Raw genomic sequence first — 144179 nt, 5'->3', positions numbered from 1 at the left:
TAGGTGGTGGTCATATGGGTATTGACTTTATAAGACTTCCATCTTTCTCTTTTTGAAAAATGTTGTTAAAAGATGTTGAAATACAGACTCCATTAGCAAAACTCATGAGTCTGTGAGGAGAGGATTAAAGAGTCAGGAATGGGGCGCCTGGGTGGCTCATTCAGTTAAGCATTGGACCCTTGATTTCAGCTCAGGTCGTGATCCCATGGTTTGTGAGATCGAGCCCCACATAGGGCTTTGTGCTGACAGCATGCAAAGCCTGCTTGTTGGGATTCTTTCTCTTTCCTGTCTCTCTCCCCCTTCCCCCACTCACATGTGTGCACATGCTCTCTCTCTCTCTCTCTCTCTCTCTCTCTCAAAATAAATAAACTTAAAAAAAATAAAAGGAAATAAAAGATTTCAAAATGTCTTGTCACAAGTACAAATCAATAAGACTGTGAGAAAAATTCCTAAATATTTGGATATAAAGTATAATATTTCTGGGGCGCCTGGGTGGCGCAGTCGGTTAAGCGTCCGACTTCAGCCAGGTCACGATCTCCCGGTCTGGGAGTTCGAGCCCCGCGTCAGGCTCTGGGCTGATGGCTCAGAGCCTGGAGCCTGTTTCCGATTCTGTGTCTCCCTCTCTCTCTGCCCCTCCCCCGTTCATGCTCTGTCTCTCTCTGTCCCAAAAATAAATAAACGTTGAAAAAAAAAATTAAAAAAAAAAAGTATAATATTTCTAAATTACCCATAGTCAAAGAAGAAATCACATAACTCATAATTTAAGCTAAATAGTAAAAACAACATATGAAAATTTTTGAGATGTGGACAAAGCAATTCTTAGATGAAAATGCATCACTTTAAGTGTAATTTATTAGAACAAAACAAAGTAGGTTTAATATCAAGGAGGTAAGCTACCTATCCAAGAAGATGGGGAAAACAAATTTAAAGTAAAAAAAAAAAAAAAAGAAAGCAATAAGATAAGAATAGAAATCAATGAAATATGAATCAGTTGGAAAATAAGGAAAGTTGACAAAGCATCTAAAAATTTGTTCTTTGAAATGACCATCATAATTCATAAACCCTTACAGGATTGAAATGAGAGAAAAAATACAATGTATCAAAAAATGTTTCAGAGACATTTCAGAGCATCTCTGAAAACAGAGATATTCCTATAAGTTCTATGATATTTCAAGGTTAATAAGGAAATAACTTTATGCCAACAATTTTGACATTTTAAATGAAATGGCCAAATTCCCTGAAAACCACATAATTCTAATTCTGATATAATAAGAAACAGAAAAATATGAATAGCTCTACATCTACTAAAGAAACTGAAACTTACTTAAAACCTTCTTGTGAAGACTTCATGTCCACTATATAAGAAATAATACCAATTATATACAATTTTTCCTCAGTGGAGGAAAAATACTTACAAAGTCTTCTTTGGGGCCGATATATCACCCTAATATAAAAGCAGGCAAAGAAAGAAAAATACAGCCAAATATCTCTCACAAACCTAGGCGTAAAAGACCTGAACAAAATATTAGCAAATGAAATACACTAATATATAAAAAAGATAGTGTATTATGGTATAGGGGAATTTACCTTAAAAATGCGTGGTTGTCACTCAGGTATCACCTCACGCCAGTCAGAGTGGCCAAAATGAACAAATCAGGAGACTATAGATGCTGGAGAGGATGTGGAGAAATGGGAACCCTCTTGCACTGTTGGTGGGAATGCAAATTGGTGCAGCCGCTCTGGAAAGCAGTGTGGAGGTTCCTCAGAAAATTAAAAATAGACCTACCCTATGACCCAGCAATAGCACTGATAGGAATTTATCCAAGGGATACAGGAGTACTGATGCATAGGGCCACTTGTACCCCAATGTTCATAGCAGCACTCTCAACAATAGCCAAATTATGGAAAGAGCCTAAATGTCCATCAACTGATGAATGGATAAAGAAATTGTGGTTTATATACACAATGGAATATTATGTGGCAATGAGAAAAAATGAAATATGGCCTTTTGTAGCAACGTGGATGGAACTGGAGAGTGTGATGCTAAGTGAAATAAGCCATACAGAGAAAGACAGATACCATATGGTTTCACTCTTATGTGGACCCTGAGAAATTAACAGGAACCCATGGGGGAGGGGAAGGAAAAAAAAAAAAACAGGTTAGAGTGGGAGAGAGCCAAAGCATAAGAGACTCTTAAAAACTGAGAACAAACTGAGGGTTGATGGGGGGTGGGAGGGAGGAGAGGGTGGGTGATGGGTATTGAGGAGGGCACCTTTTGGGATGAGCACTGGGTGTTGTATGGAAACCAATTTGTCAATAAATTTCATATAAAAAAATGCGTGGTTGTCTATAATATTTAAAAATTAACCAATGTAGTTAACCCCTACATTGAATAAAGGATAAAAACAAAATTATTACCTCAATAAGTGCAAAAAAAGCATTTCATAAAATTCAATTATGCTTAAAAAAACCCCAGGAAACCAGACATTTGAAAGAACTTAATTTGATTTTATAAGGAGTATGTTTTAAAAATGTACAGCTAGAATCATGCCTAATGGTAAAATATTAAATACTTTTACCTTCATTTCAGGAAAGGCAAGGAAGTTCACTTCTATTCAGTATTATATAGGTGATTTTAGCTAATGCAACAAGGCAATAAAACAACCAAAAGAGACTGACCATCTCAAATGTGGTGAAAATGTGGAACAGTTGGAAATGGCATGTATTACTGGTAGGAGAATAAATAATTCAACCACTTTGGAAAACAGTTGACAGTTTCTTTTTTTAAAGCTAAACAGGTCTCTAGCTCATGATCCATCAATTCCACTACTAAATGGAAAAGATAAATGAAAAACACAAGTCACAGAAGACTTATACACAATGTTTCCTAGTGGTTTTATTTTTCATATCCCAAGCCTGGAAACAACCCAGGTGAAGACAATAATGAGCAACCAAAATGAGTTTCTATTGTCAATATCCACTTATATTGAGGTCTTAAAAGGCAAAACTAATTTAGGATAATATAAACCCAAATAACGGTTGCTTCTATTTAAGGGGTTGTTATTTAGTAGAAAAGTACACGGGAGAACTTTCATGGATGATAGAAATATTCTACATCTTCATTTGGGTGATGAATACACAAGCATACACGTTTGGCAAAATCCATTAACTATGTATACATTTAAGCTGGTGAGTTTTACTACATGAAATGTGTATTACAATAAAACAAATACATGAAAAGAAAAAGGAGACAAAGGAAATCAATCAGTGGATGTATATATATAATGTTTTTGAAAAGCTTATCTTTAAAGGAATGAAATGAAGCAGTAATGTAAGGGAGAAATAGAGATAAATAAGATATTTGCTGTTTGTTATGCTTTGGCTCTCTTCCACTCTAAACTCTTTTTTTTTTTTAAACTGAGAACAAACTGAGGGTTGATGGGGAGTAGGAGCGGGGGAACGGTGGGTGATGGGTATTGAGGAGGGCACCTTTTGGGATGAGCACTGGGTGTTGTATGGAAACCAATTTGACAATAAACTTCATATATTGAAAAAAAATAAAAATTAAATTAAATTAAATTAAAATAAAATAAAATATCTCAAAAAAAAGATATTTGCTGTTTGGTTATTGGTAGTGCTATTTATTAACATATCTGTTGCTGAGATCATTGCAGTAGTGGAAATATAATATTTTTATATAATGAAAGGAAATGTCCAGAAGGAAAAAAAAACCACCTTGATGATATAAGAGAGAGATAATTGGTGAAGGCTGTCCTTATAGCTGCTTGGGTATGACACCTAATGGGTTAGTGGAGACGCTGGCTTTCGTTTGGAGCTCAGACAGTTCTTTCACATAAACATAAGAGGAGATTTATTTGGACAAAGATGTATTTTTCTATTTTTAAATTAGTTCTCTTCTTGGCTCCCTGAAAAAAAATTATTTATTTCTTTTAATTTTTAGTTTACTTATTTTGAGATAGAGAAAGAGAGAGCAGGGGAAGGGCAGAGAAAGAGGGAGAGAGAGAATCCCAAGCAGGCTCCACACTGTTAGCATAGAGCCCAGTGAGGGGCTCGAACTCACGAACTCTGAGATTGTGACCTGAGCTGAAATCAACAGTCAGATGCTTAACTGACTGAGCCACCCAGGCACCCCCAAAATTATTTCTTTAATTTTGAAACTTGGTAGCTTAATTAGGATGTATCTCATCACTGAATTCTCTTTATCTACAAAATCATTTTTGTTTTCACTTCAGGGAATTTTTCATATGTTGTATCTTTGAGTACATCTACATGTTCATTTGTTGGGTGCTTGCCTTCAGGGATACCTGTTATCTTTACATTGAATTATCTTTCTCAGTTTTCTCTCTAATGTATTTTATCATTTTTTGTTTGTACTTATTGTGGTTATCTTGGGCCTTTTCTGTGACAATAATTTGATTTTTATCATCTATTTCATTCCTTGATGATTCTAATTTATATATTAATTCTATAATGATGTTATTTTTGTCCCCAATTTATTTCCTCAAGTTAGGCAATTTCTCTTATTATCTTATTCTATTGTACTGTCATCTTGTGTTTAAATTCTTATTTTATTGAATTCATAGTCATCCTGCATTCTTCTATAGCATAAAGCAGCTCTGTGGAGTTTTCTTCTATTTGTGGTTTTCTTTAGGTTATGAGTGCAAATTTTGCAAACTGTTCTTTTCCTTCATCTTTGCCATATTATGTTTACATCATTTCCACAAAATTTCTTTTCATTTAGCTCAGAGCTAGGTGGCTCTTCATGAGTCATCATATTAGCTCTAATATAGTGAAGCTTTCTTTTTCACTTCAGGGCCTCAACGTATCCTTGTGTAACTGCCCCCACCCCAGCAGTGATTTAGCCCATAATCAGTAGATAAGAAACACGGGATCCTATTCAGTTGCTTTTCTCAAAATTTGGAGAGTCTCCATGAGAACATCAGACAGGTCTTGACTCAGGAGCATGGTTTCTTTGGGGGAAAGCAGTAGTTCATTGCTGATCAGTATTTCCTTGCTCTGCTTAGAATCCTGTGTTTTTCTCAGTCACCTGTACTCATGTGATAACTGTTAGAAGTTTTGACTTTTTTAAAATTAGTTTTTTTCACCACATTTGGGAAGGGAAATTCGATAGTGCATTTTCATTCATTATTTTTAAAACCAGATCACAAAGATAAAACTTCAAAATAGAAGAGTGATCCCATAAATAAAACTATTATTGCGCCTTAAGATTATGGCACCAGCTGGTCAGAGCTGTGGATATTTCAAAACATAAGGAATATTGTGAGCTTGATCATATCAAATGCTTAGTTTACATAATTATGGCCAAAACAATTATTTTTCCTGAAGGTATAGTTACCCTCTACTCTCAGAAATTCCCATGACTATCCATTCCCCATTTCTCCTCCACCTACATTATTAAGATATAGCCAGTGGTCTTCATAGGGAATGCCATCATTAGGGAAGGTAATCAGAACTGTGCTGTAGGAACTCCTTGGGCGCAGAGTAAGTCAGTATTTCAGACCAGGAAACTGCAGGGCCGCCTTCTCCTCTTTTTCTCCCTTTCCTCATCCTCTCCTTTTTTCTTCTCTTCCTCTTTTCCTCTCTTTTTCCCTTTCCTCCTTCTCTACATTTTCCCCTTCGTCTCCTCTTTTTCTCTTGCTCCTCTTCATTCTCCTCCCCCACAGAGATCATTTCCTCACTCTAAAAAATCGACAGCATTCTCAAACTCTGTGTCTGAGTTTTCATATGGCAACTTCATAAAGGAGTACTTGCAGATTTAATTGATGTAAGATCAAGGAAGGGCCATTCTGGAAAGTATCAATTCTATTATTTTGTTCATTAGCTTTATTCTTCTTTTAAAAATTAGAAATAACTTGAATGGTGGAAATAATGCCAAGAAGGCCTTGACATAAAGGAAAAGAAATAGTTTTTAAAGATCAGAGTAAACAACAATTTAAATTTTAGCATATTCTTACAATCTTATTTTCCTTTTTCATTGACCAGAAAAGAATTATGTAATGTTGACATTAAAAGTAAAACAGCTAGTTGTTTTACGGCAACATGGGTTCATTTAGGAATAGCAGAGGAATTACAATTCAGGGCAAGCAAGCTATAGTCAAAGCCATAGGCAAGTCTGGAGAGCAAAGGAGAGGGACCTCTTTTATAGAGTAAAAGAGGGGAGTCGGGAGGGGCTGTTATAAACAGAAAGTCCATTAGAGTAAACCGGGGGTTCAGAGTCTAGTGGCTTTTCACTCTCTAAGTTGTGACAGTCTCTCATTGGTTGAACTATTGCTGGGCAAAGAGAAAAATCTTCCTTCCTTCTGCTGAGCTAGTAGAGTAGGTTTCTTCTGGTTGAGAATACAACCTATGTCTCGTCTTGTTGGGTCTGCAAAAGGCTACCAGGAGAGGTAGGGTGTGAGACCTCCCCCTTTTGGCCTCCTGACTCCGTTTTGAATGAGGTTTCCTTTATTCAGTTTCACAAATTAATACTCACCTGCTGATCTTGAGCAAAAAGATACAGACTTCATTATTTCAAACAATTCCACTTTTTCCTGAGAGACAAACATAGTGTATGTTTACTAGTGAGGTAGACAGTAAATTGGCTGGGTTGTAAGGACAGTGTAGACCTACCCAAAGCAGAGTTCCTGAGACAGGCAGTATGTACTTTTAATGGGCACGTCATGAAAACACAGTTCTGGGTTGAGATGAACTGGTAAAAGTTTTGAAACTTACTGGTAAACAGTTTTGAAAAACTTGTTTTAACACCAAAACGCCTTATAGTTTTTAATATGTAAATTTTGAGAGACCTATTTCCTACCTTATTTTATCATGGTTGAATTCCATATTATTTTGCTATAAGGAGTTTTGTTTATGATGTACTTGTTTCGTCTTACCTCATGAGGCACATGTGTTCCAAAGGGTGTAATTTGGGAAAAGATAATCTAAGGGCAAGAGGCAAAATTATACGTTAAAAGTTTGTTTTCTGTACATTTGTTTCCTTTTTCTGCCATGTTATACCTTTGCGTGACCTCAACTGTGCTTTCAGGAGTATTTTATTGGTTTTCTTATTTCTAATTATAGGATAAAAGTCTTTCTCTAGTGATGGATCTTAAAATAAAGGATGATTGAGGTGGAGACTGTAGGGAAGCCCACACCAGGACCACTGTATCCTGTGTGGAGACCTGAAAGAGTTCAGTCAGTTGGCTGGGTTAAGGCTACTTCTGCCAGCCAAAATTGTAGATGCGAAAAAGAGGCCATTTTCATTACCAATCTGATACTCACTTTCTGCTACCTTGAGGTAAGGACCCTGGAAATTCTAAGCTATTTTGAAAGGCTCTGCACTAATCTCTGTTGTGCTCCCAGGGCTGGTATTGCTGATGCCATGTGCACCTGGATGGGTCTGGCTTGCTTAATCATGTGCTGGTTTTCCAGCTGCCAGACCTGAAGACTCTTCTGATCCATTGGCTCTGTTAGCACCTCTGCTTGCCCTCACCATGTCATTTGGGCACATCGCAGTGTTTTCATTTCACATGCAGGCAATAAGGAACATGGAGGACAGAATCAGGCTTGTCTGTATCACTGTGTTCAGCTGCTGCTGTTGCCCCAAAAACTGTGTTGAATGACTTCTCCTGCCTAACAGTCTCTCCCTATGTTTCTGGGAAAGCATACCACTACCACTATCATACCTATTTTAATGTTCTAAAAACCCCGTACCAGTTAGTTTTTGCTAAAAACAAGGCTGCATAACAAATAACCAACAAACCTCAGAGGTATACAGGTATACCTTACAGGTATACTTTTATTGCTCACATGTTTGGAATCAGCTAGGCACGTCTACTGATCTTGGTTGGGCTCGCTCACCTATGTGGGGCTGGCTGGGTGTTCACTTCTCTAAGCTGCTGATAGGTTTAAGGCAACTCAGTTATGCTCTAGTTTCTCATCCTCCAATAGACTAGCCTGGGCATGTTCTCATGGTGGGGACAGAGGCAAAGAAAGCAAACAGAGACAGGAAGACTTCTTGAAGTCGAGACTCAGGACTGCCTTGCCGCCCCTTCTGTTTCAACCTGTTGGATAAAGCCAGTCAGTGGTTGAGTTCAGAATCAAGTGGCAAGGCAAGTCACCCTCTCTATGGGACGGGCACTACAGAGTTACATGGCAAACGGGTATAGAGACAGGGAGACCTGAAGTAATGTAGTCAAATGATGCTATTTCCCAAGTCTTGGTACCAGACACACTTGGAGGTGAGCAAGGGCAAACCAGGGCCCTGGTGTTTGATTTTCCTATTCTGCTTCCTCTGCCTCAATTTTGTATTATTTGATGAGGGAGCATAAGGTAGGCTGAGGCAAAGTAAAAGCTAGCACACCACCCCTGCCCCTCCAGGTGGGATATGTGTGATATTCCTCAGAAACTCCTAAAAGCTGCCTAAAAGTGAAGGAAAGGAAAGAATTGGTTAACTGATAGAGATCACAGTCATACAGGACATGAGTCTCCATCTGTTTACATATATCTTTGTAAGTGACAAGAAAAATGCAATCATATCAATGGCCTAATAATCTCCAGAAACTTGTAGTCTTAGTTTCCCGGAACCCCAACATCACCTTCCCCTCCATAGCGTTATGGGGAACAAAGGCAAGAAGAAAATGGCAGGTAAAATTAAATTTCCTTAAACCTAGAGCCCATTGACAAATACTTTAGGCAGGCAGAGTAAAACATTTCTCTAGGAGCTCCCTACTGTCTCAATGTTAATGCTTTGCTAGAGGGAAAAACAACCTTAGCTATACATATAGTCAGTCTCTCTTCATGGTCCTGGGGCAGCTCTTTCTGCCCATGGGTCCTGTCCCCGTGCTTTAATAAAATCACCTTTTCACACCAAAGACATCTTCAAGAATTCTTTCTTGGCCATCAGCTCCTAACACAACCATCACCCCAAGAAACTTCATCACCATTCACTAATGCCCTAAGGAGCCAACTCCCTTCCTTTCCTGTTATGAGCTGGATGAGATCTCCCTTATACAATATCATATAATCAAGCCCATCAAAAAGCCTCTTTAGTTATGAAAGAGTGAAATAAAATAGCTTAAGAAATCTGTTTCTTTATTAACATCTGATTTGCATGACTAAATTATTGCTAGAGAGACTGAGAAATTCAGGTTTAAATTTCAAGGTTGATTGTTGTCTTCTTTGCTTTAGGCAGTATCCTTATTCTTCTTCCCTTGAGAAATAAGCCTTGAGCTTAGCTCTGAAAATTTAAGGCTACCAGTGAACATGATTTAATGAAGAAATAAAAATGCATCCGTTTAATATTTACAAAATACACTTCCATTACATTTTACCTCTAACTTCAGGTCCAGATTTTACTTCAGGCAGCGGATTTTATTGCTTGATTTCATAGTTTGTTCCAAGGATGTTTACATTGTGATACAGGACCAACGTTACTTCACCTCTTTTGGTTTCCATTTCCTTATCTATTAAAATAAAGTCAACAGAATTGAAATGTATAAGCTTGGGAAAATTATTTAACTTTTCTGGATTTCAGTTTCCCCTTCTGTCCAATAAAGCCTATTGGGAATCCCTTGCAACCCAATAGTCCTGTTATTCTTAAAATTCCAAAAACCTTCAAGACTTAAATTCAAGATTCCAATTGTAGCAGCAGAATAACTTCAATACTGTGCAAATGGGAAAGGAGACATTTGGAGATGTAGGGGAGCAAAATCTGTCACCCTAAAATGTGTCTCTTTGACATGTAGATTTTAGGCTTATTATTTTTAAGGCATAGAAGATTCAGGAAGAAGCTTGGACCTTCCCCTTAACTGCCTAAAAGAATTTAGGTATAGGACCTGCTCTAGGAAGGGAGCTACCACCATAGGTAACTACGTATAATATGAGCTAGAGGTAGTGGAGGGCAGGAACTTAGCAAAATCTGTTTGTTAACATTCCTCTCTATGTTACACTGTTTCTGCATACCCCAGCAAGCATTTGTTTACCAAAAATTTACTCTGTTTCATCTTCCTGTAAATTATCTTCCCTCCCTTTGAAGTCCCAGACCCCTAGCCTCTTCTCCTTAGCTCTGGATGGCACATAAGCCTCAGTTGCCTGAATGCATGTGAGCCTCATATTTTTATAGGGCTTCTGTCATATGTGATTAAATTTGATTTTCTCCTGTTGATCTGTCTCATGTCAGTTTAATTCTTAGACCATCCAAATGAATCTTGAAGGTAATAGGAAAATTTTTTCTCCACAACAGAGAGAAAGGACTCATTTCAGTATTGTTCAAATCAGAGAATGTAACCCTAATACAATTTCTAAGGCCAGTTCTGCTAGAGATGGAATACTGCCTATATAAAAACAAAAGATTCTGGAGAATGTTCACTTTCTAAGGAAGCAAGTCAGGAATACCTAACTTGTACCTCAAACAGCTAAATGACTAAAAGAAAATTGAGAGTTCATTTAAGTAAAGGAGAAGGTTAACTGAGGGCATATAAAACAGCAATAAAGGCAACCATGTAAAATTTATTCGTCAGTAATTGCTGTAACTTATTATATTTCAGTGTTTCAGACACCATACTTTCATTTCTCCACTTATCTTCACAAATAGTCTGGCAAGATAAGCATTATTATCCCAACTTCCAAAAAGTATGAATGAAATTGATCTACCCAAGAGCACCACACATATTGGGGGGTGTGCTGGCTGGAGGTTTTGGGCATAATACAGGCTTTGCACACGCCCAGCACAACTAGGTGGTACACCAAGTGGCTCTTTGGGGCCGCAATATTGTGTACAATTCTTCCCAACCTCTCATATTGCCTACTGAGTTGAGAAAGTTGAGTTGGCTGTCTTAGCTACTCTTGTTGGAGCACCATTCTGTCACACATGCCGTACATTTTGTCCTTTAAAACAAATTTTAATTCCATTCAGTCTGAAGTAGGTTGAGTAAAGAGAGGTAGGCTATTGCGGGTCATTGTTCAGAGTCAACCATGAGTTAAATCAGAACTCTATTCCCTCCATGTGTGTGTCAACCACTTCTAAACAAGACCATAGTAGAATATGGAAATATAAAGTGGAGGTCTACCAAACTCACCCCTGATTATTCTGATACTATGATTAATAATAATACTTCGCTAAAGAATGAAAAAAGCCATCTGAGAAGAAAATGCAATGGAATGGTAAATTGATACAACACGTGAGATCCAGGACTATCTCTGGCAAAATGGGAATATGGTCACAAAAACACTTGACTTCTTTAGTTAGCCATCAGGCATTCACAGCCAGCCTTTTTGTATAAAGAAAGTTTTGCTAAATTCCTTTGGCTCCTGTTTAGGCGCTAGGCCCAGTGGACTGATTATGAAGTTTCCTCCCTACTGTTAAGGGTATGGACACCTCAGTCTTCTCTGACTTTGGACCTAGGAAGGAAGACCACACAAAAGGCATGGCATTCAAACTTTTTTTAACCTTAACTTAAAAAAAAAATTTTATGTTTTAAGTCACAGCAAAAAACCATATTTTCTTTAGATATCCAACACATACACACACATGCATGCATACACACACACACCCCACACACAAGAAAAGTATCACAAAACAATATTCGTGCACCCTTCTGGTTTGCAATGCACCCTTCTAGTTTTGCAATGCATTTTGATATTTTCCACTCTTTTTCATTAAAAAAATGACAATTGTCTTTAAATTTTTTTTAATGTTTATTCTTTAGAGAGACAGAGTGTGAGTGGGGAAGGGGCAGACAGAATCTAAAGCAGGCTCCAGGCTCTGAGCTGTCAGCACAGAGCCTGACGCGGGGTTCAAACTCATGAACCGTGAGATCATGACCTGAGCCAAAGTCAGATGCTTAACCCACTAACACCCGGGCACCCCTAACAATTGCCTTTTAAATTAATGCCATGTCCTGGTGACTGCTGGGTAGTGATTAGCAATTTGAAAGATGCTATACAAAAAAGAAACTGGTATCTTCTGTTCTCAAGGCATTTTCTTAGAAGAAAAGAGATGGGGTAAAGGAGGAAAATTCTCTTTCTTCTCCCATTTCTCCTGTTAAGCCTAGGGGTTGAGAGAGAGTGGTTTTAGAAATCACCAGAAAAGTAAAGGAGCTCCTTGAGTTTCTACTGTGCCTCTTACTAGTACTCTGGCAGGTGGGAAACATTGGGGATTTGCTAGCACATGAATTCAGGGTGTTTTAATTGAAATATATTCAGCAGTGCACTTAGGTAGAGGGAGGCTTCCAGGTTGACTGCCCCCTGACTTCCATGTATGACGTATTCAAGACTGTGAAATGATCCTGTGGAGACTTGATAGGTATCTCACAAGCTTGGCTGATAAATTAGTCAGAAATACTCACCATAGTAATGAGAGAAAAGGCCTTGGACCTGGGGCAAGGCAGATGACAATCAGAAACAAATGGAATTACAAAGCAAACCTCAGTGGGTTAAGGCACCGTGAGAGCTGAATGGGTCCCAGTCAGAAAGTGACAGATGGTCAGTTCCTAAGGAGAGGTGCCAGAGTCAAAGAGCAGACCACAAGATCACCAGTCACAGACTTTGACATAGAAGATGAGCAGAGAATCTAGTGAGCAGGTGGAGAAAGGGCATTGCTGAGGAATCCCAAAAGAACCAAGGGTAGTATAAGGATATTACATCCTAAGCTAGTACCTATACCCTTTCACCTGCTGGTCAACCCACAAGGGCATAGTCAACTCCCAGAAACAATCATAGGGCAAGGGGATGGCGTAAAAAAAAAAAAACAAAAAACTGAGTAATATCTCAAGACTTGACTATTTAAGTGTTTGTGCTGGGGAAAATTTATGAGATGACACTAAATTTTATATTTGTACCCTCACTCCAACCCCTCCACCCAGTTCTTATAAAAAACAACAGTTTTGGGGCTCCTGGGTGGCGCAGTCGGTTGAGCGTCCAACTTCAGCCAGGTCACGATCTCGCGGTCCGGGAGTTCGAGCCCCGCGTCAGGCTCTGGGCTGATGGCTCAGAGCCTGGAGCCTGTTTCCGATTCTGTGTCTCCCTCTCTCTCTGCCCCTCCCCCGTTCATGCTCTGTCTCTCTCTGTCCCAAAAATAAATAAACGTTGAAAAAAAAAATTAAAAAAAAAACAACAGTTTAATTCTCAAAAAAAAAAACTCTTTTTCTTCCTCATGTCTGAGAATAGTGTGACAGAATCCCAGTCATACTGTATGTCATTGTGATATTGTTTTCATTGTTAAATAAGCTCATTTATAAATGATATAATTCTTCAGAAAATTTCATATACCAGTGTCAGATATCTTTAGTATAACAATGTTATAAAAGCCATTAAACCTTCTTTCAAATAAGGCATGTTATGTGTTCTTTAAAGTTGCTAATAAAGGAATCCTGGTACCTACAGGTAGGAGACACATCGATGTATTTCTGTTGTCAATGTATATTGAGTATACTATTTTATCATGTACCTGTCATGTTAATATTAATGGATAAAATTTTGGAAAATAGAGACTGTGGCCCAAATGTAAAGTTAAATGCTACACTGAGACAATTTTTAGATAATTCTAGTAAAGTATTCACTTCTACAACCCATAGCAACAAAAGTATATTTTCTCTAAACTTGGCTTTTTATGTGTAACTATCATATAAATGTTTCCTTAGGGGGAAAAGACAAGCTGTTCTTTTTTAAAATGAATATGTGCTTGTATCACACATCTATTCATATATTAATTTCTTTAAATGAAGACTTTGGAATGTATTTGCCATTAACAACTTGTCTTTGTAAAGAATTATAGCTACCAGTTTAAAGTAGATACCTATTTCAAGTAATAATACTTTCATCTTACTGCGCAACAACTCTGAATATCTGGTCAAGTACAGCAATAAATACAATAATATGAACTTTTATTATCTAGCGGTCTTTTTGGAAATAAGACACAATGTATTTGAAATGAACAGATTTTGGAGTGGAGCTTTTAGAGAAGATTAAGCATTATAGTAAAGTTTTTATTGTACTATTTTTACTAGAAAAATATTATTCAGGTTTAATAGTTATTTTAATTTCACGAAGCTTGCCCTGTGTTCTTAATGAAGAGCAACAAAATTAAGAGAGAAAAGGGACAATTTGAAAACACATCACTTATAGGAAATTCGGCAAAGGAAAAATGAGTGATTGAAAAATACCTATACCAGTGTCCAGAATTGAGAGGCCACACGGAGGTGCCAACTCCCCACCAAGAACATGAGATAGAAATATGATTCTTTCTTGATCATTAAACTGTAGGATCTTGACATTATCTAAAAGCACAGAACTCGCAAGACGTATTTCCTGATAAGATGTATAAACTCCTTAAAGAGGTGTCTGTATCTCTTAAGGCCTAGGGATGGAAGCTGGGGGCACAGCACTGTTAGTGACCATCCAAGCACTATCCAGAGAGGGAGAAGCTTTAGTTACCTGGTAACTAAAGGCAACTAGTTTAGGCTGTAAGTTACCTGGTAAGTTAGCTAAGTCAGTCTCAGTCATTCGATGGGTGAATTAATCCTCTGTGTTGATTCTGTGCACATAAAACAATCTTCTGATTCATGTCTAAATGCATGTATTCATACAGGTTTCCTCATTTTAGGTGTACCTGTAGAGAAAGAATGCACTGGTCCTGTAAGTACAGATACTTCAGTCCATGTGAAAGTTACATTTCACTTTCTGAATAAATAAATAGCTCTTTTTATCAGTTTGAGTGTCCTATTAATAGGATGCTGGCACTACATCCAAATCTCTACTCTCTCACCAAAGTCACAAATGACCCTGTGAGGCCCATTGGGAGATATCCAGCCTGATTTCATGCTCAGTGGCTGAAAGGAACTTTATTTTTTAATAGTCATGGCATTTTAGTATAATAAATGCTGAGTCTTAGTTTCCCTCTTACAGCGAGGATAATAGTCCTTATATGCCTATCATCTTGCCAGTACTTTGCTTGGCAAACACTCCTGGATCCTACTTCTGGTCCCTTGCACTCAATTTCTTGGCTTGAAGAGCCTGCTTCCCATAATAGAGGGTGAATATTCTGGATAATTCTAGGTAATTGCTTTCCTAGCTTCCCCTGAAGTTGGAGCATGGAGTTATTACTCAGTCCTGGACAATAAGAACCCTGTAGGGAAATTATGGGAAGTTTTCCTCCCTAATGAAAATCACATTTGACAAGCTGAAAAACAAAGGAGATACTTCAACATACACTTCTTCTTTCTAAAGCTTTCAAAATAAAATTTTCACTAGTAGAGTTTTTCTTTGGGGGCAGCAGAAAATGGGAGAGGACAAGAGGAGTTTGAATTCTTTGGTGCATGTGGTATATGATTCCTCTCTGACTTGAGAGTCATGCCTTCCCTTTTCTTACAACCGTTGCTGGAACTGACATAGATCAGGACTCAACTGTGGCAGCTACCTAATTGTATTGCCAAAGCAGTGAATCTGTCTCTCTTTATCTCTCCTCTCTCTCTCTCATATCACCCCCTGCCACACACACACACACACACACACACACACACACACACACAACGTGAGCTGAAACAGCTAGGCACTTGACAAGTAAAACAACTTCAACAACGGATGAAAACAAAGTGGATAGAATATGCAGTGTGAAAAAGAAATATTGGAATGGACTGACGATTTCTATGCTATTTATAATAGCATTGATAATGTTCCAAATAGATATAAAGAAAGAGCTTCGCAATATAAAAAAGAATCAAAATGTATTTTAAAAATAAAAAACAGAAAACAGAAACTATGAAAAATAAAATTATTAAAACAATAAATCAGGTTAAGTAGATGGATAACAGCCAAAAATGAAAATAGTATGTTGAATAACACATTGAGGAATTCTCCCAGAAAGCACCAGGTAATAACAGAAAAGTAAAAAATATGGATAGCAGGAAGAAAAGCCTAAATATTTGGCTAATAGGAATCTCAGAAGAAGAAAAAAATTGAAAAGAGGCTATAACTGAAGAAGTAATGGACATAATCATCAAAATTAAAAATGAGAGACTCTGGGCCACCTGGGTGGCTCAGTTGGTTGAGTGTCTGATTCCTTATTTCAGCTCACATTGTGATCTTCATAGTTTGTGAGATCGAGCCACGTGATGGGCTGGGTGTGGAGACTGCTTGGGGTTCTCTCTCTCCTTCTCTCTCTCTCTCTCTCCCCCTCCCTCCCTCTGCCCTTCTACCGCACCCCCCTCAAATAAATAAACATTAAAAAAATTATGAGAGACTCTGATCGAAAGGGTTCACAGAAAAAAAAAACCCTCAAAATCTATGCACATTAGAATGACACTGAAGAAAATTAAAGATACGTTCTAAAGGCTTCAAGAAACAGATAAACTACAAAAAAAAATTGGAGTTACATCAGGTTTCTCAACAGCATCATTGGAAGTTAGAAGATAATGGAATAATACTTTTAAGATATTGAATAAAAATATTTTTGTTCATAGAATTTTATACCCGGCCAAACTGCCAGTCACCTGTAAGAACATAATTGCCTTAGAAGTTTGGTGGGCAGAATTCTAAATGCCCCCCAAGATCGCTGATTGTGTGTACACATGCACATAATCCCCCTGGACTGTAAACGTGATGAATTTTACTTCTGTGGTGAAATTATATGTTAGATGGCACAGTTGACTTGGAGAAAGAGATTATTGTCTGGGTGGGCCTTTTGCAAACACACGAGCCCCTTTAAGTCTAGATCTAGAGGTCAGAGACAGAGACTCAGAGATCTGAAACAATAGACGCTCTCTTGCTCTTCATGAAGAAACGACTGCCAAATTTTGGAGAGGTTGACGTGGCAGGGAATGGCAAGCAGGCTCTGGGAGCTGAAAATGGCTTTTGGCTGCAAGCCAGCAAGAACTAGATTCTCCCAACAACCAGAGTGAACTTGAAAGTGGATTTTTTTCCCCAGTGAACTCCAGACAAGAACTCAGCTTGGCCAACATCTTGTTTTCAGCCATGGGAGACCCTGAGCAGAGGACCCAGGTCTCCAAGCAGACTCCTAACGCGCTGAGACTGAGATAATAACTTTGTGTTGTTTTAAGCTGCTAACTGTACAGTAAATTGTTCCACAGCAGTAAAAACGAATGCAGAAGTCTTGCCACATAAATACTTTATCAAAAACAACGAGGGTTTTCAAAGAAGAAAAATCCAGGAAATACTTCAAGATGAGAACAAATGAACAGAAAAGTATACTCTTATTTCACTAACAGACATGGCTTAAAAAGCTCCTAAATAAAATATTAGCTAACTAATTCCAGCCATATCCATTTGTTTTAAAAATTATGATTAAGTGCAGTAACTTTCAAGATGTTTGACCTGGTGTCACATGAGAATAAAACAGTTTTTGGTTTTTTGTTTCTTGTTTGGTACTTTTTTGTTGTTGTTATGGTTAAAAAATAAGATAAAATAAATAAAAGATTGCTTTCTAAAATTCCATTTTCTTCAGATTATTTAGCTAAAGATGCATGCAGCTTCATCTTCAAAAATGTTTCTCTTTTTTAAAGTTTAAAATTCTCTTTGATCAGTATTCATGATTACCTATTTGTGAGACATTGATGAAATGTTGAGGGACATATCAAGATGAAAAAAAAAAAAAGCACGGGTTTCTGGCCTTTTGAGGATTATATTACAGTAAGAGAGACTGTGGCACAAAAATAATATAATATCAGGTAAAATAGAATGAATGCCATCAAAATGTAATGTAAAATAAGATGAATGTGGTTTTGTCTCTATCCTCAATGACATCATGTAGCTTTAGGTTTAAGTTTCCAGTATTTTTAAAACTGCATTGTGAGAATAGAATCTAGCACTGGAAGTGACTCCAGATGAGGATAATTAGTGTCAGAGAAATGGAATTACCTGTTCATGGTCACATGGTTAAGCCACAAGATTCTGACACAATGTTTCACAGTGTTTACTTTCTAAATTGGGAGTCTAGATTCACCACCTGTTGCTAAATTTGGTTCACAACTCTGTCTTAATATTATTTTTAGCTATTTCAGTATTTGAAAATGATTTCCTTGAATTACATCTGGTGTGCATACTTTCTTGAGTTGCTTCAGGTATGAGTATGTATATGATGATTTGACCACCTTAACAATTGTGAGCCTCCAAGGGCATCTGAGTCCGAAATTGCTTCTGAGTCTCTGGTCTACAGCATATGCCAAATACTACCTGAAGTGCGGTACTTAATGGTTCCCAGAAACCTGTCAGGTTCCATTTAAGTTCTGCATCTTTGAATTTACAGCTCCCACTTCCTGGGACAAACATGACCATTCTTTCTTTTTTTGAACCGAGTATTATTTATATCAAGACTCCGCTAAGCAACTACCTCCCTAGGAAATTGAGTCAGCCTAGTTTTGCCATATCTCCTATTTGTAAGCACTGCATCCTGAATTTATCTCTAACAAAACACCTTTACTGTATATTGCAATCACCCCTTTACTTCCAGATGAATTGATGATGGGTATTACCTATTCATCTTTGAATCTCTAGTGCTGTAGGATATCTCTGACACATAGAAAAAAATTAAATAAATGTTTATTGACAAAATGTTATTTTGTTAAATGGTATGGAGAGGTAAAAATGACATGAGAGTTCCATATTTATTTATACTTTTCCAGAAAAGTACTCTGACATAAGCACATTCTTGGGATTTGTGATTTAATATTGAATGCTTTTTGTCCTTAATTATATTTTTAAATCTTCTAGGAAAAATAATTATACATCTTAAATTATATAAACAGTATTAATAGCCATATGATACTGAAAGGGGGGGAATAACAAAGAACTTTACCTCTTAAGTTGTTTTTGAAAGTATGGCTTAATAAAGTTGGATCTAGACCAAAGGAAAATAAAATACACGAGTGAATAACAAGGAAATTCATAATGTTTATGGTAAAGCCTACTATAGTGAAGACTTGTTTGAGCTGTGAGTCTCTATGACCAATAATCTTGCCAGTTGAAGACTCTGGCTAAGGGAGGCAGCTCCTCCTGGCAGGTACACTTTGAGGTTTGGATTTACCACCACCCAATCACATCTAGCTATTAGCTTGTTTGGGGGTTCTTTTCAAAAATAAATCCCTGACTCAAGGAGCCCTCTCTGGCCTGCTATTTCCATTTTGGGGTGGTTCAACTCAGACTCCATAATGGACAAGGTGAGAAGATTATGTAAGGCTGTCCTTGTCAAATGGAAATGGTGTATTCAAGAATGAAATTGATCTGGTTCCAGTGACTTCTTGATTTTACGGGAAAAAGCAGAAGCTATCTCATTGGGAGAAACTTTATCCCCTACTGTGCTGCCTGAAGCTTAGCCACTGGATATTCTTGTTTCAAGAAGACTCCTCTAAATATCTGGGCCTACTTCACATACAGCTTGGCCAAGCTGAAACCTGATGTTGTCTACTGGATTGCGGCCACAGTTCAGCCTCAGTCCCAGCTATGCAGGATCAAAAATAGACAAGGTTACTTGTCAGTTGCAGGACTCAAAGCATTTCTCATTGGTCTTTCCAAAACTACACTCCTTAACTTTGTTACACTTTATTCACCCTTAAACATTTGTGAATGAACTGGCTGTTTGGTTTGTCAGTTGGAAAACTACAGATGGCAAATTAAAGAGAGTTCTTTTGGGGGCCATGAACTATAGAAATAAAATCATGATTAATAATGGTACTGTCTGAGTCACACAAATAGATGCTCATGATAAGGGCTTGTTTTCTGATGATACCGCATGGAATCAAGCTACTAATGGAGGCTTCTACACTCAGATGCCACCATTGCTGTCTGATTCACCATAGTACCAGATGTAGCAACACATAAACCATCAGAGACTCGGCACAAAGTAAAGGACTCTTGCTTTTGATTTAGAGGGTACCACTCTCAGACCTAGGACTCCTATCCAAAATTGACCGATTTGTCTTGCCCTGGGGACACTACATCACACAGAGCATTTTCCCTGTTGTTACTAGAAGATGGTGTATGTTAGGCCTTTGAACCCTTTCAGGGCTATCAATCATGCCTCACTTACATTAACACATTTTCAGGTTACAGTATTATTATAGTCTGATCAGCCAACTCTAGCCATGTTATTGTGTCCCATAGAATAATCTATGTCATGGTTTTTACTTTCTGGGCCATCCGCAATTGGGAAATAATGTACCTTTGATCACAAAAGCCAGTCAACAATGGGTAATGACACTCAATGGGTACGGTAGGCTGATCCTATCCTGATGTTTAAAGTCCTGTTGATGGTAGCTTTACTAAATGTTGTGTAAGACAACTAAATATATTTTGTCCTAACTTCTGTCAGTCAGATTAACTGACAGGATGGTATACTCACAAGAAAATTTGCCAGAAGCCACGTGGTGTAAAAAGCAGAGGTTCATAATGTGAGGACAATTGAGATATCACCTCACACCTGTCAGAATGGCTAAAATCAACAACACAAGAAACAGCTGTTGGCAAGGATGTGGAGAAAGGGGAACCCTCCTGCACTGTTGAGGAGAATGCAAACTCGTGCAAGCCACTCTGGAAAACAGTATGGAGGTTCCTCAAAAACATCAAAATAGAACACAAAAATAGAACACAAAATAGAACACAATCCACAATCCAGGATTGTATGACGAGGTATTTCCCCAAAGAATAAAAAAATACTAATTCAGAGGGATCCATGCAACCCAATGTTTATAGAAGCATTATCCACAACAGCAAAATTATGGACACAGCCCAAATGGCCCTTCAGGTTTTGTGTTTCTGTGTGTAAAGTGTCCAGAAGCACTGATATCCTTAATTCTGAACCATTTTTTTAAAGGGTTTTTTGTAATAGACTTTATTTTTTTACAGCAGTTTGAGGGGTATGGAGAAATTGCACAGCAAATATAGAGAGTCCCATATACTGCCTACCAGCCTTCACCACCACACCCACCTCATGGTTTCCCCTTTTATTAACATCTTGACCTAGTGTGCTATATTTGCTACAATTGATGAACCAAAATTGATATATTATTAACTAATAAAGACCTTAGTTTACATTCAGGTTTACTCTTTATGTTATACAATTCTCTGGGTTTTGGCAAGTGTTTAATATCATGTAGCCATCATTTGAGTATCATACAGAATGATTGCACTGCCTTAAAGATGTCCCGTGTGCCATCCATTCACCCCTCTCTTCTTACCAATGATCCCTTGACAACCACTGTTCTTTTTGCTTTCTCTATGGTTTTGCCTTTTCCAGAATGTCATATATTTGGAATCACAGTATGCAACATTTTCAAACTGGTTTCTTTAGTAATACCTATTTAATGTTCCAGCATGTCTTATCCAGTCCTGATAGCACATTTCCTTATATCACTGATAATAGTCCATCAAATGGATGTACTGTGGCTTGTTTAGTCCCCTATTGAAGGGCACCTTGGTTGCTTCCAAGTTTTGGTAATTATGAATACCGTTAGTGTAAACATTCATGCCTAGGTTTTTGTGTGGATGTAAGTTTTCAATTCATTTGGATAAATACCTAAGAGTGTGATTGCTGGATCATATGGTAAAAATATGTTTAGTATTATAAGAAGCTGCCAAACTGTCTTCCAAAGTGGCTGTACCATTTTGCATTCCCATCAGAAATGAATGAGAACTCCTGTTGCTCCACATCCTTCTCAGCATTTGATGTCGTCACCATTTGGTGTCACAAACCCACAGCATGCGTAACATCCAGCTGGGTCTCCCTATATTACCCCGTAGGACTTGGAGGCCTGGGCAACCCATGCAAGTAGACTGTTACTTATGCTGTTTGCTGTGCCCTAAAGGATAAAGTCTTTAGTCTCTGACTCAGTAGTCTCAAGCCTTCTCTGCCAGAACCTACACAACTGTGCCAAGCAAACTTGTAAAAGGGTAAAATCGCAGACTTTTTACCGTCCTTAGCATGCATTCCACCAAGAAAATATCTTACACAAAAATGTCTATTGTAGCTTTATTCATAACAGCACACATTTGGGAACAAACTAAATATCCAACAAGAGGTGAGTGGATAAACAGATTCTGGTGTTTCATACATTGGAGTACTACTTAGCTAAATGAAGGAATGACTTGCTGATTGGCACAACCACACGGATGGAAATCTATGACATATGCTGACCGAAGTAAGGCAGACATGAAAATGCACAGGCGGTGTGGCTCCACTTATATGAAATCTTAGGATTTGCATAATGAATTTGTGGTTATAGAAATGAGCACAGTGCTTGCTGCTGGGTGGCAGAGATTGGGAAGGAAATTTCTTAGAGGAGAGAGATCTTGGCAAGGATGTAGTTTCTACAGTTGCATTTTAAAAACTGATCCAACTGTACGTGCAAGGTCTTTGTACCACTGTGAATTATACCTTAAGAAATAACAACAACAACCAAACAACCCTAGATGAATAAAAACATGATATGAAATTTCCAAACCAATGAAATCTAATTCAAGCCACCAGTATAACAAAAAGGAATAAATAAAGAAGAAAACAAGAATATGTGTAAATGGAAAACAAACCAAATAAGTGGCAGAGATGAAAATTAACAGCATAGGGAATATAGTCAGTAATATTGTGGTAACAGTGTCTAGTGACAGAAGATGACTATGCTTATCATGGTATTGACTAACCTATACACCTGAAACTGATATAACATTGCATATCAAGTATACTTCATTATTTTTTTTAATGTTTGTTTATTTTTGAGAGAGAGAGCGCAAGTGGGGAAGGGGCAGAGAGAAAGAGCAACAGAGTATCCAAAGCAGGCTCCACACCGGTGGCAGAAAGCCAGGTGCGGGGCTCAAACTCCCAAAGCCTGAGATCATGACCTGAGCCCAAGTCCGAAGCTCAGTCGACTGAGCCACCCAGGTGCCCCCTATACTTCAATATTTAAAGAAAAACAAACAAAAAACTGAAGGAAAAAAAAAAACAAAATAGATGGTCAGATAGTCAAAATATTTAAATAACCACAGCTAATTCTTTTCAAAAGACAGAAGTTTTCAGACTAAGCTACATAAAATAAATTTTAAAAAACAAATGTTAAAATTCTAGTCATTAGTACTACTCTCTCAAAAATAAATAATAAAGTTTAAAAAAATTTTTTTAAAAAGGGGCGCGTGGGTGGCTCAGTTGGTTGAGCAATTGACTTCGGCTCAGCAGTTCATGGGTTCATGGGTTCATGGGTTCAGGCCCTGCATCAGGCTCTGTGCTACCAGCTTGGAGCCTGGAGCCTGCTTCAGATTCTGTGTCTCCCTCTTTCTCTGCCCCTCCCATTCTCATACTCTCTCTCTCTCTCTCTTGCTCTCAATAATAAATAATAAATATTAAAAAAAAATTAAAACAAAATTCTAGTCTTAGTGCTTTGAAAGAGGCACCTATAAAACAATATGAAGCCAAATGGTTTAAGGCTAAAGGACCAAAAATAATGTAACAAGCAAAAAACTAACTAAAAGAAATGCTTTATGATACTATCAGAAAATATGCATTCCCAGTCAGACAAAAGAAATTCAATGTGACAGTTTTATATTATTGTTATAAGGTACAATCTACCAACATGTTCTAGCTCATGAATCTTTTAATGCACCTAACATAATACCTTTAAAATAAAGGAAAAACTGTTAGAAATTTTAAAAGTACCTGACAAAAGGACAATCATAGTTGGGTCATCTAATAAATTTCTCTTAAAAACTGGCAGATAATACAGACACAGTGTATCAGTATGTATGACCTGGCAAATTCTGTTAATAATATTGTACATTAAACCTAAAAACATTTTCTAGTGTTGATTGAATAGTCACACATTTGATCATGTAATAGGCCAAATATGAATTTGCAAACATTTCTCCTTAAAAGTTTGCAGGGAAAGTAGCACTCTGCTGTACAGTTGGTAATACAAACAGTTCTAACTACTTTGTAAGGCAATTTGGACATAGCTAACAAGATTTCAGATGCACATATATTTTGTCCCAAAGGACTTTGCCTCCAGGGATATATATGACAAAATTACTCAATATGTGCAGAAGGATTTATACTGTAATAGCAAAAAACTGTAGGGGCACCTGGGTGGCTGTATCAGTTGAGTGTCTGACTCTTGATTCTGGCTTGGGTAATGATCATAGGGTTGTGGGATCAAGCCCTGCACTGGGCATGGAGCCTGCTTAAGATTCTCTCTCTCTCTCTCTCTCTCTCTCTCTCTCTCTCTCCCTGTGCCCCTCTCCTCCCACTTGTGCTCTTTCTCTTGTGTTCTCTCTTTCTGAAACAAACCAAAAACAAACAAAAACCAAAAACTGTCAACGATCTAATTAAATCACAATCAGGAGACCGGCTATATCATGGTAAACGCATACTATGGAAAAGTATGAATTCATGAAAAAGATATATGTATATATCCCACTGTTCAGTGCCACGTGAGATTGAAAGGATTACTCAGAGTCCAAATGGTGTGGAACAAAGAGAAGCCAGGGAGGACTGCACCAAGAAAAACTCCCTCAAGCAAGAGAGGGCTGGGTGCGGCCCCAACCTGGATAGCTCTCTTGTGTTTATTGGGGAGTGAACAATAGTATGTGAAAATGAAAGCAGAAAAACAAGTTAATAAATCACGTGAAATATATCATGACTCTACGTGCCTGCCTGCGCATATGTGTTAGCAAACTTAGGAAGAATGCACCGGGAGAAGGAAGGGGTAAGGGTGGACTCAACCTTCTTTGGTAATCTAAGCATTTCATCTTGAGGAAAAACTCTTCTGCTATTTTCAGCCTGTCTTGCTTTTTCCTTGGCTGAGCAGCTACTGTGTTCAGCGTGTCCTGTGTTCAGCACGCATGCTCTTGCCTTACTTTCTCTCTCCTGTCCTCTGTATTCCCACATATATATATCTTCTGTCCATATAAACTTGCCTATGTATATAAATTTATATGTTACTATGTGAGTTGATAGACGTTAAGTAAATTTATTGTGGTAATCGTTTCACAATATATACCTATGTGGATCTTTAATATTATATATCAATATGTCTCAATAAAAATAGGGAAATAAATAATGTATATCTGCACATGATATATATAAATACAATGCTTCAAAACTTATGAATGAGGACAAATTTATTTTTTATATATTTATTAATTTATTTATTTTATTTTGTGTGTGTGTGTATTTAAATGCCTGAAGTAATAAAAATCTACATCTCACAGTGTAGGTAAAGGTGACTTCTGAATAAAATGGGATTTGGGTGGTGGGGATGAAGAAGTATACTAAATGGGACTTGTACACATTATTCCATATTCATTATAACTTGAGTATTTTTACTGCCACTCATTTGTTAAATTTTTAACAAAATATAATTCTCATTTAATCTGCAAGTTACCAGTAATCTAATTTTAAAAGACATCTTAACCCGAGTTCATCACATAAAGAAAAATAAGATTTTAGTTTTCAATTTATGTAAAATATATGTTTTTATTTATTTTTTTTTAATTTTTTCTTAATGTTTTTATTTTTGAGACAGAGAGAGAGACAGAGCATGAACGGGGGAGGGGCAGAGAGAGAGGGAGACACAGAACCGGAAGCAGGCTCCAGGCTCTGAGCCATCAGCCCAGAGCCTGACGCGGGGCTGGAACTCACGGACCGTGAGATCGTGACCTGGCTGAAGTCGGACACTTAACCGACTGAGCCACCCAGGCGCCCCCTAAAATATATGTTTTTAAAAGACAAGTTTGAATTTGATTATCATATGTGCCATAATAAAAAGTCTGTCATTATGGAACACTTAACACTAGTAGAATATGATGCTTGTCCACTGTGGACTCAAGAAAAATGTGTTAAATGAACAATAAACTCTTAGTAATTAGAGATTACATGGATGACAATGACAACAACAACAAATATAAACTTTAATTGACTCACTTAGGAAATCTGCAGGTTGTTTTGTTTTGTTTTTATAAATATGTTTTTCCCGTCTCCGTGAATTCCCCAAAGCTTCTCTGTGTATGGGCTTTGGAACCAAATAAGAGATCACAACAAATAGGGTATTTTTCTTAATATGAAGAGAATAGTAAGATGTTCTAATGTTGAGTTGAGCAGATATAGGCAGGGTAAATTTCAGAAGCCATAAAGGCGTTGATATTTTCTGTGCTTCATAATTAAAAAAATAGCATGATTTGGAGGCACTATAATCACTACATCATTATTTATTTTTTAGTCCACTTCTGTCTTTGTTATAGATCTGTCTCATCTATAAGTCTTTGACTCTGTTCAGGAACGACCATATGCACTGTACGGAATATTAGACTAGATCAGAAATTCCCAATGTTTTTCAGTTCATGGCATTGCTAGTATCTCAGTAATTTTTCCATGACATCCTTAGACCAAAAGAAGTATCTTATAGTTACTTTGTAAGGAAGTTGTTAGGACCAAAAAATTTAATAAGTTATTTTATATCCTCAAAACTCAGAATCCATATTATGAAAAAATAATACATAAATTAGGAGATTGAGATTAAAAAATAAAGATTTATGAGCCACCTTAAACAAGTAGTGATCATTTTTCTGAGTACATTCTTTTTTAAGAGCATATCGACTTTTTAAAAAGTAAGTATGCATTAATTTCCACTTATTTTATAAAAGTATAACCTAAAAACTATATTTATTCTGTTTTTCAGATTGCCAGAGAATTAAAAGGTAGGAATCTTAAAAAGTTATTGACATTGGTAACTTGGTTATAATACTTTTAAAACACATATAATAAAATTAATTACATGATTTGTATATGAATTTTTAATAAAGATTTATATTTAATACAGCATTGCATTCCTCAATATAAAGGGTAAAAGATAGAATCTCTTGAATCTTTTTTCTCCGTTTAAGCTTATTACAAGTTTCTGAAGCTTTTCACTCTGTGCCTGTCAAACAAATGTTTTCCAATATGAGCAAAATAGATCTTGAAAACTGTGGCATTTTTCATTTCCCTCCTGAAAGCAGAGCTCAACTTGGAGAGAGAGGGAGGAATAGAGGCAGAGAGAGAGAAGGAATCAGCAAATGCCAATATGACAGATACACAGTCAAGAGTAAAAGAGAAAACTTGTTATACTGGTTTTTCTCATTCTTATCAGTTTGCAAATCATTTGTGATAGCTGTGCTCTGGTTGAAGATTTGATTTAATTAGTAACTTAAAAATAATCCTCAAATCACAATTACTAGATAAGCTTCAGGTCTGCCTGAAGGAGGAGAGTTCGTATCACATTTGAGTACTTTTGCGGCCAACACGTGAATTTACCAGAAGCTTCAAGCATACACTTATTGAGCAGTATTGTTCCTATAAACTCTGACTTCATGGCATAATAAAGGTAACATCAAAGTCCTGGAACAGATCCAGTCACTAAAGCAGTCGCAGTGCTGAGTAATAACATTCCTGTTGATCTGGTGGGGCAGAGACTATACAATTTCAGTGAAGTGATCACCTCAAATACAGTAGGCAAAAGATAAGCTGTAGGGTTGAGTGAACTGAATCTGCACACTTGAGCACAGGAAATTGGAAAACAATAGTTATGGACCAGAATAAAATAACATTATTGGCATGAAATCATTGGTATGAGACCCAAGAAAAAGAAAACTGCCTACTAAGAACCTGTCTAAAATCTTGAAAAATTCATCTACATGTTTTTGTGCATTTTTCTCTGAGATCTGTGATCTCTCAATGATACTTTAAGGGAGATTTGCCCTCCCTATTTCCCCACCTCTACGATGGATAATACAGAAACAAAAATAATGACTCAGAGGAGCCATTAGCACAGAAAGATTACTGTGTACCCTTGCAGAATATTTTTCTTCTTGCTTATAGAAACCAAATGTGATTGGGGCTAGGGAGACAGAAGGCAGAGAGAACTGAAAGGAAGGACCCAGTCAAGAGGTAAGGGGTAAATGAGACGGTGTCATCAGCTAGAGACTCAGCATTGAGCAATCTATCTGTGTAGACGTTCCTTGTAATCCACTGTCTGTGTCCAGCTTCCTTTGCAACAATCCTAGACTTTTGTACTGGCCTCTGACGTTGAAGTATCTTAGATGGGGACGAAGCCACGAAAGGAAAACTCTACTCCTGACCGAGGCAGAACTGAACAGAACGAGCTGGACATTTCTCTTGTAGCTTGACCAAGGTAAACACACTGCCAATGGTAAAATCTTCACTTGAGGTCATTGGTTTCAAGCAACATTACAAGTTCCCAGAAATTCTGAAATATTCTGTAAGGTATGTCAAAAAAAAAAAAAAAAACTCTTAAAATGCTGAGTACAAGTTTAGAAAATAGCAATCACATATATAAATGGGAAATTTATACACACACACACATATATATATATATATATATATATATATATATATATAAAGAAATTTATGGAAATTCTCTGAAGTCAGGAATGAGGCAAGAGCACAAGTCCAAGAGGTAACTGAAAGTTGGAGCTACTGGCCCAGGGGAGATGATCTCTAGTAGTTTAGAACTTTGGTTTTAATGATTGTGCTTAAAAGAGGGCAAGACAAAGATTAGGGCCAGTGTGCTGTGAGGAATTAGATTGGAGAGTCCTATGGAAAGCCCAGACTTGTTGTAATGACCCAAATCAGGGAAGCCATGAAATGGGAGACTTCTCTGACTAGGACTGGTTTTGGGTAAAGGGATAAGAAACAATAGTTTTCCCAAATATTTTTTGTCCGTAGGGCTGCTCCTTAATGGGCTTTGAGCTTGAATTCACGTTATTTTCAATTAAAGAAATTTGGCTTAAAGAAGATCTGGGTTTGTAGCTTTCTGGGACATAGAGAAAGTGGGCAAACTCTTTCTTGCTGAACACATCCTCACATCAAGCCTCAACAAAGCCCCACAGAATTTTAGCAAACACATGCTCAGAATCAGAGCTCACAGAACCCATAAATAAAACAAGGAATTGTGAGTGAGAGATAACAGGATTAACAGAACAGATACTGGAATTATTAGGGATATAAATATGTAAGCACGACTAATAAATGTATGTAAACAAAATCTAGACTAAAAACATGAGTAAGGATCAAACATCTACAAAGATGAGCAGGCATAGTTGACAAAAAGCAAAATTAAGCTTTTAGAAATGAACAATGTAGTCAGTGAAATTAAAGCCATATTTGCAAAATAACTGTTTAAAAGAGAATTAACAAACCAGAAGATATAAATTAAGAAATCATAGGGGCGCCTGGGTGGCGCAGTCGGTTAAGCGTCCGACTTCAGCCAGGTCACGATCTCGCGGTCCGTGAGTTCGAGCCCCGCGTCAGGCTCTGGGCTGATGGCTCAGAGCCTGGAGCCTGTTTCCGATTCTGTGTGTGTCTCCCTCTCTCTCTGCCCCTCTCCCATTCATGCTCTGTCTCTCTCTGTCCCAAAAATAAATAAACGTTGAAAAAAAAAAAAGGAAATCATATAATTGGTGCTCACAGAGAGAAACTGATGAAAAAGTATAAAAGAGAGCTTGAGGGACACGGAAGATAGTACAAGCTAGTCCAACACAGCTAATCAAAGTTCTGGGGAAAAAAATAGACTGAAGAGGCAACATTTAAATTTTTTTAATGTTTAGTTTTGAGAGAGAAAGAGAAGGAATGAGAAGGGGAGGGGCAGAGAGAGAGCGAGGGAGACAGAATCCAAAGCAGGCTCCAGGTTCTGAGCTGTCAGCACAGAGCCCGACATGGGACTCAGGCTGGTGAACCACGAAATCATGATCTGCGGTGAAGTAAGTGAGATGCTTAACTGACTGACCACCTAGGTGCCCTAAAGAGGCAACATTTAGAGGATAGCTGAGAATTTCACGAGACCTGGTGAATGCATTCTGAGGAGTACCAACAAATCCCAAATAAGGTAAATGATCATATATAGGTATACAATTAGAAAGGGTGCAGAGAACCAAATAAAATAGCAAGTGTTAGAAAAAAAAAACAGAGAAAAAAGATGGGTTATGAACAAAGGAATGGAAACTGGACTAATATTTCACTTCTCAACAACCTCTTCACAGAAGCCAGAAGGCACTAGAACAACATCCTCAACATGCTGAAAGTTTATTTAAACCTAGAATCATGCCCAAAGTATCTTTCAAAGAAAGCCAAATTAAAAATGTTTTCATGTAAAAAGTGATCTACCACAACAGATTCCTCCTGAAGGAATATCTGAAGGATATGCTTTTACAAGAAGGAGAAAGATGCTAGAAGGAGGGTCTGAGATGTATTAACAAAAGGGGAGGGCACAAAGACAGGTAATGGGAGAGGGTTTACAGGAAACTTCAACAGTCTGGGGAATGTGCTGTTTCCTTGCATATTATTTATTATATATGTTACATATATTCTTTTATGTACCAAGTGGTATATAATTTTAAAAGTAGATGAAAATCATCATCATATGGTCCCTCTAGAAAAGAAAAGACTATAGTATAAAAGAAAGCAGAGCATATTATTCTGAAAATCCAATCTCTGGAAAAAGTATTTATAAGAGAAAGCAAAAGAAACTTTTAGACAACTGCACGGCTTATCCAAAAAGATTCAACTCATTGTCATTCTTAAGAAATACGAAATCGGTCAAATGTAGAGTACAGGCTGAGAAAGAGACAACTAGATGCTGTGGAAAAAGAAGAATTTCAGAAGGAAAGGGAGGTGGTTAGAAGGGCAACTGACCAGTAAAATAGCAATAGCGGAATGGGCCCTGCTGAAAAACCTGATGCAAAAAAATTGCCTCTCTGTGTTGAAGAAAAATTTCAGGTTCTCTTACATAAGAAATAAAATAATAAGGTGAAGGGCTTGATGAAAGAACAATAAACATGAAAAACACAGGCCAGAAATACAATTTATAAAGTAAGGATAGTGCTGAGGAGGAAGGTGGACAGTAGGGACAATTCACAGCATACATACTGAGCACACGTCATGTCACTTACTAGTCTACTGACATGTGAGGTTAGCTTTCTACCCCCCAATTACAGGGAGAAGATATTAAGCCTGAAAGAAGTTGCTTGGGGCACCTGGGTAGCTCAGTTGGTTAAGTGCCCAACTCTTGACTTCGGCTCAGATCATGATTTCACAGTTAATGGGTTCGAGCCCCATGTGGGGTTCTGTACTGATAGCATGGAATGTGCTTGGGATTCTCTCTCTCCCTCTGTCTCTGCCTCTCTCTCTCTCTCTCAAAAATAAATGAACAACAAAACAACCACAAAAAGAAGTTGCTTGCTGAAATTTGAGCCCCGATTTTTCTTACTCACTGTTTGAACTGTTTATCTTTTCCAATAATATCAAGAAAGAATTCAAGTTAATGTCCTTTGGATAAAAGTCATTGTTGTATTCATAATAGACCAAGCATCGGTGGAGATAAAACAATGTTAAACATAATATTAACAATATTAAAACTTTATACTACCATAGAAATATTATATATATGCATGTGTATCACATAAATCAAAGAAGGGAATGAATAAAGACACCAACATACTTGAGGAGTGCATATGTGGATCTCTGAAATCCAATCAACAACTATTGAATTCATCAGATGTGCAAAAGAATAAACACCACGTGAGGGGCGCCTGGGTGGTGCAGTCGGTTGAGCGTCCGACTTCAGCCAGGTCACGATCTCGCGGCCCGTGAGTTCGAGCCCCGCATCGGGCTCTGGGCTGATGGCTCAGAGCCTGGAGCCTGTTTCCGATTCTGTGTCTCCCTCTCTCTGCCCCTCCCCCATTCATGCTCTGTCTCTCTCTGTCCCAAAAATAAAAACATTGAAAAAAAAAAAAAAGAATAAACACCACGTGATAGTTTAGCATATATAACATATGACTGAAGTATGCCAAAGGAGAAAATGTATTGTAATTTATCATTTAAATTAAACAAAGAAATTCAATTACAAGGCAATCTCAGTTGAATCATAAAGGCATTTAATAACCTTAAAACACTTCTATAATAAAATAACGTATTAAATGAGAATATACTTACTTGTTTCATATGATAAAGAGTGTTTTCCTAGCCAACAACCAAAATTATATGGAAGGTTAAAATACCTTCACAATAAAGTCAAGAAGCAAGGCACCAATATCTACTTAAAATTTTTCTAGAATTGTACTCCAACTCATTAAGTATTGAAAAACATTAAGAAATATAGTTTTGGGGCGCCTGGGTGGCTCAGTCAGTTAAGTGGCCGACTTCGGCTCAGGTCATGATCTCTTCGAGCCCCGCATCGGGCTCTGTGCTGACTGCTCAGAGCCTGGAGCCTGTTTCAGATTCTGTGTCTCCCTCTCTCTGACCCTCCCCTGTTCATGCTCTGTCTCTCACTGTCTCGAAAATAAATAAAATGTTAAAAAAAATTTTTTTTAAATGTTTAAAAAAAAGAAATGTAGTTTTGGAAAGTGTACAGAGTTATGGTTACATGCAGATAATTGGTATGATTACCAATTATAAAAACAACAACTTCTAATTCAACTAATTGGAATGCTGTTGTCATGGCACAGGGAAATGGGGCTGTCATACACCATGAATGCTCGTGGGTGGTAAGTTCTCAAAAGAAACTTAGCAGTTTAATTAAGAGCCTTGTGATTGGTGACCGCTAAGACTCTATACTAAAAATACCAAAACACGTACAAAATTGTATATGTTTAAAGATGATTACCCTGATGCTGATTGTGTAATATTGAAAATTTTTAATATTTCTAAATGTCCAACTAAAGAAAGTTTAATTGAAGTATTATTCTACACATTCATTAAATTTGGATTTTGAAAGATGTCAAATGACCTGGGATGTCAATATAAGTGCAAAGGGTGTATATTATCTTTATGCTCTTAAAAATATAATTTAAAAATACATTTCAAAAAGATTTTCTATGTACAGTATACTCACTACAAGGAAAAGACTGGTGCTACACTTAACATTTATTATCTTTTAGTGCGAAGATTACAAGTGATCTTCATGTCTCTGTGTATTTCTATATTCAATTCAAGTAGGAGAAAGGATGCATGTGAGAGGGAGAAAGTAGGAGGGAGGGAGGGAGCGAGAGAGAGAGGGAGAGAGAGAAAGGAGAAAGGGGTTTCCCAGGCCAGAGCTACATTTGATCACAATTACACCTTCAGAAAGAAACACAGGGAAGGTTGCTGGGTGATGGGAGCAGACAGGAAGGGACTTGGTGGTGGTGCCCATTTATATACCTTCCAGGACAAAGAGTGTTTTGATAAAAATAGTAGTTATTTGATGGGGCTATTGAGAATCTTGACACATGATATTATATAACCCTAATATTATTAAACATTCAAATCATATAACACACGGCTGGACCATATTAAATTTGTTGAATTTAATATGGTGAGGCCTCCTGACAACCGAACAGCTGGCCTCTGTTCAGGACAGCCCAATCTCAGCTTGTTCACGCTAATGAAAACTTTATCGTGTAAATTATCTTAAATTAATTCTCACAACACTTAAAAACTGGGGTATGCTTCTTATCATTTTATAAATGTGGAAACTGCAGGTAAAAATGGACCTGTCCAAGATAACACAGAAATGAACAGTGAATCCAGTATTCGAACCCAGATCTCTCTCCCTCCCTTCCACCTGCCACAGCACCCCCATCTCTCTCCAAAGCCCCATGTTTCCAGAGTAAGCTTACTGCCTCCCATATGCCAGGCCCTCATCTCTAATCCTAAAACTAGCACCACGAAATAGGGATTGTTAAACAAACAAAAACTCTGTGTTCTCTTCAGTCCCAGCTCTGAGACCTTTATTTATCTGATTTCTGGAAGGCCAACCATCTGGAAGTACCACCATCTTGTGAGGACATAGAACCACACCTGACACAGCTTGAGAACAAACACTCACTAATGCACAAATAAGTGTGCTCAAGTACAAAGGAATTATTCTAAAGGAACTGGAACTTGAATTGAACATGGAAAGTCTCCTTGAAGGAGAAACCTCTTGAGATGGTCTTTGAAAGAGGATTTGGCTTAAAGTCAGCAGAAAAGGAGCTAGTGAGATATATTTGAAGTGACAGGAGGAGGCGGCAGCAAAGTGATGCTTTTTTTTTTTTAGGGCCAATATAATTACACAAGATTAAAAAGAGAAACGAAACTCAGTAGAACAGCTAATGAGAGACTTTTTAAATAACGGCCTAAGGAGTTAGTATCTGATTTTATAGGCAATTACCTTAAGGTTCAGCTGTGGTTGACATCAGTATGTAAAGTTGGTGTCTGATCTTTTCTTTTCCTTTGCAAGTCAAAGAACACTTTATCATCCATTTCTCTCCGTGTTAATTCAAAAAGCTACCCAATAAAGTTTGTGTTTTACCGTTTATTTTGAAACTTTTTTGTTGAAACTGTAGGTGCAGACATGATTTTTTTCTCCATATATTAAAGAATATTGAATTCAGGCTACACAAAAAAAATCAGATGTCTCAGTTATAAAGCTAAATACAGGTTGACAGAAAAAAATTCATTTCATACTTAAAGTAATATCATAAGACTATTTTAATTGACCGGGTCTCCTCACAACCATGGTTGTTTATTGATTCAGTCTCCAAGAAAGTATATGTAAGTCTGTGTGTGTTTTATTGAAACACAAGTAGAATTAAGGAAATGGCATTGTATGCTATTTCTCTAGCTATATTTCCTATAGCAACAACTGAATCTCTTTGAACCCAAGTTTTGCCATGCATAAACTGGAGATCATAATTCCTACCATGTTGACTTTAGTTGACAAGAGTATGCAAGCCATAGGGTGGACAGTGAACAATAGAGTAATTGTTAATTATATAGCCAATCCTCAATGAGCTTGCAATACATAAGGGAAGACGAGGCTTTTCTAATAGTGATGGATTCAAACATTGGATTCACCATTTAATTTCTATGTGACCCTGAACAAGTTTATCTCTGATTTTCAGTTTCCAAATGAATAAAGCACCCACCTACGACCACATTAGATTGTTTCACAATTTTATATTTTCCATGTTTCATCAAGCTGATAACACAAAACAATATCTCAGTGAGTCCACATCTGTGAGATACGTTTGCATGACTAATGGTACTCGCTTAAATCTGTTTGAGACTTTAATCCCAGAATTCCTTTTCTCTCCATTTTTGAGTGCATAAGAATTAGCACACATCTAGCATGAAAATTCCCACTAAGAAATCACAGAAAAAAAAGCTAGCCAATCAAATATGCTACTGTAATATTATCTCAAAGTAAGTGTAATAGAAAATTCTAGCAAAGTTTTTCATGTAGGGTTTTCTGTAAACCACTATTTGCAGTTATATTAATCTACAAGATCAACCACAAAACATTGCAAACTTCTCAATGGTAGCCATTATGTCTTATATTTTCCCTTTGGAAAAGAGGGGCTATACCATGCTATGTCTGTATAATCTGTGGGGTGTGGGAGGTTCAGAGTGCAGTTAATCCACACATGCTCGTGAAGGGATAATTTGGTAACATTAGTTTTAGATCCGTTAAAGTCTATTTCAAATCCACAAGTCTTAGATTTCACAAACTAAACTTAGGTATAAATGCAAACAAATGTAAATTTGAAAGAGAGGATGTGTATTTTTGGGGTGACATAAGCAAACGTGGCGGCAAGGCTCCCAACACAATTTACATACCCAGAATTACTTATTCTTGAAAGTACCTGCAGACATCATGTGTAACTATTTCCAGCACTTCTTCTGTTTTCACCACTTTGAACATAAAAGTTAACTTTGTGAACGTAAAATTTTCCTTTGCCTTATCTATAACTTCATTTCTTATTCATGTTTTACACAGAATAAGCCAACTCTTCCTTTTGAAAGCCATTTTTCAGGAAAATGGGCATTCAATGTTTGCATGAATTTCTGACTTTATGTAATCTATAGTAAATTTTGAAATGCTTTCTTGGAATATAGCACATTTTCTGTGTGCTATATTGGATAGGAATCCAAATAGGTACCATATTACTCCTATCTAAAATTTGCTATGCTGTTTTAGCTATATATATGAGAGTGGTTGCTTTTGTGGTTTATGTAATTAATGCAGTGTTTGTGACAATACTATCTTACATTGGACAAATGCTGGTGTTTGATGGGTCCTTATGCGGAATATTTTGGAATATAATCATTATTGTCTCTTTTAAGACTTACGGCTGAGGAATTTTAGTAATATTCTTAGCACTTCTCAAGGCATTTGTTCTGAGGCCTGCCATTACTTGGATATATCATTAGATGTGAATCACCTAGTTTCTCTATGCCCCAGTTTCTCTCAAAGTAGAAATATAGTGAATTTCCTTTTAGAATTTTGTAGGATTAACACCTCTTCTTGGCGATGTTTTTTAGACTCCTTTAACCAGAGCAAGTGTGACCTAGGTTTAAATTTGAAATTCTCCAGCCAAATTTTATATGAGGACTTCTTAATTTTAATAAAAAATAAATCAAGTTGTAAGTAAAGTTTATTACAAAAGAAAGTAATGTGTCTTCAATAGTACTTTGCTGGTGTGTTTTTTGGAATATAAATTCTGTAAAAGATAAAGAAAAAAACACACACACCAAATTCTGTAAAAGATTACTTGGTATTCTACTTTAAAATGGTTCTTAAACCAACAAATTTGTGAAAGAAGCCAAACAATATTAAATAGGACTTTTACTGCAGGGTTCTCCAGAAATTTTAGTATATTAGTAGTCATTTTGGACCTTAAAGAGAGAAAAATTTTACATTTTAATGAGATCTAATTATATCACCTTTTTTTTTTTTCTTCAGAGTTAGTACCTTTTGTGTTCTGTCCAGGAAATCTTAACTTATCTCAAGATTGCAAAGATTTTATTCTATTTTTTTTTCTTTTAAAGGCTTATAGTTTTAGTTTTTATATTTAGGTCTCTGCACATTTTTATGTTCGTTTTTAAGAATGATGTATGGGGGCGCCTGGGTGGCGCAGTCGGTTGAGCGTCCGACTTCAGCCAGGTCACGATCTCGCGGTCCGTGCGTTCGAGCCCCGCGTCAGGCTCTGGGCTGATGGCTCGGAGCCTGGAGCCTGTTTCCGATTCTGTGTCTCCCTCTCTCTCTGCCCCTCCCCCGTTCATGCCCTATGTCTCTCTGTCCCAGAAATAAATAAACGTTGAAAAAAAAAAAAAGAATGATGTATGTAAATAATTTTTTTTCAACCCAGTTGAAACCCTAAAAAACCCAGTTGGTCCTATTTCGTTTGTTTTCCTTTCATTTTTTTTTCACTTTGGCACAGCTGTCTAGTCCAATTGACCATATGTATGGACTTTCTTCTCACCTCTTCATTCTGTTCCATTGATTTGTCTGTCAATCGTTATGCCATTACCACATTGCTTTGGCTTTTATGGCCTCATGGTAAATCTTGATAGCCGGGAGTATAAATCCTCCAACATTGTTATTTTTACAAGAGGAGTTTGCCTCTTCTAGCTCCTCTATATTTGCATATCAATCTTAGAATCAGCTCACCAAGTTGTAAAAGAAAGTCTGCTGAAACTGCATTGAATCTGTAGATAACATTTGGGGAAAATTGTAATGTTAACAACAAATCATCCAAGTCATGAGCATGGTATCTCTCCAGATATTTAGATGAAGTGTTGATAAACTTTTCTGTAAAGGGCAAAGTCGTAAATCTTTTAAGTTTTGCTAAATTTTATGATCTCTGCTGCAACCTCTCAACTGTAAAAGCAGTCTTAGCCACATGTAAACAAATAGGTGTGACTATATTCTAAAAACAAAAGCAGGCCACCACTGTAAGCCACAGTTTGCCAACCCCAGATTTAGATCATCTTCAGTTTCTCCCAACAATATTTTGTAGTTTTCAGAGTACATGTCAGTAAAATTATGCATAAGTATTTTATGTTGGATGCTTTTGCAAATTACATTTAAAAACTTTAGATCTCCAATTATTCATTGCTGTATACAAAAATATACTTTTTGTTTTTATATTTATCTTGTATCCTGTGACCTGCTAAATTCAATTATAGTTCTACAAATATTTTTTATGGGTTCCTCAGGAATCTATTGTCTGCAGTTTATCTATTTTTTTCTGATATTTGTGACTTTCTTTTTTTTTTTCTTTTTCTTTTTTTTTTTTCTTATTTGATAGCCCTGCTTAGGATCTCCAGTACCAATTGAATAGAGCAGGCGTATTTGCTGATTTTAGGAGTAAAGCATTCATTTTTCATTATAAAGATATTAGCTGTAGCCTTTTTTAGGGTTCTTTCTATTTCTGGTTTGCTGGGAGGTTTTCTTATAGCTAAATGGTGAATTTTGATAAATGCCTTTTTTTCCCCTTTATTCAATTAATGTGGAGAATTATATTGATTGGCTTTCAAAGATATTTCTGTGTAGATTTCTCTTCATGTAATATCTTTGTTTTTGACAGGATATTTCTGCCTTCACAAGTTGAGAGGTGTTTCTTTCTTTTATATTTTCTTAAAGGTTTGCTTATAACCTTGTATAAAGTTGGCAATATTTTTTCTTAATTTTTTATTAGAATTTTCCAGTGAAGCCATTTGGACCTAGAATTTTCTTGGTGGGAAAAATTTTTATTATGAATTAAATTTCTATAATAGATATAATTAAAACATTTTATTATTATTATTATTTTTTTTGTATGTCAGCCTTTTTAACTTATGGCTTTTAAGGAATTTGTCTCTTTCTTTTAAATTGCTAAATTTATTGCCATAAGTTTGATGAGGGAGCATAAAGTAAGCTGAGGGCAAAGTACAGGCTAACAGCACCCCTTTGTGCCCAGGTGGGATATGTGTGATATTCCTTGGACACTCCTGGCTGCCCAAGAACAAAGGAAAGGAAAGAAAGCAAATGGTTGACTGACAGAGACCACAGTCATGCAGGACAGGAGTCTCCTTCAGTTTACAGATAACTTAGTAAATTGCAAGAAAAAAGCAATCTTATCTATAGCCTAATCTTCAGAAACCTATAGACTCCATTTCCTGGAGCCCCAATATCACCCTCATCAGGATGTAAGGGGGTTTAAGTGCTTGACAAGGTGATGTGGGAAATAAAGCCAAATGAAAAATTAAATTCCCTTTCTGCCTATTAGCCCATTGACAATTCCTTGAAACAGGCATAGTGACCCTCCTCTAGGAGCTCAGCTGCCTCGATGATGACTTTGCTGCGGGCAAAAGGGAGTCTTGGCTTAATGTTATCCTGACTCCTCCCTGCTCCCCACCCCCTCCTCCCCCCCCCCCCCCCCCCCCCGCCTCCACCCAGGATCCTATGAGTTTCCTTAAACACATAATTATTTTGCAAACTTCCTTTATCTTTAACCCCCAAGTATATGTTGGCAATTATACTCCAACCATATGCCCCTGCTAAACATCTGAAGGTCTCATGACTGAGGCTTTACTAAACAGTAATAAATGGTGTTTTCCTAACAGCTAGCCCCTCAAGATCCTGGAAACCTTGCTTCCAAAATTCCTTAGAGACCTATGCTATTACCAAACCCCTCCCAACCTGAAGGTGTATAATCAATCTCTCTTCCCAACACCAGTGCAGCTCTTTCTGCCTATGGGTCCTGTCCCTGTGCTTTAATAAAATCACCTTTTTTTGCACCAAAGACATCTTCAAGAATTCTTTCTTGGACATCGAATCTGAATCCCCACCATCACCCCAAAACCTCATCAAATTGTTTTAATATTCTTTATTTTTCATTTATGTATGCAGTATTCATTGTGATGGCTCCTCCTTTAATATAGATATTGATAATTTTTTGTTTTCTCCCTTTTTTCTTGACCAATTTAGGTTGAGAGTTACAATTTTATTGATCTTTTCATTGTAACTTTTCTCATTGATATTGTTTTCCATTGCATCTCGTCTTTATTATTTGCTTCCTTCTCTTAACTTTGTCTTGCCTTTTTTTTCTAGATTCTTAAAGTAGAAGTTTATTCTATTGATTTTACCTTTTTTACTTGCAATATAAGTATTGATAATTATAAATTTTTATCTAAGAACTATGTTAGCTGCATTCCTCAATTTTTGGTATATTTTGTATTCATTATCATTCAGTTCAAGGAATCTTACAATTTCCTCTGTGATTTATTCTTTAATCCATGGTGTAATTAGAACCTTATTGTTTAATTTAGTAAATTGTCAAAACACACTCTGGGAAACTGGTAAACACTACTTTTTACATCTAAAATATATATACTTGGAATGTATATATATTTTCCAAGGTGGAAAATATCCAGAGGTGAGTCATATATACATACATATACACTCATATATATATATATATATATATATATATATATATATATACATATACATATATATACATATATATATACATTAGATTATAAAATATACTTATAAATCTAAGTAAGGTAATTAATGTGCAAGATTTTGATAAGATCAACCTTTAAAGACTGTTCAGAATAATATTGTTAGTACATTAAATCATCTCTTGGCTCTATTTAAACTCTTTCTCCCCTCTACTAAGCACCAAAACATTTAAGAATATGTCTGTTCTTCTTATATATATACATATATATATAGAGAGAGAGAGACATATCTATCTATCTATAGATAGATATCTATTTATATCTATATATATTATATACATCTATGTATATCTATATCTATATATCTATATATATCTATATAATATATCTATATATATATATATATCCCAAAGGAATATAGTAGGTTTGGATTCATTCCATGGAGTCACTGAGACCCAAGATAGAATGGTGTAAGTGTGCAGGATATAGCTTCAGAATCAGAGCAGCCATGATCCTACAAGTCAAGAGGGCCTTTGGTTAAGGACATCATTCCTGATGCAGGATAAATACTTATAAATGTGATAAAAGTTTCCAAGCATACCAGTCTCAAATAAATAAAACACATTAGCAGAAAGAATTACTATAATATATATTATTAAAGAAAACTCGATTCTTCTATACAGGACAAGAAAACAATGAGATGGATAAAGCTACTACTAAGAAGTGTTAATCATAGATAGTAAGTGGTCTAGCAGCTTTTGAGATATGGGCAAAAATCATAGGGTGTGTATTAAATACAAATAATACATAAGTGAGTAGCTTATGAGGCATAGGCAAATTTGTAATATGTGTTAAAAATAGATAGTAACCAAATAAACGTTGAAAAAAAAAAAAGAAAGGGGCGCCTGGGTGGCGCAGTCGGTTAAGCGTCTGACTTCAGCCAGGTCATGATCTCGCGGTCCGTGAGTTCGAGCCCCGCGTCAGGCTCTGGGCTGATGGCTCAGAGCCTGGAGCCTGTTTCCGATTCTGTGTCTCCCTCTCTCTCTGCCCCTCCCCCGTTCATGCTCTGTCTCTCTCTGTCCCAAAAATAAATAAACGTTGAAAAAAAAATAGTAAGTAACCTGAAAAACATGTTAAAAATGGGTAGTATAACGAAACATAAACAAGAACAAAGATACTACTTATAGATAGAAGGGATAGAAAGTCATAGTTATGATCATGACTTTCTCAGCAGACATTTTTATAGATCATCTTTAAATTGGCCATTCATTGGTGATATCCAGTATAGTCCTGGTCTAGCGTTACATGTTCTGTGTCCATAAAACGTAGTTAAAATCCATAGCTGTTTAGGAGGCTAATTGGAAATACACATCTTCACTCCAATGTCTCTAATAGAGCAAGCGTGTGTTTTGGTCCTAGATAACTTTCATCGGTGTACCCCATCCTTATTCAAACCTCAATTTCGGTCTTCACCACTACACCATCATCAAAGAAGGAAGATGTGGCATAGAGAGAGAAAAAGAGACAGAGGAAGAGGTTATATGAACACTGTATTATCCAGGATTTGGGTTAGTGAGGTCTTTCACCCATGTACTCTATCGTTAAGTATGCTTAACCTGGTGCCTGGGGTCTCTTCTTTTGCTTCTCATTGTGAATTTTAGATTGATTTAATAAATCATGTTGTTTATCTTCATTTGGCCAGAAAGGCTTTTCATTCTGATTCTTCCAGGATAGTAATTGGAGGCTACCGCTTCATCAAGGTAATTGCCCATACAACAATAACTATAATAAAACTAATGGTATTTTAGTAGATGATTATAAGCCTTTTATTGGCATATTTGATATTTGTCAAGAGTGCTTCTGAAAATTGATTTTGATAAATGTTTTGAATAAATTTTAGTGAAAAACTCAATAAAAAGTGATTATAGTGTAAAATATATATGTAGATCACAGAATTAAATTATCAAATTATTTCACACTTGCAAAGAAGTATTATGTACATTTATACACATATACATATATAACGTGTGTTGATATATGGATTTGTATGTATATGTATATATGTGCATACAGATACACATATCTACATGTAGATTTCTAAGTTCTCAGATTTTGATTCTAGCCAGAATTAATTTTATTTATTAAAAAAAATTAACGTTTATTAATTTTTGAGACACAGAGACAGAGCACGAGTTGGGGAGGGGCAGAGAGAGAAGGAGACAAAATCTGAAGCAAGCTCCAGGGTCTGAGCCATCATCACAGAGCCTGATGCGGGGCTCATACCCACGAAGCGCAATTCATGACTTGAGCTGAAGTCAGACACTTAACTGACTGAGCCACCCAGCCTCCCTGATTCTAGGAAGAAATTATTTCTCACCAAAGTAAATTCAACAAACATTTACTCAGGGTCTATTTGCCAGCCACAGAATCAATATCAATATCAATGTCAGTTTGACATTTTTTTTTTTTTTTGTCAGCACGTATCATTGCTATTGACTTTGGATCACATCTTTTACATGTTGTAAAACGTGCATAAAATTAAATTATAGAGTTAATTCAAGAAGATGTGTATTTTCCATTTGCATTTTCCAAGTACCTGTGATGAAAAGTAAAATCCCTTTTACAGTTAATCATTGAAATAAATGCCATCACAATTCATATTGTGTACATTTATGATATGCTTTCACTATAAATCTAAGTAAAGTAAGTAACGTTTTTTGAACTAAATTTTGATTAGTGAGTTCAGCCTTAAAAGACCACTGAGCACAGTATTGTCAGTTCATTAAATTATCTCTCAATTCTACTTAAACCCCTTCTCTCCCACTTAATAAGTACCCAAACATTTAAGATTCCATATACATTAACATATATGAAGAATTAAGGATGTTATTATTTAATTGCTTATAATTCACCTGTGGCTTGAAAGTAGGTGTCCCTTCTCCTTTACCATGGGTACATCTGACCTTTCAGTTCAAACAAAATCACCTGTTTCTAGCAGGAACCAGTTCTGCAGTGTCTAATCTGCTCTGCTAGCCTTTTGCCAGTCACTTTATTCAGATATCTGTTTTTAGTGGGACTTCCACATCCATAGTAGTTTCATTACAGAAATACAAGGAGATCAGGAAGCACACATTCATGGAACTGGTGAGTTTCCTTCTTAGTGGTAGTGACAATTACTCCAGAACAAACAAGATGAGACTGAAAGACACTGACTGGAAGTCAATGTTTTTTTTTTTTTTTTCTCAAGAACCCTTCCCTTCACAGGGTAGTTGTCAATTTAGAGGCAGCAGAGGGTAGGGATGTATACTTAAGCCAGACCACCTAGGTTCAAATCCTTGTTCGCTAGTCAGTTGTATATGACCTTAGTCAAGTTGTGTAATTTCTCTGGGTTTTGGTTTCTCCACCTGTTAAATGGATATAATAATAGTTCATATCTCATAGCATTGCTGTGAGAATTTAATATTTGAGATTCAGCGACACAGTAGGAACTATAAGAAGTGTTAGCTAGTATTGCCACACCTCTGAAAAAAACGCAATATAACAACTTCTTGAAAACTTAACTAATCTTTAAGAGAAAGATTATCCTATTATCATGATCACCAAAAAAACCCAAAAAAACAAAACAGAGGTGGGGAGCAACCTTGAGGTAAAGCTGCATTTCAGGCATGTTTTAATCAAAATGGAAACTTGAGGGGTCCTGGGCCAGGTTTTTAAAGACCCAAAGGCTGGGGGCTTCTGGGAAGATGGTGGCACAGGAGGATGCTGAGCTCACCGCATCCTGCAGATCACTTAGATTCCACACACACCTGCCTAAATAACCCAGAAAATTGCCAGAAGTCTAGCAGAACGGATTCTCCGGAGGCAAGCGTAGACGAGAAGCCCACGGAAGAGGGTAGGAAGGGCAGAGAGGTGGTGCGCACTACACGGACTGGCGGGAGGGAGCTGGGGCGGAGGGGCGGCCCGCCGGCCAAGCAGAGACCCCGAGTCTGACTTGCAAAAGCAGAGGGGCCGGATGGAGTGTGTTCTGACAGCAAGCGGGACTTAACATATGGAAGGTTATAAGTTAACAGATCTGCTCTGACAACGGGAGGGCTGGAGGACAACAGGAGGGAGAGTTGTTGAACCCCAGACAACAGAGTGCAGCTTGGCGGGGAACAAAGGCGCTTGCCAGCATCATCTCCCTTGCCCATTCCCCAGCCAAAATCCCAAAGGGAACCAGTTCCTGCCAAGGAACTTGCTTGCACCTCACAAACACCAAACGCTGTGCTTCTGCGGATCCATCCTTCCGGCGGGTCTGACTCCCTCCCGGTGCCGCAGGGCCCCTCCCAAAGCGGATCTCTAAAGGAAAAGCAAGCTAAGCCTGACCCTCCAGCCCCTATGCACCTTGCTGATCCACCACAGCTAATATGCCAGATCCCCAGAACCACAGGCTGGCAGTGTGCAAGTAGCCCAGACGGGCCATGCCACCCCACAGTGAATCCCGCCCCTAGGAGAGGGGAAGAGAAGGCACACACCAGTCTGACTGTGGCCCCAGCGGTGGGCTGGGGTCAGACATCAGGTCTGACTGCGGCCACACCCACCAACTCAAGTTATTCAAGACAGCACAGGGGAAGTGCCCCGAAGTCCCGCACCACTCCAGGGACTATCCAAAATGATGAAACGGAAGAATTCCCCTCAGAAAAACATCCAGGAAATAACAACAGCTAATGAACTGATCAAAAATGATTTAAACAATATAACAGAAAGTGAATTTAGAATAATAGTCATAAAATTAATCACTGGGCTTGAAAACAGTATAAAGGACAGCAGAGAATCTCTTGCTACAGAGATCAAGGGACTAAGGAACAGCCAGGAGGAGCTAAAAAATGCTATTAATGATCTGCAAAATAAAATGGAGACAACCACGGCTCGGATTGAAGAGGCAGAGGAGAGACTAGGTGAACTAGAAGATAAAATTATGGAAAAAGAAGAAGCTGAGAAAAAGAGAGATAAAAAAATCCAGGAGTATGAGGGGAAAATTAGAGAACTAAGTGATGCACTGAAGAGAAATAATCTACGCATAATTGGTAATCCAGAGGAGGAAGAGAGAGGGAAAGGTGCTGAAGGTGTACTTGAAGAAATCATAGCTGAGAACTTCCCTGATCTAGGGAAGGAAAAAGGCATTGAAATCCAAGAGGCACAGAGAACTCCCTTCAGACGTAACTTGAATCGATCTTCTGCACGACGTATCATAGTGAAACTGGCAAAATACAAGGATAAAGAGAAAATTCTGAAAGCAGGTAGGGATAAACATGCTCTAACATATAAAGGGAGACCTATAAGACTCGTGACCTATCTCTCTACTGAAACTTGGCAGGCCAGAAAGGAATGGCAGGAGATCTTCAATGTGATGAACAGAAAAATATATGCAGCCAAGAATCCTTTATCCAGCAAGTCTGTTGTTTAGAATAGAAGGAGAGATAAAGGTCTTCCCAAACAAACAAAAACTGAGGGAATTCGTCACCACTAAACCGGCCCTACAAGAGATCCTAAGGGGGATCCTGTGAGACAAAATACCAGAGACATTGCTACAAGCATGAAACCTATGGACATCACAATAACTCTAAACCCATATCTTTCTATAATAACACTGAATGTAAATGGATTAAATGCGCCAACCAAAAGACATAGGGTATCAGAATGGATAAAAAAAACAAGACCCATCTATTTGCTGTCCACAAGAGACTCATTTTAGACCTGAGGACACCTTCAGATTGAGAGTGAGGGGATAGAGAACTATTTATCATGCCACTGGAAGTAAAAAGAAAGCTGGAGTAGCCATACTTATATCAGAAAAACTAGATTTTAAATTAAAGGCTAGAACAAGAGATGAAGAAGGGCATTATATAATAATTACAGGGTCTCTCCATCAGGAAGAGCTAACAATTATAAATATCTATGTGCTGAATACAGGGGCCCCAAATATATAAAACAATTACTCGCAAACATAAGCAACCTTATTGATAAGAATGTGGTAATTGCAGGGGACTTTAACACTCCACTTACAGAAATGGATAGATCATCTAGACACATGGTCAACAAAGAAACAAGGGCCCTGAATGATACATTGGATCAGAAAGACTTGACAGATATATTTAGAACTCTGCATCCCAAAGCAACGGAATATACTTTCTTCTTGAGTGCATATGGAACATTCTCCAAGATAGATCACATACTGGGTCACAAAACAGCCCTTCATAAGTATACAAGAATTGAGATCGTACCATGCATACTTTCAGACCACAACGCTATGAAGCTTGAAATCAACCACAGGAAAAAGTCTGGAAAACCTCCAAAAGCATGGAGGTTAAAGAACACCCTACTAAAGAATGAGTGGGTCAACCAGGCAATTAGAGAAGAAATTAAAAAATATATAGAAACAAATTAAAATGAAAATATAACAATCCAAACGCTTTGGGATGCAGCGAAGGCAGTCCTGAGAGGAAAATACATTGCAATCCAGGCCTATCTCAAGAAACAAGAAAAATCCCAAATACAAAATCTAACAGCACACCTAAAGGAAATAGAAGCAGAACAGCAAAGACAGCCTAAACCCAGCAGAAGAAGAGAAATAATAAAGATCAGAGCAGAAATAAACAATATAGAATCTAAAAAAACTGTAGAGCAGATCAACAAAACCAAGAGTTGGTTTGGAAAAAATAAACAAAATTGATAAACCTCTAGCCAGGCTTCTCAAAAAGTAAAGGGAGAGGACCCAAATAGATAAAATCATGAATGAAAATGGAATTATTACAACCAATCCCTCAGAGATACAAGCAATTATCAGGGAATACTATGAAAACTTATATGCCAACAAATTGGACAACCTGGAAGAAATGGACAAATTCCTAAACACCCACACACTTCCAAAACTCAATCAGGAGGAAATAGAAAGCTTGAACAGACCCCTAACCAGCGAAGAAATAGAATCAGTCATCAAAAATCTCCCAACGAATAAGAGTCCAGGACCAGATGACTTGCCAGGGGAGTTCTACCAGACATTTAAAGCAGAGATAATACCTATCCTTCTAAAGCTATTCCAAGAAATAGAAAGGGAAGGAAAACTTCCAGACTCATTCTATGAAGCCAGTATTACTTTGATTCCTAAACCAGACAGAGACCCAGCAAAAAAAGAGAACTACAGGCCAATATCCCTGATGAATATGGATGCAAAAATTCTCAATAAGATACTAGCAAATCAAATTCAACAGCATATAAAAAGAATTATTCACCATGATCAAGTGGGATTCATTCCTGGGATGCAGGGCTGGTTCAACATTCGCAAATCAATCAACGTGATACATCACATTAATAAAAGAAAAGGTAAGAACCATATGATCCTGTCAATCGATGCAGAAAAGGCCTTTGACAAAACTCAGCATCCTTTCTTAATAAAAACCCTCGAGAAAGTTGGGATAGAAGGAACATACTTAAACATCATAAAAGCCATTTATGAAAAGCCCACAGCTAACATCATCCTCAATGGGGAAAAACTGAGAGCTTTCTCCCTGAGATCAGGAACACGACAGGGATGCCCACTCTCACTGCTGTTGTTTAACATAGTGTTGGAAGTTCTAGCATCAGCAATCAGACAACAAAAGGAAATCAACGGCATCAAAATTGGCAAAGATGAAGTCAAGCTTTCACTTTTTGCAGATGACATGATACTATACATGGAAAATGCGATAGCCTCCACCAAAAGTCTGCTAGAACTGATACATGAATTCAGCAACGTTGCAGGATACAAAATCAATGTACAGAAATCAGTTGCATTCTTAAACACTAACAATGAAGCAACAGAAAGACGAATAAAGAAACTGATCCCATTCACAATTGCATCAAGAAGCATAAAATACCTAGGAATAAATCTAACCAAAGATGTAAAAGATCTGTATGCTGAAAACTATAGAAAGCTTATGAAGGTAATTGAAGAAGATATAAAGAAATGGAAAGACATTCCCTGCTCATGGATTGGAAGAATAAATATTGTCAAAATGTCAATACTACCCAAAGCTATCTACACATTCAATGCAATCCCAATCAAAATTGCACCAGCATTCTTCTTGAAACTAGAACAAGCAATCCTAAAATTCATATGGAACCACAAAAGGCCCCGAATAGCCAAAGTAATTTTGAAGAAGAAGACCAAAGCAGGAGGCATCACAATCCCAGACTTTAGCCTCTACTACAACGCTGTCATCATCAAGACAGCATGGTATTGGCACAAAACCAGACACATAGACCAATGGAATAGAATAGAAACCCCAGAACTAGACCCACAAACGTATGGCCAACTAACCTTTGACAAAGCAGGAAAGAACATCCAATGGAAAAAAGTCTCTTTAACAAATGGTGCTGGGAGAACTGGACAGCAACATGCAGAAGAATGAAACTAGACCACTTTCTCACACCATTCACAAAAATAAACTCAAAATGGGTAAAGGACCTGAATGTGAGACAGGAAACCACCAAAACCCTAGAGGAGAAAGCAGGAAAAGACCTCTCTGACCTCAGCTGTAGCAATTTCTTACTTGACACATCCCCAAAGGCAAGGGAATTAAAAGCAAAAATGAACTACTGGGACCTTATGAAGATAAAAAGCTTCTGCACAGCAAAGGAAACAACCAACAGAAGGCAACCAACGGAATGGGAAAAGATATTTGCAAATGACATATCGGACAAAGGGCTAGTATCCAAAATCTATAAAGAGCTCACCAAACTCCACACCCAAAAAACAAATAACCCGATGAAGAAATGGGCAGAAAACATGAATAGACACTTATCTAAAGAAGACATCCGGATGGCCAACAGGCACATGAAAAGATGCTCAACGTTTCTCCTCATCAGGGAAATACAAATCAAAACCACACTCAGATACCACCTCATGCCAGTCAGAGTGGCTAAAATGAACAAATCAGGAGACTATAGATGCTGGCGAGGATGTGGAGAAATGGGAACCCTCTTGCACTGTTGGTGGGAATGCAAACTGGTGCAGCCACTCTGGAAAACAGTGTGGAGGGTCCTCAAAAAATTAAAAATAGACCTACCCTATGACCCAGCAATAGCACTGCTAGGAATTTACCCAAGGGATACAGGAGTACTGATGCATAGGGGCACTTGTACCCCAATGTTTATCGCAGCACTCTCAACAATAGCCAAATTGTGGAAAGAGCCTAAATGTCCATCAACTGATGAATGGATAAAGAAATTGTGGTTTGTATACACAATGGAGTACTACGTGGCAATGAGAAAGAATGAAATGTTGCCCTTTGTAGCAAGGTGGATGGAACTGGAGAGTGTGATGCTAAGTGAAATAAGCCATACAGAGAAAGACAGACACCATATGGTTTCACTCTTATGTGGATCCTGAGAAACTTAACAGAAACCCATGGGGGAGGGGAAGGAAAAAAAAAAGAGGTTAGAGTGGGAGAGAGCCAAAGCATAAGAGACTCTTAAAAACTGAGAACAAACTGAAGGTTGATGGGGGGTGGGAGGGAGGGGAGGGTGGGTGATGGGTATTGAGGAGGGCACCTTTTGGGATGAGCACTGGGTGTTGTATGGAAACCAATTAGACAATAGATATCATATATTGAAAAAAAAAAAAAAAAGAAAGACCCAAAGGTCAACTAGTTCTTAGCCTGTGTTTCATTCTTAGGATCATAAATAAGGTCACAGTCATGGACTTTGAACTCTGAATCAGATGAACTAACTGGTAATTACTGCCATGTAGTCTCAAAAGCTATAGGAAACACTTACTAGTAACTTATTTTATTTATTTATTTTTTTAGTAATTTATTTTAAAGACAAATAACCCAGTTAACAAATGGGCAGAAAACATTAATAGACACTTTGCCAAAGAAGACATCCAGACATAACAGACACATGAAAAGATGCTCAGTATCACTAATTATCAGGCAACTACAAATCAAAACCACAATGAGATACCACTTTACACTTGTTGGAATGGCTAAATTTAACAACACAAGAAACAACAGGTGTTGGTGAAGTTGCAGGAAAAGGGGGACCCTCTTACACCACTGATGGGAGTGCAAACTGGTGCAGCCACTCTGGAGAACAGTATGGAGGTTCCTCAAAAAATTAAAAATAGAACTACCCTATGATTCAGCAGTTGTACAACTTGGTATTTACCCAAAGGATACAAATATATAGTTTCAAAGGGGTGTGTGCACCCCAATATTTACAGCAGCATTATCAACAATAGCCAAAGTATGGAGAAAATCCAAAAATTAAACAAACAAACAAACAAACAAGGATAAAGAACAAACTGAGGGTTGATGGAGGTAAGTGGGTGAGGGAGGTAAGATGGGTGATGGGTATTAAAGAGGGCACTTGTGAGGAGCCCTGGGTGTTGCATGTAAGTCATGTATCACTGAATTCTACTCCTGAAACCAGTCTTTCACTGTATATTAACTAAAATTTAAATATAAATTAAAAAATAAAAAGACAACTGCCAATTGGCAAACATTGCCTTTGGAAAGAAAAATCAGATAATAAAAATGTATTGAGCTGTGATTTTATTGTTAATTATTTAAATTCAAAGAAAGGTTATTATGGTCACTTCTATGAGGTTTAGTTAATTTTAACTTCTTTCTACATTATAATTTTATGAATTATGGTAGTTTCAAATTATTTCATCAGTCTTGGTCTTTGTTTTTAATTTATACAGTGGAATTTACTTGTTCATTGGTGTGAGGAATTTTCAATATCTTGCCAAACAGCCTGTGGCAACTGAAAATACAAGTTGCATATATTAGACTTTTCTCTTTGAGTGTAGTGCAACAAAAACAAACTGTGCTGAAAACCCAACATCATTGAATTGCAGGCACTTCTATAACTAATTCAAAATAGTTTTATTTTCTGTAATTAAGAAAACAAATTTGACCTATCTATTTAGGAGGCAAATAGTACAGCAAAGCCTATCTCATGGCTGTAATCATTTTCAATTTCACTTTATTGTTATTTATGTTTTTTATCTCCCCAACGTAACTAAATGCTTTATATCCCATTCAGCCCATCTTGGTTTAGAACTCATATATATTAGTTTGGTCAATATTTGTAGACCAGTTTTATTATTCTTATGTACTCAGATTACACTAAAACTCAGGTTTATGAAGAAAATCCCCATCAGTTTTCCAAAGCATTGTGAAAACCTCTCTAGTAGCTCATGGTGGTCACATGGTCAAAGTATGCTGTCGGACATAGATGCCCCTTAGCCCTGTGGGCAGCTGGAGCCCATAGGGTAGTAAGCCCTAGCTAAGAGCAGCTTTCTCCAGTGCTCCCGGGCAGCCGGATCACAGCAAGTTCCGAGATGGGAGGTGTCCTCTGGCAGCAATGATATCTGGCTCTGTGTGGCCATGAGATGTCATACTGTCTGGACATCTATTGCAGCTCCCAGCTGCAGAGTACACAGCATCTGTAAGTGTGCTGAAGGAGGTATGACAGGAGCCCACTTCGCAGGAGCCCAAGAAGCTCTGCTTCAGTCCAAGTTGACGGTAGGACACAGATCCGCTCCTCCATTCCTAATCTGCATATTCGTGTATACACAGTGTCCGCCTTTTGTGGCCACCATCTTTGTTACAGAATCCAATCCCACGCAGGCCTGCTCTCACAATGAATGCCCATTCTGCAAATTAGAGCTTCAGCAATTGCTATGAAAAAGTCTGAGTAGATTTGAGATCCTTGGCATTATTACAAGAAAATTCAACACTACATTGTCTCGGACAGAAAAGAATGCTCGATTTCTTTAACTATCATTTACAACTATGGTAAATTTTTGAAGTGTTAAAATGGTCTTTACATGTTTATATATCACTTATTTTGTTGATAGTGACTATCTGCAGATGAACTTTTTCATAAAAATGAAATTTTTTTTATGTGGAATTTTATGCACATTTAATATTTAAGTCACTTCTAATATATTTCTATTTTTTTAAACATATACTCAATTGTAAAGGAAAGATGGTTAAGTGTTTATTAAACTCCAGGAGCCATATCCTTTTTTTCTGTGACATGACTGGAAAATTTGGGGAAGCACTTTTTATTAGGGATTTTCGGTAATTCAAATGTGTTCAAGGTTTTCTCCAAAGTGTTTCCAAAACTGGGCAGGAGGTCTTTTCTGATGACTCTGTGTAGCATAAAGATCACTCAGCTTCAGAGAACCTAGTCCCTTCCTTCAACTGTAAAATATTATAATAACATTTCACACGGTCCTATTTGATGGGACCATGTGCAGTGTAAGACTAGACTGGAAAAGTAATTTACAGGCTGGCTCATTCCTTCCAGTTTACCCTAACTCCCTAGTCATCCAGGTGTCTTAACTCCGTTCTAATAAAACTTCAGAGGCTATCTTCTTACAGCCTGCGCCGGGCGGGTTGAGGGGCTGGTCTGGAACAGTCGCCCAACTCGCTCCTACACATTTTTTCCCTCGCCTGTGGGCCACTTGGGTGCACGCCACGCGCCCAGGTCTCCAGGCTTCTCTGGGGAAGCCTCCTGCGCCAAGCTAGGCTGGGTGCGTGCGGCGGGTGGTCTCTGAGATTTCTCGCTTTCCCTGCAGGTGCCCCAGAAAGTAAAGGCCGAAATGGGGGGCAGGCGCTCCCTGCCTTTGTCCAAGCTCTCCCTCCAGGTTTTGCGCCCCAGGACTGGGCAGTGGCGGAAACCTGCGGGGCGTCCCAGCCCTGGGGGCGTGGAGCTGCAACACCTGGGCAGTCGTTCAGGGGCTGCTGCCATCCCGCCCCTCCCCCAGCCTCCTCTGAAGATGTTTATCTTGCCCTCTGCTCCTTGCTCTTTTCTCTTTCACTTTTCTTTTCGCTGAGGGTTGGGACTCCCTGGGTTCAGGGCGCCCAGGGGAACCCCAGCTGACTCGCTCTTTGTAATCGAAGCCCAACGCCAAGGCAGCGAGCCGGGTGGCAGTTCCCGTCCGGCTGCGTCGCTCGCCGCCCCCCAGCCCTACAGCCGGGACTCGATGGAGGTACAGAGTTCTGCTTCTCCGCCTGTGGGGGGGGGGGGGGGGAAAGGTGGTGGTGGTTGAAAGGGCGATGGAATTTTCCCCGAAAGTCTACGCCTCGGGCCTCTCCCAGCTCCGGGCGGACCTACCCATTTCCCCCCACCAGCTGCGGACCGGGCCGCCCCGCCCTCTCACGGGGAACACTTAACCGCGACTTCAGTTTTGCGTTGCACTACGTGCAGAGGTTTTCCCCCTTCTGACCCTTTATTCCTCCCGTGGGCTCTCCTCGCCATCCTCTGCTCCCAGAGGAACGCAGATTGCTGGTCTGCTTGCGGGTCCCGCGCGGCTCCTCCGTGCGCTTGGCTCTTTCGGTGCTGCAGGCAGCGGGTCAGCGGGAGGCAGCGCCCGGCGCCGGTGTCTCCTCTCCGCTAACTCCGCAGCTGACCCGCGGAGAGAGAGGGACGTGCGCCTGCCTCCCGCCCCAGGCTGCCCGTTTCGGAGAAGACGCGGTCTGGCAGCACTGAGCGCTGAGTTCTGCACCTAACCCAGCTCAGAGAGTTCTAAGAAAGGTACCGCAGCTCCCCGCTTCTTCCCTGCCCCCTCCCACACTCTTTGCGGGTCAGCTCAAATGTGTCTAGGACCCTGCGGGTTGGTCTCTCCCTTTGCTTGCAAAATCAAGTTACCCTCCCCTTCTTTGATCAGGAGGACGGACACTTGTCCTCCTAGGGAGAGGAACTTGCAGAAATGGTTACTGATGGGCACTCAGGCCTGGGTCTATGTTATTAGTTCCAGCCTTGATCAAGCCACTCATCTCTTGGAAAAGCAGTATTAGAAACTTGGAAGAGATACAGGAGACTTAAGCTTGCAGTAAAATCCTTATTCAAGATGGATTTAAATGAAAGTCCAGTTAATTTTTTTCCAGTGTTACTGAGACTGCATTTTGCGAATGTTTACAATTCATTTTAATTGAACTATGTAATTCCGTGCGTTGAAGACTTTGATAACGTCAGCGTATCCATAAAGCAAGATGATTCTTAAACGATGCTTATAACAGATTCTTAAACAGGATGCGTCAGAAGTTTCAGAACTGGAAGTAAAGTGGTTTTCGCTAGCTACTTTTCCATTATGTTTTTAAAACTACTTTCTAATGTTATGGCAAGGGGCATGCCATCTACCTGTAACTGATGGGCTTCCTCATCTTGTCAGTGTGCCTAAAATAAAAAGGTTTTATTGACTTGATTGAATGAACAGATAAGGTCCGGGTGATCGTGGCCTTCAGCAGTGCAGTGGCTGTGTGGTGGACTATTCCACTGAAAGCATCAAGGTACAATATGGATCAAATTTTAAACTACTGTTCTTTTATTGAAAAGCAGTGTGGTGGGCATGGTAGACAGAGGAAGGAGGCACAAAGGAAAAAGCATAAAGATATAGAAAAGATATAAATATATCATTGTTTATATAAAGATATATAAAGAAGGAACTGAAGAAAAAGCAATAGCCTTCTTAGACTTAAAAAGCGATGAAGAATTTAAAATTTTACATAATCAAGTTAAGATATCTCAGAAAGTTCTAAAGGTTTGTTGTGATTGTGTTTTAAGGTCACATTCTTACATCTCTCCCTCTGTTTCCTCCTCTCAAAATTTTAGTCATACTCAGAATGGCCTTTTCCTGCAGTATCATCTGCTCTGTGACAGAGTGACCCAGAGGAGTTAGGTTAGTCACTGGTCCTGAATCTCTAGTAGGCAGTGTTCCTATACTTTGATTTTTAATTGTTTGTCTGCCTGTCTGCCTGTCTGCCCGTCTGTCTATCTATCTATCTATCTATCTATCTATCTATCATCTCTCTCTCTCTCTCTCTCTCTCTCTCTCTCTCTATATATATATATATATATATATATATATATATAAAGTAAGCTCTGCACCCAATGTGGGGCTTGCAGTCACATCCTTGAGATCAAGAGTCGCATGCTCTGTGGACTGAGCCAGCCAGATGCTCCTTCCCATACTTTGGTTCACTATTCTCTGCCGATTTGGAGTGGCAACTCTAGAACCTGGTTTGAAGCTGTTGTCCTGGAGTTTGGAACTTTACTGCAGATTATTGGAGGACTTAAGAAGAACAATTTGATGATTTTCTTTTCATCAATGAGATTTGTATATAAATGTCAATAGCTATATTGCAAGACACAATATTTGTCAATGAAATACAAGTTTATAATCTTTTTTGGAGGATGGGGAAAATCTGTGGTTTAACGTTTATTGAAATAGAGTTCGATAATTGAAGGCTTTTAAACCCTAGGAGGTTCTCCATCTCAGGTTTGCTGGCTCTGAGTAGATTTCAGGAAGGATGTGAATGAAGCCCTGAAATGTTGTATGTAAGTGGATTTTTCTGAAGAAAATATCCACAACTCTAATTAGGTTTTCAAATGTCTCTTGGACCCCAAATAGTTTTTAAAACATTTTAAAACTTAGAAAACTGTCCTTTTTTTCATTTCGCTCTTAGAGTTGACTGTTAAGTTTGTTCATTAGATAACTATTCTTTTGAAGGTTAGTTAATGATAATACAGAGAGTGCTGTCTTTTGGCCAGCAACTTGAATTATGGGAAATAATATGAATCATAGCTAATACTTGTTGAGTTCTTAGTATGTACCGGACATTGTTCCGAGTATGTATGTATTTTTAAAAATCATCATGATAAACTTAGGTGGTGGTACGGGCTGTGTTATATGGCCGAGAAAATGGAAGCATAGGGTAATTAAATAACTTTCCCAAAGTCACAGAGCTAGTTAAGTGGTAGAGCTGGGATTTGAACCTGGACAGATTTCAGATCACTGGTGTTTATAAAGGATGATACTTCCATAGAAGTATTTCCCACAATTTGTCAGTGACAACTATCTACTACTTCATTTTGATGCAGTTTTATGATAGAAGGTTGGTTTTCAAGTAATACTGCTTATACAGTACTTGCATGATTGACTTCATTAATGATACATTTAAAGAGTAGCTTTATGATCAAATAATATTCGCATGAGTATTTATTCGTGTTTGGTTCCTTGGAGAAATTTCTCTTACGGTTCCTGAATGAAAACATTTGTTTAATTTGCATCAGTTTTTGCTGATAGAGCATGACATAGGTACAGGTGGATTGATCAATGTCTGAATCTATCGATCTAACCATTCATCCATCCAAGTAGAAAGGTGGGATTCATGGAGAGATCAGAACAGAAGCCTTTCCCAATTATATCACAACCGAGGTGGTGTAGTCAACTATTTAAGAAGCCTTTTCACAGGCTCCAATGGTATGAGAGTTGGCAAGAAGCCAGCTTCTTTCCTTAGCTCAGTATTAGCTCTTAGATTTACTTATTCAGTGATTGCAGATTACCACGTGAGGCTTTTGAGGTTGAACAATGCTTAAGTGCTTGCTGCTCTCCTATTTGAATGGATTGAATGGAAAAATTCCATAGGAGAGAACATGTGTGGTTTTAGCTAGTACTGCGATGTATTTACTACTAGCTATTTAATGGTGAGTTTTACTAATTAACTATTATTAATTATATTAATTACTATTTATTACTTCACTTTTTTTTCAGGTTACACTCAGTGTTGGAATGAAAAATAAATAAGGGGCTGTTTGATCTCATTTCAATTCAGCAGTGTTATTCATATATGTTTTATGTCTGGAGGCAGGGCATATGTATACATATATTTTTCAGTGTTTTATTCCAGAGTCCAGTAGTGTCTTGCAGGTCATCTTTGGAAGGACCAAAATATACGTAGATCTGCTATCTATCTATCTATCTATCTATCTACCTATTTATCTCCATGTATATTTTGTATATAGACCATATAAATATGGATTAAAAAAGTCTGAATGCCTGTTAGCTGATCATGTTCTAAGAATACATAGTTGATTGTTTTCCAAATACTAAGGTTTCTCCAAGTGCTAACAGGCTGCAGAGGGGATCAGGAGAGTGACGACAGTATTTTGTTAAATAGAGGAATTGAAACTGAAAATGATCCTACAAGAAGAAAATATGATCAGTTGTAAGGTTGGTGGGGGGAGGCTCTACTCATCAGAGTGACATAGGAAAGCAGCCCTGTGGCACATGCCATGATCCCTTGTATCATTTCACTCTCACTGGGCATTTCGTTCATGTACCTTCTAATAGAAACTCGAGAAATGAAATACTCCTTGTGCACTGTTAGCACTGACCCCAGTTATTCTTTAACTGAACATTTTATAGCTAGAAACTTTACAGTATATTTTCCCCACTTATTTTCTTTTGTACATATCAACAACAAAAAGTATATGTTTAAAAGTTTTAAAATAATGTTAAAATTATTCTTTATGTTATTGTAAAGATTATTAGTACACAGGTAACCAGAGTAATTCATTTGAGTTTTGATAATTATGAGGCATAAAACTATATTGTATCATAAGATGTGTATCATAAATGTAGACCTGGGTGGTGTTGATATCAATGCTTTGATTAAGGCAGGTTTCTCTAATACCAGTTTTTCAAATTGCTCCTTTATTTGGCACCCTGGAGAAGCAAGGCACATGGTAAGATTCTGAATGGGAGAGTGATGTGCCTTTCTTTGGTAAAATGGGTGGAGGGTAATTATGAAAGGGGAAGTGGGAAAGGAGAACTTGCCAGAAAATGCTTGCTGTCAGCACATTTCAGACATATTGCTTATAAAAAGGGGTCCCTTTGTAAATAGTGGATCTGGAAATTGGTTCCTTTAGAACTCTCTATACCCTTACAGACCTTGGACAGCTATGGGGTTCCCCAGGGGTGCCTGTTCTTCCCTTTGAAGATCTCAGTTTGCTCTGGTTCAACCTGTTGCCCGCCCTGCCCCCTATGCTTGGTTTCTGGATTGCCATGGCCCATTGTGCTTAAGCAATAGTGTGTGTTTTTGTCGAGGGGTGGGGTGGGGTGGGGGGAATGGTAAAGAACTGGCAGCTGCAGAGGCTTCCCACTGAGAGCAGTGTTGGGGGGCAGGAATAGGTTCTAGCCCTGCTTGGGGTCTTAGATAGCCTTCCCAGTCTGGGCTCCTCTTCCATGCAGTTCTAGACATACTTCTCTATACTCTAGACCACCCTTGCTATTCCTGCTCACTTTTTTGTCATTCTTCCTGCCTCCTGCTCAAAGCCTCCAATCTCCACAGTTTCTGAAACCCCTTCTACTGCCCAGGTAGAATTATTTTCTCCTTATATTTCTCCTTATATGCTGTAATAGCTTTTGTCTCTGTAAATTAATCTTGTTATGTGTCTCTACAGTTATATTTTGAATAAAGACATAATAGTGTGAGCCCAGCCAAGGGTTGGTCACATGATTGGTTTGTATCGACTTCAATGAGAGATCATTCAACAATTTAAGAAGTAATCAGAGGAATGTAAAACAGGTAGGAAATATAGCAAAAAACCAATGTTGGAGTATTATAATAAAAACAGTATTGGGGGAAAATTAGTCTGGGGTAGGATTTATTGAAGAAAAAATAATTAGAGATAAGGAAATGAGCCAGAAATCCACGGCAGTCCTTCAGATGTACAGTCTTATTCCTATTATCTGCTAAAGGACATAGCTATAGTAATTCATTCCTTCTCTCTATCATCAATTTTTGTCTCTCTCTAATGGGTCTTTCCCATGACTGTAATTTCTCTCATAAACAGCAACAACAAACAACTCTCTTTGGCTTCGTGTTTCTCTCCAGCTGCCACCTGGTTTTTAGGTCTCCATTTTATAGGAAAGCTCTGAAAGTCAATTCTACTTTCTGTCTCCAATTTCTCTCTTCTCATTCTCTCTTGAACCAGGCAGCCTGTCATTCCTACTGCTCCATAAAACTGTATCATCAGAGATACCAAGACCCCCCCTCCCCATGTTAAATCCGTGGTTAGGGCTGGGTTCCCTTTCAGCAGGACCTGAGTTCTTCATTTTTGCTTCCAGACAGTCCTCCTCTCTTCATTGTCCTCTGCCTCCCCATCATCCATTGCAGTAGCTTGCTGGTTCCTATTCCCTATCCTCTCAACAGAGGAGTCCGCTGCTCAGTCACTGGATCCTTTCTCTATCTATGTACACTCACTCCCTGACTGCATCCTGCCTGGTGGTTGTTAGTGCCTTCCGAGAGTGGTGATTCGTGTCTCCAGTCATGACCTCCCCCTGAACTCCAGACTCATCTAGACAACAGTCTAGTCTGCATTCCTGAGTAGATGTATCCTACTCGTTGAATTCCTGACTTCACCCCAAAACTGCTTCTTCCGTGGTCTCCCTTATCTCACTTGATGGCCGTTCTATTCTTTGAGTTGCAGGGATAATCTCTTAGTCTCGGAGTTCTTCTTTTTTTTTTTTTCATACCCCACATTTTAATCTGCCACTAAGTCCTTCAAACTGTCCTTTCAAAACATATCCCACATCTGACTTCTTGTCACCTTTGCAGCTGCCATCTAGGTCCAAGCCACTATTGTCCTGCCTTATGGTATTATTGCAAGAGTTGGTCTCCCTGATGCTGTACTTGCTCCCCCCACCCCCAGCTTGTTCTTAACACAACACAGTAGTCAAAATGCTTCTGTTATTTGCCCTGCCTGCATTAAACAAACAAACAAACAAACCCACAAAATAAGTAAACAGAAACACCCAGAACCCACTGGCTTGACAAATAGTAATTTGTTATTTGTCATGATTCTGCAATCTGGGCTACATTCAGCTTGCTGGAGATGAAACATCCCAGAAGATTTCTTCATTCCTGTGTCTGGCACCTCAGCTGGGCTGACTGGAAAGTTAAAGACCCCTCCTTTGAGTCATTCTTCCTTTTCCATGAGAAATAGCTCTTGTCAGCACTTGGGTAGACTGCTTCCAGCTTTGAGTTCGGGATCTAGGGATCTTCTGTGTCCTCCTTTTCGTTTACCTGGTGGTGAGTTATTTTAGTACAATTTTCTCATAAACCTCGAGGCCTTCCTATAAATTTTATTGAGGTTCATTCCATTATGGAAAACTTATGTTTTATGACTTTTATGACAGGCTCCTCTTTACTTCGGCTGCAAATCCGAATGCTACAGGAGAGACCCTTACTGTTTTAGAAACCCTTTGGAGAGCATCTGGGTGTCTCAGTCAGTTAAGCGTCAGACTTTGGCTCAGGTCATGATCTTGTGGTTCGTGGGTTTGAGCCCCACGTCAGGCTCTGTGCTGACAGCTCAGAGCCTGGAACCTGCTTCGGATTCTGTGTCTCTCCATCTCTCTCTGCTCCTCCCCCACCTTGTGCTCTGTCTCTGTCTCTGTGTCTCACACAAAAATAAAAAATAAATGTTAAAAAAAAAAAGAAGAAGTCCTTTGTCCCGCTGACTGAGTCTCTGAGGCTCTGCCTTAATGTGAGGTCTTAATGAGGCATCTTCCAGCCACATGCTTGATTTGATCTTTAACCTGAGAGTACATTGTACTAATACTTGGCTTTGAACTTTGTCCTAAGACTGCTTCTTTCTTTGAGCATCTACTGCTGTCTGGAGAGGCAAGAATGACAAAAAGTTTAATTTTCTTTTTTTTTTTTTTTAATTTTCTTTTTTTAAATATTTATTTATTTTTGAGACAGGGAGAGATAGCATCAACGGGGGAGGGTCAGAGAGAGAGAGAGGGAGACACAGAATCTGAAACAGGCTCCAGGCTCTGAGCTGTCAACACAGAGCCCGACGCGGGGCTCGAACACACGGACCGCGAGATCATGACCTGAGCCGAAGTCGGATGCTTAACCGACTGAGCCACCCAGGCGCCCCAAAAAGTTTTATTTTCTAACCTAGCAAGTCCTGTGTTGAATGATTCCCTCTAACTTCTACTTGAACACTTCAGTTCATCTTTCTCTTCCCGTAATTAATCCTAGGCAGCTGAATGAAGCCAGTTATCACATTCAGAAATCTCCTTAGGTAGGCCCACAAGCTCATGAGGTATGTTTTCATTCTTCCATATTGTTGCAGTGTTGCCAAACATTTTGCCACTACGTAATACGAGTTGCCTCTGTCCAGCCTCCAGGAAGAAGTTCATCAATGCCTTTCTGGCCTTCACTGTGTCCTTGATACTCTTCAGGTGTTTACACATCACCCGGTCTCATCCCGATTTTAGTGTCAGTTTTTCATTGCTATACAATAAACTCCAAAATTTAGAACCATTTTATTTGTTCAAGGTTTTGAGGTTAGAAATTTGGACAGGACACAGTGACAATGACTTGTCTCTACTCCACAATGTCTGTGGTCTCAGTTGATTTGACTCCATTTGTCCAAGGACTATCAGAGATGGTTCAAGACATTGAATCTGGCTGTTGGCTGGGTTCCTTCATTCTCTTCCACTTGGCCTTTTCACATGGCGAGATTGGGCTTTCTTCTGGCATGATGGTCTCAGGGTTGTCAGACTCCTTCCATAGTGTCCAGGGTCCATAAAAGAGGAAGTGGGAGCTGCAAATCCTCTTAAGGCCTGGGTGCAGAATTCCCAGACTTTATGTTTGCTTCATTGGTCAGAATGAAACAGTCAGAAGCCCATGCCAGATTCAGTGGGAGAGGACACAGACTCTGCCTCTTGCTGGGTAACTTGTCATGCTTGTTCACGAAAGGAAGGCAGTGATGACGGCATCCATCTTTGGAGATTATCAGCTGCACATTGTGATTTTATTTTTAAAGTCTATTTATTTTTGAGAGAGGGAGAGCATGAGAGGGGGAGGTGCAGAGAGAGAACGAGACAGAAGATCTGAAACAGGCTCTGTGCTGACAGCAGAAAGCCCGATGTGGGGCCTGAACTCAAGAACTATGAGATAATGACCGGAGCCTAAGTCTGATGCTTAACCTACTGAGCCACCCAGGTACCCTCGTTGTGATTCTGTTAAAACATTAATTAGGTCATGCTACTCTATTCAAAACCACTATTGCCTTCTCATCTCACTTCTCTAAAAGCCAAATTCCGTTACAATGGTCAGTAAGGCCCTAAGTGATTTGTATATGTGTTATCTCCTCTACTATTATTCCTTTAGCTCACTGTTTCAGTCACACTGACAGTCTTTCTACTCAGCACCCATACTGCACTGCTCTTATCTAAGAGTCTTTGAACTTGCTGTTCCCCTTCTTAGACTGCTGTTATCTCAGATATAGCCCACTCCCTTACTTCACTGGTTTAGTTCAATATTCCATTTGCAGTGAGGTTTTCCCTAACCCACGTACTTCCTGTGGCACTCCCACCAGCACTGTGCTTAAACTCTTTTCCATGTAACTATAACTATAAACTAAGGTTTATAGTACTTTATCCCAAACTCTTAGGGTCAGATGTGTTTGGAGTTCAGATTTTTTTTCAGTTTTTGGAAAGGTAACTGTTATGGACTGAATTGAATGTCCCCCCCCCCTCCCTGCCCCCCCCCCCCTCACCACACACACTACTTCCAAACTCCCATGCAAGAGAGGCTTACCTTCTTAGAAACTTTCAGACAGGCAGTATAGTGTCATTAACTGTAGTCACCAGGCTGTACATTGCATTCCCATGGCATGTTTATTTTATAACTGGAAGCTTGTACCTTTTGACGCCTTGTATCCATTTCACCCACCCACCAAGCCCCTGCTTCTGGCAACCACCAATCTATTTTCTGTAGCTGTGAGTTCATTTTGTAAATCTACCAGTCTTTAAAGAGTCACTTTCTCTGCGAAATTCTCCAGGCAAAACCCCAACATTACTTCCCCTCTAGCCACCTCCTCCCCGCCCAGAAATATTGACTACATTTTCTCCTTTGTTCTGTCCTCTCCCGATGGATAGCTCTCTAATTGTATCTGCGACATTTTATCATTATTGACTTGTGTTCATATTGACTCTCCTCTTGAATAAATGATGAAGATGGGACAAAGAATGACAAGAACTGTGATCATGGAGTTGGAAGGGCTGGAGTTTGGGAAACACCGTATTTATAAAATTACTCCCTCAATAAAAACGGGCACATAGTAAACCTTTAATAATGTTATTTTTCTTGTCAATACTCTATCACAGGGGCGCCTGGGTGGCTCAGTCAGTTAAGTGTCCGACTTCGGCTCAGGTCATGATCTCACGGTCCGTGAGTTCCAGCCCCACATCGGGCTCTGTGCTGACAGCTCAGAACCTGGAGCCTGCTTCAGATTCTTGGTCTCCCTCTCTCTCTGCTCCTCCCCCACTTGTGGTCTGTCTGTCTCTCTCCCAAAAATAAACATTAAAAAATTAAAAAAAATAATCTATCACATATTGCTGAGGGGTCAAGTGATAGTAAGTTTTTGAGAAAAGGAGTTTGACCAGATTTGACTAGAAATACATCACCAGTGATCATCACAGAGCTGTTGGAAAACCACTCCCAGCAGACTCCTTATTGTCAAGGTCAGGAGGGGAAATAGAATTTCCTAAGGATCTAATTTGGGCCAGGCTACTGATAAAATCCTTACATTCATTTTTAGGATGATGCTTATGAGCTTTATAGATTAGAATGAACCTTTGTAGAACTAAAACAAAGAAAGGGAGGGGCTGTTTAATATTTTGTGCCCGTTTTTATTGAGGGAGTAATTTTATAAGTGCAAAGCAAATGCTTCAACAAATGAAATGAAACAAGATACACCCTGTTCTCTAAATTTCTTCAAATAAAAATTTTTAAACTTTCTTAATTTTTTTTGCCAAGTATTTTGAAAAAAAAATGATTTCCAAGTACAAAAAAGATGAGAAAAGTTTTGTAAAAATATTAGGATGGTTAATATTTGACTTATTTAGTGCTCCTTTTCCCAAGAATCCTAGGAAACAAATATATAGTCATAACAGCTTTATGATGTCACTTGAAAATTTGCAGTAACCCCAAATGGCAACATTTTAAGGATCTATATCGTATACCTTTAGACTCTACTCCTGGGAAGCAAGATCCTCTTTTCATTATTTTGTGAAGGACGTCTAAAACTTCAGACGTGTGGTTTTATGATGGCTCATTTAGATTGATATTGAGGTATTTCTCCTCTAAACTTTGACCTTTCTTAATTCAAGATGCATTACTCTCAGCCTCTGCAGTTTACAAAGTATTGGCTTCCATGCTATGGTTGTCAATCAGGCCAATGAACAACGGACCATAAACCTTCCTAAAAATACAAATATTTATTGAACATTTTCTCAGTGCATGGCTCGATGCCAAGTGCTCTGAGGGATAAAAAGCTGAACTGAACATGATTCCTTTCAGGAACTTGTTATCTACTGGAGAAATGAATATTGGTATATGAATAGCTGGGTCATCCATGTATGGTTGTACTAAACAGCTGTCCATTCTCTAAACATGTTTTCTGTCATCACTAAGCATGTGGATGTGTGTGTCTCCCCTCCGGAGTGCATTGTTCCATCCATTTTTTTCCCTCTCCCCTTTCTCCTGATTCACCCACCTGGTCCAGAGGTCTCAGTTTGGTATTTTTTTTTTTTTTTGAGGATATTTTCCTAAATTTCCAAGATTGGATTAGGTATCTCTTGTTCTTAACTTTATTCAGTAAATATTTCAATAGCTAACATTTATTGTTGGCCATGTGCCAAGCACTTTAACTTGTGGAACCCTCATAAACTCCCGGAGGTGCTTTTCCAGCTACTCTTCAGATGACTCAGAGGCACCAAGACCCTGTGCCCAAGGTCCTCAGTTAAGTCTCTCTCCAGAGCCTGTACCCTTCACCTAGTCTGCTACCTCACTGGAAGAACTAAGGAGAGGCATGAAGATTAAAAGGGAGGAGGTAAAATTATCTTTATTTATAAGTGAAAGCCACGAAAATTAACCAGCTATGAAAACTAATAAGCAAGTTCATCAAGACTGTCGGAGTAACAAAGCCTCAGCAGCATTTTTTAATATTAAATAAAATATTAGCTAACGTAAGAGTAAAACACAGTGCTACTGCCCCTGCCAGGAGACACTCTTATCTTAATCAAATGGAATTTACCTACAGATCGTATGGATGGTCCAATATTAGAAACCCTATTAATATAATCCTAATGGCTGCATGCAGAAAAAGCTTTATCAAACTTTTGAATAAGAGTTTCATAAGATTAAATGGGATCTTCCAAATGGGTAAATGAATGAATGATACTTGCAAAATAATCTCTAGTAAACATCATACTTAATACAGAACTATGCTTAAAAAGCATTTTCTTTAGTTTTGGAGAACGATGACAGTGTCAGTAAGAGTGCAACTATTTAACAGAGTAAATAGAATAAATAAAAAAGTAAATAAAAAAACAAAGATAACAGCTGCTTATTTTTACTGAGTACTTAATGTGTAAGCAGTATTCTAAGTGCTTTGTAAGTTTTGCTTTATTTAAACAATAGTAAATGTCAAATTTTTACTTACCTTTACTTCCTATATCTTTTTGCTTCCTCCGAAAATTACTTCAAACAGGCTGCAAAGGGCGAATTTTTCTGAGGTCTTATGTGCCTGTGAATATACTAATTTTTCCCAGATGTAAATAATGGCTTGCCCAGATACTTAATTCTAGGTACAAGGTTATTTTTCTTCAGCATTTAAAAAAATTTTTTTTAATGTTTATTCATTTTTGAGATACGGAGAGAGACAGACCTTGAGTGGGGGAGGGGCAGAAATAGGGGTAGACACAGAATGAGAAGCAGGCTCCAGACTCTGAGCTGTCAGCACAGGACCTGATGCGGGGCTGGAACTCAGAAACCCTGCGATCATGACATGAGCCGAAGTCGGGCACTTAACTGACTGAGCCACTCGGGCACCCCTATTTTTCTTCAGCATTGTGGGGACTCTGCTCCATTATCTTCTTGTATCTGTTGTTTCTTTCAAGAAGCCTGATGTCACTGTGACCTTTGGCTGTTTTCACTCTAATGAATATTGTTGAAGTTTCTCTTTGGCGTGAATTTTTTTTTTTAATTCCAGTGTAGTTAATATGCAGTGCTGTATTAGTTTCCAATGTACAGTATAATGATTCAATAGTTCTATATATGACTCAGTGCTTATCATGGCAAATGTACACTTAATCCTCTTCGCCTATTTCACCAATCTCCCCACCTACCTCCCGTCTGGTAGCCATCTGTTTGTTCTCTATAGTTAAGAGTCTGTTTTTTTGTTTGTTTGTTTGTTTGTCTCTTTTTTCTTTGTTTTGTTTCTTAAACTCCACCTATGAGTGAAATCAAATGGTATTTATCTTTCTTTGACTGACATATTTTACTTAGCATTATACTCTCTAGATCCATCCATATTGTTGCAAATGGAAGATTTCATTCTTTTTCACGGCTGAGTAATATTCCATTGTAAATATACCACATCTTCTTTATCCATTCATCTATATAAATGGACTCTTGGGTTGCTTCCATAATTTGGCTATTGTAAATAATGCTGCAGTAAACATAGGGGTGCGTATATCTTTCCAAATTAGTGTTTTTGTGCTATTTGGGTAAATACCCAGTAGTAGAATTATTGCATCATATGGTAATTCTATTTTTAATTTTTTAAAGAACTTCTGTACTGTTTTCCACAGTGGCTCTACCTGTTTGCATTCTCACCAACAGTACATGGGAGTTCCTTTTTCTCTACATCCTTGCCAACGCTTGCTGTTTGTTGTATTTTTTATTTTAGCCATTCTGACAGGTGTGAGGTGATACCCCATTGTGGTTTTGATTTGCATTCCCTGATGATCGGTGATGTTGAGCATCTTTTAATGTGTCTGTTGGCCATTTGTGTGTCTTCTTTGGAGGTCTTAAATCTTTGTGAATGCTACTAAAATATCCCTAACTATGAGTGGGATGTGTTTTTAAGTTATTTTCTTTGCTAGTCTGTTATCTTCTTTATTTTGAGGTCTGATGTTTAGAATTTTGGAAAAATCTTGATTATTATCTTTTTATTTGTTGTCTTATTTTTCAGACTGTAAGTACACAGAGTTGAATTTCCTACTTTCATCCTCCATGTACACTTCACTGTTCCTTTTTTTTTTTTCCCTAGCTAATTTTTACTTACTAATGGCTTCCACAATATTGCCCGATCTAACTGTGTAGCTCATTCTGCCACTTTCCAGTAGTATTGTTTCCGACATTCAGGCTATCTACTTAATTCTCTACTTTATGACTTGTGGCTTTTTTATATTTATTATACCCAGTTATTTCTTCATATTTCTTGCTCCTGATTCATATTTCCAAAATCCTTCTTACATTCTACAAAGCATTTTTTTTTTTTAATTCTTGTTTTATCTGTTTCATTAGGCTTTTCCCATCTGGCATAAATTTTTTTAAGTTTTATCTCTCTTTTTTAGAGACCACACTATATATTCTTCCCTGTAAACTTCTCTTTCTTAGATTGGGATAATCACGGCTAGCATTATCATCAGCCAGGAGACAAAACCCTTGGCTCTAGCTTATGTCCTCCAAATGCGTTGGTGTGGGGTACTCTCCAGGTTGAAGGGTATATTGTTGCACTCTGGATTTAACAGTTCTGTGACTCTCCAATTCCAGTACCTTGTTTGTCAAGGATCTTTCCCAGTGTCTTACTTGAGGTACCCCCTCTGTCTTGTAGCAATGATGGGAAGAACAATTACTTGGATCCAGGGTATGGGTTCATGCAGTTATGTTGCCGATTTTCTAGGTTCTGAGTGCCCCACAATCCAGGTCCAACCAGAAAGTGCCAGTCAAGTTTAACATGTGTAGTAAAACAAGATCACCTAATCCTACCTTTCAGGGAAGATAAGGAGGGAAGGGGGTACAACAACTACAACCTTCTTCCTCATCTTATCCTCTACTTCTGGCCCCCGACTATCCAAGTCTGGTCTGCCAAACAGATCCTTCTCTCTCCCAAGGAATTTTTATAGATTTGGAATTAGCTCCTGAGCATATATTGGCATTCTACAAACTATCTTGTTTCTCTGGAACCTCCAGGGTGTATTTCCAAATACAAAGCTAGCTGCTCTTGTTGGTTCTTCATTTAACTAGGAACTTCCTAGGATTAATTGCTCTCCCTTTTCCCAAGTGATTCTTCCAATAAATAGATATGTAAATGTATGATGGTATTTATGATTGTTATTATCAAACCACGTTGGGAAAAGATCCCAGGAATCCCAGGGTAAAAGCAAGAGTGTGGTGGCTTAGCCACAGGGTAAAGGAGATTATGAAACTTCCATCTTCCCATTCTTCCAAGGTAGATGTCAGCTGGGCTACCGTGGGTTAGGATGACACAGAGTTGTTACGGATGACGTGTTTACTTTAGTTGTTCAGACCTAGAAAGTAGCTATTTGGAAATAAGTAGAGTGAAGTAAATTGGATTATAGCAGCATTTTGCTGGTCATGCTGGTACAGGATCATTAGATTTAAGGCATGAAATTAAAACAATTCAAATTCCGCTAATACTGCCCTTTAGTTATAATCAAGACATACGGGATTGTGAGCCCCAAGCATTTTATAACTCTTGATTTTAGGGATAAGAAGACCTGGTTTGAAACTGAAGGTAATGTGGAGAGGAAGCGCAATGATAGCACACGCCTTGTGCTTCCTGTTAGCTGAATGAACTACTAATGACAAATGAAATCCAGGAAATCCAGGACACGTGGCAAACCCCAACTTTACCTCTTTGTGTAAGCCTGGATACTATGTTTAGTTTCTCTGCACTTTTGTTCTCTTCTGGAGAACTAAGGTGATTAGAGCAGAGGAATTCCCTCAGGCATCAAACCTGACAGTACAAACGATTAACATAATATGGATAAATTTGACCATATGCTCGTCAGCTACCTGTGACCTTAATAGGTGCACTTCAACATTGGGGAGAACTTTGGACACCTTCCAGTCTAGTTTCTTTATTTAAAAAAAATTTTTTTTTTTTAACGTTTATTTATTTCTGAGACAGAGACAGAGCATGAACGGGGGAGGGTCAGAGAGAGAGGGAGACACAGAATCTGAAACAAGCTCCAGGCTCTGAGCGGTCAGCACACAGCCCGACGCGGGGCTCGAACTCACGGACTGTGAGATCATGACCTGAGCCGAAGTCGGCCGCTTAACCGACTGAGCCACCCACGTGCCCCTAGTTTCTTTATTTTAAAAATAAAGAAACTGAGGTTAAAAGACATGAAGTACTTTGCTAAGGTCACATGCTGTCTAAAGACAATCAGGACCAGAGTTCAATTCTCTAAGCTTTCAGTCCATTCCATGGTTTTGGTAAGATGAGGGAGGCTCCAAATTTTATCAAGGAGCCTTCAGTCTCAATGTTACATGAACCATAGTTTTGGAAATTGTAATTTTCTAGTGATGAATAGTTTGTAAACATGGTAGTCTCCATAGAGTCTAGTCAAAGAAAAGGTGGTGAATGCCACTGCTATTGTTTACACAAGTCCAAAGAGAGAAATTCTATGTCTATAGAAATGAATGTCCGTGGTCCCAGCACATGGAGTGACACATTTAATGGTAGTTGCCTGGAGGGCTATGTTCTATAACTGAATGGAGATAATTTTCTGTGCTGTTTTCTATCCTAGATGATACGTTCTACAAGGCTTTGAAGTTTCATTTGTTCCCATTCCACGTTTGTCAGAAATCTTCTCATTAGTAATTTGGTCATTTAAGTTAATAGGACAGTCTTTGTCGTAGGAGTGGCTCTGGTCACAGAAGCCAGCCGCCTATTTTATCTTTCCATAACCACCTCTGAGGGGGAAATAAAAACTTCAAAAGAAATGTGACATTTTAGACTACAAAAATACAGCCATTTGGAGCATTCTGTACAAATACACCCAACAGAAAGGGTTAGAATTTTAAACACTGTAACAAATGGGTAATCCCATAGAAGGAATGGGGCACACAACGTGTTTGATGATGTCTGTGTAGCCCCTTTTTCTCTGCACAAAAGCTGAGGCGTGTGGAAGAAGTGCTAAAAAGCAGAGAAGAATGAAAAGCAAAGATTAGAAAGGATAAAGGAAGGGCAATCTAGTCGTAGTAGTAGCTTGGTAACTACTATGTGAATAAGAATATTTAGTGAGACCAAGGAAAGAAGAGATAAAGAACTAAAACTGATGAAATGTCCTAATCTGGGTTCACGATGTCCGGGGTAATTTCACTGAGCCCTGGTGGAGAGGAGGGAACTAGTATCTCTGTAAAAGATAGCCAAGTTCTCTGGCCAGCCATGGCATGGACCACCCTGGAACTCAAGAGTCCAAGCACTCTCCCCATCGCAAATAACTTTTATTAATAGAGACAGCCTGCTTCTCAGCAGTTTTATAAGCACCTACTGCTTTGCTGTGGAGACTTGAGAAGTTTAGTTTACTCGTCAGGAAGGAGCTCAGCAAGCAGTGCTTTAGGAATAAGACATTTGGGACTCCAACAGCCAATTCGTGGCCACTGTGTTGATTCAGAGATCAAATGCTCTGAGTAAATCACTTGATGCATCTCATAATAAGCCAACTATTTGGAATGGAAGATACCAAAGGCCTAATAAGCAAGAAAAATAGAACATTAGAAGGATGACAGCCAGCTCTGGTAAAGCTGTCTGGAGACAGAGGACTGAGGGATTATGTGGGCTAAAGTTCATCTGTATTTAATAAAAGATCCACTTTGCCTTAGTTTTTTTTTTTTTTTTTTTACTTAATTATTAGTGTTATTTCTGAGGATCGTGGTAATCGTTCCTCTTGGCTTCTGTAAGGGATTTGTGAGAAGCCATAGAAATGTTCAAATCCAGTAGGAGATATACTATATAATTAAGCTGTCGTTTTCCCTGATAGGTTATTATCAGCAGGTAAGAAGAAGTGTGCATCATTATAAATTGTCATATGGCATTTCATGCTACAGCAGATAAGGTATGTCTTCTGTGGCAACACTGAGCAATCATGTAGAAACTGGTGCCATTATGGCCATTGTAAATCACAACATACACTTTAATAGTTAAACAATTATCTATAGTAGCAGTCCTAGAGAATTGGTTAGTAATAATTGACTTATTTTTATGATGAAGATTAATTTTTATATAGGTCTTTTTATATAAATACCTGAAGAATTCAAAACAAGAACATTCATTTAAAACACACACACGTGGGCACTTTTTGGGTGTTTTTTCTTTTTTTTTTTTTTTTTGGTCCATTTATCTTTTTTTTTTTTTAATGTTACTTATTTTTGAGAGAGAGAGAGACAGAGACAGAGACAGAGCATGAGTGGGGAAGGGCAGGAGGGCAGGAGATAGAAGGAGACACAGAAATCTGAAGCAGGCTCCAGGCTTTGGGCTGTCAGCACAGAGCCCAACACGGGACTTGAACCCACAGACCGTGAGATCATGACCTGAGCTGAAATTGGAGGCTTAACTGACTGAGCCACCCAGGCGCCCCTTGGCTCACTTATCTTTACCTGCAAATGTTTGAAGGATCAGAAAGTCGCCACAATAGCTTCCTTATATATATATATATATATATATATATATATATATATATATGTAATTATATGTATATGTTGTATGTGTATATATGTATATTTGTATGTATATATATGTATGTATGTATACGTATGTATATATATGTATGTATATATACGTATGTGTATATATACATGTATATATATATATAATTATATGTATATATTCAGTTTAGAATTATATATATTTAATATTTCTATATATGAAGATGGTAGCGCTAAAGAGGCCCAAACTGGCCACCAGTAGATTCAAGTCTGTCTGGTTTTCTGTTGTCGGAAGCCACAAGCGAACAAGGGAATGGCCTGGCCTCTGGGATAAAAGGAAAGTATTTCTTTATCTTTGAAGGCCTAAAGCTGTAAGTCTTCTCTCCTTTCTCTTTCCTTTCTCTTGGTATTGTTCCTTTGCCATTCTTCTCCCTTATCTCTTCTCTCATCATGATTTATGTTCTCTAAAACTTAGTTCACATTAGGCAGCTATAAAAACCTCACCTTGACTGACCCAGCTGCCTCTGCCCCTTCAATTTTGCTGTCCTAGATGTCGCCCTTTTCATAGCAAAGTGTGACAGCTATCTTCTTTGTGAGAATTTTAAAAACCTATCCACCTAGACCATTGAAATCCACAGTACGAACATGTTTGTCTCCAGGATTTGACCCAAGAAAGGGCTTGCGCCAGAATGTAACTTCACCCCATCAGTAGCACACATTAGTTCACCTGACATGTTTTTCACAACGAGTCTTTCCTGGAGGAGGAATCGGTGTAAGCTGTACTCACTGTAAACTGGTGCTTTAATAACACTGAACTAGACGGCAAGGGTGCTCATGGCTCCTTTCTCTGTGGGACCTATGGGAGGGATGGAACAGCCTGATTGTGAGTGATATGAGGACTGGTTCATGGTGAGGGGGGTCACATTCATGGGGGTGATAATCACTAAGAGGTCACATTTTCAAGGGCTCCCTGTGTGTCAGAGACTGTTCCATGTAGGTTTTGGTGAATGAGCTCACTTGACCCTTTCCGTGACCCGGGGAGGGTAGACACTATCATTTCCTCCATTCTACAGATGAAGAAACTGAGGCCCTTGGAGATGAATTCATCTCCTCCAAACCTTATTGTTAGTAAGTAGCTGAGTTGGAATTCAATCTAGATGGGACTGAAACCGAAGTGTCTGCTCTACCTGCATCAGTGCCATCCAAACGAGGTTTCTGCCGTGGTGCATGTGTTCTCTAGCTGCTGTGTCCAATATGGTAACCACAAACCATGTGTGGCTTTTGAGCACTTGAAATGTGGCTAGCTCCACTGAGGAAGTGAACTGTTAGCTTTATGTTTTCAAATTTTCATTTATGTTTAAATAGCCACATATGGTTAGTGGCTGCTGTATTGGACAGCGTAACTCCAGATACTTTTTAGGTGTTGCTGACTATAGGCTAATAGAAAAACCAAGGCAGGAGTAAAAGAATGTGGTATTCTTTCCCCATTTGTAGAGTTTCCCTGGATCCTACATTTTTAAAAAAATTTGTGTATTTGTTTTGAGAGAGACAGAGACAGCATGTGCGGGGGAGGGGCAGAGAGAAAGGGGAAGAGAGAGAATCACAAACTTACTCCACACTGCCAGCTGCAGAGCCCAACTAGGGCATGAACCTTGGGATCATGACCTGAGCCAAAACCAAGAGTTGGATGCTTAACCCACTGAGCCACCCAGGTGCCCCCTGCATCCTACATTAAAAAACAAAACCAAAAAAAAAAAAAACCCCAAAAAGCCCAACAAAGTTTAATATTAAAAAAAGAAAGAAAAGGCTGTGTTAAATCTGTTGCTGTATGGAAGCAACAGGATTAAAAAACAAATTATTGACTGCCTTCTCTGCTTCAGGCCTTCTGCTAGGTTTTGGGCATTACGAATAAATGAATAAAAAGATATAGTTCCTGTCTTCAAGGAGCTCATAATCTGAGTAACTTTTTAGTGATATTACACATTTTTTTTCGAGAGTCTCTTCATATGTTTAGACAAAGTTTTTAAATACCTGCTATTTAATACTTGGCAGTGTTTTGTTTTTAATTTTTAATATTTTATTTTTTTCAAAAGGTAATCCATTCTTGTGGTTTGAAATTCAGAGGGCACCAAGCTGCTTTTAATTCCCTTTTATAGAAACAACTACTGGTAGTGTTTCTTAGTTCATACCTTTATAAATATTTTGTGCATACACGAGGAAACACAAACATGTGTTTAATTCTTTTTTAAAAAACAGATATGCACTGTTGAGTAACCTTGTTTCTTGCACTTAAAATAATACACCTTGGATGCTTTTTCATACTAGCACTTAAAGACCTTCTCATTTTTTCCTGTGGATGCATAATATTCCATTATATGTATATATCATAATTTATTTAAGCAGTCTTCTGTGGACTTTTAGGTCATTCCCAGTCTTTTGCTATTACAGGACATATTGACAATAGTAACTTTAGCAATCATATTCTAATGTGAGCTAGAGTGAATTGCATTCATGTTTCCCAGAGGAGATTCCGTAAACAGTCTGAGAAGATGTTCAATATAAATAGAGGGTTCTCTGGCTAAATAACTTTTGGTTAACTGTGGATATTCATTGGGGATCCATAGTGCACCTTGTTGAATTAAAGAAAATCCCACAGTAATTTATGTCAATGTAATCCAAGTGTTTCCCAGGCTTCGCTTTTCTCAAGTAGTAGAATAGACTGTTTTTGTAGGTTGAGTTCCCTGGGAGTCAGACTCTGAGCTAGAAATGTACATGCAAGAGACCTACTGGGGCATGTTCTCAGGAATGGCACTTGATGGAAGTGAGTGCTGATAGAAGTAAGGTAGACAGAGGGAGAAGGTGAACTGTGATACAGTTGCACAGAGGTCTCAGCCAACTGGTCCCATGGAGAGTGAGTGCTCTCAAGCTGGGATGGCCCTTCAGGGATATTCCAACTCCAGGGAAGGAGGCCAGTCCCCTACAGGGAGGTGTTGTGACTTTGTCCCAGGTGGCTCCCTTCCACTGGGGGCACATTTCTGGGAAGAGATTCAGCTCTGAGCTGTCAGCTGGGGTGATGAGTGCTTCAGTGTTCACTATAACTCTGAATAGCACTTTCACATTCTTTATGAAAATGAGTATCAATTCCTTCATAATTTTGATGTTCAGAGCAAGTCACTTGATTTCTTGGTGACCCAATTTCTTTCTCTATGAAATATGGATGCCCAACTGGAAGTTCTTTGGAATATCAAACATTCTTTGCTTCTAATTCCATTTAAATATGTACTAATTTAAACTCAAGGGGATGGGACTAGTTTTCCTAAACATGTATTTGGCCACATAGAGGCCATCAACCTGACTAGGTCAGCCCTAATCATCTGCTATCACTGCTATGAATTTATGGAGAAGATGTATTGTGATAGCATTTTTAAGAGTATGTCACTTAATCTCAAGCAGATTCTTGGGGCAAAATGTCATGAGACCTGAGTTAGTTTCTTTTGTTTTTTAAATATTTTTGTTACCTTTTGGTAAGTGTTTCCTGAAGAAGCTATCCCCCCATCTCTCTGGAAACATGAGTGCCCATCCTGTGCCTTTTAGCGTATTTGCTACTTTCATTCTCATGCCTTATGCGGGAATCATCAGTTGCGGTGGCATAAGAGATAAAGGGGGGAGATAGTTTCTCTGGTGTCTCTTCTTATAGGGGCACTAATCCCATCATGAGGGCCTCACCCTTATGACCTCATTTAACTCTAATTACATTTCCAAAGCCTGATCTCCAAACACCATCACACCGAAGTTAGGGCTTGTTTTTGATTGGAGAGGGAAGAGGGTCCACGGAATGGACCTCTCTTAGGTGTGCCTAATAGAGTTGATGGAGCTTCATAGAGAAGATGGAAAAATTTCTAAGCAAAATTCTCAACGAAGTTGTTACAAGATAATGGAGGAGACGGTGACATGGCAAATAAAATCAGGAGTAAGGAGTTGGCTGTTATATGAACATCACGTACAGGTGAAGATGGAAAAGAAAAAAAAAACATGCTAAGATTGATGGCTGTGTCTAAGATTAACTTTTAAATTGAACACTTTTCTCAAAAACCTTAATCTGTTCTTTCAACACAAAGCTTAATAAGAATTCTTGTTATGCTGATTATGTTAGGCTGATTATTATTACTATGGTAATGGATCAGGTGAAAGATTGTTAAAAAGGGAATCTGAAAGGGAACAAACTAGAAAAGATATTGTTAGGGGGTAGGAGGAAATGATGAAATATGAATTTGCCCTAAATAGATCCAAAACAAATTAATCTTTTCTGACCAATCATTGACTCCTTCCTTTTCGTCTACTAACAGATGGTATGTAAAACCTCTTTATGCTAACTCTGAAATGTTTCTGGAACCACTGCCCTCATTATCCATTTGCAATGATTTGTTTGCAAAGTGTCAGATCCTATAGCATGCTGGTCACTTCCAACTATTCAACTGTGGAGCCCATTTTTTTTTTTTCAACGTTTATTTATTTTTAGGACAGAGAGAGACAGAGCATGAACGGGGGAGGGGCAGAGAGAGAGGGGGACACAGAATCGGAAACAGGCTCCAGGCTCCGAGCCATCAGCCCAGAGCCTGACGCGGGGCTCGAACTCACGGACCGCGAGATCGTGACCTGGCTGAAGTCGGACGCTTAACCAACTGCGCCACCCAGGCGCCCCAAGTGGAGCCCATTTTAAATGCCAGTGTCAGTGGGGCACCTGGGTAGCTCAGTTGGTTAAGCATCTGACTCTTGGTTTCAGCTCAGATCATGATCTCATGGTTCCTATATTTGAGCCCCAGGTTGGGCTATGTGCTGACAAGGCTAAGCCTGCTTGGGATTCTCTTTCCCTCTCTCTGCCCCACCGCCCACTCGCATACATGCTCTCTTTCTCTCAAAATGAATAAACTTAAAAAAAATAAGGGGCGCCTGGGTGGTTCAGTTGGTTAAGAGTCCAACTTCGGCCTAGGTCATGATCTCACTGTTCCCAGGTTCAAGCCCCGCGTTGGGCTCTGTGCTGACAGCTCAGAGCCTGGAGCCTGTTTCAGATTCTGTGTCTCCCTCTCTTTCTGCCCCTCCCCTGCTCATGCTCTGTCTCTCTCCTTCAAAAATGAATAAACCTTAAAAAAATTTTGTTAAAAAAAAATAAAAGTAAAATGCCAGTGTCATCTTACGTTCTGCCAATTGAAGTGAGACCTGTGGGGCCCATTGGGGGAAGAGGGTGTGGTTCATGTTTTCTTGCCTTCTAACTTCCTTCTGGTTTTCACTGATGGAATTTGAGACTGAGAGGGGGGCTAGGGCACAAAGGCCAGATATTTTCTGATTTGAGGTCATCCTCTGTTGGTTGTGCTTCTCTTCCTGCTGATAGTAACTAACCATGGATACCTGATGTGGGGGAGGTCTCCAAAGCTGGTCATTTCTATGGAACATGTGTGAGTTCTTCCTCACAGGTACAGTGGTCTCTACCCTGGCCCTCCGAGCATAATTAGGCTTAATCTCTTCCTCCCCTCTCACCTCCCTCCCCTAGTGGTATAGCCCACTAGGTCTGATTATCTGGGTCCCCTTGCAAAGAGGCCAGCTTGGATCCACAGCTTTGCTGAATCAAATACTGGAAATAAAATCTGATGCTTTTCTCCATTATTACAGTAATAATTGTAATACCTTTGGTCAGGTAGGTTTAACAGTAAATCTGCAATCCCTTAAGGTGATATGTATACCTGGGAAGTGAGATGCCAGTCTGTTTTACTCAGCTCAGTCTGCCATAACAAAATACCATGCCTGGCTTCTGAAGGCTGGGAAGTCCAAGATCACATATCCCTTGAAAATATGATGTTATGATTTTGTGTTTTCCTGCTGAGTGTACCAGTGGAGACTTTGCTACTCCTCTCGTAGAACAGATTATTTGTAACTTATTCTCAGCACCTTCCTTGGAGTTGGCCAGTGACTTGGTATCAAGTTCACAGATACATTTGACATCAATGTACTTTGTGCTATGTTTGGGGAACTGAACAACTTTAAGGAGAAACTGCATGAAACATTATAGTTTATTTTAAATAGTGTGTGATTACTTGTCTTCCAACATGAAGTAGCTGTAGTCAGCGTGGGTGTGAGTTACATTATGGGGGAGTTTGAAGATTTTAAGAAAGATTAATAAAAATTCCCATGGACTTTTGAGGCTTTCTCCATATGAGTCTCCCTGTCTTTTCTAGTATGACCAGATATGGAGGTAATCATAAATCCAAAATATTATTCAATATGTAATTTTAAATCTTTTAATCCCCACCTTTGACACCTACAGAATGCATTCCTACATATTGCCATCTGGCTTTTTAAAGCAATATCTCATCATGTGCCATACTGGTATTGTCAGAAGAAGCAAAGAAATCAATGTTAGCACACAGCCAGCCCACAGGAGGTTGTATAAATAAGTTTTTAAGAATTATATCATGTAGTATAGATTCTTTTATGTAATAATGTAACTAATAATAAGGAAGATGTGAAAAACCGGTTGAAGTTTTACACACACACACACACACACACACACACACACACACACACATTCTTAGTTTTTTAAACATGAACATCTTGGTTTATAGGAAAAGGCTGTTTGTCGTAAAATGTTTAAAGCATTTTCTGAGGACAGGAGGCACTGTACCTACAAAGGTAGGCAGATTTTTTTTCTGAAGAGAGCCAGGTAATAAATATTTTAGCCTTTATGAGCCAAATGATCTGTGGAAATTACTCAAATCTGCCTTATTCCTGGAAAGCAGCCATAGACGTGAATAGGTGTGGCTCTGTCTCAATAGAACTTTATTTACAAAACCGGTGGTGGGTGAGGTTTGGACTGTGGGTCAAAACTTGCCTACCCTGAGCATATAAGAAGATGACAATGTGTATCTCACCTTCTGCTATAGTATTAGGTTAATTTTAAAGGAACTGAGATGCTCAAAACTAAACAATATATGTAATCCAACCACCCAATTTCTGAATGATTTCACTAATGTAAGGAAATTAGACAATGATGTAGATCAGATATTTTGAATGACCCATGGAAACTTTTGAAAATATTGAGAATAATGTGAAGTCAAATTCAGTCTCAGGAATTAAACAAAAGAATGTCACAGAAATGGAAATTCAAGGAACTGACTTCTTTTTGAATAAAGTGAAAGCACACCTTTCATTTTTATTTTCAGTTATAATTTACATTTATTCCTTCAGAAGAAATCCTGTGGTATGTGTACAGATCAGGATACACAGTAGAGCAAGTAAAAATGATTATAAGAATTGAAACTCTACAAGAATCCTAGGAGGAAAAAGCTAATTCCTCTCTTGTGTAGTCATTTCTGCCATCAGAAAATAAAGGAAATATAAACTGAAAGAAAAAGTATGAAGAGCATGCTTCATATGCTTCCTTGAAACCGCTCTATTTCCTAGAATTATTAAGAATTCCCCAAATTCAAGGGGCACCCAGGTGGCTCAGTCAGTTAAGCGTCCCACCTCAGCTCAGGTCATGATCTCTCAGTTCACAAGTTTGAGGCCCACGTTGGGCTCTGTGCTGACAGCTCAGAGCCTGGAGCCTGCTTCGGATTCTGTGTCTCCCTCTCTCTCTGCCCCTCCCCTGATCATGCTCTGTCTCTCTCTTTCAAAAACAAATAAGCATTAAAAAAAAAAGTATTCCCCAAATTCAAGAAACAACCTACTGATGGTGTTAGGGTAGACACATAACAGATGTTGCCACCATTGGGAGCTCAGAGAAGCAGCAGGAGAACATTTTGGATGTTGAGAGGTAGAACCTGTGACATTCTTATCATAGCGACATAGTTTTGAATTTCTAGATGTCTTGTCATTTCTAGATATTTATGAAAATGAATAAACACATTTTTAAAAATTCCATTATGGTCAATGCCAGAGCAAGAAACGGGGGAATTTTCTTTAAGTGAAATCATTCTTGCAGTATGCAAGAAACTAAACAGGAATCTCCCCTCATTTGTTTTGAAGTCATAAGCCAAGTGTCATGTGCTTTCTGTTTTTCTGATTCTCCTTGATTCCTAGATTTTTTTAGTTATTGCTTCCAAGGGGTACTTCAAAACAGAGGTGTTTTGGTGTGGGTATTTTGTGGAGGCCTGTGAGAGTTGTTCTTGTCTGATGTGAGGGAGGGTTGACAAGAATACAGGCTAGGTAGAAATAAAGATGTATCTCTTACAATTTGCATAGTAAAAGCAGACCATCAATTTTAAGATGCTCCTTAATGAGCACCTGGGTTACTGTAACAAGGATCCAGAAAGGTTTTATTTCTATGGGGTGCTCCTTTGAAGGTAGCTTTTATTTTGGGTAATCTGTTGGGAAACATACTAGACTATGCTCAAGAGATTTTGGCTGCATTGACATTTATGCTAACTGAATCTCACTTGTAGTATTTACTATTATCTTTGTTTCCTTTCTTATATTCTGAGAAAAAAATGCACTTAGGAAGATGAATTTGGGTACAGACCAGGTTATGTAGGCTCTCATCTGTGCATGCGTTCACTCAAAGCCCCTTCCTTTTTTATTTTGTCCAGGGCTGCAACCTCCAGGCTTGGGTGGCCTTGAGTCACCATCATTTAATTCAATTTATGTCAAGTTTAAAAATTTTTCTCTTACTATTTTTCTGATTATCAAAGTAGTATGTGCTCATTATAGTAAGAGTGAACACTACAGAAAACTGTAAAGTGGGGAAAATATTACCAGCAAGGCAATTACTAATCGGCAACTTGTTGCATTGTTTTTTCTACATAGTTGATATAAAAAGGTTTGAACATTTGCCTTGTAGTTTTGTTTTTTAACAGCAGACAGTGACATTTCCCTGTGATATTACATAAGTAATGTAAGTATTATTTTTAATACTGTGAGGTGTTAATACTGTGAGTATTTTTAATACTATTTTAATGTGAGGATAATACTGAGGTTTAAAAAAGGGGTGCCTGGGTGGCTCAGTCTGTTAAGCATTGTACTCTTGAGTTCAGCTCAGGTCATGATCTCATGGTTCATCGGATCAAGCCCCATGTCAGCGTCTGTGCTGACAGCTTAGGACCTGCTTGGGATTCTCTCTCTCCCTCTCTCTCTGCCCTTCCTCTGCTCATGCTCACTTGCTCACTATGTCTCACAAAATAAATAAATTAAATTAAAAAAATAAATAGGGGTGCCTGGGTGGCTCAGTTGGTTGAATGTCTGACTTCTGCTCAGGTCATGATCTCGTGGTTTGTGGGTTTGAGCCCTGCGTCAGGCTCTGAGCTGTCAGCACAGAGCCTGGAGCCTGCTTCTGATTCTGTGTCTCCCTCTCTCTCTGCCCCACCCCCCACTCACACTCTGTCATTCTCTCCTTCAAAAGTAAATAAACATTAAAATAAATAAATAAATAAATAAATAAATAAATAAATAAAATGACAAAAAATGTATCACAGTCCATTATGATTTTGTTAATTTGTGGTTATTCAAAATAATATTTATGTGAATTTATTTTTGAATAAATTACTGTCCAGATTTCTGACAATTGTGTTAAGAAAAATTTTCTAGGAGGAGAATTAATATGTCTGACACCTTAAATATTTTAGCGGTGCTCAACACATATTCCAGGAAATATGTACAAATTTATACCTTCGTCACCATTTCGTGAGTCTTAATGACACTGCATCCTCACCAGTGACATTTAACGGTTTTAAAACAATTCTTCCTGGTTCCACAATGAATAGGGCAGTAGTTTGGGCCAAAGGTAATTTTCCTCCTAGAAACCATATAGAATGGAATTGTAGGGAGACTCAAAACTAAGTCTATCGTAATCCGCAGAGACAATGAAAAGCCATAAAATCCAAAACATGTGTCAGCGTAGGCAAAAGCAACTGAGGCCAGCAGAATTTGTGCAGGAAGCCCTGCCGAGTGACACAGAGGAATGGCAGTATGGGAGGGGCCCTGTTGCAAATGTCAGTAGTCACAGGCAGATAAGTAGTCCAACGAGGAAAGAACCCTGTTCCCAGTGGGAACTCAGCTCCAGCAGGAAGTCATTGCTGTAAGAAATGGAGAAAGATTTTTTGTTCCGCTGGTAGCAGATCTCACAGAGTACATCTTTCAAAAAGGAGTGGGATGCAATTGGATGGAAGGGGGGCTGTGTAACTTGGTGGCAGGTTCCAGTGACGAAGCTGAGGAGCTCAGAAGAGATGCATGAACTACCTCTTAAAAACTCCGAGGGACTTCCCAAGGTGCATCCCGCCAGGTGGGGCCAAGTCATGGACTTCTTGCCTGGACTTTCCTCCTGACATGAAAATGTGAACAAATTAACAGGCTCTGTAGCTCATCCTGATTAGTGGGATTCAGCAGTTAGTAACAAATTCTTGCCCTTTTCTCCGCCTGTGAATAACCACGAAGGTGCGGTTTTTGTCGCTGTGCGCACTTAGAAATGGCCAGCCTCACAGTCGCCCTTCTGCTGGCTTTCTCCCCTCTCCTGCTTCTTTCCCATTTTCACTTCCTCCTGCTTGCCTGGAATCCCACTCCTTAATGGAATACGTCTTCTGTGCCTGATGATGATTTCATTTCTTTATTGTTTGGTTTCCATTGGGATTTCTCTTCTGATTCACTTGTTACTCACAAAACATACTGCTCGATTTTCAAGCAATTAAAAATTCCCTGGTTATCTTTTTTGTTATTGATTTTGCAGCCAGAATTCTATCAGAGAAGAAACATTGAATAATTTTGGTCCTTTTAATTTTGTAATGACTTGCTTAATGGCCCAGCGTATGGTAAATTTTGGGCAATATTCCAGTAGTAACTTAAAAAAAAGTGTGAATTTTGCCACTGTTGGGTACGTGTCAGGTAGATAAAGTTATCATTATTTGGTTTTTTTTTTCAGACCTACCCTATCATTCCTGAATTTTTATTTTATTGTCAATCTATTAACTTGTAAGAGAGATATTTTAAAATCACCCACAGTAATGGGACATCTGCCTGTTTTTTCTTTAGTTCTATTCATTTTCTTTATAAAATTTAAAGCTATGGTTTTTAGAGGGTTATCTTTTAGATTGTGATATCCCCCTGGTGGATGGAGCTTTGCAGGGGTATGAAATACCCTCCTGTCTTTCTAATAAAGTTATTTGGCTTAACATCTGCTTTTTCCAATATATTTGCATGACCTATATTTTCCCTTCCATTTACCTTCAGCATGTCTTTGTCCTCATGTTACAGGTGCATCTCTTGTAAACAACATGTGGCTGTGTTTTACATTTTTGTTTTGAATTCCACCTGACAATCTTAGTCTTTTTCAGAGTGTTTAGTCCATTTTCATTTAAAATAATCACTGATATGGTTGTGTTTATATCTACCATCCAACTATGGTTTCTTGTTTGACCCATCTCTGTATGTAGCTTTTTCCTCCTTTCTTGCCTTTGGGTGGATTAATCAACTTTTTATTATCCCTTTCCTCTATTAATTTGTTAATTAATCTTATTTTACTCTTATATGTTACATTAAATATAACAATGTGTGTCTTTTTAATTTTTAATTTTTTGAAGTTTATTTATTTATTTTGAGAGAGAGAGAGAGAGAGAGAGAGAGAGAGAGAAAGCAGGGGAGGGGCAGAGGGGGGGAGAGAGAGAATCCCAAGCAGCCTGCATGCTGTCAGTGCAGAGCCCAATGTGGGGCTCAAACTCATGATCCTTGAGATCATGACCTGAGCTGAAATCAAGAGTTGGACACTTGACTGACTGAGTCACCCAGGCGCCCCAGCAACATGCATCTTCTTAAAGTTGTACTCTAGATATTAACTATTAACTAGATATTATGATATTCCTCATTTGTGTATTATATTCTTTCTGATGATTTTTTAAAGAAGTATGATTTAACCCCTTTCAGAGTAATACAAACTTTAAATTATTTTCATGAAGTCATAATATCATTGACACCTGAGGTTGGTCAAAATTTCACAAGAAGAAAACTATTCATGCTTTCGTTTATAAATAGGAATGCAAACTCTTCAGAAAATTATCAGGAGAAAGACTCCAGCAACTCATTCAAGGAGTAATATATCATGATGAAGGAGAGATCATTCCAGGAATGAAAAATGATGAACTCTACTAAAAATAATTCATCATGTTAATTAATCTAAGGAAAAAATTATGTGTTAATCTCTATAGATGCTGAGTGTTCATTTGACAAAATTCAACAGCCATTCTGGATTTTTTTTTTTAAAAAGAGATAACTCAATACGGTAAGAGTTAAACATTTTGTAACCATGACAAACTATTTATGCACTCACACATTCATACACACACAAACTCAGCCCAAAGACAGAAAAATAATTAATGGCAAAATGCTAGAAGCACTTCTGCTATTTCTGCTAAAAGACAAACAAGATAAGGGCGCACAGCTCTCACACCTATTTGTAATAGTATGCCAGAGTTATTAATCAACAAAGCTAGACAAGAGAAACTGTTATTTGTAGATGACTTAATACTTAGAAAACCCCAAAAAATGTAACTGGAAAGATTTCTAACTATGATTCGATTCTAACATCTAAAAGAGAGAAAAAAAGAGACAAATCTGACTCACTAAATCCTTTGGTTGACAACAAAATCAAAAAGCAGCAACTCTGGAGAAATTCTAAAGAAGAATGATAAGCTGGGGAAAAGTATTTACCTCTGAAATCAACAAGAGTTGTTTCTCTAATATATTTTAGAAACTGTGGGGTTGGGGAGAAATAAAAACAATAGAATAACGGAAAAAGATAATGATAATGAATAGACAGTTTGCAAGAAATACAAGTAGTGTATGTAACAAGAAATCGTCTTTCAATTCATTAAAAATATTCAACCTCATGCAAATTTTTAGTTGTTTTTTAATTTTATTTAGGGAATATGGGAATATAAGTATATGCTTTTCAATTTGCTTGCATTTCATTAGGAAACTTTCAAGAATTCACAGGAGCTAATACAAAAGGTTGTTTAAATAAAAAGAAGAATGTGGAGAGAATATAGAGTAGACAGGGAAAAGAATCCCGGCACAAGTTCTAACTGAATACCTTTTTGTATTGTTTTGTTATTCAACCGTGTTTTACCTTTCCAGAAAAAATAAAATGTAATTTTTTGAGAAGTTTTAAATTTAATCATATTTTATCTTGCATTGTTGATTACTGTAGGTTGAATTCTTTAAAGCGTTCATTTGTTATTTATATTTTTATTCTTTGAAATTATCTGTTCCAATTTTTTATATTTAGAGATTTTTTTCTTACAAAATTTTATAATCATTTCATATATAAGGAACTAGTACATTTTAAGATGTTTATTTCCACATTTTTAGTCTATTTATCCTATTATTCATTGCACATTAATTTATAGAAATTGTTTTTATTTTGTCAAATCTATCAATCTTATTTTGTTAAGGTTTTAAAAAATTGCTTTAAGCCTATCCAGAAGTCAGATGCTTACTTACATATTGTTTTCTAGATGTCTTTTTTTACATACTGGAATTTGTCATATGAAGTGAGATGAGAATATAATTTTTCTCCTAAATAGCTAACCAGCGACTGTATAGAATTTTTGTGAAATAGCAAACATTCTCTTACCTGCTGCTTTAAGATTTCTTTCACTGAGACAGCTATCAACCCTTCAGTGACAAGCTTATTTTCATTTTGTAGTAAATTTCAACCTCTACTAGGCCTAGTTATTTTTTATTACTTTTATATTTCAAAATTATTTTTACCAGTGTATTTTTCCACATAAACTTAAAAATCATAGTGTCAATTTCACTTCCTCTGTCAATTTTTTTTGGTCAATTTTACTTCCAATTTCATTTCTTGTGAAATAATTTGGAAAAATGATATCTCTGTAATATACATTGTTACCATCCAGGAATAAAATATGCATTTCAACTTATTTGATTGTCCTTTTTGCTTTTCAAGCTAGTTTTATTGATTTTTTTATATAGTTCTAGTACATTCCTTATCCTATTCATTCCTGAGTATTGTATAATTTTGTCGGTAATGTGAATTAGATAATTTTCTATCTTGCTAAGATACAGAATGATGAATATGAAAATAAGTAGTTATTTAATTTTTATTTTTCATTCATTTTTTTATAAACCGTTTTTATAAAACGGTTTATAAAAAATGATTTTATGTGATTTTAGGGGCTCCTGGGCTCAGTCAGTCAGATGTCAGACTTTTGGTTTTGGTTCAGGTCATGAACTCATGGTTCCTGGGTTCAAGCCCTGTGTCAGGCTCTGGGGTGATAGTGAGGAGCCTGCTTTGGATTTTCTCTCTCCCTCTCTGTCTGTCCCTCCCCTGCTCACTCTCTCTCTCTCTCTCTCTCTCTCAAAATAAACATTAAAAAAAAAAAACAAAAAAGTAACCTTGCTGTTTTAGTCCAGTATGATATCTCAGGTAATTTGCTTAGCTTTGTTAATTAAATAATTGTAGAATAAAAAAGAACAATTGTAGAGGAGTGTCTGGATGGCTCAGTCGGTTAAGCATCTGACTCTTGGTTTGGGCTCAGGTCATGATCTCATTGTTCATGGGTTTGAGCCCTGCATCTGGCTCTCCACTGACAGTGTGGAGCCTGCTTAGGATTCTCTTTCTCCTTTTCTCTCTGTGCCCCTCCACTACTTTCTGTCTCCCTCTCTCTCTCTCTCTCTCAAAAAAAAACAAAACAAAAAAAAAAAAAAAACAAAACTTAAAACTACAATTGTATAATCTGTAAGTAATAGTTTTATGTTTTTGAATATAATTATAATTGTAGTTTCTTATTTTTATGCGTTATGTGTATTAATTAGAAATTCCAAGAAAGTGCCAAAAAATAGCCATCAGAATATCTATTCTTATTCTTGAATACAGTGGGGATACTTACAGTGATTTGCTAGTAGGTTTGAAGTTGGTATTAGTTTAAGGAAGATTTGATTAAGAAATTATTCTATCCCCATTACTAAGAATTTACTATTTTTTTAAAAAAAGAATGGGTAGTGAATTTTGTCAAAGGTATTTTTAGGGCACAACTGATGCAGTATTTAAGAGATTGGACTGACTGGAATTTGAAGCCCTGTTCTACTGGTTAGTACAGCATTGCATTGGAACCTGGGGCTAGCGGCTTATGCAGTCGTGTCAGCATTTATACAGTGCAGATAGAAATCATACCTGCCTCATAGGCATTCTATAAATGGCACATGAGCTGAAGCCTTACATGTGTTTTTCATTGCCCTTGGAATATAGTTGGCGCTCAGTAAGCAATGACTATTATTGCCATCTGTTGAGGTGATGGTATGATTTTTCTATGGGATAACTTACAGTGAATGAACTTGAGCAAAGCAAGTCTGACTGGAATCTTGGATAGCAGTGGCCTGTCTTTGTCAGAGCACATATCCGCCCACCCTGTGTTTGAGCACCTGTGGTTTAACTCACACCCCTTTTTTCACTCTCAGCATGCCACTCACTTTAAAAAAAAAACAAAAACAAAAAATGTGCTTGCTTTGTCCAGTCTGCAGGATTAGGAAACAAGTTTGTCTTTTACTTTTCAGGACTCTGTTTATTCAGTTATAGGAAGGAAGGGTGGAGTGAAGTCAAATGCTAACCTTTCAAACACTTTTATTTTCTTTTAGTTCTCTTATAGTGGGTGATATTGGGAAATGTGTTATTTTTGTCTTGGTATTGTGCACATTATTTAGGAAGTTGTCAAAACACTCTGAGGGGTAGCCATATACACATATATACTGAGGGCTGGTCATATATGTATATTAACATGAACCTCACTTGCTAACCTCACTTAGTAAGCTTATGTAATTCACTAGCTAAATTTTAATTTTCTGATGCAATAGATCGCTTAAATATTTGATGGAAAAGCTGACCCGACGTTAACATTTCATGGGATATTAAGCTTCGTCTGCTGTCTTTGTTGTTAGTAAAGCTCACTTTACAGAGATGGAATTTGTGCATTAAGTGAGTATACAGGATGCATGATTATCTTTTACTAATACATATTTTATAATTGTGGTTAAGCCACTTTGTAATTTTATTAAAATTTGCTAAATGATTGCTTTTGAGATAGAGATAATACCTATTGCCACATTTCCCGGAAAATATATGCGTATCCTTGTGGAGATATATTTTCTTTAAAGTGGAAGGCATTTGCAAAGATAGATGCCACAGATCCTCTGAGCCTCCGTCTGTGTTACCAGGCCATGCTTTTAAGCCATGTGTGTTGTCCTAGGGTCAGCTTCCTTTACGCCACCTCACCGCTGCCTCTCCTGTGCAAGCTGCTGGCTCCTTCTCAGCCATCTTCTGTGTTCCTTTGTGGGTTTAGGCAGACACGCCTGAATTCCTTCCAGAGAGGAGGCTTGGCTGTGTTACCTCAGTCCTTTCCTCTGCTTAGCTAATCCTTTGTTTTTTTTTTTTTTTTTTTTTAATCACATTCGGCTACCTCCCGAATGGATATCACATTTGGTATCCATGAGGAATTGCGAAGCAGGGAGGCAGGACCAAGTGCCCTCTCAAACCACTTTCCCAAGGGTATCCACCCATGGCTGGAGAATTTATCGCACACATGTCTTCTTCAACCTCTGTTTCTCTTAGCCTTCTTACCCTCCTGGCTGAAACATCTACTTGCATCACATCTTTCCGATTCCGAGGGCAACCTGTTTTCTAGCATTTATACATAGATAGTGTTTTCACTCTTTACTGTGGGAGAAACTCTATCTAGACCAAGTTTCATTTCCAAGGCAGAAGCCTCCAGAAAGCTAGGTGGTAGGGATCTTCCAAACAGGAGTAAATATTGACTTAACTGAGAAGAGTGTAGCACAGGGGTAAAAACAGGGACGGAAGCCAGGCTGCTTGGTTTCCTGCTCTAGTGATGCTACTTACTAGCTGTGTAACTTTAGGTGTGTTATGTAATTTCACTGTTCCTCAGATTTCTCACCTTTAAAATGATGATAATAATTACCTTCCTCAGAAAGTTGCCATCACAACAAATTTAGTTAAAAATATATGTATAGCTTAGAACAGTAACTGATACATAGTATTTGGTATTTGTTAGCAATTATTATTTTAATATTATTAATCACACTCCAAAAATTATCCTTCTTTAATATATCTGAAAGTATTGGAACATAAGTATAATGTGGTAAAGTGATCGACCCAACTGGAGGGAGATAGGTAACTTCTTATTGGCAACCAAATGGAAAATTTAGAAATGCAGGTGCCTGATTAAGTAGGACTTTGAAGGTGCCATAGAATTTAGACATAATAGTAAGCAGGAGGAAGATTTGATAAAATATGGGTGGCAGTAATATTGCTTTAAATGAATCCATAAGGAATACAAAGAGTAGAATCAAAGAGTGAGAGAGAGAGAGTGTACTCAAGGCAATTCAGCCTTAAGGACACACAAGCCTAGATTAAGTTGTTACAAATAGCAGCAGGGATGCAGGAAAACATAGAGATGGCCATCTGGGGTCAGACAGAGGTTCTGGCCACTGCTGAATTTCAGATAAATGGAGATTTGTCAGAAGAGAGTATTGTCTGGCAGAATTTTGTGTGTGTGTGGGGGGGAAGTTGGGAAGTGTTCCTTTCTCTGCTATAGTCTCCAAGAGTTTTTGTAGGCCTGGGCAGAAAAATTTTTATTTTATTTTTATTTTTTTAAGTTTATTTATTTAGAGACAGAGAGAGAGAGACGGGGGTGGGGGGGGTAGCACAGAGAGAGAGGGAGAGAGAGAATCCCAGGCAGGCTCCATGCTGTCAGTGCAGAGCCCAATGTGCGGTTCCATCTCACGAACCATGAGATTGTGACCTGTGCTGAAATCAAGAGTCAGACACTTAACCAACTGATCCACCCAGGCTCCCCCAAAATTTTGATTTTAGATTAATTTTGAGATAGTGATAGGCCATTCAGGTAGAAATACCAATTGGTCAGGAATTGACAAACGTTTTGTGTTAAGGGCAAGATGGTAAATATTTTAGTCTTTGTGGGCCCGATATGGAATCTGTTACATAATCTTTTTAAATTTTTTAAGTTCTTCTTTTGATTTTTTTAAAAAAGGTAAAATTGTAGAACAAAAACAGGCTGCAACCCGATTTGCCCCATCAAGACATAGTTTGCCAACACCTGCTGTAATTTACTGCAAAAGAACAGAACCTTGGCAGAGTTGTTGGGGTCAGAGATTTAGAATTCTTCATCTTTAGCATGATGTGACTTGAGAAATCATTAGTGAGCATGGACACTATATACAGTATTCTAATTCAAATTGAATATTGTTGTTAAAATAAAATTATATAAATATTTAAAGCGAGAAAATTTTTGCCTAGAAATAGATTTTATAAAATTATGTTCTACATTTTGTGAGCTCTGTAAAGTTACTTTGTAAAAACTTCTCTATCAACATATACAAAAGTATATTCAGTAAAATTAACATAGATATGTTTTAAAAATATTGATTAGAACTTAACAGTTAAACTGTTTCAGAGAATTCTTAATTTCATGGTTCCATAGAAATTGATGTAAAATAATGTTTGACTTATTGGGTGTTACAGAGACAAAAAGTGAAGCTTTTGGTTTATGATGCTCTCATCATGATAAACTATAGAATGAAACAGGACATAAGAATAGTAGCTAGCTGCATTTGGCTTCAAGGCATTGGGATTATTTATGTTTTAACTGTGGGATTAGAAGGAATAGTATTCTTTTAAAACTGACCAAAATAGGGGCGCCTGGATGGCGCAGTCGGTTAAGCGTCCGACTTCAGCCAGGTCACGATCCTGCGGTCCGTGAGTTGGAGCCCCGCGTAGGGCTCTGGGCTGATGGCTCAGAGCCTGGAGCCTGTTTCCGATTCTGTGTCTCCCTCTCTCTCCGCCCCTCCCCCGTTCATGCTCTATCTCTCTCTGTCCCCCAAAAAATAAATAAACGTTGAAAAAAAATTTAGAACTGACCAAAATATATGCATAATAGAAAGAATTTAATAAAACAATTTGAGTTCTTTAATTATATACAAATTAACCAAAATCAATGGTGCAATCCAAAGAAGATTCTTAAGGTAGCCAAAATTAATGAGTCTGCTTATTCCCTCAATTCGAGTAGATTACTATGGACTAAGTACATTTTCCTAACTGAAATTTATTGATCGTAAATTTAGCAAAAGCATTTTGCATTTTACAACAGATTTCTAGAGAGGTTGAATATTTTCCTGTTAAAACCCAGAAATTATTCTGTTTTCTTTAAGGTGATACTTTATTTCAGATAAACTTTTGAAATCTACAAAGAATATTACTCTCTCGCAGATTCAGAGTTCAGATTACAAAAAAAAAATTATTTTAGATAAGCACAATATTATGTTCAGTTTCAGGTTCTAAGTTTTGAGGGAAACATTGATAAATAGAATTTGACTTAGGAGAAGTCAACTGAGAATATAAAATATCTAGGTACTAACTCAGATGAAAAATAGTCAAAACAGCTAGCATGGAAAAGAAAGACCTTGAAGGGGCTGGATGTGGGGGTGGGCTACATGTATATCATTTTTCTCCAATATTTAAAATAGCAGAAGCAGCAGATTAATCCATTCATCCATTCATCCATCTATCTATCCACCCATTTATCCATCCAACCTTTCAAAAATAACCTTCTTTATTTTGGTCACCATGCATATACTTGAGGTACAAAGATGTGTAGGATAACCCCTACCTAAAGAAGCTCACAGACCAGTGGGAAGACTCAGTTTTGTGGGCACACTTACTAGCTAGGTAAACTAATCAGCCTTTGTTTCCTCCTCCTTAAATCTTAATAACAATAACTAGCTCATAGGTTATATGAGGAAAAAATGAGGGTGTGGAAGGTACTTCAGAGTGCTAGGGAAGCTTAGATGATTTCATGTGGTAGTCTGAGGGTTACGTTGACAAGAAATTACTAACATATTTTCTAAATCTCGTGATTGAAAAATTTATATATAGTGAATCAGTTATATGTTGCTGTATAACAAAACATCCAAAATTTAGTAGCTTAAAGCCACAACACTTTATTATTTCTCATGATTCTGTCTATTGGCTGGGCAGCTTTTCTGCTGGTCTTGTCCGGTCTTATCCATGATCTCCTTACTCACATATCTAGGAACTTGAGACTGGCTGTGGTCTGAGTTTTTCTCTCCCTGTAGCTTCTTCAGTAGTAATTTCCCTGGATTTTCTTTCATATGAACAGGAGCTCCAAGATGGCGACAGTAGGGTGGCAGGGCCCCCTAGGACCTACCCTTGGAGATTACTCATTGTTTCTGCCACATCCTCTCAGCCATAGAAAGTTATAGGGACAGGACCAGCTCACATTAGTGGGAGGGGAAATAGATTCCAGCTCTTGATGGGAGGAATGGTGAAGTAAGAGCACAGGGACAGGACGAAATTTTAGGACCATGCTTGTAATGTGGTGCGTCTTCATTCCACATTCGATAAAATGTAAATATTTTTCTATATACAATGGCTAACAGTTGTATATTTTTTCTCTGTGCTTCAGTAATCATTACTAGCAAATAATAATATGAGATAAGATATGGTGGCCTTCTCTATAGCTCATAGTAATTGCTTATAATTAAAGAAAACTTGCACCCACATCTAGCTGGTGGCTTGAGTGAAGGATCTGTTTGCATCTATAGGAAATCTACTAGTTGAAGAGTTTTAAAGTCTTAGTTGATCATTACCGTATCTTCAGTGGTTTAGCAATAGGAAATAAATGCTGTCTCTTAATAGCTGTCACGTTTATTCCTCAACGACAGAAAGATAAATGTATTTTAATTCAACTTTTTTTTTCCCTCTTAGTGCATAACCAAGGCTTATAGAGCATAGAGTGGGGATGGGGAGTGATTTTGTTTGTTTGTTTGTTGCTCCCAATAATGTGGAGCAGTTGAACAAGCAGATGAAACTCAGCACATGGCACTTGGGTTTGGGTTTCCGGTTTGGGTTCCAGCTTGGTTGACACTAGATCTGTGTAGGTTTCAGGCAGTTTTCCGGGCATTCTTTGTTATAGTATAAAACCACAACCTAAAGCACTTCCAACCTCTGTTTACTTAATAGGATGTGAATCCCTTTTGTTGTTTTTTTAATGGTCAACTGAAATGCAGCATGCATAGGATGCACATACAGATTAATGAAACTGATTTTCACATGTGCTTTGTGGAATCCTCTGATTATTTTATTGTGATATCTTCTATAAAACTTCATTCTGCTTTCACAAACCTGTATATCTCTTCAGTGTATAGGGGAATGAAGGCAGAAGTATTACCCAAGTGAGTTTGCAGAGGATTTCAGAAAGGTCGACTTATAAAATGTGTCAGAAATCTCTGAAGTTTCATAAAATAAAGTATTTAAAGGTACAGTAATTGCATCTTAAATGCTTACTGCACCTTAAATACTGCGTTAGGCACGTTGCGTGCAGGACCTCATTACTTCTCATTACAACCATTTATTATTTGTATTATTATGTTTTTCAGAAGCTCTGGAAGTTAAATAAATAAACATATAGGGATATATTAGTTTTCTATGCTGTGTAATAAATATTTACAAACTTAGTGACTTAAAGTAACACCCATTAACTATATCACAGTTCTGGGGATTAAAAGTCAGACAAGTTCTACTGGGTATTCTACTCAGAGTATCAAGGTAGAAATTAAGGTTTCTGCCAGACTGAGCTGTTGTTATCTGGAGGTTCTGGAAAGAATCCATGCCAAGCTCATTCAGCTTGTGGGCAGAATTTAGTTCTTTGTTATAGGAGTAAGGTCCTTATTTCCTTGCTGGCTGTCAGCAGGGGTCATGCACCATACCTAGAAACCATCAGTATTCCCTCTTTTTTTAATTTAATTAAAAAAAAATGTTTATTTTTGAGAGATAGAGCATGAGCCAGGGAGGGACAGAGAGAGAGGGAGACACAGAATCTGAAGCAGGCTCCAGGCTCTGAGCTGGTGTGGGGCTCAAACTCACAAGCCGCGAGATAATAACCTGAGTCAAAGTCAGATGCTTAACCAATAGAGCCACCCAGGTGCCCTGAGTATTCCCTCTTATATGGCCCCCTCAACCTTCAGACCAGCAAAGGCATGTGTGGTCCTTATGATCTGAGACTCCCTGACTTCCCTTTCTTCTGCCAGGCAGAAAGAGTTCTCTGTTTTTAAAGATTCCTGTGATTAGGTTAACCACTGTTTCTCCCCCTGCACCGTCGCCTTCAATAATCTCCCTATTAAGGTCGACTATACTCATATAATGTAACACAACCACAGCAGTGGTATTTCATCATATGCACATCTAGGGTGGGATTTGGGGGGTGGTGTGGGATGTATAATTCTGCTTGCTACATCCTATTACTCAAAACAGTAATTGACAGATTTGGAGGTCAAGCCTGGGTTTTGGCTGAATGACAGACCTTTGTCCCTATATCACACTGATCATAGGGTTTGATTTTCTCCATAGGCATTATGGAGACCAGCCTTACTGTTATATAGCCAGACTGTGTTGGTGCCACAGACTGCTGTAAAAAATACTGCCTTGGAGGGTTCCAACACAAGCTTTACATGCACACTGGCCCTGTAAAATAGGAGATGCAGATGGTCAAGAATCACATAAATTAGGTTTTGTTATGCTCTACATATTTCTGTGATTTGTGCTAATGTCTGTTTAGTCTGCCCTATTTGATTTCAAGCTTTGGTTTCTACTTGGTACCCTGTCTTCCCACTGTTTATCTTATAAACACACTCCAAATATTTGGTTAACTGAGAGTCAGGCTCATTTCTGTTTCTTTTGGAAATTTGAGTGCCATAATGGTTTTTCTTTTTATTTATATACTTTTAAGAATTAATTTGAGTATGATTCCTATAGCAATATGCTAAAGGAACTAATTGCAGAAGATACAAAGTCAATTAAGAAAAATTCCATTCTTGATCAAACAAAGCTAGCATTGACTGGAGACCACATGAAACATGTTTTTATGAAGCAGAATATTGGAAGTGGGGTATACCACAATAAAGGAAAACAGATAAGTGTTATCTTATTGATTTTAAATAACATAAACAATTATGTATCATATATTTCTTAGGCTCTTGAAGCTAACATTTTTGAGAGAACCATTGATTTCTTTATTGGCAGCTTTGAATCTTCTTCTCCACCGCCCTCCCCCCCCCCCCCCCCCCACATTAAGACACTAATAGGCACCTGCTTTGTTCCCCATGATTTACTAGGTCAAGCGGAGCCGTACGGACTATAACCTCCTCAACTGTATCAGGAACAGTGCAGTTTGTGTGCGAAACAAAGTCCAGGCCTGGTTTTCTCAAGAGCTAAGTAATTTGGGATCACTAGACATCTCTGAAATAGGCAGTTCTAAAATTCTATTACATTTTAAACACATCTGTGACATATTTTGGTTAGTTTCTGAGTTGCCGGAAATATTTCATTTATTTTGGTTTGACTGCTTAGAAATTTGTTTGCTGGATCTCATAAAGACATATGAAAAAATTTTACAGTTGAACTTGCATGAGTACTACAGTAAAGTTCATTGGCACATATATGGGGTTTGTCATACTTAAATTATAGGATTGTTCTTTCTTTACACAAGAATACTTTCTTGGGTTCTGACTTTTATGCACACTTTGTTCTTCTTGAATAAGTGTTCCATTTTTATCCTGTCTCTCTTATTTCACCAGAAATCTTTTACTTGGAATGTTATTGGTCACAGTTTATTCATCATTGTCCTTTAATGAGATGTTCATATTTCTTCTATCTAGGATAAAATACCAATATATTAAAGCACAGACATCATGATAGCAGACTATGGCCAGAGTTGTCTTGCATTGAATTGTTAAAGACAACTTGGTAAAGTTGATTGCGCCTTTCTTTGTGAACTACGTTGTATGAAACACTGGTATTGTCATTCTTATGGGTTCTCTTCCAAGTTGATGGCCCACTTGTGACAAGTCAAAGCATCCAGTTGATATTTTAAAGTGTTAAAGAAAATTAAATGAACAGTTAAATTAGAAACGGGGTCTGAGCTATAACTTCTTTCCCTGGAAGGGAGGATATTATGGGGAACATGCACATAGGGAATGATTTTTCTGGTAATAAAGTTTGGAAAATAGCAACCAAAACAGAACGTAACTATTCATGCTGTCATTCAGTACGTAGAGAAGAAAAAGAGTTTTCACTATGTAAAAGCCTATACTACTATATGTTTGCAGTGATGCCTTAGTGCAAGGGGAAACAGCTGTTTGTCTGTTTTTCTTTTGGTTTTATTTTCTTTTTACACCGCTATTCTATCAGTACGTGGCTTCATAAAGCTGTAGGATTCTGATAGGAAAACTACCGAGTCCATGTGCTTTGGAAGCCAATGTGTTGATTTTCTAGCTGGATAGCAATATTTTATTATAGCTGGAGGGAGAGTGTGACTCTAAGTGTTCAAGGCAGGAAGCCTAATGCCACCAATACCATGTCCAGGAGTGAGCTATCTCCTGTGTTTTATGTGCTTCATTCTACTGAATGAATATTGGATTACTGTTTTTATTTTGTTGTTGTTGTTGTTCTTTGAATATCAGAGACTTGTCAGTGGGTTCTGTTTCTGCTGAACACTTTGATGGAAAGTTTTGTTGTAAAGCTTCCTTCATGGAGATGGCTTTATGTCTTGGCTATAAAGGAAAGTCCTATAAAATGTGATCAGAAGTTATGTTTATAGTTGCCGCCCGTGTGCTATTAAAAGCTCAGAACCTGAGTGTTAGTTTTAACTCAGAGCTGTGTTTGCCCAGTATATTTGGACACACCCTTCATCCTTCCGCTTTCTTTCTCCAAAACATCACCCCCCCCCCTTCAGTATTCCTGGAGGGGCTCCATAGTCTTGTTCGACTCACCCGTGGTGTACATTAGAACCAAGCTTTCTGGGTGTCCTCCTTGGATATTTACATTGTCAAAGACCAAAAATCCTTGATGTTCAGTAATTTCCTCTTTTATTACTCTAGGAATAGCTCCCAAGAACTGCTTCACGCATGGGAGTCCCCAGTGAGTATTAACTGGAGATTTTAGGAAGATTTTTTAATTGAAAGCAGCATTCTTTAATGGCAGTTCTTCTGTATTAAAATTTCTTGTTCTCCACCTACGTTTTGTGGCCAGAAGCTATTCAGTAGCCTGTCTTCGTATTCTTATTAGCTGATATCTATGATCAGCTAATCATACCCATGATCAGCTAATCAGCCCAGTCAGTACACGCCTAAATTCTCCCTGTAATTCTGTAACTTATTAGTGGTCCCGTTTTGCCTAAACAGGGAGAGCCTGAGAGACTGCCTGTTTTCCATTACTGTATATTTTTCTTCTTTCCCCCAAACACTTTGAGATTGTTGCTCTGAACTCGAACACGAGATAACCCATGAAACATGGTTTCTTTCCTTCTCTTTTTTTTCATATGAGTTGGTGTGTTTAATTAACTTGAGTAAAAAGGGAGAAGACATTTTTTAAAGAGAAATAGAAGTCATAGTAATCTTTTGTTCTGCCTGGAAACAGGTTGCTCAGCATACAAAGGGAGACTAAACTATACAGATATTTCCTCACATTTTCCTTTAAAAATAAATAAATAAAAAGGTATGTGGCAGTCCAGGCAGACGGTTTCATTGTGCTTTAATGGCCCATGGTAACCCAGATGTTGAAATGCTCTAAGTGGGAAAGGAATTTTCTGTCATCTTCTTTTCTGCTAATGGTGTTTATTTTATGTAAATATTCAGTTCTGGCATGATAATGGGTGCCCAAGGGAATCAAAGTGAAATAACAGGATTCTTAGCATATTTCTCATTCCCATATAATTTATGTTTCATATATTTCTACTGGAAACTGAGAAAACATTTTTTTTTCCTAAGGCAATTCCTCTGCATGGCCTTTTTACCCTATTATAAAGCCTTCTTTCTTTTCAGACAATAGCCCACAGAATCTTTCCGGTGCTCAGTTTAAGTCATTAATTGGCTTGATAAGGGTTGTTAGTACAGAAGGCTTATTCTCTCCATTTGTTGTATGTAACTCCTAGACATTAAGTGACCCATTTTGTTGTTCCTGAGGCCAAGACTCATTATTTTCTTTTGGCACCATACAGACTGTGGATTTCAATTAAATTCACAGACTTATAGCTCATATTGAAGTATCTTCTGCTGAGCAGTGATTTTTCTAGACAATTGTGCAAAATTTTTGATGAAGAGCCAACATTAGATACAACATTTGAATGCATGTACTCTACCACAGGGATTGTTATTGTAAGATTTTGTTCTTTTCGTGTGTCTTTCCTCCTTTAAAATAGGTTTTGCTATTTTGCTAAAAAACTGGTTTTTTTTTTTTCTGAACCTTTGTTCAGAGTTAACAAGGACAAGTTTAACTATTAGCTTCTCATATAAATTATTAATATGTTAATATCCAGCTTTGTTCTTCTTATATATACTTCTCTCTTAAATCCATATTTGTTGAGAGAAAATGTGAACACTAGGAAAACTTTACTTAACAGTGATTAACTGTGAATATTCTTTATTGAATCTAACCTTGGAAAATATTGATAATTGAATTCCACCAATAGAATTAATTTTAATAATGTTACAAAAATTTTCCCACCAAAGTTTTGTAACTGAACCAAATGAAAGTTTGTCCACTCAGTGCACAGCAAGCCAATAAAAACTGACACTGAGCGTTTACAGTGAACAAAGATACTGTATTGGTGTGGCACCACCCAGGAAAATGGGGAGCTAATGCTCAAAAGTCCCAAACTCTCTGATGTCTTGGAGGTGAGGGGTTTTAAGGGCAAAATTTGGAGCAAGGGTCTCCTGAGAAGGTGGACACTGTTGATTGGAGCCCCTGAGGGTCATGTTAGCAGATGCTACTTAATAACTTCTGGTGCCACTCCATCTGGTCCTTGGGACATCTGTGCCATCCCAATAGACTTGGAATCTGAGATTTTGTTCTGTATGTGAGAGATTTCATTAGTGCTGATTAACTACTTGTCCTATAGTTACTTTGAATGGCAAGTAAACCTTCTTGCCCCTTGAGCATGTGTGTTCTTGCCTGGTCCAGCCATGCATTGGGGGTGATATGACCTCTAGTGTTTATCTTTCCATCTGAATTAGCAAAATGGATGCTGGCTTCCTAGTTAGAGTTCTAGAGGGGACTATATCCCAATCATACCGTGAACGGATTTGTAGAGATTGAATAATGAAGAGCATTAGTAGCCAAAGAGGGTCACAATCCAGAAGAGAGATCCTATTAGGCATATGTGCTGAGGATGCTAGAAAATTTCATATAGATATGGATACCAACTAATTATGACTCAACCCTGTACTTATTCAGCTAATAATTAACACATGGGCTCAACATTAAATCAACTACAAATTCTCAGGTCTTCCCTTTTCCTGTAAAAGGGATGACTGTCAATTACCAGGAATCACAAATGTATTTATTAAAGTAGAAGGACTGTTCATCAGATTAAGGTAATAGTTGAATAGATGAACAGCTAGTCTGACTATTCATACTAGCTGATGTTAAAAAAATGATATGTGACATTTTTCTCTTCAGTTTTTCATTTGATTACTAATTCCTGTCAAGGACAACTCGTAGGTAACATTACTGTCTAAGGATCTAAAATAGTATCCCATTGCTTAGAAAATCAAATCAGATCCCTCAGCTTCATTTTGTAGGTCATATGTAATCCTACACCAGCCTGACTATTCAAATGTATTTTATTGGTGAAAAATTTTCCTGTACCCTTTAAGATTCTGGTGGCTGGTCTAAGAATTAAGTTGACATGAGACAAATTAACAGGAGAAAATAAAATTGCATTATGTATGTAGGGGGCTCCATAAGATTATGAGGCCCATAAGCAGTCAGGCGTTTGAGGCTTATGTGCCATCCAGAGCTAAGGAGAAGAGGATGGGGTCTGGGACTTCAATGGGAGGGAAGACAATTCACAGGAAGATGAAAAAGAGCAAATGTTTGGTAAACAAATATTTGCTAGGTCATACAGAAGCAATGGGACATAGAGAAGGATTTTACCAAACAGATTTTGCTAAATTCCTCCCTGTCTGCTACTCCTAGCTCATATTATATACTGTTGTTATCTCTGGTGGTAGCTCCCTTCCCAGGGTGGGTCCTCCAAATTCTTTTAGGCAGTTGGGGGAAGGCCAAAGATTTTTCTGGAAGCTTCTGTTTCTTAAAAATAATCAGCTTAGAATAATCTACACGCCAAAGAGACACGTCCTGGGATGGCAAATTTTGCTTCTCTACAATTTCCTTTGACTTCCTTTGATACCTTTTTTTTTTTCAATGGCACCTCTTAGGTTTTCTCATACTCAGGTGTTATTATTTATGCTGGATCAGTATTAGCTGGGCTAGCCTCCTTCTTATTCAAATTCTATTCACTTATTTATTTATTTTTTTTAGTTTTATTTAAATTCCAGTTAGTTAACATACTAATAGTGTAATACTAGTCAGCTGTACAATATAGTGAGTCAACACTTCCAGACAACATCTGGTGCTTGTCACAGGTCACTCTTCAATAGTAACCACAATCGCCACTACATCCCAAAGCTTTCTCCATTTGCAGCAGCATTTATCCATTCTTATTTCTTATTTATTTATTTATGGGTTCACAGTCACTCTCCAAATATTTACTGAGTACTTTCTGTGTTAGAGGTGCTGCCCTTTCCTAAACATGAATTGTTATTCCGTGTACCGTCATATCTAAGTGGTTATACTGAGTTTGTACTTGGACATTTATTTTCCCTCCATTGTAAAACTGAGCCCACAATGGCAATGATTAGGTGTTTTTTGTTTTTAAGAGAAATCATGAAATAGTGTAAGACATGACCAGGCAGGCAGTTGAGGCTGGTTCTGTGTCTTCAGTTGGCTACAATTTAGTTCTTGGATAATTCAAATTAGTGGAAATTTATTAAGCTTCTATCATATTGATTGCAACTTTAAGCACTATGGGAGATACACAGATAAATGTATTTTACGCATGTATTATAGGCATAGATAAGAAAAAAATCATTTTATGAAGCCAGCAATCCAGAAGAAAGATTATTAATCTAGGATCCTGAGACCTCTGGAGGATTGAATTTGTAATATTAAGATGATTTTATTTAAGTTTTTGGATATGCCCTTATGTGCATTTTTCTGAGGAAAAAGCGTATAGCTTTTAGATGCTATGTATCTAAAGGTACCATTGATCATTTTAAAAAGAGTTAAAAAGCTCATGATCTCCATATATAAAAAACAAGTACCCAACTAAAGGACAAGAGCCATAAAAGTGTGCTGAGTTTAGAAAAAAGTAAAATGGTAGCTGATTGTGATCATTTAGGGAAAGGCTTCCTGAAAAAGACGACTCTTTAATATATGCCACATAACTTTCTGGCCTCAGCTTCCTCATTACAAAAGAGGGTAGACTATAGGAGCTCTGTTACTGTTTCCAGATATAAATTTTTTTCCCAATGTGGTCACCAAATACCTATCAAAATGCCAGTCACATCATAGGTACTCAGAAAATATGTGTTAATTAGTCCTAAAATGAAACTTTAAAAGTTTGTTACCCAAATATATCCACTATCTTGAGTTGAAATTCTAAAATATTGTCACATTAGCTCCCCAATGTTCCATGAATGAAAGGAAAACGTATCCTATGTTCATACACCATTGCTCACTCTCTTTCACCTGGCAGATGAGAATGTTTAATTCATTATTTCTCCTTTATTTATTTGTAGCACTTTTTAAAACCTATGTATTTTATTGTGCTTTCTGTTGCAGCATTTTGGGTCTCCTTATTAGTCTTTGTGGTTTGTGGGGGGTAGGAACTATATAATATCTGCCTGATACTCTCCAGCACCTGGCACATTCCCTTAACCAAAAAAGGGGCTTAGTAAATGTTGAATGATAAATGAAAGGCTACATATCAAAGTGCATCAAAAGAATCTATAAATGGATTATTTCAATATAGCATAGAATTTAAAGAACGTGAGCTCAAAAAAAATTTAATGTTTATTTTTGAGAGACAGAGAGAGCATAAGTGGGGAAGGGGCAGAGAGAGAGAGAGAAAGAGAGAGATGGAGACAAAGAATCTGAAACAGGCTCCAGGCTTCAAGCTGTCAGCACAGAGCCTGATGCGGGGCTTCAACCCACAAACAGTGAGATCATGACCTGAGCGGAAGTTGGAAGCTTAACCGACTGAGCCACCCACATACCCCCCCAACTCATCTTTATATACTTTATTTCCTACAAATTTTTGCCTGCATACACTCAGATTTCCTCTTTTATATGATAACGATTTTTAATATTTTTTTATAAAGCAAATAGGAAATTTATTTTTGTCTATAGCAGTGTGGGTAGAAATTTGTTTCTTATTATTGATGGTTTAGGAAGTATTCATTTACCTTGATAATGCATTACTAGAAACACTGCATTTCTGTTTCCACAGCGTCATGCTCAGGCGGTCCTTCTTGTTTGGAGGGAAACTGTGGAGAAATCCAGCTTTTGGGTTTCACTTGACATGATCTCAGACAGGCAGTGCCTCCACAGCTTGGCCAAGTCCTTACTGTTCCCTCTTGGCTCCCCATCCCTATCCCGTGGATGAGGTCTTGCTATGAGAGATGGGGGCAAGGCATATAAAGTGGGTGAGAACCTGGGACCCATAGTGGCCCTGATGCATTGCATTCACATCCTTAGAGTCACAGATAAGGTCCAGATTCTTCATGAGGTCCAATGGGGCTAGATTATCGTTAGAGTCCAAACAGATTGAAGGAAGTTCCGGCAGCCTGACGGCAGGTAGTAGCTGCTTACAAACCCAGTATGACTTCTAGGAGGTAGAAGGTGACCAAAAGTGGGGGTCCCACTACAGGGCTAGGACTGTTGCTTCCTCACCATTGGCAATGCAAGACAGAGGTATGGGAGCACCACTGAGTTCGTGGTAAATCTGCCTCTCATTCTAAGTGCTCGGTAGGTTAGCACTTACCATGATTATTTTACTCTTTCATTGCCAAATATTTTTGAGGAAATCCCTAGGAATTTTGCAGTGGATGTCTTTTTTGACCTTACATAATTTTTTTAAAGAAATAGTGCTCTTTTTTTCTACTTTATCCCAAAACAGGGTAGGATTTCAGATGACCTATATTTTTACTAAAATTTATTTTGTAATGGGTTGTGCCAGAGAAAGTTTATGTTTAATACTTCATGATCATAGTAAGATCACATCATGCTGAGATAAAAATGCTGCATTTCCTTCATTCCTAAATAATCATTAGTATTGGATGCTGTGCTGTGGGCATACTCATCTTAAGGAACGAAGAGTTTGTTATGCTAGCTGCTGGGAGTACTGCTTGCTAGAGTCTCAGGGGACAGTTCTCTCTGGGAGAGACTCTCCTTGTCCAAGGTCACACCCACTCCCCTGGGCAGCCTACATCCAGTGTTTCTTGGGAGGGAGTGTTATAAAGGCCCTTCTTTGCCCAACCTGGTGCAACTCCTGAGAGCTATCCCAGCTTTAGAGCTCCACAAAGCCCAGGTGGTGATGGCCTTACTTCTCCCTCTGCCCAATTGAGCTTTTTTCTCTTCCCTCACAGATACTGATCCTAAAGGCACTTCTCAATATATGTCCTGCACATAAATCCCTCATAGTCTCTTTTTCCAGTGCACCGGTGGTGAAACATCGTCATTTTTTTTGAGCACAATCTTTTTAAGAGCAGCTTTTCTGAGGATGACGATAGAGATCATTTATAAGAAGTGACCCTATTTCAGAAATGTTCACATTGAAAAAACGTGCTTCTTACATTCAAGGAAATGCGCCATCAGAGTCCATGAGAGTGCTATAATTGCTTGCTGTGTGATCACGTTAGCTGTGACCAATAACCTGAAGCAATTAGGAGCCTTTCACCGAAGCCATTATCTAAAGAAAGGTTAAAGATGTTTGTTCTCTCTTTTCTCACCGTAGTTTTCTCTTTACATGTTCTCCTAGCTTGCTGTCCTCCGAACTCACGGTTTTAAGCCAATGCCTTCTGTCTCCAGCCCTGCCATCTCTTCAGCTTTGATTTGTATTTTCATCTGTGTGCCTGAACATTTTCTTTGGTGTCCCACCAGCCTCCCCAACTTGACATTTCCAACACTGAGTGAACCATCTTCCCTTCAAATGAGCCCAGCCTGGGTCCAATCTCAATTAGTGATCCCACTACCCTACCATCAAAGCATACAAGCCATTAGTCATCCTAGACTCTTCCTCCCCACCTCAGCGTACATTCTAGGACAGCCAACAGGACCTGCCAATTTTGCAGGCAAGTATTACTATGATAACTAATATTATTATTACTTTTCAATTCCTATTACTTCTTCCTCAGTTTAGTCCTTATGTTGACTACCGTAATAATAATTGACTCATTTTCCTGCCTTCAGTCTTGCTTCCTTTACGTACACCCTCTGCCCAGTGGTCAAGATGATCTATATCCAATGCAGATTTAATCATGCCACAGCACTCATGAACACAGTGAACAGCAAATTCTCCTGTCAGGCAGGGCTCCCGTTTATCATTTACTATACCACTACCATTCCTTTTCTCTAACTTGATATGCCAGGAAATTCAGTGTTGGGGTTTACCTGCATGCTTCCTATTGTTTCCTGCCTCTGTGCCTTCGCCCATTATTTCCCCTCTACCTGGTTAGTCCTTCTCTTCTTCCTTGGATTGGCTAACTTTATTTATTCTCTCAGGGAATCTATTTTTGTCATCTCCTCTAGGATTTCTCTCAACCTAAAAATCTGGATACCCAAACTGTCTTAGTATTTATGATATCATAATGAAAGTATATGTGCGTTTTTGTAACTTCTTGAAGAACAAGGACTCTGCTTATTCTCCGTTAGAGCCCTAGTGCCGGGCACATAGGGGATACCCAGTAAATGTCTGCTGTACAAGAACTGAATCGTAAAGACCAATAGGGCTCTGGGTTCCTTTGCACTCACCGATTCATTGCTTATTTGGTATATTATCAATATTCCCATAATTCTTTCTGGGATCTCGGGCTGAAATCAAGCTTCTCCCAATGTCTTGATAAAGTTGACTACCTAATAAGCGTGAAACTTAATCTTTTTAAAACCGAACTCTTCTTTTCTCTGACCTGTTCCTCTCACAGCTTCCTTTGTGTTAATAAATGGTAATACTCTTCTTGCCATTTCTGGTCACAGCCTTCAGAGTCATCCTTGACACTTCTCTTTCTTTCATACCTAACATCCAGTTCATCAGGACATATACCTCTCTGCATCTCTATTACTATTATTGTGGATTATTGTAGCAACCCTGTGCTACAATTGTCTCCCTGTGCCCAGGCTTGCCCACACAGTCTTTCTCAATATGGCAACCAGAGTGTGGCCTTTAAAGTCTAAGCCAATTCACATCCTTCCAGTGCTCAAGATGCTTCACACAAGTTTTCCAGTTAAACCCAAGTCCTTACCTGATGATATGCTTCCTGCCACTCTCCCTTACCTAACCCTGACCTTACTTGTTGAATTGCTGGCTCAGTTAGCCTCCTTGCTGTTCCTAACACACTTCTCCCACAAGGTCTTTGCATTTCTTGTTGCCTCTTCCTGGAAAGCTATTTCCTCAGATACTGTTTGCTAACCCTCTTTCTTTAAATGCAATGCCATCTTATTGGTGAGGTCTTTCTTGCCGTCCTGTACAAAACAGAGATTAATTTCACACATGCTGCATTTATTGTTCTCCATAGTAATTGAGGACATTGTAGTCAAACTTTAGAATTACACATTTTCTGTTTTTTTTTTCCCTTTTCCGTGCTGTGTCCTTAGAGGAAGAATTACTTACTGACACATAGTAGGGGCTCAGTAAATATTTGATAAATGTATAAGTGAATGAAGGAGACAAGACTAAACTCTGAAACTTCCTTCTTAGCATGTGTGATGTTGGGCAAATTACTCAACTTCTGAGTTTTACTTTCTTTATTTGTAATTTACTTTTTAAATTTGTAATTTGTAATAATGATGCTTGCCATATTTTCTCAAAGGTTCTTGATGAATTGCCAAGGTAATGTTAATAAATATTGTTACGACTCTTTCCTGTTTCATGCAGTGTCTAAAGTGCTTTACATGTAAAGCATTCATCTTCACAGTAATCATAGGAGGTATGTTCTGAGCTCATCTTCCATTTTACTGACTTAGAAAGAAAAATAACCAAGGTATATACATGTCTTAGGGTCACCCAGATAGTAAGTGAGAGAGCCAGGATTTGAACCCATGTAGCTGTGATCATATATCAGTGTTGACTAGCAGCCCTGATTGTGTGCCTCCTTGTTCTGTACCTATAGTGAAAATGGCCCCAGATAGGAATCCTGCGGGTTTGTATTAAATAGTCTTTATCAGTTGGAGAATATTTTGACATTTTTTATTTTAGGAATTTATGCTGAGTTTTGTCCTGTCTATGAAGGCAACCACATGACTTTTCTCCTTTAATGTCTTAATATAGCAAGTACACTGATAAACTTCCCGATGTTAATCATCCTTTCAATTCAAAAATGAAATCTACTTAGTCGTTTAATTGTACTCTGTTAAAACACTGCTTGATGAATTTGTTAATTTTTTTTTTTTTTAAGTAGGCTTCATGCCCATCATGGAGCCCAATGAGAGGCTTGAACTCACGACTGAGATCAAGACCTGAACTGAGGTCAACAGTCAGACACTTAACTGACAGAGCCACTCAGGCACCCCTGAATTGGTTAATTTTTTATTTTGGAAAATTGCGTCTGTGTTCACAAGAGATTGCCATATAATTTTCTTTTTTGAGATACTATTATTTAGTATTGGTATCAGATTTTGGTGCCCCCAGTTTTTTTTAATGAAGTGTACTTTTCATATTGACTTTATCTTTTATACTAGCATCATTTAAAAGTATCATTTTACATTTTTTAGTGGGCAGATTTTAGAATTTTTCTTTTCTTTTATTATTGATTTTAATTCAAAGTTACTAATATTATTGTAATTCAATATGATTCCATTCAGTAATCCAACATTTATTGGTTTGTGATCATATAATGTGGCATATATGCTTTCAGATTTTTATAGTTTTTGAGGCTTTGTTTTAGGTCTGGCACATGGACATTTTAGATCTAGGTCATGGACAACTTTTATGAGTATTTTATGTGCTATTCTCTAGGATACAATGTTTTCATCTATCTATATCTATTTAATCTAAAAGACATATGTACTACATGAAACATTATTCATTCTGCTTTTAAATTTCACCATAGGCAATGGTTTGCTGAAAACAGTTCTAATTGGCTTGTGAAAGTGAGCGGCTAGTCAGGCATTTAATGAACTAGTTGTTAAACCATTGGTGGCTTGAAATCAGAATGATTGGGTATTTTCCACATCAGAAATTGGCAAATGCTACATATCAGTGTTTTGTTTGTTTGTTTGTTTGTTTGTTTTAAAGAACCAGCTTACTTGCACACCACAGACCATAGGCCTACTCATTTTCATATTTAAATTTCTGAAAAATGTTCTAAAATCTATAATAACCCCTTGTTTTTCTATTAGTTTTTCCTTTATACAATTTATAACCATGTTATTAGGTGCATAAAGGTTCATGATTATTATATATTTTGAAGATTATAACTTCTATCCATGTGTATCAGCCTTTGTGTTGCTTAGTACTTGCCACTTGAATTCTAATTTTTCCATAATTTATTATTACTATAATCATATTGGCTTAAGCATATCATTTTTTGTTCTTTCATTTTCAGGCTTTTTGTGCCATTTTATTTTTGTTCCTTTTGTTATAAATAGCATATTTTAACATTCATCTGTCTTTCTGTCTCTCTACTTTTTAAACTCAGTCTCAGTGTCTGTTCTTTCAGGAAGCAGGTGTAGTTTTTATCACATATCACAATTTTATCACATTGCATGTGTGGAGGGATACGCTTGTATATTTAGACTTACTACTGCCACTTTACTCTGTATTTTTTACTATACTTCCTCTATTTTTTTTTCCTTTTCTGCCTCCGCTGTCTTCTGTTAGATTCCTCAACTTTTCATTGCCTTATTTTCCTTTTTTTTGGGGGGAGGGGCGGGGTTTGGAAATTATAATGATAATATATATTTAGGGTTTTTTTTTCTGTAGTAAGCTTTTATCTTGATTGTTTTGCAGTTACTCACCATGAATGTGTTTTATGTTCTGTAAGTAAATAATGATCCTAGCATGTGTTTACTTCCTCTTCTTTTCCCACAGAGATTATCTGTACTTTTCCTTCCGCATCACTATTTGGGAAAGTACATATTAGGTCAGTAGTTACCTGGTATTGGGGTTGGAAATAGAGTGGCTGTAAAGGGGCTTGAAGGCAATTTTTGTGATTATATGTATATGCTTTCTATCTATGTGTTTTACGGTTGCCATGGTGATTTTAAGATGTATACAATTGTTAAGATCCTGCATACTGTATACCTAAAATAGGTGTTTTTTATTATGTTGAAATTATACCTCAATGAAGTAGGTTTTAAAAGTGGTGGAGAATGTCAGGGAGAGCGAGAGATTATTGGCTAGATGTAGAAAAGGCCCAGCAGAAGTTCTCAAGAAGTTATAATGGTGGATTTTTTCCAGCAGTGCTTTGTAGCTTGTAATTTGAAATTAGCAAAATAAAAATAGCAGAAAGATGAAACGTGGAGGGAATTTAGGATGCCATGTAGCATAGTATTACAGTGACTAACTGGGACATCTGGATGGAGAAGTAAGTGCAGTGAAGAGGTTGATGGTTGTGAGGACAAGAACAATGTAATTGCAAACAAATGAAAAATCAAATCCAACAAACATAGAATATGTGCTTATTATGTACCTAGTATGCTTTTATGTGTTGGAGGTACGTAATGGACAAGATAAATAGGGTTTTTAACCACAAAGATCTCAAATTTTATTTTTATTTTTACTTTTTTTAATATTTATTTTTGAGAGAGAGAAAGAGCACAAGCAGGGGAGGGGCAGAAAGAGAGGGAGACACAGAATCTGAAGCAGCCTCCAGGCTCTGAGCTGTCAGCACAGAGCCCAACACGGCCTGAACCCAGTAATCATGAGATCATGACCTGAGTTGAAGTCGGAAGCTTAACCGACTGAGCCACCCAGGTGCCCCAAGGATCTCACATTTTTGCAAAATAAATGAAAGAATAAAGTAGGTAAAAAACCACATACTTCAGAAGAATGGTGCCATTATTTAGACCCAAATATAAATGTTATTTGTTTTATGCTTCCTATTTTTACATCCCACATCCTTTTCTATTTTTTGGACATTTTTATTTTCCCAAAATACATTTTCACACTATTTTTTCACATTCTGTGGATCTTACATTTTCTAAGATATTGTTATGAAACAGTATTTTTTCCCTCTTTCTTTAATACCTTCTTAGGTTCAAGTCCATTTTCCATTAAAGTTTGAAGGTTAGTTCTATTGTCTTTTAAGTACCAGATTTAATCAGATTCATTCTGATTCTTGTGTTTAAAGTAACTTGGTTTTACTCCATGAATACTATTAGCGTGGTTTTCTTTATCCTGGAATTAGAGAGTTTAAATTAAAAATACTACATTTTTTATCTGTGCTTTTTATGTCCCTTCAATGTAAAAGCTAGTGTCCTTTTCCAACTCTGTAGAATTGGTAAAAATCATTTTGTAATTAATTTTTGCTCTCTATTCTCTTTGCTCTTTCTGGAGTTCTGCTTCAGTACTATGTTGGAATTTCTAGATCTCATAATTTCCATATTTTTCCTTTTGAGCTCTGGTTTGGGAGAATTTCTTCACCTTTCCCAAGCGTCCTGAATGCAGTACTTTTGGAAAGTGGGGTAGAGGAACAGATCTCATTACCTATTCCTAGACAGTAGGTTAAATATTATAGCTGTGCTATCCTGGGCAAGCTGTCCATTATACCTGCCCTAGAGAATTATACTAGCTACCATTTTTCAAAAACACTTACACATTTTTCAAGAACATTTGCACCAAATAATCAAAAAAAAGCACATGAACATATTGCTACATGGAACTATGATCATAGAGTGGTATGAGCGTATATGCTGTCCAGCTACATTTACGTACCATCGTCTTTGTTAGATGATAAACGACCTGAAGTGTTTCTATATTCATTTTTTATACCATCTATTTAATTAATGTTTTTTGAGTAGTCATGGCAACTAAGGTGTCCAGATTTTATCACTGCCTTTGTCCTTGGCAGTATAGGCATGTAAATGGTTGTGATTTGCTTTAGAAGCTTTTCACTATAATTAAGCAATGTGTCTTGTCTTAAGTATTCCCGAAAACTTAACCATTGTTTAATTGAAAATATATATTGAAAATATGTATTTTGTAAACCTTATATGAAATAGTATTTTTAAAAGAAGAAACATCTTAATCATTTATTTTGTTATTTTGATAAATTGTGAGATTTACAGGCTCTGTTAACATGATGTGTGGCCTTATGAGAGAATTAAATACCAACTTCAGATCTTATATGAATTAATTTTTAAAAGTCAAAGTAGTGACCTTATGTGGGGCACCCAGGTGGCTCCTTCAGTTGGGTGTCTGACTTTAAAAAATATATTTTTTTAAAATTTTATTTATTTTTGAGAGAGGGGGGTGGGGAGCAAGAGCTTGAGTGGGGTAGGGGCAGAAAGAGGGAGACAGAGGATCTGAAGCAGGCTCCATGCTTTAAGCACAAAGCCCAATGCAGGGCTTGATCTCAGGAACTGTGAGATTATGACCTGAGCCGAAATCAAGAGTCGGCCACTTAACTAACTGAGCCACCTAGGTGCCCCATCAGTTGAGCGTCTGACTCTTGATTTTGGCTCAGATCATGATCCCAGGGTTGTGGCATCGAGCCCTGCATTGGGCCCTGTGCTGAGTATGGAGCCTGCTTAAGATTCCTTCTGTCCCTTTGCCCCTTTCCCTCACTCTTTCACTCTCAAAAAAAAAAAAAAAAAAAAAAAAAGGAACCCACAGTAACATAGTCCAAATTGGGTGTTTTTTAAAGCTTTAATATTGAACATAGATTGTCTTTAATGTAATTTCATATTTGAAAATTTCATATTAGTGTCTATTGAAAACAGCTAAAAAGCAATTACAGAAAAAAATGCTGGTACCGTTAATGGTAGGACAATTTGAGACGTTTAAACATACCGCTTTCTCAGCTGTATTCCAATTGGGACTGATTAAGAGATCCCCAGGAGTCAGAGGTCTGTAAACGATAGCCTGTGGGCCAAATTCACCAACTGTCTGTTCTGAATGCATTCATTCATACATCATCTATGGCTGTTTTCCCACTGTCATAGCAGGCTTAAGTAGTTGTGACCGAGAATGTAAGACAAAGGCTGACATATGTCCCTTTAGAGAACATGTTTGGCAATCCCTGCTTTATATACTCACAACAGTTTTGTCCATTCTTCTTTATCACTGCTTTCACACTATTATCAAATGACACACTTTCCTCTGAATACACACTGCACTTGTTTGTGTATGTCCTTGTTCAGGCTCTTTCCTCTACCTAACCTAGAATGTTGTCTCTCTGTCTTTACTCACATCTAAAATCTAATCATTCTTTTTTTTTTTTAAATTTTTTTTTAACGTTTATTTATTTTTGAGACAGAGAGAGACAGAGCATGAATGGGAGAGGGTCAGAGAGAGAGGGAGACACAGAATCCGAAACAGGCTCCAGGCTCTGAGCGGTCTGCACAGAGCCCGACGCGGGGCTCAAACCCACGGACCGCGAGATCATGACCTGAGCTGAAGTCGGACACTCAACCGACTGAGCCACCCAGGTGCCCCTAAAATCTAATCATTCTTTAAGGTATGATTCCAGGAACACTTCCTCCATGAAGTCTTACAGTAAAAACAAAAACTTAGATTTCCTGGCCATATCTCCATTGTACTTTCTCACATAACCTCAAGTCCCTTGCCTCTCTCTTGTTTGTGCTTGCTGGCGTACATGACCATGATCAAATCCAGTTCTCCACCTACGGCAGGCCTGCCTGATCCTCGCAGTTTAATGTGGCTGCAGAAAACACGCACATGCTGATGAATCTTACTCTCTGACCATTCACGGCCATGGACTTCCTTCCAATAGGCATGGCTCTCATACCGTACTTACATTTGTCATTCTCCTCTGTCATATATTTTCCTCTGTCCTCAACCCAACACCTTCCCTGTCCTCACTGTCTGCTAATGACTTTTTATCCTGATTCATTGAGAATATTGAAGCAGTAGTGGAGGACATATACCAACACAGTTATCTACCACCTAGCTATTGCACCACCTTGACCCTCAGCCTTCCTTCCATGACAACAGGTGACCTAGCCACCGCCCCACTTGTGCATGAAATTCCTTTCTCATCCTCGCCTGACTTTTCAAGAACGTCATCTGGCAATGGTCCTGGCAATGGTCCTTTCTCCCGCTAACATCCTCGATTTTTCCCTCAGCACATCTCTACCTTCTAATACCTATTACCACCATCTTTTGTTTCTCCCTTTTGGAGCAGTATTCTGCAAAACGTTGCCTGTACTTAGCATTTCATTAATTCTTTCCTCCTACTTTCTCCTCAGTCCATTTCAGGCAGGCTTCTGTCTCCATCACTCTGCTGAGAGTGCTCTTGTCGGAGTCACCCATGACCCCCAGGTTACAAGCTCACTGGTCAGGGCTCAATCTGTATCTTCTTTGAACTCTCAGCACCTTTGACGTGATTGTCATTTCTTGTCCTGGATATAATTCTCATTGATTTCTAGAACATCACACTCTCTCCTTTTTCCCCCCTTTCACTGGTCTTCCCTTTGAGATTTTCTTTGCTGGTCCTTCTCCCCCTCTGCCCCCCCCCCCCCCAACTAATTAATATTGAAATACCTTGGCTCAGGTTTGGTCCTCTTCTCTACCTTTCCCTCTGTGAAGTCCACCAGCATCATGAGTTCCATATGGATTTCAGGCTCAAACCACTTTCCCGAACTCAAGATTCTTGCATCCAACGGCCCGTTTGGCGTTTCTGTGTGGCTGTGCACTCGGCCTCTCACAAACTGCACATGTCCAAAATGAAAACTCCTGATACGACCCCTCCTTTCAGAGCATCTGTTCGGCCCACAGTCCATCTCGTTTCAGTTTATGGCAGCTTCAGATCTCAGGTGCTCAGGCAAAAGACTTGGGAGTATTTTGTTCTCTTATGGCCCACATCCAGTCTTTCAGGAAATCCTGTTGGTTCTGTCATATCAATGTTTCCTGACTCCAACTACACGTCCCTGTCTCTACTGCCACCCTGCACACTGCAGCCACCACTGTGTGTCACCTGCATTCCTGTAGTCTCAGGACCTCTGCTTCCATCCTTGCCTGTCCTTAACACAGGGGCCAAGACAGATTGCTTAAAACGTCATTCAGAGGGTATCAGTTATTTGCCCAAAATGCTGCAGTGACTTCTCACTTCAGATCCTTAGAGTGTAGAGTGGCTGAAAGGGCACAGTCTGAGCCACCCCTCCCTGTCCACCTTTCTGACCCCATCTCAGACTATGCTCTGCCTTGCTCACTCCCTCAGCCTCTTTTGTGATCCTCAGACTCACAGACATGCAGGAGCCAATGTGCCTTTGATCTAGCTCTTCCAGGTGCCTCAAATGCTCTTTACTTGGGTGTATTAGGGCGCATTCCCTTCCTGCCTTTGCATCTCTGATCTGATTTTATTCTCGCTGAACTCTATCCTGATCACCTACTCAAAATCACGACCACATCCTTCTTGCCTTACTTTGTGTTTTCTTTTCCCTATATCACCTACCTCTCTCTAATCAAATATATAATTAACTAATTTATGTATGTTACAAATGGTCTCTTTCCTCCTAAAATCAAGGTTCTCTGTCCTCTGCATTGATTGATGTATCCCAAGGTCATAGAGAAATGTCTAGCACATAGTAAGTACTCAGTAAACATTTACTAAATGCATAAGGGGCAGCAATGCTGTCTTCCATTCTTTATATTCTCCAGAAGCACACAACGTTGGTTTGCCCTCACTTTTAGGTTTTTTTTTTTTTTTGAGTGAACAGATTAATGTGTTTACCAAATTAACCAATACTTATAACTCTTCTTTTGTGCTAAGCCTTTTTAAATTTACTTTAAATGTGTGACAAGGCGAGTAAATAACGAAACAGAATAAAACAAGGCCAAACGGCAGTGCATTAGGTTATATTTCCTCACCGGGAAGGACTACAATATTGGTATGGAATGCAAGATGTGCACAATTATTTTCCACAAGTCACTCTGGAATTAGAGCTCTTAGAGCTGCCCAGCTGTGTTGATTTGTCAACTCTTCCCAATGTCTTACCCCTGGGCAGTGACATCCTGCTAGCTTTTCAGTGCCACCATAAGGTCAACAGCCACCCTGCAGTGACACCCAATCACAAGATCGCAAAAAATTTCCTGCTCAAACTTTGTGAGCAACTTGGGTGTAGGGCTGGGATTTAGTCTTTCTTTTTTTCCTGGAGTCGTGCACCCAGTTGAATGAAGGGCAAACCAAAGACGCTGATTGTGAGGGCATTTCGTGACCATATGCCATTAGTACGCCAGGATTAAACACTGCTTTCCCAGTTCTCCAAAAATATGACATAAAGGGAAGTGGGTAATTTATTTCATACCTAGATTTGCCTTCTCAGAAAGTAATTAACCTGGTTTCAGCCACTTCTAGCAAGTGTTTTGTGAGAATCACATGGAATAATGGATGTGGAAGAAACTTCTGTTTCACACAAGAAATTTGAAAGACCTGTTTTTAAACTGTTAGAGAGCAGGGATTTTTATTTTATATATATATATATATATATACATATATATATATATATATATATTCACATATATATTTTTATTATTCACATATGTATATATTTTTTAATGTTTGTTGATTTTGAGACAGAGAGAGAGATAGCAGGGAAGGGGCAGAGAGAGAGGAGAGAGAGAGAATTCCAAGCAGGCTCTGCGCTGCCAGAGCAAAGCTGGATGTGGGGCTTGAACCCACAAACCACCAAGATCATGACTTGAGCCAAAACCAAGAGTCAGATGCTCAGCCATCTGAGCCACCCAGGTGCCCCAGCTACTTCCTATATTAAGGGGCTTACACTTCTCAGTTTCTTGCATCCCTCCTCCTTCTGCCCAACTTGGATTGTGAGGTAGATTTTCATGGCCACATGCATGACATTTACCTGAAGCAAGTCATTTAACCTCTCAGAACCTCAATTTCGTCACTGTAAAATAAGAGTAATGTCTTTCGCTATAAGATATTGCCAGGATTGAATGTAGTACTGTATAGGAAATAATGCTATAAACCGAAAGCACTAGGTAAGCAATACATATTATAATATTACCGTCATTAATATTAATTATATTAATAGTTAACATTGAGTCCTGGCTAAAGAGAAAGGAATAGGGTATTCTACCTTTTCTGTTTTTAAGATCCACACTGATTTTTGACCCACACACGTGCGTGCTTGCATTCACACATATTTTAGTAAAATTACTGGTCCACAGCACTCGTAAGTGGCAGGTTGAATGCTTCCAAAGCTGCTTTGAAAGCCAGAGTTTTTTGCTCTTAGCCTAGGAAACCACATTAGTTCTTTTGTTGGTGGCAAAGCTGTAAAAGTTTCCTTTTCCCCTCCATTGGTCTCTATTAATATTATTTTGCTTGAAGCTTTTGATGTGGTTTTCTGCTGCATTCCACCATGCTTGGTAGGAGCATTCTGAGCACAGCGCTTAGTCTCCTTGACCTATGCCAGCTGGAGGTGGTTGGGCGGGGCAGTGCAAGTCCACTGCCACACGGTAAGGGTCAGACACCCTGCACGTGGGGAGATGCGCTGCTGCAAAAGCCCAGGAGTGAAATCCTCATTGCTTACTGCAGTAGTTTCCCAAGGCCTTATTAACACCTCCGTCACCCTCGGTACCGCTCAGTCCCAGGTCAATAGATACTGTTATTTGACCAATGCGAAGTTTGGGATACCATAACTCAAAAAGATGGAAGGAATTTAAGAGGCTTTGGACAATTATGAGATAACTGTGAAGTTTTGTAAAACCTTGAAGCATTGAGATAATACAGGCAAAGAGAATGATTATTGGTTGAGAGGAATAAGGAGAGTTTGCTTTAATTAAAATCGTACATACGATTCAGGTCATATGTAACAGGAGGACTCAATTTAATATGTTATTGAAAAAGAGGCATTCCTGTTGAATGTAGTCTCATAGTGTCTTATTTAACATGTAGGTAAATACTAGTTTTTCTTTTAAAGATTTTTACATCGGGGGTGCCTGGGTGGCTCAGTCGGTTGAGCGTCCGACTTCGGCTCAGGTCATGATCTCACGGTTCATGAGTTCAAGCCCCTTGTCAGGCTCACTGCTGTCAGCACAGAGCCCGGAGCCTGCTTTGGATCCTCTGTCTCTCTCTTTCTCTCTGCTTCACCCCCACTTATGCATGTGTGTGTGCACTCTCTTTGTCAAAAATAAATAAAACATTAAAATAATAAAGATTTATACATCATATATCATAAAACAGTCATGTGAAAAATAAAATAATTTAATTAATTGAGTTTACAAAACTTAATTGCAATGAATATTTATGTCAGGGGCAGAGCAGATTTTGATTTTTGTGGAGAGGTCAACAAATACATACTATTTTTAAAGGATGGTAAAAATAATTGTTTATATTTTATATGTCTTAGTTTTAATCTTTAATAAAATGGAGTTGAATATGGGATTGTGTAAACCTCACATTCTGCATTGCCTTGAATTAGAAAAAATAGAATTTGTTACTTATGAAATTCTCAAATAACATTTCAATTAACAGTGATTTATTTCAAAGACTGAAAACAGCTGTTCAATGTCTGTAGAAGTAGATACTTCTGTTGTAAATTAAATTAACAGTCAGTGGTTTATATGAAGCCAGGTATTTGGTGACTTCTACTGGTTACTAAGTAAATATGCAACTTTGGAATTTGCCAATTCAAGAACATACTATAGTGGAAAGTGTTTGGGCTTTGTCTTCAGACAGACCTGGTCTCAAATCCTGGCGGTCTTGGACGTGCTCTGGGGCCTGGGCAGTTTACCCAAATGCTGGTAACCCCACCTCGTAGGATTGTTGTGAGGATTAAAGGTGATGTGTATAGAGGCGCCTGGGTGGCTCAGTGGAGTAAAGGTCCGACTCTTGGTTTCAGCTCAGGTCAATGGTCTCACAGTTTGTGAGTTCAAGCCCCACATCGGGCTCTGTGCTGACAGTGCAGAGCCTGCTTGGGATTCTCTGTCTCCCTCTCTCTCTCTGTGCCCCACGCTGCTCACTCTTTCTGTCCCTTTCTCAAAAATAAATAAATAAACTTAAAAAATAATTTAAAAGTGATGTATATATTAAGTGACTGATGAGTGCCCATGAAAAAGTAAGTGCTCAGTGAATATTAATTTCCTTCCTTCCTTTTCCTCACTAGTCCTTTTCCTCACTAGTCCACTGTGTTTTTAATTCCTTACCCTCGATTGTATTGTAGGAAGTATTCTGGATGGATGGCTGCTGGAATCCCACTGTCATAGCCAGCTCTTCTTCAACACTTAAGGATTTACTCTGGCATTGAGTAATGAGAATTTCGGTAAGGAAAATTAGTAGAGATAGTATATGGACTTTTCAAAAGGATCACTTGAATCTCAGATACTTCATGATAAGTTATATGACAATTCTCCAAAGATCTTGTTGTGTCCCAGGGGTCTATTCATGTGTGGACTATTCTTATTTTGAAAGTAAGTGGAATAGGTATTTGAACTCTACTAACACCCTGATGGGCTCTTCATGCCATTGTAAATGTATCATTTCACTTTTCTCACCCTGTTTTGTTCTTTGAATTTTCATCTACTCAATGAATAGTGTAGTCTTTGATGGCAAGGTCTAGGTATTATTCATCCTTTCAGTGTAGACTAAATGAAACAGATTCTTAGTGGTTCAAGGGCTCTCTGAAACTGTAAAGGCTTTGACAGTGTGAAAGAGGCAGGCAAACATATCAAAACTCTGAGAAGTTCTAAGATGAATATTTCCCTAAATCACCAAGAGAAAATATTATGTATCACTTGTTAGGATGGCACAGAGTATCTTTAGTTGGGTCTGTAACTATTTTCAATGACCCCCAAAGAAAAAAAAATGAACATGCCATAGAGAATTAAGAACAAACAAACAAAAAATATGTGTTGAATTATTAAAAAGGAAAAAAAAAATATGAGGAGAATAAGGATAACAGAAACAAAGTAAGTAGTGATATTAGTATATACATAGATTAGTAATACGGGAATTTTCTTAAAATTATCGTCATTGAAATGCATCTGGAAAAATATATAGTAAGTAATTTTGCACATAGGAGACAGAGATGGCAGGAGGGAGAAAGGAAGAAAGATAAATTCTAGCTTCATTAATTCTAATAGAGAGCATTAATTCTGAAGTTTTGATCAATTTACCTCCTGGAACCTACAACATGATAAAATAGCATTTTAAATGTATATCATTTTTTAACTAAACGTGTTTTAACTGCTTTGCATATGATTCTGTTTGTCAGAAACCATATTTGAGAAGTACTTCCATCCAGTGCTACTTGTGTTTACTTCTGAACAGCCATTTTTTAACTGAAGCTTGCATTCCTGTCTTCATTTTGAGGTAATTTTATCTTTCAGCCTAAATATCATCATGTTAATGGCCATGATCATTGTTACTCAGCATATTCTCTATTAAATTGGTTTATGTCCAGTTTGCTTAAATCCTTAGGCTCTAAGTATTTGGGAACAATAGAGGGCAGATTATGAACACTCAGAGGAAGTTTGGTTAACACCCACTTGAACATTTCTACATTCTGCTAATATCCCAGCTAAGTGTTATACCCTTCCAATAAACTGGATCTCTTAACATTTACCTAAACTTGGAAGTACATTCCTTATTCACATGTGACATGATTTTCACAACATAAAAAATAGATACAGAGGGCTTGTTCGTGTTACTCTGTTATTTATCCCTGGCACTGAAGTCTCCTGTCCTTTGAACCTTATCCTCCCTCAATTGGAAACATTTCTTTATTTAGGCCTTTTGCTTTTCCTCTTCATAAACATTCAGACATTTCTGTGCTTTATTAACTTTCTTCTTCTTTCTTAGATGCAGCTAACACTGTGTACACAGTTGGCCCAAAGTACCCAACCTGTAGTTATGTAGTATGACTCCCAGCTCACTTTCCCTTACTGATGCCCTCCTGGTGTGGGGAGCTGTGGATGTGTGTAGTGCATCTTTGCTCACAGGAAAAATTAGTATTGGCTATCTTGCTTCTGTACAAGATCCACCAGGGAGCAGCTATTGGTTCCTGAAATTTGAAGAATCATTCCACAGTCACTTGGTCAGTGTATGATGAGTCTTTTGTCCTGATGTTAAATTTCAGTGTTACCAAAATGAGTAAGTATATGATCATTCAAGACTAGATTTGGCTCAAGTCTGTAATATGTATGAAGGAAGCTAGGGCAAGCGTAGTCGTAGCATGAGCAATGTGCAAGGTGCATGTTGAATCTATAGTAAAGAATATTTATTATCAAAGTCATTCCATGAAAGTGATTATTGCTTATTTTAAGAATCACACCTGGGGCACCCGGGTGGCTCAGTTCATTAAACGTCTGACTTGGGCTCAGGTCATGATCTGGTGGTTTGTGAGTTTAAGCCCAGTGTCAGGCTCTGTGCTGATAGTTCAGAGCCTGGAGCCTGCTTCAGATTCTGTGTCTCTCTCTTTCTCTGCCCCTCCCTACACTCGTGCCCTATGTCTCTCTCTGTCAGTAATAAATAAACATTAAAAAATATATAGGGGCACCTGTGTGGCTCAGTCAGTTAAGCGTCCAACTTCGGCTCAGGTCATGATCTCGCAGTCCGTGATTTCTAGCCCCGCATTGGGCTCTGTGCTGACAACTCAGAGCCTGGAGCCTGCTTCAGATTTTGTGTCTCCCTCTCTCTCTGACCCTCCCCTGTTCATGCTCTGTCTCTCTGTCTCAAAAATAAATAAATGTTAAAAAAAATTATATATATATATATATATATATATATATATATATATATATATATATAAAGAATTGCACCTATTTAATAGACTTAAAAGTCTGATGGATCTTCTACTTAAAGAATATCAGCAGTTTATTCAAAAACATTTACTGAGTCCTATCACACATCACATACTGTGTGTTTTCCATTGTGATAAATTGCACCAGGTTATTTATAGTTATCCTTCCAAATTAGGTTTTTCTCCAATCCCAGTTGGTCAGCCCTTAAATTAATCTAAAGTGTTAAGGGGTTGTACTGTATATTCTGCGTTTATATTCATCTACAAAGCTGTTGAATGCACAAAGGCAAGGATAACACTTATCTTTTCACTGATCAGAATAAGAAAATCTTGATTGCTCTTTTGCCTATGTATTCATCAAGCCAGTATTATGCTTATTCAAAATGTTTTGCTCTTTGGTTTTGCTTTCAGCTGTATCAGTGCAGGTCTTCCTAAAACAGAGGCAAACTGGCAGGATGTAATAAGTGATTTGAAAATAATTGACAAGATTATTCAAGTGAGTACTCATTTTTCCATAAGCTATCTGGTATGATTGCTGTGGAGTATGCCTCTCCCTGTGTTTCGCTGTCAGTCTTAATGAAATCTCACTTGAAGCAATATTTTTGTAGAAATTCATGAGCCTGGTAAAACCTTCAATGCTTTTACTTAACAATTTTCGGATCGTAATTATCTTTAAAACTCAATTTATAAGTGGCCCACTATGAAGAGCTCTCTATCACCACAGGCCAGAGACTCCCTTCTCCTACCAAAGAAACCTGGCAGCCTGGAGGCACTTGCACGGGGGATGGCCTGGCCCAGGGAAGAGCTCTCTGTCCTGTGGCCAGAGAACCCGGTCTCTCACCTAGAGACACCAGCTGGCCTGGCAGAACTAGCAGGGGGAGGAATACAGGAGTCCCACTGACAATTGGCCAAGAGAATTGTCCTCCACCCCTTGGGTGACACAGCAGGGGCCAGTGGGCATCCCAGGGGCATCTGGTGAACTGAGCATTTCAAGTTAGCACCACAAAGATTCTGAAAACTAAATCGTCATGGGAACCACAGCAAATATATGTAAGTCAGAGCCTCAACCCAAACAGGGTGGCTGTATGCTAAAATAGAAGGTTTAGATGGAACCAGGGTCTCCTAACATGAAGCTAAAATATCAGAATACAGCTGAAAATCACTCATTGTACCAAGAAGCAGGAAAAACACAACTGGAATGAGAAAAGTCTCTGACATAGACTTTGAAATGGAGATGGTTTTGATGTTAGAATTATTTGACAAGGATTTTAAAGCAGCCATCATAAAAATGTACCAAGCAATTACACATACCCTTGAAAACAACTGGATAAAATGAAGTCTTAGCAAAGAAATACAATATGTAAAAGGAACCAAATGAAAATGACAGAACTGAAAAATACAATAACTGAAATACAAAACAAACTGGAGAAACTCATGAGCGGGATGACTGTGACAGAGGAAAGGCAGTGAACTTGAAGATAGAGTAATAGAAAACAGACTGTGGGGGGAAAAAAAGCCTCAGGGATCTTTGGGATAATAAAAGGTTCAACATTCCTATCATTAGCATCTCAAAAGGGAGGAGAAACAGAATACAGTAAAGGAGGGAGATTGGCCAAATTGATAACAAAACGCCAACCACATTTTGCTATTTTGCTGTCTACAATTGGAAATTAAATAATAATATTTCAAACACAGTGGCATAAGTAGGTTGAATTTGAAAAGAGAACAAAATATACCATATTATAATGGTTTGAATAGTGCCCTCCCCCCCCCCCCCCCATAAAAAAGTCATGTCTACTGGGAAACTCAGAAGGTGAACTTATTTGGACATAGGGTCTTTGCAAATATAATTAGTTAAGATGAAGTCATAATGGGGTGGGTTGGGCCTTAACTCCAATGTCTAGCTGTCCTTACAAGAAGAGGTCAGAACATAGAGAGACTCACAGGGAAGAAGGCCATGTGAAATTGGAGGCAGCTACAAGCCAAAGAAGGCCAGAATGATGCAACTATAAGCCACAGGAGGCCCAAGATTGCCAGGAGCCACTAGAGACTTGGGAGAGGTAAATAAGGATTGTTCTAGAACCTTTGGAGGGAGCATGGTCCTACTGACATCTTGATTTTGGACCTTTAGCTTCCAAAGCTGTAACAGAATAAATTATTTTTGTTTTAAGTCCTCATTTTGATACTTAATTACAATAGCTTTAGGAAGCTGATGCACATGCACACAGTAATTTTTAAAAATCAGAAGTAGTTATATTAATATCAGATAAAGTAGACTTCACAGCAAGTAAAAATACTAGAATCAAGAGGTACATTTCAAAATGGTAAGAGATCAATCCACCAGGACAATGTGATCTTAAATGTGTACACACCCAATGACAGGGCCTGACAAGGCAAGAAGCAAAAACGAATCAAACTGAAAGGAGAAAAAGCACATTCACAATTATAGTGCAGGACTTTACCACTTCCTAAGTAACAAATGAATCACTGGACAGAGAATCAAAAAGGATATAGAAGAACTGGACAACACAGTCAGCCAACAATAGATGAAACCTTTCACCCACCAACAGGGAATTAGTATTTTTTTCAGGGATGAGTCACCAAGACTAAACATGTCACGGGCCATAAAACAAACTTTAACAAATTCATCAGAATTGCAATCATGCAGAGTATGTTCTCTGACCACAGTGGAATAAAGTAGAAGTCAATTATATAAATATAGCAGGAAAGTCTCAAAACGCTTGAAAATTAAATAATACTTCTAAGTATTCCATAGGTCAAAGATTAAGTCTCAAAGGATATAAAAAAAGTACATAGAACTGAATGAAAATGAAAATACAACATATCAAAATCTGTAGGATTCAGGTAAAGCATTACTGAGAGGGAAATTTGTAAAGCTAAGTGATTATATTAGGAAAAAGGAAAGATCTTGGATCAACTATCGAAGTTCCCACCTCAAAAAACTGGAGAGAGAAGAGCAAAATAAACCTAACACAAGCAGAAGGAAAGAAAAAGTAAATATAAGGGCAGAAAATAATGAAATTGAAATCAGGAAAACAATAGAGAAACTTGATGAAACATGATGCTCATTATTAGGGGAAAAAATCAGTAAAATTGATAAACTTCCAGCAGGACTGACAAAGATTAAAAGAGAGATGATATAAACCATTAATATCAAGACTGAAATTAGAGACTATCACTACAGAATCTGCAGACATTAAAAGGATAATAAAGAAAAACTATAAACAACTTTATTGTCTAAATTTGACAATTTGGAAGAAATGGACCAATTCCTCAAAAACACAAACTACCAAAATTTAACAAAGATGAAATAAACAATCCTCAAACTACTATAACTATTAAAGACACTGAATTTGCCAAAAAGAACTCCCCCAAACGAATCCCCACGCCCAGCTGGTTTCACTGGAGTGTTCTACCAAACACTTAAGAATTAACACCAATTTTACAATAACTTCCAAAAATAGAAGAACATCTTCTAACTCATATTAGGAGGCAAGTATTACCCAGATGCTAAAACCAGACAAAGACAGTACCAAAAGAGAAAGCAGAAAATACTTCTAATGACTTAGATGCAAAATTCTCAATAAAATATTAGCAAATAAAATCCACCAGTGTATTAAAAAAATTACACACCATGACCAAAGGGATTGTTTCCAGATATGCAACACCTGCTTAATATTGGGAAATCAGTCAATGTAATCCACGTTATCAACAGGCTAAAGTAGACTATCATATGATTAGATCAATTGATGGAGAAATAGCATTTTAAAATATACCTATTCCTAGTAAAATTTCTCAGCAAACCAGAAATAGAGAAGTAACTTTTTCAACTTGATACCAAGCATGTACAAAAAACTTAGAGCTGACCTCATACATAATGGGTAAAGACTGAATGTTTTTCTGCTGAGATTAGAAACAAGGCAAATATGTCACCTCTCACTACTCTTATCCAAAACAGTGTTGGAACTTTAGGTAAATTGGCAAGGCAAAACAAGAACTAAACGTGGGCAGATTAGAAAGGAAGAAATTATAAATCACTCCAAGACTTTTTTCTGGAAGAAAGTACCCATAAATTGCTGCATATTATTTAGAGGTTGCAGATTAAAACGACAATGACATATCACTATACTCTTGTAAGAATATTTAAATTAAAAGTAATAATGCTAAATGCTGGCAAGGATGTGGAGAAACTGGATCACACATATGTCTGATGAGAATGTAAAATTTTATAGCTACTCTAAAATAGTTTGGGTGTTTTTTATAAAACAGATTTACCACCAATATAAAACACATTTGCCATGTGATCCAACAGTTGCACTCTTGAACATTTATATCAGAGAAATGAAAACTTACCTCCACAGGAAAACAGGCACATGTACGTTCGTAGACCTTTATCTATAATAGCTAAAAACTGAAAACAGCCCAAATGCCCTTGAACAGATGAATAAACTGGGGTACATTAATCATGGAATAATACTGAGCAAATAAAAGGAAAAATTACTGATACAACAAGTTGGATGGCTCTCTAAAGTATTATGCTGTGTGAAAAAAAGCCAGTCTGAATAAGCTAACAGAGGTACATCCATACAGTAGAATATTATTCAGCAATAAAAAGAAATGAGCTTCTGGACATGAAAAGACATGGAGAAACCTTAAAAACATATCACTGAGTGAAAAAAGCCAATCTAAAAAGGCTACATGTGGTTCCAACTCTATGACATTCTGCAAGAATGGATACAGAATGTATCCATTTGATAAGAATGTCCAATGGATAAGAATATCCAATGGATGCAGAATGTATCCAATGGATAAGAATGTCATATGGATATAGTAAAAACATCAGTGGTTTCCAGGTGTTAGAGGAAAGGGAGAGATGAATAGATGGAGCACAGGTGATTTTTATAATAAAACTATTTTGTGTGATACTGTAATGGTGGATACATGTCATTGTATATTGGGTAAAATTCATAGAATATACAACACTAAGAGTGAATCCCAATGTAATCTACGAACTTTTGTTACAGATGTATCAGTATTGGTTCATCAATTGTAATAGATGTACCACGCTAATGCAAGATACTAATAATAGAAGAAACTGTGCAGGGGGACAAGGAAGTTTGGGAAGTTTCTGTACTTTCTTCTCATGTTCCAGAAACCCACAACTGCTCAAAGAATAGTCTATTAAGTTTTTCAAAAAGCCAGTTTCAAAAGGTTATGTACTATATGATTCCACTTACATAACATTCTTGAAGTGATATAGGAATGGAGAAGAGAGAAGTGGGTGCCAGGGATTAGAAAGTGGGGGGTGGAATGTGTAGGGAGAAAGGTGGTTTGGGCTATGAAAGTGTGGGAGGAGGATTTTAATGGTGATGGAACTGTTCTGTGCCTTAACTGTGGAGGTGGTTACATGAATTTACACATCTGGTAAAACTGAGTAGAACTACATAGCCACATCAGTGCACATGGAACTGGTGAAATCTCAACAAGGTGGGTGGATCGTATGAGTGTCAGTTTCCTGGTTATGGTATTGTACTATGGCATTCAGAATATTCCCACTGAGGAATGGTGAAGGGTTTGTGGGATCTCTCTACATTTTCTCTTACAATTGCATATGAAACTGAAATTATCTCAAAATTAAAAAAATGTAATTTAAAAAGTTTAAAATGTTCAGTAAGTTGTTTTCACTATATCTAAAGCAGGTCATAATTTTTCATATTATCTAATTTTGTTTCCTTTCAGTCCTTACATATCGATGCCACTTTATATACTGAAAGTGATGTTCATGTGAGTAGAGTTTATTTTTTTTGAAAATTGTTATATTTTCCAGTTTTCAAAAGTTGAAGAAGCATATTTTCATAAACTTACTGAAGAATGTATAGTTTTTAAGTCTAACTTTTGTTGTGTTCTGACAACATGTGATCAATGCATTTTGTAAGTAATTGTTGAGGTTGTGGGACTTGGGGACAAAGAGCTTACATAGATGCTATTTTCATAATGGTACCAAATCAAAATATAAAACAGCCTTTTCCATCAATGTCAAACAAAATATATTACATATTTTATGATGCAATTAGATCATGATGCAATTAAGTGCAAAAATCAGGTTAATGGATTCAATTTAAAGCTGTCCACCATAGCCCTTGTTTCCAGTCCTGGAGTGTATTTCCACGCTTAATTATATTTTCTACAAATTGCTTAAATGCACTCATGTTCCACATTTTGCCTGAATCTCTACAATTGTCAGAAAAGAATTCTGGCCAGTTACTCTCGATGTGAGAAAAGAAATAAACACAGCTCATAAAACCTATCAGAATTAAAAAATGATCTTGAACTTGTTTCATTAATACACTGACATTGCCTAAGGCATGTATAATTTTAGCTATGTTGCTGTTCTTTCCCTATGGGTTGGCTACTAAAAAACAAGAAACAAATCCCCAACTTCTTCACCTCACGGAAAACAAACTCTATGTTGTGTGCGAGGAGAACAGTGAGTCCACTCTCTGTGATTGCTCAATTAGAACTTCTCTGAAATGGAAGAATTTGTAGCTGTGAAGGCTTTTTCAGCTTTGGGAAGAGGGATTCACCACAAGCTAGAAAAACCAGATATTCATCAACCCCTTGGATAGTGGTGCTACACATAGACATTGTCTTCCTCCTTAGGCTTTAGTATGTTTTCCATTTTTCTTTCAAAGTAGAGAGCAGTCAGGTAACCACCCAAACTCAGCATCCTGAGATTGCTTTTTTTTGCAAGAGGATAACCTTGTAACTCATGGCTTATAGAAAGAAGCTGAGGTTGAAATTTAGATGTAAACTCTGATTCAGCCACTTCCTAGGTGCGTTGCCTAAGAAGTCACTAAACATTTATGAGCCTCAGTTTTATTTATTATTTTATCTACCTACCTACCTACCTACCTATCTATCTGTGGGGATGGTATTTACCCTTGCAATCCTGAGCAGCTGCTGTGGGAGATAAGGAATATGGCCAATGCCAGGCAGGTGGGTATGTTCCCTCCTCCCTTCATCCATTCAGTAAGCATTCTAGAAGTGCCTGTAGGATCCCAGGCACTGTACAAGGCAGTGAGAACCTAAAGTCAGACAATCCATGGTCACATCCCCAGATGATTATTAATGCTTCTTTTCTTTTAAGTTGGGGATTTTGTTAAAGTCACTATTGTGGGAAACATATTTTTGTGGTATCTGAAAGGTACCTTTCTGATGTGGCCAGCCCGTGAATGGGCAGTACTCCTACCCTGATTTTTCTAATAAATTTCTTGGGATTTCTTCCGCCCCTGGAGCTCTGGGACTTATGGAACTAGCATGGCCAGCAGCTGTCACTGTTTCAGATATTAACAGTACAGTCTGATTCTAAAAATTCTTTTAGCAGACTATCTATACTAATGTTTTGAGAGTCTCAGGCTGGTATTACTACCTTTTTACAAGGAGGAAATGCTCTCATTGAGAAAGTGGCCTATTATTGCCATGTTTTCTAGCTTTGTGTTCTTTCTTCTGTATACTATTGCCATCTTTTTAGATTGTTTTATTGTCCGTTTGTTTTGGTTTTGATTTAAAAACAAAACAAAGCAAAAAATTGCCTCCTGTGTAAAACTTCTTAGGGGTTTTGTGTTTCTTTATAAAATATTTGGATTAACTTTTTAAAAAAATCAAAACTGCATCTATGTAAAAGTGCATAATGGAAAGATAATTTTTTTCAAAGTGATTCTTTGTAACTCTTTTTTTAGCCCAATTGCAAAGTAACAGCGATGAAGTGCTTTCTCCTGGAGTTACATGTTATTTCGCTTGAGTCCAAAAATGAGACCATTCATCAAACAGTAGAAAACATTATTATCCTGGCAAACAGTGGTTTATCTTCTAACAGGGTGAGTTACCCAATAGTCATACAGAGCTATATCGGATGTTTATGTCTTGGTTGGGAGAAGTCATTAACCGGATGTAATGAACAAGCAGATTGTCCGAAGAGGCACTCGGGAGAGGGAGTTAATGCCAGCAGAGTAACCTTCAGAACTGGCACCATCAGTAGTGTGTCCAAAATCCTAAAGTGGTTTATCAGTGTATTCATTCAACAAACATTTACTGCGTGATTCCAGGCCCTTTTGTGCTAGAGTGACAGTGATGAACCAGTGAGGTCGTTGGCCCCAAGGTGTTTATCACCAGGTGCAGTGGATAGACATCGGTCTAATTACATGGTTAAGTGTTTAGCATCAATAATAGCAATTCACATTTATTCAGTAATTACTCTATGCCAGACACTGTTCTTTGAGGCTTAAACGGTGATTCATTACATCCTCACAATAAATCTGTGAGTTACCCTTGTTTCTGTTTTTTTTTTTTTAAGTTTATTTATTTATTTTGAGAGAGAGAGAATGCACGAGGGGAAGGGGGAGAAAGAGGGAGAGACAGAATCCCAAGCAGGCTCCACATGGCCAGCACAGAGCCCGATGTGGGGCTCAAACTCATGAACTGTGAGATCACAACCTGAGCCAAGATCAAGAGTCAGACTCTTAACCAAATGAGCTGCCCAGGTGCCCCTCCTTGTTTCTGTTTTAAGGTTGAAGAAATCGGAGCACCAAGGGCTTGAATCACTTCCTCCAGTCCACACAGCTGGTAAAATGGGGAGCCGGATTCATAGGCAAGCGGCTTTGCTTCAGGGGAGGTCTTCTTCTTATCCACTGGAAGGACAAATGCCACAAGAAGATACTAATAAAAATATTAAAAATTCAAGTAGAATTTGGGCCTTGCCATGCACCACGAGAAGTATGGTTCTAGGAGAGAAAATGCGAGGGACTCCCACAGCAGGCCTGAGGGTGAGCTGGGCAAAGGCCCTGAAGTAAAAGAATGATGCTTTTCATGGCAAAACACTAGTGGCCAAAGCAGAGTGGATAGAAGGAAGTTTTACAAACAAAGAAGGCATAACAATAATTCATGAATTTAACGTATACTTTTGGGGCCTCGTTGTAGGCCTTCAGGGTAACAGATGTGAAAAAACACACATGGTCTCTGCTCTTAAGGGACATAAGTAAAACGTAAATCATAAATAAAGCAAGCAAAAGGAAATGAATAATGACTCAGTTCTTTATTAAATCAGTGGCCAAAAAGAAGGCAGGTAAGAGGGCTGGGGTTCTATTTTAGAGGTTTACCTGCTAAGCTGACATTTGGAAAGACATGAGGGAATGAGCCTCCTATCTGGGGAAGTATGTTTAACAGGCAGAGGAAACTGAATGTGCCAAGACCCTCTGAGTGAGTAGGGCTGGACACCCTGAACTGCTCTAAAAATGCCAGGTTGCTTTAAGGTCTTTGCTTAAATGTCTCCTTCTCAGTGATGTCACCTCTTCACAGTTGCAATCCACCCCCACACCCTGTCCCCTTCTCTGCACGCCCCCCTATCTGACATTTTACTTACTTGTCTGCTTTTCCCTACTAGAATGTCAGTGTCTAAGGGGCAGGTACTTCTGTGTGTCTGTGTATATGTGTTTTAGAGCTGTATCCCAGCTCCCAGAACAATACCGGGCATATTCTAGACACTTAATATATTCATGAAATGCCTATACTGATGTTTAAAATACTCTTGTGCTAGGTTACCTCTCTGTTATTGGTAGAATATTCAATGTGCATGTTCACAGTCACCGTCATCATGGCCTGGTATGTGTAGCACGTGTAGTAGAAGGAGCTGGCAAGATTGCAGTCAGAAGAGCTGGATGCAGAGCATTTCACTGGTTATGTCAACTGAGATGCATCGTGTAATATCTCTGCCTTGCTATCTGACATGATTATTTTCAAATAGGACAGCGCTACATAGAATGTGACAGTCCCTGGCATAGAGTATGTGCTTGATAAATGTTGGTGAATCTGAATTTCAAGTGCTTAATGGGCATAAAATCTAATTTTGATTTTTGCTGGTACAGCTTTCCTGGTTTGGATGATCTCTAAGTAGTTTATTTATGATTACTACATTTGGAATATTCTAGTTATCCATGAAACGGTGTTTGAATTACAATTTGTGGTATTCACCTAATAGTTTAGTTCAACCAGCAATGACTGGGGGAATACTATGTGCTAGGCCTTATGCTAAAGGCTAGGGAAACAAAAATATATGGCCTTGTGCTCTTAGAAAAGCCTAGAGACTAGTGGTATAAAAATCAAAAAACTCCCTAATATCAATATATGATATGATATGATATGATATGATATGATTGATACATGAGGGAGAGTTCTGAGAATGTAAAGATGGAACATTTAGCCCAACCTGGGGAACTCCTAGGTTTAGGAATGCCTTCCTAATGGAGATAGGACCTGAGTAATCTCAGCCTGAGTAGTGGTAGCTAAAATAGCAAGTGTGGAATATGCAGAGAGAAGAACAAAGGCAGTGGGGCATCTAATAGCATGATGTGTATGTGGGGGTAAAGGCATGAGCTCATTGTACTTAGGGTATGTCATTGGAGGTGGTGGGGACAGGTGAAAGAAACAGGTGAGGAACCCCTCAAGGAGGGCCTGTGTCCCATGCAAGGGAGGCATAGTCTTTATGGGGTAGATGATCAGAAACTACTGAAGGGCTCTAAGCAGGAAGTCCATGGTCTGATAGACATGGCTTATTTCTCCAATGTCCTTAACCCATTATAGGAAAAATAAGCCTAAACCAGATCTCCCAGTTTTTTCCAGTGGTTTTTCCAAATATGACATTAATGTGCCAAAGTTTTTATGTCTCAAGACCTCACTGTATGGTTCAAATGATGTGATATTCCCAGGGAAGGGATATAGTAGTCTTTGCAATCTAATCCTTTCTTCTTATTCACTAGAATATAACTGAAACAGGATGCAAAGAATGTGAGGAACTGGAGGAAAAGAACATTAAAGAATTTCTGCAGAGTTTTGTACATATTGTACAAATGTTTATCAACTCTTCTTGATTGTGATTGATCCCCTTCAGCATTTCTACTGTTAGCAAACATCTTCCTGCGGCTTAGAGGCTGTGAAACTCCTCATTTCATGCATGCTGCCCCCATTTTTTTAACAAGAGGACAATCTGGAATCTTGGATCACACGAACTCTTAGAAAAGAAGGCAGAAAAATGTCATTGAGCAACATGGTGTCTATGAACTGTCTTCATACTTATTTCGTTCATTTATTCTTAATTTATTATTGAAATTGTACATATTTGTAGCATAATATAAAGTATTGAATAAAATTGTGTATATACTTCATCCTTCGAAATTGCATTGATGTTTGCCTCCTGTAAGAAAATAGGGGACATTCGTTCAAGGGCAATAGTCAAATTGCACAAGCTGTGGGGCTGAGCACCCCTGGGGCAGGGAAACCGTATGTTCCAGCCAGCATAGGACCACTGACCACCAGCCTTCACTTCTCCATTAGGTGTAGCACAAGGAGGAAGAATTAACTACCAATGAGAAAGGAAGAAATAGGTGTGAAACCGGTGTTTTACTCTGTAATTGACATATAAAGCACCTGTTATAAAAGACAAAAAGTGCATGTACCTGGCAGGTAATATGCGTCAGTAAATCTTAGGTGGGAGTGACAATAATAAAGCTCCACTGAGGTAGATAGGTAGAATCGTGTATAGGAAACTAATGGTTGTAATGATGTTTGTATTCCATGCTTTCCCAAGTGCAGGTATTTTATTTTCACTTTTTTTTTTTGCCACGCATGTATAATAAAAAATTTGCTGGTTCGTTAGAGCCAGCATTATCTGACATAAAGTAATTGTTTGTATATTTTTGCAGTATGCTGTCTGAAATTTGCAAGGTCTTTTTTAATAAAACTATGACTAAAATGAAATATTTTTGTCTTATCACCATTTCTTTCACCTAGTTCACTTATGGTGTTTTTGTTTGTTTTTCATTTTTTTCTTTTGTTTTGTTTTTCCTCAAGTTAGTTAGCTTATGGTATAGTCTTGGCTTCAGGAATAGAACCCAGTGATTTATCTTTTATATATGACACCCAGTGCTCATCCCAACAAGTACCTTCCTTAATGCCCATCACCCCTTTAACCCACTCCCCCACCCCCTATCAACCCTCATTTTGTTCTCTGTATTTAAGAGTCTCTTATCGTTTGCCTCCTCTGTTTTTATATTCTTTTTCCTTCCCTTCCCCTATGGTCATCTGTTAAGTTTCCCAAATTCCACATATGAGTGAAATCATATGATCTCTGTCTTTCTCTGACTTATTTCGCTAAGCATAATACCCTCCGGTTCCATCCATACTGTTGCAAATGGCAAGATTTCATTCTTTTTTGTCGCTGAGCAGTATTCCATTGTGAGTATATACCACATCCTCTTAATCCATTCCCCCATCAGTTGATGGACATTTGGGCTCTTTCCATACTTTTTGACTATTGTCGATAGCACTTCTATAAACATTGGGGTGCATGTGCCCCTTCAAATCAGCATTTTTGTATCCTTTGGATAAATCCCTAGTAGTGCAATTGCTGGGTCATAGGGTATTTCTATTTTTAATTTTTTGAGGAACCTCCACACTGTTTTCCAGAGTGTCTACACTCCCACCAACAGTGCACATCCCTTTCTCCACATCCTCACCAACATTTGTTGTTTCCTGAGTTGTGAAATCAGCCATTCTGATACGTGTGAGGTGGTATCTCAGTGTGGTTTTGATTTGTATTTCCCTGATGATGAGCAATGTTGAGCATCTTCTCATGTGTCTGTTTGCCATCTGGATGTCTTCTTTGGAAAAAATGTCTATTCATGTCCTCTGCCCATTTCTTCACTGGATTATTTGTGTTTTGGTAGTTCGGTAAGTTCTTTGTATATTTTGGATACTAACCCTTTACCTGATATGTCATTTGCAAGTATCTTCTCTCATTCTGTCGGTTGTCTTTTAGTTTTGTTTATTGTTTACTTCACTGTGCAGAAGCTTTTTATCTTGATGAGGTCCCAATAGTTCATTCTTGCTTTTATTTCCCTTGCCTCCGGAGACATGTCTAGTAAGAAGTTGCTGTGACCAAGGTCAAAGAGGTTGCTGCCTTTCTCCTGTCAGATTTTGATGGTTTCCTGTCTCACATTTAGGTGTTTCATCCATTTTGAGTTTATTTTTGTGTATGGTGTAAGAAAGTGGTCCAGTTCCATTCTTCTGCATGCTGTGGTCTGGTTTTCCCATCACCATTTGCTAAAGAGACTGTCTTTTTTTCTATTGTATACTCTTCTGTGCTTTGTTGAAGATTAGTTGACCATATATTTGTGGGTCCGTTCTTCACTGAGAGACTCCAGGGTAGGAACTGATCTCCTACAAATTCATTTTCTCTCCATTTCACAATACAAACCAGTTATCTGTCAAAACATTCTTTTATCCCCAGTACCCCACCCATGCTCATGTATCTTCATTGCTCTAGTCAATGTATGCTTAAGCATTTCTTTCAAGATAGTTTTGGAGAAATCTATATCCTATTTGACTTTCAAAGAGTCATGTGTTGGCTATCAGTTTGTTCCCTGATATCAAATAGTATTTTACAGCCACACTTTAAAGTTTAGGGATTGAGATTGTGGTAAGTTTTTTTGTTTATTTGTTTTAATTTCATCTGAAATGGGTTTTTAAAATCTACATTTTATTTTATTTTTCTTAGCTTTTCTATTGATGGAGAATAGGAAAAGTGCACCATTTTTAACTGCAAGTTGCTATTCCAACCCTTAGACAAAAGTTAGCCTCCTTACAGTGTTTGTTGGGATGGGGAAGGAAAATCATGTCATGTCACCAATATTTTATAGTGGCCAATGATCTGTTCTTGTTATATAAGCACACAAGTCCAATTTGGCATTTTCCAGGGGCACCTGGGTGGCTCAGTCGGTTAAGCATCTGACTTTGGCTCAAGTCATGATCTCATCATTGGTGAGTTTGAGCCCCATGTTGGGCTCTGTGCTGACAGAGCAGAGCCTGGAACCTGCTTCGGATTCTGTGTCTCCCTCTCTCTCTGCCCCACCCCCTGCTCATGCTCGGTCTCTGTCTCTCAAAAATGAATAAACATTATTTTTTTTTTAATTTGGCATTTTCCAGCACTCAGAATTCCTCACACATTATTTACTTAGTATGAGTCACTTCAGTTAATCTTAAGGAACTCAAGGCATAGATGTGAAGCTTCTTAAAACATTCTTAGCTAACTTTAGAAAAGAACTAATCATGTAAAACATCCTAAGCTGTTTTTTTTTTCATGCCTGAATTCTTAACAAAATCAGTTTTTCATTTATGTTTCAAAATTTTGCCTTCTTAAACTGTCCTCTGTAGTAAACCAGCTTAATGTTATTTGTGTAGACTAGAATACAGTGTTTGTGTCTCACCTGCTGTCCTATATGCTGAAAGCATTGGCCTTACACTACATTTAATCAAGCACAAATCCATAGACTTAAAAGTCCAAATAGAAAAGGCAAGCCTAATAAAAATTAGGTTTACAGTCCAATATCATTTTTGAGGATTATATCCTTACCTTTTAAAAATTTCAGATGAAGAAAAGATATGAGAGAATATCATTTCTACACTCTCTTGCAATAAGCAAAAATGGGTTAGAAGTCAGAGGATATGGAAATGCAAACTGAACCAATACATAATTTGTGAGCCCAGAGATTTTTAAAACCCAAGCACAAACCTAGTTTTACATACTCTCATTTTTCACCTCAGAACAGAGAATCGATGGAATTATTTCTTTTGCTGCTGTTACTGTTGTGAGAGAGCCTTATTATGTGTTTTGATGTGTTACTTCTTCTGTCCATCAAATTCAAAGGCTCATAAGGTCAAACCAACATACACAATATGAAAACCAAGTAAGTATGTGGTTGATCCCTTTCCCCACACGCAGAAATACTAGGAAATGCATTTTTGTTCCTCTATCTGTGTTAGATCAGGCTTAGTGTAAGTTCTCTGCATTCATATATGAGTCACAGTTAACATATGCATGTCATGTATAAATATTTTGCCCAGAGGAAATCCCATTTCCATAGAGATTTAGTTCAATGCTTCTGAATGTATCTGATGATTGAATTTTATCTTCGCTAAGGAATTTATTATGCAAGGCAAACTTTAGCTTCATTGAAAAGTCCGCTAATGGTACAATCCATCGGATGCAACGTAGAAAAAAAACTAATGAATCATTAATAAAGAGTTGTGATTTTGTCCTTGTTAAAAAACAAATGGAGACCAGCCTTGAAAATCCCCTAAGCAGACAAAATCAGTTTAGTCATACAAACAAACCCTAATTTAGCTTATTTTGCAAGGCTGACCTGACTGGGTCATTTCTTGCTTATGCCTCTGAAAACCATAAACAAAATCTAAACTATTTCTCGAGATGGATATGAGGTAACCATTGACCAATTCCCTATCATTTAAGAAAATTTTAGTATTATAACCAATCACTGTAAAGAATAGTCTGCCTTCTCGCTACAGGAACTACTTTATCACAATATACCCCTTGAGCTGCCTTCCATGTTTTGGTCTGAGTGCTTCTGGTTTGTAGACTTTTTGGTGTGTGCACAATAAACTTTTACCAATTACTACTTCAGTGATTCGCTGGTTTTATTTCTGTTATTTCTGAACTTTTGACAGTCCTATAGTTTAGCTCTTTAATCCTGGATTTGAAAAGAAGTTATCTACGAGAGGAATTGAAGAGGAAATTGTTACATAGAAGCCAAATTGAAAATCGTACATTTAGTTTTTACAAACTGTGTCAACACTTTGAGAACATTATCAGGGTCACCCTAAAGGCGATTTGTCTTCATCATCCTCACTATCATGAAAGAATTCACTTCTCTGGCCATATTGTAACTCCATTTATTGAAAACCCACTGTGTGCAAGCATTCTGCCAGGTGCTGCGGTTACAACCCTGAAGAAGGCAGCCATAGGTTCAGCTCTCACAGAGTTTACATTCTAGGAGGAGGGTCGTGTTATCAAATTAATCGTGTGCTGATTCAGTTATTATCGGTTCTATGAAGGGCACGAGGTGAGCATATAAAGGAAGGGGCAGATTCATTCCAGCTGTCAGAGCTTCTTTGAAACAGTGGTATCTGAGTTCTGCTATGAATTATAAAGTCTTGCTGCAGGGGGCTCAGTCCGGGAAACAGCCTGCCGAAACCTTGAGTATGGAAGGATTACAGCACGTTCAAAGAGCAGAAGAAAGGCCAGAGTGGCTAGGGTCAAAGAAAACAATGGAAGGAGCTGGTAAGATAAATATCAACTGGTCTCATAGGCCAAGTAAGGATATTGGTGGTAAAAATTTTGCGTTACACTCCAAAAGAAAGGGACTCTTACTCTGATATGTATAAAAATACAGCAGGTTTTGTTTCTGCTGTTGAGAAAAGAGTTGAAGTCAAAATCTCCTTACTGCTAAATCCCAGGATAAAAAATTATTTCTAATAGCATCATCTTCTACGGGCCTTATTATTGTCATCATTAATGGACTCCTTGCAACACTTAATGGAGACCAACTTCAGCAAGTAATTATTCATTCACTGTCAAGTGCAACAAACCTGTTTGCCATATATATGACTTGAGAGGCCAAGGTCTCAGGATTAACACGTAAATCCAGTGCTGGGTTCTGAGGCCAGTCAGAATTGATCTGTGGTCCGAATCTTCACACCTGGAAGCCTTTCTGGAAAAAAAGGACTTTTTAAAATCACTTTTTAATGAGAACTATTTGATATAAGGGAAACCAACCATCTTCAGCAAGAAAACTGGGATAGAGGAAGGCATCAGGAGGCAATAATGGTGCTCTGCTGTCTGGTGGCAAGGCACAGTTAAAACAGGGAATGGAAAGGTGCAAGATAGGTGTGACTGGGGGGGTGGGGGGAGGTGGGGGGGAAGCTTTGAAAGCACAATTACACACATATAACCAGGGGGTTAGGCTGCAGAAGGATTGAGAAGAGATGAATCCGAGATGTTTAAGGAGAGGATAAGAAAGAAGCCAAATTTCTGAATAAGCAGCTAAAAGCCTACAGGTGAGACTAGAATGTCAGGGAAGTGATGGCTCCACATGACAAGTACCATCTTCAGAGTTTTTAAAGATCATGGCTGTCAGCGAAGTTCACTTTCGAGAGTTGATTTAATAAAGTCAAAGCCCTCGGTGTGTCTGAGTTCTGCTCTCTAAGGGCACACCAGGCTGATGGAAATAATATGAATCCCCTTATACTTTTATGGCTCTTTAAAGTCCACAAAACACTTGTATCTATATGATTGTATTCGATAAGAGTTTCTGTCCCTCATGGGTAGAGATGAGAGGAGATGCTTTGTCGCTTATGTGTAACATTTTGCTTATGTTGCTGATGTGTAAAAAACAAAGGAAGAAAGAAATCACCTGAAATTTTTGTCCGTGTTCAGTTCTGTATTTTTAAATGCCCTATTGCCTTTTATATTTCCTTTCAAATAAGCAGGAGCATAATACTTGGGGTGGAAAATTATTTGTTGTTAAAGAAATCAAAACAGAGCTTAAGCATGTATTTTAATTCCATATTTTGATTATTTTTTCTTCACACAATTCTATTCTGGTGTTTTGTTTGCTTTGCCCAGATGGCAAATGCACCATTAAGTTTATTCAGCCTGAATTAATTATCTTTTTATAGTAAAAGAAAATCCTCTCCTTGTGACAAGTAAGATGTTTGTGCTGTATTTATGAATAAATAAAAGCAGCTGTTATACACAGCATTATTAATAGCATTGCTTTAAACATCTCATGTGAAAAGAAATCCACTATTTTCAATATAATATAAGCTCTTGGTGTCCCAGAGTTTATGAAAACCACAGACCTGTTATCTTTCTTCACTGCAGCATAAGAAAAATATACTTTCTGTAGAAGAAGGATTTAATTCAAATTGCAGATGTTAGGCAGTACTTTTTTAAAATGGTTATTGTTTGTGTTGGTCATTTGGCCCTGATTCTTCAGTGTTTCACAGGTTAAGCATCTGGAAATCAGCAAAGCCACTCTCCCTGGAAGCAGAAAGTTAACAGGCAGCCACAGACTTCATCTAAATGGCCCCAATGATGCTTCTCCCTGCTTTTCAGTTGAATGGCTTTTTTGATGGGTGATATGGCTAATATAGAAGGGATTTTTTTTCCTTTGGTAAGACAGGGTAGGTCTGCAAAGCAGAGGAACCCTTTCTCCTCACAGAGAGGTCTTTTGAACCCTGAACCAGAAGAGATAAGAGGAAGTATAACCTCCTGTCAACACGATGAGATCATAACTCTGCAAGGCATCTGGGCTTCAGACTTTTCCTGTTTTAAGGAACTTGGTTTCCCACAAGGCCATAGTGTTTTCCAGGCAAGCTGACTTGTCCCTAAAGATTTATTTCATTTCTTAGTCATCTTTATTTTATTTCAAACAATAAACATAAAATATGCTCAGAGGAATAAATATTTGCAAGCAGAGGTATACCTAGGGCTGACCATGGAAGCCCAGGTGTAGGCTTCAAGTGGGTGCATTGTCTGTAGAGAATTGAAAAACAATAATAAAACTGTAAGTCTGGTTTTATGATTACTATGTGCCAGTGATTCTAAGCAATGTCAATGGTAAAATACATTTCCCTGAAAAATATTTTTGGAAGTCCCAAGTGTTAAGCAATTGTTCAGGTTACATTGTTTTTAATAATATATATGTATTATTAATAATATATATGTAATATATGTAATAATATATATGTATCTGCAAATTGGCACATATTTATTACTTATCCTTTAATAAATATTATATTCTACATGGAAGCTAACTTGGAGACCTCAGTTACATGGCTGGCCATCAACTCTAGTGGATTCGATTGTCAGCCACTTCTGAAGTGTTCAGGCTTGTTCACACTGGCTTTGAGCACAGTTGGTATTCTCACTGCTCTGGTCTTGCACATTCTTTAAATAGATTGAAATAAACAAGGATAATATAGTGATTGTGGAGATTAAGAAATTAAATATTACTTCAATTTTCATTTGTGTTTAACATTTGAATCTGAGAAAACGAGCAAACCATAAAGTGTAATAGTTTAGTAAATTCAGATTTTAATTCACTCATTAAATAGTTTTCTGCATGTGACTAATTATATTTAACTTTGAAATTTGATCTTGTTATGGTGTTAAGTGTTTGGTTTAAAACTAAAACAAAAAGGAAGAAAACAAAAAGTGTCATTGGTGGTATGATTTATTTAGACAATGTCAAAATTGTGCCTTTTGCAGATGTTTCAATTTCATTAAAATTTACTGATTAGTTTATGGTCAGTTACTTATTTATTTATTTATTTACTTATTTATTTTAATGAATATAATTTATTGTCAAGTTGGCTTACATACAACACCCAGTGCTCATCCCAAGTGCCCTCTTCAATGCCCATCACCCATTTTCCCTCTCCCCTACTCCCCCATCCACCCTTAGTTTGTTCTCTGTATTTAATAGTCTATTGTGGTTTGCCTCTCTCCCTCTCTGTTTGCAACTATTTTTTCCCCCTTCTCAAAAGATGCTCGGTCAGTTATTTATACAAAATGTTACTTTATCAGACTGTCACTACAGAATCAAAGTCTGAACTCTTATATTGACTTTAAAAAATTAAGTAGTTGTGGTTTTTTTCTTCATAAACTTAAAGGAACTTAAAATTTTTGTAGCATTTTTGTGAAAGTTAACAACGAATTCTAATTATTCTGATTTTGTAAAGAAATGTGTGTGAGGAAATTATTCCAACAGGAAATTACATTGACAATGAATTCTCTTCTAGGGGCATGGACAGTGAGGACAAGAGAAGAAATGTTAGCAAAATTCAAAACCAAGAGTTTTCTTTTTCTTTTTTTTTAATGGAAGAGAGAAAGGCACTAGCAAAAGCCAAGTAAGACTAGACCAAGACACTAGTAAAGGCTTGGACAAGACCAAAACTTTATGCAAGAGGACAGGATGGATGATAATCTATTTCTGTATTACTATTGTCCAGAACCAGTTCCAGATGATGTGAAAGTCTGGCTAGGAAGGAACTGAACTCTTCAGGATAAAAATATCCGTTCTCTGAAGTCCAAAGGAAAGGGAGAAAAGGGTAAAGAAGGAAGTCCATATTTGATGACTTTATAACTTTAAGAATATTTATAAAATGGTGAAAAAGAGTTGAGAACTTGGAGAGTCTATACAAAATAAAAAATACATATTTGGTTGTGGTTTTTTTTTTTTCCTGCAGACTTATAGTTAATAATACAAAAGCTGAAATATTCAGGTTTATAACTAAGTACATAATTATAAAATTATTGAAGTTAGGTTTTGAAATCATAGTTGAAGCTATATCCAAAAGTCCCCAGAATAATGTAACATTCAAACATCATCTTTGAAAAACACATTTTATCAATATGGAAGATCTTAGCATTGGGAGTGAAACTCCAAATAACTATTGATCAAGTCCATGGAGAAGGAATGAATAAATAAAGAAATAGAGGCAAAAACTGATTTTCTTCTAGGAAAATCAATTGTGTCCATGTAAATGAGTTAAAGATGATAATGTTCTGGCAATTTCTAAGAATATGTATGTGGTTCAACTTATATGATCATACTGCTGATGATTGAAAGAGTAAATTTTTCTCTTTTGGCCATGGTTTTTCACTATCCAAACTTTGTATACTGTGTAGATTTCTCTGTTACCTTAATCACCTCTCAAAGGCATTTTTAACCTAGCATCTAGATACCTAGGTTGTACTGCATGGGTTTCAGGGAGTCATTAACCCTCAAGAAGTAAGTATAAGTGTGTCTATCAGTGCGCATATATTGTTTTTTAGGAGAAGGTAGATCTAAAGTTTTCATCAGGCTCTTAGAGTGTTCCATGAATCAGAAGATGCTAAGATTGCCTCTCTAGGAATCTTTTTTTCCTCCTTACTAAGTCAAAGGGTCAGGCAGTGCTAGGTCTTGTAAAACTTGCACCCTACTTTAATGTCATCTCAGGATCTTGTTTCAATGCAGATTATGACTCATTAGCTCCCAGGAAGTGCGATGTTGTGGTCCAAGGACCACATTTTGAATAACAAAGGTATAATACTCATAAAATGTGACATAGGAGAGCTTTTGGCTCTGAGGTCTTCCAGGAGGCCACAATTCCAGGAGCCATTACTGAGTTGACACCACCTACAGAGTCAAGAAACGCGATGTAGTATTCATCGTCACCTGATGCTGGGCAAGTTGCCTAACCACTCTGAGCCTATTTTCTTGTCTCTAAAAAAGCAGTAACAATATTATCTGACAGGATTGTTGTGGATTAAGTTAGATGCTGACTACAGTTCTTGGTACAGAGTAAATACTAGATAACTGTGTTCCCTATCTCCTCCCCTGAGTACTTTGTGGTTTCCTGTTACTCTAGTTGAGGCGATTACTCAGGAGTTATAATCAGCAAAACAGAATAGCCTCAGGATAAAAAAAGTACAGTATTAAATATGTCCAGAATTTCCTTGAAAGAGTTCTATTTTAATACCTCTTGGACTTGAGCAGAATTTTTAGAGTTCCAGTCTTGTCTACCTATCAGATTTCATCAGTAAAGTCTCAAAACAAATTGTCCATTTGCTAGGCTTTTTGGCTTAGCAACTGGTTGCCCTGGGGAATGCTGCCTTTAAGCTAATTTGACCATTGCCTCTCCCACCTCTATTTCAACTTTAACACTTACTTATCTGAATTGCATTGGTTAATTGTCACCTGTTACAGGGAATATTGTGATATTCCAAAATTCTTATCTTCTCTTCCAACTCATTTTCAAGCTGTTTCAATCTGCTAGCTTTCACCTATCTTACAAACGTAAGACCTGCAATGTTGACCCTATTACTGCTGCTGAATGTAATTGCTTACATTATTTATATTATTTTTTTATCTGATATATTACCTTAGTTACTCATCTTCTTATTTTTTGTCCTTAGATTGTCAATAAGCAAATATGTCTAGGTTGCATTGCATCACAACTCCCAAGTGCCAGGTGAAGCTAAGGCTGAAATGCTTTCGAATAGGTCACGGTCACTCTTTCTTGTAGTTTAGTGCACTGCCTTGCTAATGAATGATTTCATGCTCTCATTAAGCTACAAAGGCAGGGCAATTTGGTCAGTACTTTTTTTTTTTTTTTTAACCAAAGTATCAAGGTCGTGATTAACATGGAACTTACATTAGGTTGACCTACTATCAAAATTTCATTATTGATAAAGTCTCTAAGCAGATGGTAGTAAACAAATGTGGTAGAAAACAGGGCTTAATCTACAAGTTTTCAATTCTTGAAGTTGCCACTTACGAAGAGAAATCACAGTGTAAAAAAATAGAAAGGAAGACTTTTGTGTTATTCTTGAAGACCATTAGTCTCAAGGTTACCAGCCAAGCGTAATTCTTGTTTAATTCTCCCATTACCACCTAATCCTGTTTATATCAGGAACACCTTTAATAGAATGTCACTTCAAATCACTGAAATACAAAGACAGGCACTGTAATTTACATTAGCTACAAAATGAACACCCTTCCCATGGGGACTCTTCAGCTAGCAAGCACATCAGTGATGATGCATGTTGCCTCTGAGATCTTTCTGGAAGCTGTAGCCATTAAGTTGATTGATACCATCTAAAAAAAAAAAGTAATTTCCTTATTTCCTTTTTTTCTGGGACATAGGTCTGAGTGTTCTCCTCCCTTTTCCTAAAGGAGGTTCTGGGTGCTTACCTGAAGGAGGGGGATTTGTTGTTTCTAGTACTTTTTTTTTTTTTTAATTTTAGCATTTCTGTCTAAAAAGAAAGGATTTGACTTATCTACCCAATTCCTGGGTGTTGTTTCTCCTTTCCAGAGTGTTTTGATATTCCCAAGTGACTTTGGCTATCAGATATATTGAAGAGGTTTGCATTAATACCTTTTTTTTTAAGTTTATTTATTTATTTTGATAGAGAAAGAGAGAGCAGGGGAGGGGCAGCAAAAGAGGTAGAGAGAAAAAATCCTGAGAAGGCTCCACATTGTCAGTGCAGAGCCAAATTCGGGGCTTGAACCCATGAACTGTGAGATTATGACCGGAGCCTAAACCAAGAGTAGGATGCTTAACCAACTGAGCCATGTAGGCACCCCTCTGCACCAATATCTTTAACTCTGTTTTGGTCCTAATGTATATATGGAGGTCAGGTATGTGGCTGGCCATTGGTAGCTAGAAAAAAAAAAAAAACAGAGTAGAATTTATTGATGGAACCTCAAAAAAAAAATTTTAAGAACAAATTGCTAGGAATAAAAACTATTATGGACATACCATATAATTTTTCAGTAAGTCAATTATCACATTGATAAGGCAAGGATACAAATTGTTGACTATGCCATGTGATGACAAGAAGGAACCTGATGATTGCTCTTAGCCATGAATTGGAGCAGTGGAATATTCCTTTATTCTAGAAGTAAATAAAGTTTATGGAAACCATCATTGTCTAATAGAATTTATTGCACGGCCAACAAATAGGTAACTTATCATTGGACATACTTTGCAAAGGCAAAACCACACAGCATTTTACCTTTGTCTCTATCATATGTCCTACAGAATTTGGGGTGTCGTAACTCTGTTTTCTACCTTTCACAGCTAAACTGCCCAGACCTCAAGGAGGATGAGGTGAGGCAAAAGGAGGCAGAGTCACACTTCTGTCTGTACCTCAAAAGAGTACTAAATGGAAGTGCATCATTAGATATATTCTTGGGAGTGTTATAGGAACTCAAGAGTCTTGAAAGGAGCCTGACAGGAGTTAAAGCATATCTCTTGAAAGAGGTAATATCAAAAATTTAAAAGATGAGTAGAAGTTGACCAAAAGAGGTGGATGGACAAGGGCATCCCAATACCATTACCTTGACTTCAGAATTTTTGCTGTCACCACTGTGCTCTCATCACTTTCACCTCTTGGATATTTTCTCCCCACCCCTGTGACCATCTCAGTCTTCCTCCCTCTTACAGAAGAGTGGAAGAAAGCATGCACTAGAGCAAAGTTTTTGTGATCTTTTGTTCTTAAGTGCTGCACAGATTGTTCTTTGTTAGAACAAGACAAAATTATTTTTCATTTTCTCCCCACATCATTTTCCCCAAACACTAATAATTTAACCTTTTCTGTACAGCTGTTCCCCAAAAACTTAAGAACAAAATTGTTACTTGGGATGATCTTGCTTTAATGTCCTAGCAATCACATAAGGAAAATTAATCCAACTGAAATGAGGATTGGTGTTTGAGAAAGAAGGCAGGGTCTACAGAGATACTGGTCCTAAACAATTGCCAGGGAATTCTGGTGGTTCACCCAACACAGGGGCTGTAATATTTTAGAAAGAATTATCAAGAATGCATGACTTCTGGCTTTTCTGGTCATCTTTGAGATTGGCTTAGATTCTTTTGTGTCTTTCCTTGACATTTCAGACATTTCTGAGAGAGTTGGGTGACGATTTGAAGTCATTTTATAGTTTTATAAAATACTCAGCTTAGTCCAACATTTCTTTTATCAATGGGG

At 38.0% G+C, this 144179-nt stretch overlaps 1 protein-coding gene across 3 annotated transcripts; it reads left to right on the top strand.

Annotated features, from left to right (window-relative positions):
* Positions 1–53146: 53146 nt before the first annotated feature.
* IL15 (interleukin 15) lies at positions 53147–131545 on the top strand. 3 transcript variants are annotated; one of them, XM_006930830.4, is made up of 7 exons: positions 53147–53279; positions 117140–117238; positions 118190–118287; positions 120128–120212; positions 125477–125521; positions 127477–127614; positions 130549–131545. In XM_006930830.4, exons 2-7 carry the CDS (start codon positions 117227–117229, stop codon positions 130657–130659), a joined length of 489 nt encoding a protein of 162 aa, XP_006930892.2. In that variant the 5' UTR covers positions 53147–53279; positions 117140–117226; the 3' UTR covers positions 130660–131545.
* Positions 131546–144179: the final 12634 nt, after the last annotated feature.

This window comes from Felis catus, chromosome B1 (genome assembly GCF_018350175.1).
Source record: "Felis catus isolate Fca126 chromosome B1, F.catus_Fca126_mat1.0, whole genome shotgun sequence".
In the NCBI taxonomy this organism is placed as follows: domain Eukaryota; kingdom Metazoa; phylum Chordata; class Mammalia; order Carnivora; family Felidae; genus Felis; species Felis catus.
The sequence above is the reverse complement of the archived record's forward strand: the minus strand, read 5'-3'. Positions and strand labels throughout refer to the sequence as shown.

Excerpts from the sequence above, each read along its gene's own strand:
- IL15 (XM_006930830.4), top strand. Across the intron at positions 125,522-127,476 it reads ATACTGAAAGTGATGTTCAT|CCCAATTGCAAAGTAACAGC; the intron begins GTGAGTAGAGTT and ends CTCTTTTTTTAG. Across the intron at positions 127,615-130,548 it reads GTGGTTTATCTTCTAACAGG|AATATAACTGAAACAGGATG; the intron begins GTGAGTTACCCA and ends CTTATTCACTAG.